The 121,896-nt window shown below is 36.8% G+C and overlaps 1 protein-coding gene across 1 annotated transcript; it reads left to right on the top strand.

Moving 5' to 3' along the window:
• The first annotated feature begins 1,053 nt into the window (after positions 1-1,053).
• Positions 1,054-72,891, top strand: KIF18A (kinesin family member 18A). The gene is made up of 16 exons (XM_052653170.1): positions 1,054-1,378; positions 2,913-3,070; positions 6,413-6,517; positions 6,941-7,051; positions 8,102-8,299; positions 10,278-10,454; positions 11,891-11,965; positions 12,163-12,269; positions 16,959-17,121; positions 25,920-26,084; positions 29,208-29,329; positions 35,167-35,402; positions 63,570-64,008; positions 64,744-64,851; positions 70,010-70,119; positions 72,809-72,891. Exons 1-16 carry the CDS (start codon positions 1,054-1,056, stop codon positions 72,889-72,891), a joined length of 2,682 nt encoding a protein of 893 aa, XP_052509130.1.
• The last annotated feature ends 49,005 nt before the right edge of the window (positions 72,892-121,896 follow it).

Below are 121,896 nucleotides of genomic sequence, written 5' to 3'. Positions count from 1 at the left end.
CTGTACCTGTATCTCAGAGACCCATAGAGTTAAAAATAGTTCCAGGTATATGTCAGTTAGCTCGTTCAGGTAGAAAGTAATAGAGATGGTATAGTCCCCTAATTTTTTGTGTATTCAGAAATTCTAATCTCTGAATATAGATCCTAGTCTCTGCTCTAAAATTATGCATATTTTGTCATCCAGTTTTTATAATGTCTGTTGAGCTTCCCAAGTGGCACAGTGGTAAAGAATCTGCCTGCCAATGCAGAAGACACAGGAGATGCAGGTTCAATCCATAGGTCCGGGAGATTCCCTGGTGTAGGAAACGGCAACCACCCTAGTATTCTTGCCTAGAAAATTCTATGGACTGAGGAGCCTGGTAGGCCACACAACCCATGGGATTGCAAAGAGTCGGACACAACTGAACATGCACATTTATAGTGTCTACCATGTACTAGGCACTGTTTTAGACTTGGAATGCATTGGTAAGCAAAACAAGATTTTTTTTAAATGCCCTTAAGGGGCTTATAGTTTAACTAGAATAGAGAAAGTAAACACCAAGCATGCTAAATAGATGGAAAATATATATTCTATTAGGAGGTGGTAAGTGCTTTGGGAAAAAATTGAGCAGTAGAAGGGCAGTTAGGAATCGGTTTGGCAATTTTAATAAGGGTGGGCAGAATGGGCACCATTTGAGCAAGGACTTAAAAGAAGTGACAGAGTTAGTCATGTAATTATTGAGGAAGGACTTTATGACAGAATGGCTAGCGGAAGGGCGTAATTGGGGCACTTGGCACGTTAATTGGAGTAGGGGCAATGGGGAAGACAATAGGACATGAGGCAGAAGACCTAGGCCTTTAAAAGAAATTCAGGTCAAAATAAGAACCATTGGAAAGTTTCAAACTAGGGATTTCCAGTAACGTTTACTATGTGAGTGAAACACAATTAACACCTTTTTTTTAGTTAGTACTACATGCTAGTCATTTTGCATATAGTAGAATTAATATTGATACTCTTTAATTTCAGAGAAATATTCAACCACTCACATAAGCAGAGGAATCAAGATAGTCAACCATGTCTGTCACTGAGGAAGATCTGTGTCATCACATGAGAGTAGTTGTCCGTGTGCGTCCTGAGAACACAAAAGAAAAGGCCTCTGGATTTCATAAAGTACTCCATGTTGTGGATAAGCATATTCTTGTTTTTGATCCCAAACAAGAAGAAATCAGCTTTTTCCATGGAAAGAAAACTATGAATCGAGACATTACAAAGAGACAAAATAAGGATCTTAAATTTGTATTTGATGCTGTTTTTGACGAAACTTCAACTCAGTTGGAAGTTTTTGAACATACTACTAAGCCAATTCTTCGTAGTTTTTTGAATGGATATAATTGCACAGGTAATTATTTCAGCTGGGATTTAATGATTCCATCTGATTTCATTTTTATATTAGGATATCTACTTGACTCTTCTAAATATAATCAATTTTAAGATGCTTGTTTGCTAAAAATTCTTCAGTTCAGTACTTGGTAAATGTAGATTCATCATGTATAATATTTTTGAAACTCTCTTTTCCTGGATCTTGCTTTGGTTCCTGTAGATGGTCATCCTTTCCATTTCTTATGTTTTAAAACCACATGCTTCAGATAGTTGATGCCAGATTTCTCACAATTTGTATTCATAAATATTCCCAATGTTTACCTATGCAGCACTCTATCCCTAGGGGAGAGTGGAACCTTTCTGAACACTTAGCAATTTCTTCATAGCACTGTTTTTTCTTTATAATACCTTGAAGTAACTATTTTTAAAGCCCATGTTGAGTATCACACATGTGCTGTTTTAGCATATCTTCAGCCCAAAGAAGCATCTTTAGTGCTCTCAATAGAGCTATAATAATTTGCCTTTCAAAATGATTCTGTTGGTTTCCTAGAAAAAGAGCTCTCCAAAATGCCAGTTAATTGAATGCTTACCAAGTACTTCACACCATTATTAATATTTTTGTAATTACCACCATTTATGGCATTATCTTTAAGATACCCCCAAACTATAATATGTTTCCCTGTCTTTCACTGATTCATTCACTTTTATTGCAGAAGGTTTACCCTCTAGGTCAAGAAAAAATGTAATGTGGTTTATTGATTAGACCTTCTTTGATTCTCATTTTTAAGCAGATATTCTTTTCTTCATTCATGAAACTCCATATTGTCTCTAGAGATTTAAAAAAATTATTTTAACTCAAAATGAAAAAATCTCTACAAAATTAATACTGACTCTTTGGTTTCTTCTTGATTTTATTTTATATTATCCACCTATCTTAAGACTTCATGTTGTACTGCCAGCTTACATAAAACAAAATAGAGTGAAACATGAATCAGTTTAATCCATCCTACTAAAAAGTATTTTTGTAGTTAACAAACTTAGCAGATTTAATTTATAAAAATAATTCTCAAAGACTTATTGCTTTAACTGAATATTATGTTGGGTATTTGCCATATGTAATTCAGAGTGGGGTTTTTTTTTGGCATTTGAAGAAATGTATTACTGTTCTGTTGTACTGGATAGAGTCTTGAAAGCAAAGTAATTTACCTAAAACAAAAATTTTAAAAGGAATTATTATAAATGGCTTTTATTTGGAATTCTGCAAATTTGTATTAATATTTAGTACCTGCTTTGTGCCAGATCACTTACTAGTAGTGTAAGTCACTTACTTGGTAGGAAGGATACATAGTCTCTGCTTTGGTGGAACTCACAGTTAGAAATACAGTATGATACTGTATATTGCCAGGATTTAAGAACGACTATAAACGAATTTGGACCTGTTGGATTTACAAGTTATTGTTTAGGATATCCAGTGGGACTATTCACTAGACAGTAGATACAGTAATGTTATGTGTCATAACAAAGAACTCTGATCCCTTTTCATATAAACTCAGTACTTGCATATGGCGCCACGGGAGCTGGAAAGACCCACACAATGCTAGGATCACCTGCTGACCCTGGAGTGATGTATCTAACAATGCTGGACCTTTACAAATCCATGGACGAGATTAAAGAAGAAAAAGTATGTAGTACCGCAGTTTCTTATCTGGAGGTAAGTTGGCAATATTATTTTTTAGTTTAATCAGTAGTATTGAGAAATCTTTTCATAAGAAATTCCATTGTCCTTTCGAATTATTCTATCAGGCAGAAATTTTTTTATGAATATATTAATATAAAATTAAAATTCCTAGTCTTCAATTATTTGTTGTAGATCTTATTTTTTTTCTGTTAAGTATTTTGCCATAACTGCTGACTTATACAGAAGTGGTAGGATTAGTATAGGTAGTATAAAGAACTTCTAGATTCCCTTCATTTGGATTCCCCATATGTTAACATTTTACTCTCTTTTCTTTCTTTCTGCATATGTGGTTTTCCTTCCCACCCCGAACTGTTTGTTACAGGCTTGTAAAAACAGGAAATTTCTTAAATAAAAGCTAAATAGTAATCAATATCAGGAAATTAACAATGATATAATGAGATTTTGATAATTATTCTAACAACTCCCTTTATTGAAAATAAAATCTAAGATCATGTACTGTATTCAGTTGCAATTCATCCCTTTAGTCCTTTAATCAGGATTTTTTTTTCTATCTATTTTATGTTGCTCTTGTAAAGCTTTTAGTTGGATTTGTCATGATTACATTCAGGTTATGGACTGGCAGGAATACCACATAAGTGATGATGAATTCTTCTTGTATAACATATCAAGAGGCTTATATAATTAGTTAGTCCTGATACTGGCTGTGTTAACTTTGATCAGTTTCATTACGCTGGGGTCTACAAAGTTTTTCCCCTATAAAGGTACTGTATTTCCCTTTATGGTACTTCCCTGGTGTCTCAGCGGTAAAGAATCTGCCTGCAGTGCAGGACACGCCAGTTTGATGCCTGGATCGTGAAGATCCCCTGCAAGAGGGCATGGCAACTCACTCCAGTATTCTTGCTGGGAAAATACCATGAACAGAAGAGCCTGGCAGGCTGCAGTCCACTGAGTTGCCAATCGACTGAGCATGCATTACCCTTTATAATTAATAAATAACTTGTGGGGAAACAGTGTAAATCCTGTGACTCCTCAGTCTTTCGTCTGTTCATTTTAGTATCCAGTGATGATTCATGCCTGAATCAATTACTATCATGATTGCAGGTGATAGTGATTTTCAAATTTCATCGTTTCTTCTGTAGTTCTTCATTGGCTTTCTACTAAGAGGAAGAGCTTTCCCTTTCCTCTACTGAATCAGTGTAGACTTATGGATTCTTAATATTATTTCATAGATTATAATCCTTTTCTCTAAGTATTTATCTGTATGCTTAAATTATGCAAATTTGGCCACGTGAGGCTCCTTCCTGCTATCTCTTATGTGTGTGTGTGTGTGTGTGTGTGTGTGTGTGTGTATGGTTTTTTTTGACATACCTCATCATTTGAGACTTTCTGCCCTCTTAATAGCTGACATTCAACAAATAATAACTAAGTATTGGCACTCTCACTTTGTGTTCAGATAGTGTTTAGAAACCAATGCAGAAACAGACATCCCTGATTTTACTGCCTTTTCATTTGTGATGTCAGAGGGTCAATTTCTAGTTTTTACTGCTCTTGCTGACATCTTATTGTTGGAGAGTTTCTTCACATTTCAAATATTGATTTAAGATTATGTTGCTAAAAATTATTGTCAGTCTATAGAACTTAGTGATAAAAGAGAAGTCAAATTCATTTTCTGTAGTTAAGTATTTTGAAAAGAATTGTTCTGAACTTAATTAGAAAGAGAGCATGGCACCATATTCATTATTTCTTCCTTAGATCCTTTTATAACTGGGAGAATTTCGAAGTTTGCTTATTTTTATAATGTTTTTAGTTGTTTTTTCTTTCTTTAAATCTGTTTTCATCTTACTAATGGTAAGGCAATGTCTAATCTAACGGCTTTCCACTCAAGTCTGTGCACCAAAATTGGCTGTGGGGCTTTTTAAAACTAGACATACCTAGACCTCACCCCCTGGACATTTTAGTTTAATAGATTTGGATTGTGGCCAAGACATCTATGTATTTTAAAAGCTTCCAGGTGATTTTGATGCATAGACCAGCTTGATAGTAATTGTATAATTATGTATTTTGTGTGATTGAAGTGGGTAAGGGAAATCATTTAAAAAGTGACTGTTGCTTATCAGAAAAATAAGAACCAAAAAATAATCTCTTCATTTTATCATTTTACTACTTCAAAGAATTTATTGCATTTAAAAATGGTTATCATTCATTATAGCAAGTTTTACCAGCAATGAATTATCACTGTAGGCTGTTTATTAGAACATGGATATAACTTACAGAAAATAATTCTTAAAGATTAAATTTTATATGTTTTTCTTAATCTTATCAAATAGGTATAATTGTCATTTTGTTATCAAGTAGAAAACTTAGTACCTTTAGTAAATTCATAAAATTATGTCAATTGTACGATTTCTAAACATTACTTATATTGTTGTTGTTTAGTCACTAAGTCATATCTGACGCGTTTGCAACGTTATGGACTCTAGCCCACCAGGCTTCTCTGTCCATGGGATTTCCCAGGCAAGAATATTGGAGTCAGTTGCCCTTTCCTTTTCCAAGGGATCTTCCCAATCCAAGGATCAAATCCATGTCTCCTGCATTGGCATGCAGCTTTTTTACCACTGGGAGCCAACAGGGAAGCCCTACATTACTTACAGAAATTACTAGGAAGAAAAAGAATTGCCAGAAATTTAAAATACAGATGTGTGTTCAGAACGATTCAATAGAGTGAGGATATTAGACTCTGCTCTTATCTTTGTGACTGTGAATTAGGGCAAATCCCTCATTCAAGTTGGGGGGAGACTGTCCCATTATGGAATTATCATTACATGTTAAACTTAATGCAATTGAAGGATAAGTGAAATAAATACCATCCATCTTTCAAGGGTTTTCTTTAACTTTTAAGCTCTGAAATTTAAAAAGTTTGGGCTACTTGGGCATCATGAAATAATATCTTCTCCAGTAAGAACCACACTACTTCCTTACAACTTACATTTCCAATCCAGTATAGAGTTTCCCAAGACTGTTTATCCCATATATTTCCAGAAAATAGGAAGAGGCAATTCCAGCTATCCTATTTCTGTTGACTTGTAGTCATCAAATGGGGAATTACGGGAGGAGGATATAAGGACTCCATCATTAAATTTTAAGTTCAAGTGCTGGTTATCAAACTCTTCTGTTTTATCAGATGTTAGAAAAGTCATGGCAGTGTGTGATAGGAGGGATGAGATGCTGCTTCTCTTTGAGACAAACTCTAATATAACCTTAAGGCAGCAATGTGTACATGTTTGTGTGACGTTGTTGCTACTGATTCAGTGTCAATGCTAAGCATCAATGCTAAGCAATCCTTTTTATTTTAAGGTTTATAATGAACAGATTCGTGACCTCTTAGTAAATTCAGGGCCACTTGCTGTCCGGGAAGATGCCCAAAAAGGGGTGGTTGTTCAGGGATTGACTTTACATCAGGTATGTTTACAAACTTCTTTTTTTGCTTGTTCAAATAGCAAGTATGGTAATTTAGCCGTGTACTTATTTTAAAAAAATGAAGTGTCAAGTTAAAATAATCAAGTTTATCATCAGTCTTCTTTTGTTTTCCTTTAAAATAATCAAATGGGCTTTTCTTTTAAAACTCTACTTGGACATTTAATATAGTATATTACTCTGCTTAATGTATATTTTATCTCTCAGAGATTAGATTTTATCTTTTATTTTTCATATAGCACAAAAGTGCTAAGCAGATGACACATGATTGATATTTAATGGGATTTAATATATGGAAAATAAATTCTATTTTACCTGTAAAAGTCTGCTTGATTGTTGATAGTTTATTAAAAACTTTAAAGACCAGTGATTAATTTGTATGTTTTTCTTCTGTTTCAACTAATTTAGCCCAAATCTTCAGAGGAAATTTTGCAGTTATTGGATAATGGTAACAGAAACAGGACACAACATCCCACTGATACAAATGCTACATCTTCTCGTTCTCATGCTGTTTTCCAGGTAATAGCTCACTAGACGATAGCTCTTAAAATTGAATTTAGATGTAGCCAAATTTATGAATAGTAATCTTCAAACATTCTAAAATATCTCTTCATCTGTGAACTTTTCTACTTCTCAGCACTTCCTTTACTTTGCAGCTTTAAGAAGATTCAGTCAAGAATATTTAGAATTGAGATGATATAAGTTAGAAACATGTAAATTTTTAACCTGTGTAAAAATACATGACAGTAAAGTGGAAGTATTAGAGGTTTTCTTTCCTTTTCTTTTCTTAAATTGGTAAAAAATACTAATCTTTCCAAAAGATAATCTTTTATTCAGAGCAGACTTTCTCTTTATAGCTCTTAATTTACAGAACCAATAAATTGGGGAGGTACTGATTAAGATTTCACCATAGTGACCATGTAAGTAGTTGCATTCTTTAAGAGAGGGTTTGATTCAGTTGATACAGTACTTTTTAGGAATACAGGTCTAGAAAAGCCTAAAGCATAGGTTAGTAGTTTATTATTTGTAGTTTCTAGTTCTATTAAAATTCAAACAATTATATGCTTTATTCTGGATTATGCTATTTGAAACTCATCTAATAGTTATAGTTGAAAGAATTCAAATCTGAGGATATCAGATCTTTCAGAAAGTCTCTAATCCACAAAGCTTCATTAATCTTTTCTCTTCTTCCTACTGACTCCTCTGCATTTATCAGTAATCTTGAGAGAAATGTTTATCAGGGATATTGAAAGTTCCCCAAAATATCTTAGACTAAGTATAGAGTATAAAAGGCAACTGTTTTAACCTTCTACCAAACAAGGAGTTAATACTATTTACCCTCTAGTACACATATAGTAAGTCTTTTCATTTTCAAATTTTTCTCAACTTTAGTAATTACTTTCGATACTCTTGGATATCAGCCAGTCCAGTCAAGCTGTACCTTGTTCAGTATGTATTTATAGTGAAAATAATTGATTTCTTGCTCTTTTAAAAATAAAGTGTACATTTCCCTTTCATTTTTCTTAAATCTAATCCTCATTTTCCCTATTAACCTGTAATTTCAAAAAGATTTATTTGAGACAACAAGATAAAACAGCAAGTATCAATCAAAATGTCCGAATTGCCAAGATGACACTCATTGACCTGGCAGGGTCTGAAAGAGCCAGTGCTACCAGCGCTAAAGGGACCCGGTTTATAGAAGGCACAAATATCAATCGATCACTTTTAGCTCTTGGGAATGTTATCAATGCCTTAGCAGATACAAAGGTAGGTACTATATGTTTATTTGTGTAAGTATTTTGAAATATGTATAATTCCCAGAAACATATTAATATAATTTTGTTTTAAAGATCTATTATAAATCAAGTTTTAAGAATATAACAATCATGTTTATATAAAGAGCAAAAACCACAGAGAGCCGTATACCAAATAAAGCTATGGGTCTGTTTTGTTTGTTTTGTTAACTTTTTGTTTTATAATCAGAATTTGTTGAATGAAGGGTATTGAATATCAGATTGAGAGTTAATATTTATGATATTTCCTTATCATTTATTTTGAATTTGATTTTTTAAAATGACGATGAGCACTACACATAAGCATGATAATTAAATTGGCATGAAGACAAAGCACACTTTAGAAAAAGTTAATTCTGGTCTGGTTAGTATTTTATATATATGTGTAAAATTGAGTTAAATATTAAAGAATGTTGAGTCCTCTTAGAAAGAGGAGCTTAGGGTATAAAATATAATTAAATTACCTAATAGGATAATGTTTGCTAGATGCCTTTGGGTCACTAAAAAATATTTTTGTCTATTCAACGCCAGAAGTGCTTACAGGAGCACAGCATATTCGATAACTTCTATATTTGTAAAAAATGACTTCCTTTCTTTTTTAAAGTTAATTGGTCCTGTTGGTTAAGAATCTGCCTGCCAATGCAGGAGACACAGGAGATGTGGGTTTGACCCCTGGGTTGGAAAGATCCCTTGGAGTAGGAAATTGCAACCCACTCCAGTATTCTTGCCTGGAAAGTTCACGGACAGAGGAGCCTGGTGGGCTACAGTCCATGAGGTCACAAAGAGTCAGACACAACTGAGCACTCATATACGTGATGATTTTAGTTCAAACCAAGCTCAGAAGCTATAGGAAGGTTACTGTTAAACTCTTCAAAATTTGCATTTTGATAAATATGAAGTACATTAAAATGATTTGGGAACTCTCTTATTTTTTAAAAAAGGCAAGTTTCTAAAATCACATGAATATTACAGAAGCAAAATATATTTTGTATTCTAAATTAAAATCTCAGAATATGAGCAGACAGCGTGGTATAGAGACTGATTTCCTAAATTTTGCCATTCATGAAATTTTTTCCATAACTGATTTAATTTTAATAATCAACTGCTGTTGAGTCATTTGTTAGTCAGTGTTTAATACATATCTTATACATGCAAAATCAATTCAAGTAGCACCAGCCTGTGCACACTCCACACCGTTTGAGAAAGACTGCTATGATGAAAAGCATAGTACTACTGGGAGCTGGGAGACCTCACGGTAGTTTCTAGCTTTGTGAATTACCAGCCATGTGACCTGAGGCAAGTCATGTGGCTTTTTGCTTAGCTTCATTTTTCTCTTCTGTAATATGAAAGAGTTACACTGGATAGCATAAGATTGCTTTTTCTAGAAAAATAAAGTTCTCTTAGACCTGTGGTTGTGCTTTCAGATAAAGTATTTATAAGTTTATAATTTATTTTGTATTCATATTAAATGGTTATTTAAAGAGAGAAGTAGCTCTCTGCCATACAGAATTCTTATTATTCCTCTGGAGTGTTTCTCCAGGGCATATATTACTTTTGTATTTTAATTTCTTTTTAAAAATGAAGTTTTTTTAATAGACATTTTGATTTTGAATAGTTTTAAATACAGAAAAGTTGATTAGATAATACAGGAAGATTTTATTCAATATACCTCACACTCAAGTTTCCTCTCTTAGTATGTCACATTAATATGGTACACTTATTACAGCTAATGAAACAGTATTGATATTTTATGGTTAACTAACATTCACACTTAATCAGATGGAGATATAATCTTTCAATGGGAAATTTGTTTTTTATGTTCACTGAGCAGTCCCATAAGATGTGTAAGGCTGGGCATAGTTGTGCAGTGCTTAAATTCTTATAGTGAAATGGTAGCAGATTTGCATTTGAATGTGGAAAATGACATAAGAATCCTGTTTTTGTTCTTTCAGAAAAAGAATCAGCATATTCCTTACAGAAATAGTAAGCTCACTCGCTTGTTAAAGGATTCTCTCGGAGGAAACTGTCAAACTATAATGATTGCTGCTGTTAGTCCTTCCTCTGTGTTCTACGATGACACATACAACACTCTTAAGTATGCTAACCGCGCAAAGGACATTAAATCTTCTGTAAGTGTGTTTACTCTGCCTTTGTGGTAAGAGTACTTGGTGCATTTTTTTTTCTTTTTTATACCTCTAGCGAAATATGAAGTAGAGATATATTTCTACTAATGAGTTAAGAAATCAAGGCTAGAAATGTCTTTACTAACCCAGTTAATTGAGCATTAACTAGGACAGTTAAAACATTAAACATCTTAATTGTATATATAAGAAATACGATTATTTAATCTTTGGAGAATTAGGATGTTTTAGTGCCTTTCTCTCTAACCTTTTTTACATCATGACACGTGATATTTTGATGGCGTTCTGGTGTAACCGGTCAAAGCCTCTGACACATTTGTTGCAGCCAAAGCTGATGCTCTGCTGTAGCCCAGCACCAGTAGTTCTCCACCTGAAAACCACGGCCATGTTTGCTAATTTCTTCAAGCCTTAGTTATTTACTTCATCTATAAAGTAGATACAATATCTGTCTCAGTTTATAAAGTAAATAGTTTTTAAAAAATAATTTATTTTCACATTCATGACATTGATGTAGGCAATCTGTATTGCTACAGCAATGTAATAATGAGTGGTTAGGTTGGTATTTTTGCAAATAATTTGCGGTAACTTTTTTTTAATGTAAGTCAAACATGATGATGGATGTGTAAAATCACAAAACTTCAGAGTTATAACAGACCTAGAGTTCAACTGGTAAATAATGGCCTCTCTTCCCACTTACCCCTCTGCTACTCCCATTTATTGAAGATAAGTGGGTTATTGTCTTCCTTAGAGAGTTATTGATATATTGTTTATATAATAAATTGGGAAAGATTATGCTTTATTGAGTATACAGAAGTTTTTCACACATATTTTTCATGCACTGCTTACACCAAACCACTGAGGAAGACATTTTTAGCTCTTCTTTACAGTTGAAGAATTACATGTTCAAAGTTGTAAGTATTAAAATCTAAGTTAAGTGAGAAGTGGGCAAGGCCTTGAAATCAAGTATTTGGATTTAATGTTCTTTCCACTATTCCATAGCTGCCAGGGGGCTCATACTTTCATAAAAAGGATAAAATATATTGAGAACTTGTTAAAAGCTACTTGAACATACAAACTGGTAAAACTTTAAATTATCTCTGTATCTTAAAAGTTAAAGGACAAAGGAAAAAATGAGCAATTTTTATTATATGAATGCCTGCTTTGTAAGTTCTTTAAAGTACCTTTTCTCCGATAGTAAAGAAGGCAGTTTCTTTTATAAATGTTATTAACATGCTCAGTATACCCTTACCCACTTGTCATAGATTTTAAGCATGAGCATAGTTGATTATATTGTCATGACTGTAATTGTCACAAATTCTGAATTAATGAAGCTGAATTAATGAGGATGTAATGCTATTTTGTTTACATATATAACTGATTATTACCTCTGTATATGCACAATCATAATTTCTTTTTCTTAACAGTTGAAGAGCAATGTTCTTAACCTTGACAATCATATAACTCAGTATGTAAAAATCTGTAATGAACAGAAGAAAGAGGTACGTCTTTTCTTTACGTTGTTGCTAATCTCTCTCAGTTCCTCATTTATGGGATTCTGCAGTCTTTATTGTCTAAAACTCTATTGTCTATTATAATTGAAATTTTGTTCAGTTATTTTTCACAGTAAAATTTTTCTGTGGCTGTGTATAATGGAAACAGATAATTTGAATTTTTAACTACTGTTTCTCTCTACTAGATTTTAATGTTAAAAGAAAAACTAAAGGCCTATGAAGAACAGAAAGCCTTTACTGATGAAAGTAGCAAATTAATGATTTCAAACCCTCAGAAAAAAGAAATTGAAAGGTAAAATTGACATTAAGATCTTGTTTTAAGATTTTGTAAACTTTAGTCAGATGATTAAGTCAGAAATTTATTGTTATCATCATTTGTTGTATGTCTTTATGTATTCTCAACTGTTCAGGAAGTCACAGATTAGTCTTATATAGTACTCTTTGGAGATCAGGTAATTTTAATTGTGATTATACAGATAGTGAGAAGCAGGTCTTAAGTGTGGGATGGAAAAAGTAAAGCTAATTATGTCACTTATGAAATTGGTTTTTAATAGTTTCCATGTTTTTCTTCTGTGGTGTTTTAGTCCCTTCTGGCTGCTACAATAAAGTACCACAGACTGGGTCGCTTATAAACAAATAAAATTATTTCTTACAGTTCTGGGAGCTGGAAGTCCTAGATTAGTGTGCCAGTGTGGTTGGGTAAGGGCTGCCTTCCATGTTGTAGACTTCTTCAATCCTCACATAAGCAAAAGAGAGGGAGGTCTCTCTGGAGGCTCTTTTATAAGGGCACTAATCCTATCAATGAGGTCTCCACCCTCATGACCTAACCACCTTCCAAAGGCTCCACTTGCAGTACCATCACCTTAGGTGTTAGGTTTCATTCAACATGTAAATTTCGGGGGACACAGATGTGTTCAAGCAATGGCATCTGGCATTATCATTATTTACATGGTGCATATAAATTGTGTCTACTCTTTCCTAACTTGATATAACTCTATTAATCCATTTAATTGAGTTTACGCAATTAATTATTTAAAGGGACATCTCTCGATATAAGTTGACACAGAAAAATGATCTGTTTCATCTAAGTTTCTTAGCAGATAAATTTAAAAAACGAAAGCTGTAATACAGTACTCACAAGCACCAAGACAATTTCCAAATTGTCCTGATGGGCAATAGTTGAAGAGCTTTGAATCTTGAGTAGTTCTAAGAAGACAGAAAGAAATTCTTGAGGCAAACAAGTTTGAAAATTGTTCCTTACTTAAGGAAATTTAAGAAGTTTCCAAAGTACATGAACATATTGAAAGCTCCAAGAGGCCCATAGGAAAAGGAACCTGTTCACCTTTGATTGAAAGTTGAGTAAACCTTCTCCAAAGCTAATTTTCTATTATCAATAATATGAGAAACTAACCACATCTTAAAGCACTGATTACTCACACTTAGAACTCTTGAGTTTGCAGATGTCTTAGTGTACATAAGGAAGACTAGTTGACAGTGATTTTCAATATAGTTTCAAGTGTGTATTGAAGTTTACATAAAATATCCTTGATTTGAAGAAAATAATTTTTTCTTCAAAATACCCTAGATATTAAGATAACTTCTAGGAAAATAGCACCTTATTTTTTTAACTGTCTTTGTAGTTTTTGATGATATTTAAGCCCACATTAATTTCATCTGATGACTACAACTCCTCTGAAATTTGAAATGGGGTATTGTTTTCTAACTCATAGATTAGAACAAGGATTATATGTCATCCTTTCAAATCTTAATCCAATGCTACCATACTGTGCTATTTTACAGATACAATAAGAAACAATTAAACAATTATTTCTCTCTATCAGTGACAATGAGTCCATTTTTCATACAGCATAAAGTTGACCTATGTATTATTAATAGCTCTGCTTATGCCAGAGATTTCCTTAATAGTGTTTAAATTATTTTCTGTTAATCCCACTAACAACCCATTGTCAAGCTAAAGTTATATTTAATAGTCTTAAAATACTTTTTGTTATATTCTACCAACTTTACACTGTCTTTTGAAAAATAACTTAAGTAAAATTGACTCCTCATTATTCATTTAATCTTAAAGCTTCTAATGCTGCTATATCATTAGTTGTGTTTTTTAGTCAAATATGGGATTGGTCCTCATGTAACCAGATAGCTCTTTGTTGTTGCAAGTTTCTTGAAAATTAAAGCAGCCACCCACTGCTCAAATTTGGAATCATTGCTTGCAAGAAATTGCTCAGCTCTACTTAACCAGATCTAATTATCAGTTGAAACTGTACAAATTGGTAGACTTTTCTGGAGTTGATATGGCTTTGAATCATTGACATTTGCTTTCTGGTTGTTGATTCAAGAAGGAGATGCCCTGAGTTACGGACACTTATTTGGGTATTTTTGACACTTCAATGTGACTTGCTATTGCTGCTAAGTAACTTCAGTCATGTCCAACTGTGTGACCCCATGGACAGCAGCCCACCAGGCTCCCCCGTCCCTGGGATTCTCCAGGCAAGAACACTGGAGTGGGTTGCCATTTCCTTCTCCAGTGCATGAAAGTGAAAAGTGAAAGTGAAGTGGCTCAGTCGTGTCCGACCCTCAGCGACCCCATGGACTGCAGCCTTCCAGGCTCCTCCGTCCATGGGATTTTCCAGGCAGGAGTATTGGAGTGTGGTGCCATTGCCTTCTCTGTCAACGTGACTTAACCAACTATAAAAACTTTGAGTTGTAATTCACTCAACAGGTGAAATAATTTGCATGTATTTATAAAGAAGGTAATAATACAGTTATATATCCCAAAGCTTTTGTCATTCTCTCACCAAAGCATCAGTCTTCTGAAATAAATATATGTAATACTTCTGAACCATATCAATCATACTTCACATAAAATTTCTTTAATGCCATGAATTTTTATTGTCTTTAAGAAATATAATTTTTATGAAGTTTAAACAGGTAAAGGGAAGACTATGTACTATTTGCTCTCTGTTAAAGCTATTAGAAAGATAATACTCAAAAAAAATCTTAAAGCATAATTGTTAAGCTCCAATCCTTTGACACCTGATGCAAAGAGCCAACTCATTGGAAAAGACCCTGATGCTGGGAAAGATTGAAAGCATAAAGAGAAGAGGGTGGCAGAGGATGAGATGGTTAGTATCACCAATTCAATAGACATGAATTGAGCAAACTTTTGGAGATAGTGAAGGACAGGGAAACCTGGCGTGCTCCCCGTACACATGGTCACAAAAAGTCAGAAACAACTGAGCAACTGAACAATGAGAAAATACTCAAAAAAATCATAAAAAAGTATAATTGTTCATGTCCAGAGTAACTATATAACTTCACTTATGACTATACCAAGAAATTGTCTAGAGTTCATCATATGTCACATGAAATTATTGGCAAAGATTTTATTTTCTAGCTACACAAATGTTTTAAATGACTAGAAAATAGTTATTAGTCAATCCCATAAGACTGTCTTTATAAAAAAATGATTTTTTTAAGAGCTTTCTTTGATACTAATTCCCTTCCTTCCTTCCTAATCACTAAACACCACCAACTAAAATGAGAATGGACCATAAAATTTCAAAACTAACAAATATTTAACTATGTCCTTGGGTAAAGTATTAACAGAAAATTATCTTCGGGTATAACCTAAAGATAACTTATCAAATCATTTACTGGCATTAGAGTTGTTGTAATGTAATACAATGAAATTGCAATGTCCGTACATACTTCTTATGAAATATTTATCAGTTTGACAAAACTTCAGTGAAGTCAATGTATTGTGGTTTATATTCATTCCCAGAAGAGTTAAGAACTCTTTACTACTGACGTAAACTGTCAGGGTTTTTACCACAAATCCTTACAAATATACCTAACATTCTTGCCAAGGAACATTTATTTTTAAATGAATATACTGTGTTACCATTTTATTTTAAAAGGTTCACAGTTAATGTTTCTTTGAGAGTTTTGCCTGTATGTGATTGTCTCTACTGTTACTGTAGCTCAGACATGATCTGTCACCAATATTCTGCTGACCCTGGAGGATGCAGGGCTGGAGGCTCCTTTTGTTGTTTAATCACTAGGTCGTGTCGGATTCTTCTGTGACCCCCAAGGACTGTAGCCCGCCAGGCTCCTCTGTCCATGGGATTTCACAGGCAAGAATCCTGGAGTGGGTTGCTATTTCCTTCTCCAAGGAATCTTTCCAACCCAGGAATCGAACCCATATCTCCTGCATGGCAGGCAGATTCTTTACTGCTGAACTACCAGGGAAGCCCATACACTCCATTTAGGGCTTTCATAGAAGTGATTCCACTTGAGGTAGTTATGCATTTGGAGGATATGTGAGTCATACTCCCCAACTTTGCATTTTGAAAGAAACACAGTGGAGTGGCTTTTCTAGATTTACCACATTGTGAACTTGGATATTTTGGATCTTGGCATTGTCAGCTGACTCTTGGCCAGGCTGCAGGGGGTACCTGACCGTATGGTGTGTTTTCACTGTTACAAGTTCTGAAGCTAAAAGTCAGCTATCTCACTTTCCCTAGGGGGCCATAGAGGCACCATATGATTATGCCACACACTGCTTACTGCTTTACAGCGAGCCAACACCAAAACAACACACAATACTGTGTTTCTGGGGCCTTGTGATTGAGATAGTACAAGTCCACATTATCATCCTTTTCTTACAAACAGAGTATTTTATTTTTGGTAAGTTACTGTTTTACGCAGACAAAAATACAGTGTATGACTGATACCATACACCTTAATATACTGATATCTTTTAATAACATGATCTTTCTTGGAGAGGAGAGAAAGAGAAAGAAACCCAATGTTACGAAAATAATGTTCATAACCCTTTACCAGCTATCTCACTTTCCCTAGGGGGCCATAGAAGCACCATATGCCCTTGTTCATGCAATTCTCTAAGTAAACAGCATTGCCTAGCACAAAATACTGAGATTCTATGTTTTATTTTTGTTAGATTTCAAGAAATTCTGAACTGCTTGTTCCAGAATCGAGAAGAAATCAGGCAAGAATATCTGAAGTTAGAAATGTTGCTTAAAGAAAATGAACTTAAATCATTCTATCAACAACAGTGTCATAAACAAATAGAAATGATGTGTTCTGAAGACAAAGTAGAAAAGGTATTTAACAACTTTATCATCAATTCCTAGAGATGGGAAAAACATGGAGACTTATAATTCTAGAAATTTGATAGTGTTGCATAATCACTCATCTATAAATACCTGGAAATGCTAGAGGAAATAGTGAGAACATTCTTTGAAATGGATAGTTAAGTGTACAAGAAAAATAAATAAATTCCTAAGTGTCAGAAACAAAAAGGAAATAGGTGTAAAATCTCAGTTAAATGTGTTGCTTCTGTGAGGGTTGACAGAATGCTTAACAGGAAGTTAACACACTGAGGGAGAGTTGGGTACCAAAGTGGAGCAGAGAGAACAATTGACCCCATATGCAGGCAGTAGTTTACAGCTTAGATCAATAGGAGATTCCACCCACCCCACCCCAGAAGAATGTTTTGTCACTAACATTGTTACAATTTCCATTGCATCAGTGCTTAAAAAAAAAAAGAAGCTTTTATTCAGTTTTATTATTTAATGTAGAAAAAGCTCACTGCTGTGCCCCTCATACACACAGACACAGAGACCACTTACACTACACTTAGATGAGGGGCCCAAGGGAGACGGGGATTTAGAAATGAATGGTTTACTTTCGCTCTTAGTATTAGAAGTATACCAGAAGAAAATGTTACCAACTAGCACTGGAAAATAAGAAACCAAGCCTAGGGTAAGAAAAGAAAGTCTGTTTTGATAACCATCATTATTGATAAACTTTTCACAGGATTTTGAGGTTTGAATTTTTACAGTCCGTGTGTTTTCTTTAGCAAATCCCTAAAGTGAGAAATTAGCATAGGAAATGGTATCAGAGCAGTAGTAATCTATAGGGAACTGAGTGGAAGCAATATAAAATCAGCCTAGTGAAACAAGCCTAGGTTTGGATTTTCAATTCAAACCACTAATAAGAGCTCACTGTCCAAAATTACAAAACATGTGAAACAGCCCTCCAAAAGCAAGTCAGCAGACTTAGTAAATATGATAGGACCCCCTCCCCTGCAAAACATTGGATACAACAAACTGATAAAACCTATAAAAACAAAGTCATCAAAGAAGGAATCAAAGATGAAAAGAATATATATATATATGAGAAGAAAACAAATGAAACTTCTAGAAATTAAAGATTTATTTACTAGAATTTAAAATTTCAACTTATAGTACTAGGCAATATTTTAAATACTTGACATCCATTAACACATTTAATTCTCCAAAAATCCTGTGGGCTATATAATATTATTATCCTTGTAATTAAAATGAGGAAACCAAGGCCCAGAGAAGTCATTCTGTCAAAGATCACCCAGCTCATAGAGTCCTAGCTACTATTTGAACTCAAGCAAGCTGACGCTGGAGCCTGGAGTCTTGTCCCTGGAGAGAAGAGCCTGGTGGGCTACAGTCCATGGGGTTGCAAAGAGTTGGACACAATTGAGTGACTAAGCACAGCACACAAAGAGAGAATTAAAGAACTGGGAGATCCAAGGAAATCACACCAAATACAAGATAAAAAGATGCCAGGTGTGAACAGGATGTTACGTAAAAAAACTAGAAAGTCATGCATTCATCTAGTAGATACATTGAAGGAGATGTGTTAATGCAAAAGGGGAAAGGATAATGTGCAAACTCTTAAGGCTTAGACTTTTCTAGAACTAATAAGTTGTCAATAAAATGTAAATTCAAGAAACGTGAGTTGTAAGCAGGAAAGGAAAATGTATGCTTGGAGGTGTGCAACTCCAGAGTACCAAAAATCAGAAAAATAAGCATTTTGAAAATAAGAGATTCTCCCCAGTTTTGGTGTTCATTGATGATAAGGTTAATTGCATTTTTAAGTACCTTTGTAATTTAATGTGTTTATTAATAACACATTAAATCAGTCATTCAAAGTAGTTTATATAATTTAATCACATAGAGATTAAATGCATGAGATGCATTCACATATTACTTATTAAAACCTTTCTGTTGTAGATAACCCCCAGTCCTGTTAGACTTCTACCTTAACTGAGTCTTCTTTTCCCACGTACCCAGAAGTAACAGTTACTTATAAAATTTTTACATGTTTTTTAATATCTGAAAGCCATCAAACTTTGATAGTGCTTTAAAAAACTAGCATTTTAGGTTTTTTCAGCCCAAGAAATGGGAAAGATGTGATAGGCTAAGAAGTTAATCATAAAGCATTAATAATGTGTCATGGATATGAGAATATCAGTTACTATTAAACTAATTATCAAAATTAGTAATTTACTAAATATGCATTTATTATGCCTTATTGAAAATATGTTTATTTTAAACCACTTTATTGAGATATATGATTGATGTTTAAAGAAACTCACAAACATAGACAACTTGACAGGTTTGGAGATAAATATACACTAGTGACACCATCACCACAATCTATGCCATAATCCTGTATCACACCTCCTAAAGTTTCCTCCCACCCACTTTATTAGTAGTAGTATTGTATTAACAGAAACACTTAACATAAGATCTATCCTCTTAATGATTCTTAAATATACAACAATACACTATGATTCCGCCTTTAAAAAAGAAGAAAATCATGCCATTTGCAACAACATAGGTGAGCCTGAAAGACATGCTAAGTGAAGTAAGCCAGACAGAGAAGGATGGATGCTACATGATACTATTTATATGAAAAGTCTAAAATCATCAAACTCAGAAGTAGAATCGAATGGTGTTGCCAGGAGTTATGGGGAAGGCAAAATCAGGAAGTACCAGTCAAAGGGTAAAAATGTAAAACAAATGCACCCTAGAGATCTAATACTGTACAGCATAGGGCCTATAGTTAGTAATGTATTGAATACTGAAAATTTCTTTTTAATTTTGTTTTCCAAGTGTATTTAAAATGTTCCTCACATCCTTTTAAGGCAGAAGACTAGAATGTTTATCTTTGTTTAAAATTTGTTGCAATGTACTTTAACTTTCTTGAACTACAAGATTGTTGCCAATATTTTTTTTTCATTTTTATTTTTTTAATTTTAAAATCTTTAATTCTTACATGTGTTCCCAAACATGAACCCCCCTCCCACCTCCCTCCCCATAACATCTCTGTGGGTCATCCCCATGCACCAGCCCCAAGCATGCCGTATCCTGCATCAGACATAGACTGGTGATTCAATTCTTACATGATAGTATACATGATAGAATGCCATTCTCCCAAATCATCCCACCCTCTCCCTTTCCCTCTGAGTCCAAAAGTCCGTTATACACATCTGTGTCTTTTTTCCTGTCTTGCATACAGGGTCGTCATTGCCATCTTTCTAAATTCCATATATATGTGTTAGTATCCGTATTGGTGTTTTTCTTTCTGGCTTACTTCACTCTGTATAATCGGCTCCAGTTTCATCCATCTCATCAGAACTGATTCAAATGAATTCTTTTTAACGGCTGAGTAATACTCCATTGTGTATATGTACCACGGCTTTCTTATCCATTCATCTGCTGATGGACATCTAGGTTGTTTCCATGTCCTGGCTATTATAAACAGTGCTGCGATGAACATTGGGATACATGTGTCTCTTTCAATTCTGGTTTCCTCGGTGTGTATGCCCAGCAGTGGGATTGCTGGGTCATAAGGGAGTTCTATTTGCAATTTTTTAAGGAATCTCCACACTGTTCTCCATAGTGGCTGTACTAGTTTGCATTCCCACCAACAGTGTAGGAGGGTTCCCTTTTCTCCACACCCTCTCCAGCATTTATTGCTTGCAGATTTTTGGATCGCAGCCATTCTGACTGGTGTGAAGTGGTACCTCATTGTGGTTTTGATTTGCATTTCTCTGATAATGAGTGATGTTGAGCATCTTTTCATGTGTTTGTTAGCCATCCGTATGTCTTCTTTGGAGAAATGTCTATTTAGTTCTTTGGCCCATTTTTTGATTGGGTCGTTTATTTTTCTGGAATTGAGCTGCATAAGTTGCTTGTATATTTTTGAGATTAGTTGTTTGTCAGTTGCTTCATTTGCTATTATTTTCTCCCATTCAGAAGGCTGTCTTTTCACCTTGCTTTTATTTTCCTTTGTTGTGCAGAAGCTTTTAATTTTAATTAGATCCTATTTGTTTATTTTTGCTTTTATTTCCAGAATTCTGGGAGGTGGATCATAGAGGATCCTGCTGTGATTTATGTCTGAGTGTTTTGCCTATGTTCTCCTCTAGGAGTTTTATAGTTTCTGGTCTTACATTTAGATCTTTAATCCATTTTGAGTTTATTTTTGTGTGCGGTGTTAGAAAGTGATCTAGTTTCATTCTTTTACAAGTGGTTGACCAGTTTTCCCAGCACCACTTGTTAAAGAGATTGTCTTTACTCCATTGTATATTCTTGCCTCCTTTGTCAAAGATAAGGTGTCCATATGTGTGTGGATTTATCTCTGGGCTTTCTATTTTGTTCCATTGATCTATATTTCTGTCTTTGTGCCAGTACCATACTGTTTTGATGACTGTGGCTTTGTAGTAGAGCCTGAAGTCAGGCAAGCTGATTCCTCCAGTTCCATTCTTCTTTCTCAAGATTGCTTTGGCAATTCGAGGTTTTTTGTATTTCCATACAAATCTTGAAATTATTTGTTCTAGTTCTGTGAAAAATATGGCTGGTAGCTTGATAGGGATTGCATTGAATTTGTAAATTGCTTTGGGTAGTATACTCATTTTCACTATATTGATTCTTCCGATCCATGAACATGGTATATTTCTCCATCTATTATTGTCCTCTTTGATTTCTTTCATCGGTGTTTTATAGTTTTCTATATATAGGTCTTTAGTTTCTTTGGGTAGATATATTCCTAAGTATTTTATTCTTTTCGTTGCAATGGTGAATGGAATTGTTTCCTTAATTTCTTTTTCTACTTTCTCATTATTAGTGTATTTTTGATAACCTTCATGACTTCCAAATAATAAAATATCTCATAGGATTAATATTGGGTTGGCCAAAAAGTTTATTTGAAGCTTTTTTGAGAAACCCAAACAAACTTTTTGGCCAACCAATATGTCAGTTTGTTATTATGAAATCCCTACATATGTTAGTTAAATGGAATTCTGAGAAACTGCTGTATTACCTATTCTAAAAGTTATATGTTATATCTCAATTATTTGCATTTGCTTTATTATAATTTACAGTAATGGTAATATTTTTCAATTTTGTGTAGGTTTCCTTTAAATAAATGCCAATTTTCTGAAAGTACAATTACCTGATTTACGTCTTGAAAAAAGGCAAGAAATTCAGTCATGGAAAGCTGATTGAGAGCAGCTTGTTTTGAACACTTTTATATATATCCTAAGCATTGTGCTAAACACAATAGAGATAAACCAAACTATAGACATTATAGTACTTCAGTTATTTATAAACTAGTTGGAGCAATAAAATGATATAAAAATGACACAGCACTGTATGATTATCATGTAAGGAATAGTACAATAATAAAAATGGCTAATATTGAGCATTAATTGTTTGCCAGACTTTTCAAAGTATTTTGCATGGGCTATTTCATTTAGGATTTATAACAAGCCTATGAGGTATATCCTCTATTATTACCACGGTTTGTGAGCAGCAAAGATACAAAGAATTCAAGTAAGCTGTCTAGAGATATATGCCTAATCAATATGACTGAACCAATGTTAAACTCTGGCTGTCTGGCCTCAGTCTGTACTTGTGAGGATCCTACTATACTATAAGTACTAAGTGTTACAGCTATTCATAGTAAAAAACAGTGACTTCTGGTTGTGGTGAAGAAAGGCTTCGTAGTAGAGAGATGAGATTTATACTGGGCATTTAATGAAAATACTGAGTGCATGCTAAGTTGCTTCAGTCGTTTCCGACTGTGCAACCCTATGGACTGTAGCCTACCAGGCTCCTCTGTCCATTGGATTCTGCAGGCAAGAATACTAGAGTAGTTTCCATGCTCTTCCAGGGGATCTTCCTGACCCAGGGATTGAACGTGCATCTCTTACATCTCCTGCATTGGCAGGCAGGTTCTTTACCACTAAGTGCCACGTGGGAAACCCTGTATAAGAACTATTAGTGGGGAAAAAAATAAAAAGGAATACAATATTCAAAACAGAACATCAGTTTGACCAGAGCACAGTGTTGTCCATAATTATACTCAATACTTCCTGCCAATTCCTACCCCTTTGCCATAGCAGATACCATTGAAGTGGTTGTAGCACTCTTCCTCTCTGAATCTGAAATAGCCAGAGTTAACCACTGTGAATAGATTGGAAATGGTACATGATACAAGACATATTTTGCCATATTGGGAATTAATCAATTCTATTTTGAAGGGAGGGCCAAATTCTGGAAGCTTTGGTTGCCAGGAATTTTATAGTCTATTTTTATAGTCAAGAGGCAATCTTTGAAGCAAATAAGTAGTGTATTAGCAGAGCTTAGACTCAGGTTGCCATTTTTTGAACATTAGAATATTAGTACATTTAATAAGTTTGATCTATTTAATATCAAGCTAATTTACATAATAGTTATTTTCTCTGTCTTTCTTACCTTGTTGAATTGTCAGTGTGTGATTGGAAACATTGAGACATAGAGTGAGGAATAGATTTGGCTAATTTCTTTTTTCTGTTTGCATCCTTATTCTGCTTTTTTCAATACATTTGCCTTTTCTCATGCCTCACTTTTGGTCATTTCAATTGCTTTTCCAATTTTTATGGCTATTCTCATGAGACTAGGTAAGGAATGGAGATAAAACCTCTTAAGTTTATTGGCTGTAAACTACTGAAAAATGTAGAAAGATATCTAGAGATTTACTTTGTTCTCACAGAATTGTCAAAGTATAGTTTTACTAAACTGCTTGCTAGAGTAAGGGATTTTATATCTGTCTTGGACCCTCTCCAAAGAGGTTTACTCTCATAATTGCTAAAAGAATCTCAATTGATTCAGCTATGAATGGTTCTAGAATATGGACTCTGAGAATAGTATTAAAGTGAAGCTCCTGGGTAATTTTATGAATGTATAGAGTTAATATAAAAGTTATATTAATGAAATAATCAGTTCACTGTGTTAGCAGTCAGTTCTTTTGCACAAAGCAGTGGTGTTATAATACCTAAAGTTTAAAATTACATGTTTATTCTCCCTCAAGACCTTTTATGGTATTTTAGAAATTATATTAATAAAATATATAAAGCTTTTTTGAAACTTTAATAGGAAACAATTTACTTTAATGTGAGGATTTAATATACATATTTTAGAATTTATTTCCAAACACTTACTTGATATTTATTTCAAAATAGTAAGGATTACCCTGATGAAAAATGTCCCCATAAAGAACCATCATAGAGGATACATTTCATGAGCATAAGTACAAACTCAAAAACATATTTCTTGAGATTGTCAGTCAAAATTTTTTAGTTAAATATTGACTGCCATCAGACCCATAGATCATTTCCTTCCCTGATTCTAAGACTATCTGCAATATTTATAAACATTAGAGAAATATAAAGGTAGTTTGATTTAATTGCCTTCCTTCAGACAGGCACAATACATTTATGTTCATTTTTCAGATAAGGTGACTGAAGAGCCGTAGAAATTTGACTTGCCTAAATGTTCACACCTGCTGCATAGCAGCAAAAGTCAAGAAGCCGTGTATCCTACCTTCTGTTGTATCAGCGGCTCTAAACTTTTCAGGTTTCAGGACCCCATTCTACTTTTAAAATAAAATTTTAGAACCTTAAAGAGCTTTTGTTTATATGGATTTCATCTACCAATATTCTGTATGAAATTTAAACTGAGATTTTCAAAAGTACATTATGTATTAGTTAAGAACAATCAATTACTCATTGCATGACAACATAAGTAACACTTTAATGAAAGTAGTTGTTTTCTAAACCAGAAAGAGGCAGTAAGAAGAGTGACATTGTTTCCTGTTTTTGCAGATTTTTTCATTGCCTGATTTTTCCTCAAAATGTCAACCTTTTATTAAAGATAATAAGGAAGTTAGAGAGTGAGGCCTTTAACCCAGTTCAAATGTAGTTCCTGCTCCTTTTTTCATTTTTTTTCCCGCCATAGGGTGTGTTCATCCCTACTTCCAAAACTGCTGCAAGTGCTTATTCTAACCTTTAGAGATGTATTGTCTCAGGTCCAGCCATCATATCTGATGATTATTGAGTTTAGTGGCATTTGGCAATTAGCCCAAAGAAGTCCTACCATTCTGCCACACTGTGCCCATGATAGTGTGCAGGGCCCTTGGAGTAAAAAACTAGAAAGCCAGTTTTGAACCTAATTCATTTGTAGATAAAACACCAAAAGTATTTGGGCTATCCATTATGTGTCCTGAACCAACCATCAGGCGAGATCAGACGTTTATTATATTCAGAAACAAGCTCTGTTTTCTGTCATTGACAACAGCCAGTCTAAAGGCCTTATAGACAAAACCTTAGAACAATAGAATACTCTGTTTCTTCACATCTTTCAAACTGAAGGCAAGATAAGAGCAGTACATGCATCTGCTTTGTTTTCAGTGAGGAAATCACAGGAGTCAGGCCCCATATGAACTTTTCAAATGCAACATTTAAAAGCATATATTTTAGCAACAGCAAAAAAGTTATAGTCTTCAATTTGGCCATTGTTTTTCTTAAAGTCATAAACTCTCAACATGTAATTTTATAAAAATGACTCACAACTCAATTTCCTATTTTCCTGCAAGCAGCAGTATTGTGAGATTTCAAAGGGGAAATAGCTTTAAGTATAAAAGTATAGCCTAATTTAATAGGCTACACTAGCACACTTAAAAGGAAATATACCACTGTACTAATATCACATACATCAAATATCACAAAAGATTGACAATTAAATGCATTATTTTTCAGGCCACTTGCAAAAGAGATCACAGACTTGCAATGTTGAAAACTCGCCGCTGCTATCTAGAGAAGAAAAGGGAGGAAGAATTGAAGCAGTTTGATGAGAATACTAATTGGCTCCATCGTGTCCAGACTGAAATGGGACTCTTAGGTCAAAATGGTAGTATTCCAAAGGTACATACATGTTTTATATTCAGATTTATTGTCTTAGAACTGAACTTCTTAAACTCACTGTTGTGTAAATATCTTTCATAAGGCAAATTTTGGTTCATCTCCCTCAGGTTTAACTGACTCATTTTACTGTTTTTAACCAAATATGCCTTCTACCTCCCTATTTACCTACTAAATTTCTTTTTCTTTACTTTCAGAAGAATAAAGTTACATTTAAATATTTTTTTAAGTGATTGCATCCTTTTATGAGGTCATTCTTAAGTCAGACTGAAGTAATTCTATTTCAGACTTTCAGACTGTACGTGAATTTTCATGTAGGTGATTTAAATTTAATCAGTTGATATTAGTTTTAAATGTGGTCACCATTATTTGTATTATAGCCAAATAAAACCAGTTTGAAAGCTGTATGCATTTATGTTTATGTACTGAATTGAAAATAGTCCATCTAGAATGTAAATTAAGTATAATTTGCATTTTACTTATAATCTAGTATATTCATGTAATTGACAGTCTAAAATATAGCCCATCACCAACTAGAAAAGTACTTAAGAACTTGTTTAGTATTAAAAAAGCAAAAAAATCCATTGATGTTTACTAGTTTGCCTTTGTTTTCCCATAATTATCTTAAGCTCCCAATTTTTAAAATGGTACAGTATTCTTTTTAGTAGTACTATTATTGCTTTTTTTTGCCTACTTATTAGCATTTATGAAGTTAATATTGTTCAGGTTATTTTCAGTAAATTTAAATTTTATTTACCATGGTCCAATCTAATTTTTCTAGCAGTCTGTCTTCTATAACTCTCATAAGCAGAACTTTTCACACCTGAATGTGAATCTAGAATTAGTGTTTCAATTCTTGTTTTTTAATGCATTTCATTATAAGTAATTTGAAAAAATTAAAAATGTTTCTGTTCCCATCAATCTGTCCCACTCTCAGTCCTTTTTTTTGTGGATATTTTCATAGCTGAAATAGGTATCTACTTTTAAGCTGTTCTTTCTTATATAAGCAAACTGAAACATAACTTTGTGAAAAGATTTATTCACAGTCATACAAGTCTAGATAGAGACCCAGTACTGTGACTTTCATATTGCTCCTCTTAACCTCTCAAATTTATCCACTTCTGCATCTCCCATTACCAGTACCCTAGTTCAGACTTCCAGCCCCCATGGTTGGACTGCTATGTGTGGCCTTCTACTTCCATTCATATCCTACTGCAATCATTCTCTACACTGCAACTAAAATGAGCTTTCTAAAAAGTAACTTTGATTGAATCACTCTTAAGTGCTTTCTCCCATATATAAACTCTCTATTATGATTTCCCAGGCCTAGCATGGCATCTAAAAACCTCTTGTTTTATATATTACCTCTCATATTCTTGCTTCATCTATTACTAACTTAACTGTAGCTCTCATGATAGGCTGTGCTCTTCCAGTCAGATTAAATCACTAGTGTATCAAGGCATGAAAAAGATTAAAATTGTAAGCTTGGTTTTTCAAAGATGACAGGCTAGCTAAAAATTATTATTGGATAAAATAGTTATAGAATCAAGGCTTGTCTCTTTAAGAGTGATACAGAAAGATAAAACAAGATTATCAGAAGAAATAAATAAGGGATTTTTTTTTTTTTTAAGAGAAAAGATGGAATATTTGGCAAATATGTTCGTACTGTTAGGGTTGTTTAATTTTCTAACTGGGAAAGATGAAAGAGATCATATAGTAAACCTCTTAACTTTCAGTCAAGTAAAGTCATCTCCATAAAGACCATATTTGGGACTTCAGGTAGCATTTGTGTCATAGTCGAGCCATCTTTAAAATCACATGACTCATGAACCAGTGCTCTAATTGTATCATCCTGACCTGACTCCCTAAAGAGAGTTTGCTCTAAAATACTTGTTGTTTCTGAAATGTAACCATGAATCATCTAAATAATAACCCCCAACTTTAATATATCTCAGACATATAGAATTATATTGTTTCCTTGTCAGAGCACCCACCACTGGTTTAGGAAGTATTACCTAAAAAGGAAAAAGAAAAAAGCCTTAAGCTTATAGAGAGTCATTGGCCAACTGCAGTTTGGTAAAGGAGTATTGAATGCCTAAAGTGGCTTATGAGAATTATCTGTAGGAAGTTTCTTGGGCACAGCTTCCGTAACGCTTTTCATCTCAGCCTCTAACAGTGTCCAAAATATTTCACTCCCTTTTATTGACTAAAATTTTCCCAATTTAAATTCTGAAAATGCTTTTGGATTATTACTATTCATAATTTAGTATAACCACTTACCTGACGTTTTCCATACTTAAGGCTTAGTAGAATTGAGGAAAGAGAAATAATTTTAGGTGGTAAATTAGAAAACATTTGGGCATGTGCACAAGAGGCTTAGGAAATGGGAGACTGCAAAAACTTTTCTACACTTTTGCACTAGGATGAAGCTTATACCAAGATTGGATGAAGGTGAGAATTTTTTTTTTTTGCTGCACCAGCCGTCATCTTAGTTCCCTGACCCATGTCGCCTGCTTTGAGAGTGTAGAGCTATAACCACTGGACTGCTGGGGAATTCCCCAAGAAAGTTTTATTATATGCAACTCCAGACACTGCAGTTGTTAGACACAGTTGGACAGTTTGACACAGTTGACAACTCTAAACACTGAACTAGTTTGAGACAACACCTCTCATGGTGGTCTAGAATGGAGAATCTATAAGCAAATAAATAAATGGAATTGTTACTAATCAATGCTATGACAGAGACTATTGGAGGTGAAGAGTGTCCATCTTTAAATGTAATGCTTAGAGAAAGCCTCCCTGAAAAAGTGACATTTAAGCAAAAATGGACCAAATTAATGTATTTTCACAGTATTATATACAAGTTGGGTAGACCAAGAAACTATTATTATAATAAAATTTGTTCTGAGACATTCAGTTTCCAAGGAAACTTGAAACTTATCTCACTTGTAAGTTATAGATTATCTGTACCAGAATATTTGTTTTTCAAATTGTTTCTATACATGCTATTTCATATTTTTAAGAATTAAAACTCTTAACACCAATATAAAATAAGTTTTATTAATATTGATTTAACTTTAATATTCTTAAAAGAATCTGAGATATAGTTTGTATTGTTTTCCTCAGGAGCTCAGTAAAGAACTTCATTGCCACCATCTGCACCTCCAGAACAAAGATTTGAAAGCACAAATTAAACATATGATGGATCTAGCTTCTCTTCAAGAACAGCAACACAGACAGACAGAAGCGTAAGTACATGTTCTAAAAATTTTAACACTGTAGACCTAAGGAACCTGAAGCATAGAAGTGTAGGTTTCCATTGCCAAAAAATTCAGTTTTATCCAATACAAAATACATTACTATTTAAATGTCTGCCAGCATTAGAAATCATGCTGAGTTAGGAAACACAGAGTGAGTATAAAGAATGTGGTTCTTCTCCTCGGATTTTTTTTATAGTGCTTTATAGTTTTGAAAACACTTTTTTAATTTATTGTTTTTATGCAATATATGTCATGTAATACAAAATTCTAAAGATCCCTCTACAGTGAAAAGGAGCCTGTCTTCTACCTGTCCTCTAGCCATCCTTTCCCCCTCTTAGAAACTACTACTATTAATACCAACTGAATTTTTAAGTAGACAGTTTTTAAGCATTCATAATTCCAGAATGAATTTTTGCTATAATTAAAATGAAATCATTTAAATATATATATATTTTAACATCATGTCCCAATTTTTAAGTGATTCTATACTATCTCATTCATGCTCTAACTCAGTAGTAGTTCCTTTTAATTACTGAAACACAATAATAAAAAAAGTATGCCTTGATCTTTATTTTTATTACATTGGACATGTCAATCAACTTCCTTAGGCGTCACTTTCATGCTCTGTCAAAATAACAAGTTTATTTCTCTAAAGGCTTTCTTCCAGTCTAAAATTCTACTGTAGTTCTTCTAGTGTTCTCAAACAACAATAATTAATTTTCCATACTTTTGATTTAAGGGAAATTATATTAGCATAAGTACTTTTAAAAAGAAGAAGAAAAAGAAAGGGAAAAACTTCAGGGAAATATTATCCTATGGATAGAAGCTCACCCTGTTCTCCCCATACTTCCGATATTTATACACAGAGCAAACATTGAACATTCATTTACTTGCACTCACACCCCCTGCAAGAGTTAAAAGTTATCAAAGAAACATTAATTTATTTCAACCATATTTATTTGGTTTATCATTAAAATAGATTAATATATTTACTATAAATTTTTGCCTCAAAACAGGCAAAAATTCTCTTATTTATTTAGAAAACTGGTGAACTAAAACAGAGACAATACAATATAGTAGAAAGAGTATGAGTTTTGAAGTTGGTCTTGAGTTCTAGTTTATGTAAGCAGTATAACCTTGCATAAATTATCCTGCCTCACTAACCTTTAGTTTTCTTATCTGTTCAATTGTAACAGTTTCCTTATAACAAGTTTGTAAGGATTAAATAACAAAAAACAACAGATGTGATGAACTGTCTTAGCCTGAGCTTATAGAGTGAAGACCAAAAAAAAAAAAAAGATTTTGTGCATATTCAAAGTGCTGAAAGAAAAAATTTTCAGCTATGAAGACTACCTAGCAAAGTTATCAATAAGAATTGAAGAAGAAATAAGAGTTTTCCAGATAACCAACAGTTAAAGGAGTTCATCACCACTAAACTGGCCTTTTAAGAAATGTTAAAGAAACTCCTTTAAGTTGAAAAGAAGGGCCACTAATTAGTAACAAAAATTTGGAAGTATAAATCTCACTTGTAAAAGTGAACATATAGTTAAAGTAGTGTTTTAATCACTTAGAATGCTAGTATGAAGGTTAAAATAAAAAAGTAGTGAAAATAACTGTAACTGTAAGTAATAATAATTACTTAAGGAATATACAAGATAAAAAGATATAAAAGATGGGGTGTTTTCACAGAACTAGAATGAATAATTCTAAAATTTGTGTGGAACCATGAAAGACTCTGAATAACCAGAGCATTCCTGAGAAGGACAAAGTTTAAGAGCTCACACTTTCAGATTTAAAACTATATTACAGAGCAGTCGTGATCAAAACAGTATGTACTGGTGTGAAAACAGACACATAGATCAATGGAACAGAACAGAGAGGCCAGAAATAAACCCATGCATATATGGTCAGTTAATTTACAACCAAGTAGCCAAGAATATCCAATTGGTGGTTTAGTCGCGAAGTCATGTCCTATTCTTGCAACCCTGTGGACTGTAGCCTGCCAGGCTCTTCTGTCTGTGGGACAGAATTCTTCTCCAGGCAAAAATACTGGAGTAGGTTGCCATTTCCTTTTCCAGGAAATCTTCCTAACCTCGGGATCACACTCAGGTCTCCCATATTGCAGGCAGATTCTTCACTATTGAGCCATCAGCGAAGCCCCAAATGAATACATAAATACATACAAATAAACATACACCATACATACATGCATAAATGGCATATGTCCTGGGTCTCTAAGACCACCTCCATGTTTGATGATTTACTAGAATGGCTCATAGAATCCATCATATGGTGGTGGTTTAGTTGCTCATTTGTGTCTGATTGTTTCCAACTCCATGGACTGTATAGCCCCCAGGCTCCTCTGTTGTGATTTATTAGAGTAAAAGCAGGCAAGACACAATCAACAAAAGGAAAAAGTGAATGGGGCAAAATTCAAAGGAAATCACTTAGTTACAGGCATTTGTGTCTTCATCCTATGGACCATACCGGATATGCTGAAGTCCTCCAGCAAAAGTTGTGATGACCCACGTGAAATGGTGCTTACTTTGGAATGTCATTAGGCCGACACTTCGTGCCCTGGGTTTTCACTGGGAGCAGATTGCATAGGTACTGTCTGCCAAGCATGATGGCTCAAAATTCTAACCTTTCTAAAAGGAAAGCAGTTGTTCAGCATAAACCACATTGTTTGTACAAAGAGTTAAACACAGTGAGCCACTCTAATAGTTCTGGGAGTTATCTGAACTTCTCAAAATCTGTGTTTCAAGATACGACCCAAGGGCCAACCTTGTTGACAAGCCTTTCAAAGGATGTCAACTTCAGACCTGCTGTGTTAACTCTTCTGTGCTTAGCATCTGATTAGTATAGGTGCTCAACAAGTAATTGTTTTTATTAACTTTCTGATTGAGAAGTTTTTCTTACAGTTGTTACCTACTGGGCTTAAATGGAGTACTCCCCACAATCACCAAAAAGAAATATATCCCAAACTATTTATTTGTACAGCTATCTAAATATTTAAGATTCCTAGATAATAAAGCAATTATTTCCCAGTGTGTTAAAATTAAAATGCCTGTTCTTTTCCCACTGTCCTATCCATACATCAAATGGTTCTGTTCTTTTGGACATCCTTAGTAATATGGAACACCAGGACTAAGTTATTTTAAGTTATTCATGTTGTTTGACATCTTGTTGGTATAAAAGTTAGGAACCATTTATAACTTTTTAGTTGCTGGCATTTCTTCAGTGAATATTCTTCATGGAGGTCTAATACATAAAAAGAAATGTTTACTACTCCTCTGATTGACAGCAATAGGATAGATTTTGAATCAGCTAAGCATCCAGCACCCTGTCTTTTTTTCATATCCACCATGTGCTGTGCTGTGCTGTGCTTAGTCACTCAATCATGTCCAACTCTACAATACATGGACTATAGCCCGCCAGGCTCCACTGTTGATGGGATTATCCAGGCAAGAATATTGGAATGGATTCCCATGCCATCCTCCAGGAGATCTTCCAATCCCAGGGATCAAACCCAGCTCTCCTGCATTGTGGCAGATTTTTTACCATCTGAGCCACCAAGAATACTGGAATGAGTAGCTATCCCTTCCCCAGGGGATCTTCCTGACCCAGGAATTGAGCATGGGTCTCCTGCATTGCAGGCGGATTCTTTACCAGCTGAGCTACCAGAGAAGCCCTATACCCACCATACTTTTCTGCAGTTTTCTCCTTTGAATGCCTTTGCAAATTATTGCTTTAGCACATTAAGAACTAACTTCAAGGAGAGGTGAGTTTTGTTCATTTGTTATTTTGTTCTAATCTTATATACCTAAGATGAGCTTCATCATTTGACAGAGTGTATTAATATTTCATTTTAATCTCATAATATTTAGTAACAATAGCAACACTTTTTTTTTGCTACACTCTCTTCATTGCTTCATGCAGGCTTTCTCTAGTTGGGAGGAGCAGGAGCTTCTCATTGTAGTGGCTTCTCTTGTTGTAGAGCCTGGGCTCCAGGCACAGGGACTCAGTAGTTGCAGCTCTTGGACTCTAGAGCGTAGGCTCAGTAGTTGTGGCACATAGGCTTCGTTGCCCCTTGGCATGTGGAATCTTCCCAGACCAGAGATCAAACCTGTGCCCACAGCATTATGAGGTAGATTCTTAACCAGGGACCACCAGGGAAGTCCACAACACAGTTTTCGATTGTTAAATCACATTATGCTTTGTAAAAGTCTTTTATATGAAATTTAGTTCTGGAAATAGTCCCCTGTTGAAGGTAGTGGCTATCCAATTGTAGCCCATATTATAGAGGAAAAACCTCAGTTAGTACTTTATCCAAGGTCAAATAGAAGCAAGTGAAGACTAGCTGACACTGCAGCCTGGTACTTGTAATTCCCATACAAGGTACTTTCCAGTCTATATTTAATGTATTAAAGATATTTGATTAGAGGTATTTGATTGAAATTTCTAAAGAAACATATGTACAGGGAACCATTTTAATCATCTGCTAATACTTTGAATCACAATCTGGAATCAAGATTGCTGGGAGAAATACCAACCTCAGATATGCAGATGGTGCCGCTTTAATGACAGAAAGTGAAGAGGAACTAAAGAGCCTCTTGATGAAGGTGAAAGAGGAGAGTGAAAAAGCCTCGCTTAAAGCTCAACATTCAGAAAACTAAGATCTTGGCATCCGGTCGTATTACTTCATGGCAAATAGATGGGGAAAATGTTGAAAAAGTGTCAGATTTCATTTTCTTGGGCTCCAAAATCAATGTTGACGGTGACTGCAGCCAAAAAATTAAAAGACACCTGCTCCTTGGAAGAACAGCTATGACAAACCTAGACATTGTATTAAAAAGCAAAAAAAAAAAAATTTAAATAAAATAAAAAGCAGAGACATCACTGTGCCAACAAAAATCTGTATAGTCAAAGCTATGATTTCTCCAGTAGTCATGTATGGATGTGGGGTTACCCTGGTAGCTCAGCTGGTAAAGAATCCACCTGCAATGCAGGAAACCCTGTTTCAATTCCTGGGTCAGGAAGATTCCACTGGAGAAGTTAGGCTACCCACTCCAGTATTCTTGGGCTTCCCTGGTGGCTCAGACAGTTAAGAATCTGCCTGCAATGTAGGAGACCTGTTTGATTCCTGGGTTGGGAAGATCCCCTGGAGGAGGGCATGGCAACCCACTCCTATATTCTTGCCTGGAAAATGTCCATGGACAGAGGAGCCTGGTGGGCTACAGTCCATGGTGTTGCAAAGAGTCAGACACAACTGAGCGACTAAGAACATATTACACATACATGTATGGATGTAAGAGATGGACCATAAAGAAGGCTGAGCACTGGAAAATTGATGCTTTTGAACTGTGGTGTTGAAGACTCTTGAAAAATCACAACAACACAGAGATCAAACCAGTCAATCCTAAAGGAAATCAACCCCGAATATTCCTTGGAAGGAGTGATGCTAAAGCTGGAGCTCCAATACTTTGGCCACCTGATGCAAAGAGCTGACTCACTGGAAAAGACCCTGCTGTTGGGAAAGACTGAGGCAAGAGGAGAAGAGGGTGACAGAGTATGAGATGGTTGGATGGTATCACTGACTCAATGGACATAAGTTTGCGCATACTCAGGGAGATAGTGAAGGACAGAGAAGCCTGGCATGCTGCAGTTCATGGCAAAGGGTGGCATCTTTGCTCATGCTGCAGCAAAGAGTTGGACATGACTTGGTGACTCAACAACAACAAATACTTTGGATGTCACATAAATCTGTAATACAGTATTTAAAATTTAGTATTTATCTCTCTCTTCTTGTCACCTTCTGTATGTAGAGTATTAAATGCATTACTTCCGGCCCTAAGAAAGCAATACTGTGCTTTAAAAGAATCTGGCCTGTTAAATGCTACTATTGAGGCTGACATCAAAGAAATTGAACATTTGGTCGAGAGGAAAAAAGTGGTGGTTTGGGCTGATCAAACTAGTGAACCTGCAAAGCAAAATAATCTACCAGAAGTTTCTATTCTTATGACCTTCCCACAACTTGGACCAGTTCATTCTTCTCCTTGTTGTAAGTACAGCTTTTATTTCATTAAATAAGTAAACATTACTTATAAAGATTAATCTTTTTAATATTAATCAATAGAGCAGTTAATGTTTTAGTATTTTGCTATTTTGTGAGAATTAATTTCAGAATCATGTCAATTAACTGGTATCTTTCAAAGGTGTAAGAGGAAGTATGCTTGATGTTCTAAACAATGCTAGCAGTGAAGTTATTTTACCTGTTTTTAATGAGATAATTTTATTTCCACCCTTCTTTAAAACTTTACCTATATTAAAGACTGAAGATTATGATTAAGAATATTATGTTCTGTAATAAATAACAATCTTTTATGTCCTTAAGATCAACTGACAGTGTTGAATTTACTGTTTTTCTGTTGGCAGATCACTTAATATCTCTCCTTTCATAACAGTGTGCATGGGGCGTTTTAATTAAAAAACTAACATATAATCTTGGCTTTAAAATATTCGGATAATATAGAGGCAGAATGCCCTCTTCAGCTTTTCCCAGATTTTCTCAATCTTCTATGCTAGGTTAGAGATAAATGCTTATTAACAGTTTGGTTGTCTTTACAGTGTGTGTATGACATTTGTATCAGATTATCTAACTTCTAAGCTTTTTGTTACATTTTCATCATTTTTAGGGTACATATATAAAGAGTCTAGCATTTTTTTAATAGCTGTGAGAATTGTTGTACAATCATTTACTTAACCATTGTTCTATTGTTGGTGAACAGTGCATGTCAGAGAACACACCCGAATACAGTAGTCCTGCCTTCTCTACTGTTTCACTTTTCACCATTTCAGTTACCTGCAGTAAACTGAAGTCCAAAAATGTTTAATGGACATTTTCAGAAATAAATACTTCATCAGTTTTAAATTGCACACCATTCTGAGTATCATCATAAAATTTCATGGGGTCCTACTCTGTCCTGCCCAAGATAAGAACCATCTCTTTATCCAACATATTCTTTCTGTTTGTCACTTAGTAGTCATCTTGGTTATCAGATCAGCTGTCACAGTATTGCAGTGCTTGTTTTTAAGTAACCTGTATTTTACTCAATAATCCCAAAGTGCAGAAGTGATGCTAGCAATTCAATGATGCTATAGAGAACCCATTAAGAGCTTCCTTTTAGGTGCAATAGTGAAAGTTTTTGGCTTAATTAGGAAAGAAAAATAAATCACATGTGAGGTGCTAAAATTTGGGGGAAGAACAGGTATTCTATCCATGAAATCATGAAGAAGGAAGAAGAAATTCATGTTAGTTTTGCTGTTGGACCTCAAATTGCAAAAATTACTGTCAGAATGCATAAGTGATTAGTTAAGATGGAAAAAGCATTGCTGCTGCTACTGCTAAGTCGCTTCAGTCATGTCTGACTCTGTGTGACCCCATAGATGGCAGCCCACCAGGCTCCCCGTCCCTGGGATTCTCCAGGCAAGAACACTGGAGTGGGTTGCCATTTCCTTCTCCAGTGCATGAAAATGAAAAGTGAAAGTGAAGTCGCTCAGTCGTGTCCAACTCTTCATGACCCCATGGACTGCAGCGTACCAGGCTCCTGTCCATGGGATTTTCCAGGCAAGAGTACTGGAGTGGGTTGCCATTGCCTTCTCTAGGAAAAGGCATTAACTTTGTACAATAAGATATTTTGACACAGAGTCCACATTTGCAAACTTTTATTACATTATGTTCTTAGAATTATTGCCTGATTTATAAATTGCACTTTACCTTAGATAGATCATGGTAAGTCGCTTCATGCATGTGTGCGTGCTAAGTCACTTCTGTCATGTCTGACTCTGTGCAACCCTATGGACTGCAGCCTGCCAGGCTTCTCTGTCCAAGGGATTCTCCAGGTAAGACAAGGCACACACACACACACAAATAGGAAATATATGATGCAGTGCTGTCTGGTTTCAGGTATCCACTAGGAGTCTAGGAATGTTTCCTCCCATGGGGTAAGGGGAGACTACTGTATTAACATTTCAGCATGTGTACTAGTTTCATAAGAATTAGTTTCCTAGATCAGAGGATAAATAACTTAAAAAAATGATCTGTCAGGCTCCAAAAATTTTCTTATATAAACATTTATGAGATTTTACATTTACAAATCTCTATATCTCATCTTCACCTTAACCCAGTGTAAGAACAGCAACACTAAACTAATGCATGCTGCTGCTGCTGCTGCTAAGTCGCTTCAGTCATGTCCGACTCTGTGCGACCCCATAGACGGCAGCCCACCAGGCTCCGCGTCCCTGGGATTCTCCGGGCAAGAACACTGGAGTGGGTTGCCATTTCCTTCTCCAATGCATGAAAGTGAAAAGTGAAAGTGAAGTCGCTCAGCCGTGCCCAACTTCCAGCGACCCCATGGACTGCAGCCCACCAGGCTCCTCTGTCCATGGGACCTTCCAGGCAAGAGCACTGGAGTGGGTTGCCTCTTTTTAAATTTGAAACTCATTTTTACTGATTTTAATTCTTTGAAGTTTGTGAAGACTTCTTTAAAGCCAGCATAGAGTTGGTATAAATGTTTCAATTATGTTTTTAAAGAATATATTAAGTCAGGTCAAATCGGCTGTGTTCTTCAAATCATGTTCTTACTGACTAATTTTTTAATTCATGTTCTGTCATATACTGAGGTGAGCTATTAACAATCTCATCTATTACAGTTGGATTTTTCCATTTATATCAGTCTTCTATTGCTGCCCTAAGAAATTAACACAAACATATCAATTTAAAATAACACTGGCTTATTATCTCAAAGTTCTTTAGATCAGAAGTCCAGCAGGCTCAGCTAGTTACTCTGCCTCAAGTTTCAGGGGCTAAAATCAAGATGTCCGCCAACTGGGTCTCCTGTTTGGAGATTCTGGGGGAGAATGTGCTTCTGTTGTTAACTGAATTCAGTTCTGTGTGGCTGTAGGGCTGAGGTCTCTGTTTTCTTGTTGATTATTAGCCAGATAGATCAAATTCAGAGCAAGTCCGAACTTGCTCAAGTACCTGGCATTGTACAGACACTCCGTTTTTTTGGAGGTCACCTCTGTTCTCTGACTTCCCTGGTAGTTCAGATGGTAAAGCATCTGCCTACAATGTGGGAGACCCAGGTTCAATCCCTGGGTTGGGAAGATCCTCTAGAGAAGGAAATGGCAACCCACTCCAGTACTCTTGCCTGGAAAATCCCATGGACAGAAGAGTGTTGTAGGCTACAGTCCATGGGGTCGCAAAGAGTCAGACACGACTGAGCAACTTCACTCTGTTCTCTAGCATGTGCCTCCCTTCATCCCTTCATCTCCTAGCCAACAAAAGGCAAGTCATTCTCATGCTTTGAATCTCTCTTAGCTTTCCTTCTGCCTATCTCCTGCTTACAGTTAGTGAAAGTTTTTGTTTTTAAAAGCTTCTATGATTACATTGAGCCCACCAGGTAATCTAAGATAATCTCCCTATCTTAAATTTCATAACCTCAATTAGATCTTAAAATGTGTTTGTCTTACTTAAGTTTCTTGAAGACTGTTTTGCTGGGTATAGAATTCCAGTGTGATACTCTTTTCTTTTAGCACTTGTTAAAGACACTTGATAAAGACATTGTTTGATTATCTTCTGGTTTTCATTTTTGCTTTTGAAGCCAACTTTAATTCTAAATGTTGCTCCCTTGAATATAATCTGACTTCTTTTCTGGCTTCCTAAAATGTTTTTTCTTTGTCTTTGGGTCTTAATAGTTTTGCTATATTGTGCCTAAATGTACTTTTATTTCTACTTCTGTTACTGGGTTCACAGAATTTGTCTATACTGTTTTTTATCAGTTTTTAAAGTTCTTAACCATTGTATCTTCAAATGTTGCTTCTGCCACTTTTGTTCTCTTTTCTGCTTCTGAGGCTCCAGTTATATTGCATGTTACCGTCTTATTCTCTTATCCATGCCTTTGCTTTCTTCTGCTTTTCATTGTTTTTTCTTTTCCTGGAAATTTCTTTTAACGTATTTTATAGTTTCTCTTTAAATTTGTGTCAAATGAGTCTTAAATCCATCAAGTTCTCCATTTCACTTATATTTCAGTTCTAGAATTTCCATTTGATTTTTTTTTATAGTTTCCATTTCTTTGCAAAAATTTTCACTGAATACAGTAGGTGAAATCTGTGTCTGAGAATTCCCAAGCTTAGAACCTTCTAGGTCTGTTTCTGTTCTCTTTCTGCTGGATTTCTTGCATGTGCTTTGCCTTGAATGCATGCTAATTTTTGTACATCACACATGTATTTTCAGAATTGTTTATAAAATTATTTAAGGCTTTTGATAATGTCTTCCTCAATGAGGATTTGCATTTGCTTATTCCAGACTCCTTGTGTGGTTAGCAGTCTAAAATTGTTTCAGTACAATTTTAGAGCCGGAGATAATTTGAAACTTCTGAACTTCCACTTCCGCAAGGGCCTGACGACTCCTAGTTTACCCTGTCCAGTTTAGCTGTGTCCCAACTCAACTCAAAGAGGGTTTACAGAGAACTCTTTATAGTAGGCCTTAAATTCTTTCTTGCCTTCCTGTTCCACAAAGCTCTCAACAGTGTTGCTAAGCTTTTCTGCCACCTCCTCCAGCATCAGCAAATCACCTCAAGGGAGAAATAGCTATAAATGCAGAGATTACTCTCCTGAGCCTTCAACTTCCTCCTGATACTTGCCTGTAATTCTTCACCATCTTGTTAGCTCTCCTGTGGCTTCTAGCATATGTTTTTTATATTTTGCCCAGATTTTTTTGCTTGCATTCCATAGTCAGGTTGCTCTGAATTACCTTCGTCTCTGTTATCAGGTTTCCTATACTACATCTTTACATTAAGATGACAGGCAAGTTGCAGATGTATGTATATTCTTTTTCTCTTAATAAAGCATTATCATCATTAGAACTGACCTAGTTGAGATCTTTAGAAAGAAAACTTAAGATTTTTTTCAGATTATCTCATGCCTTTGGGGCCTTGATTCCTAATTTATAATGCATTCAAGATGCTAGAGAGGAAATAGAGTTTTAACACCATGATTAAGAAATACCACCTGCTATATGATGATCGTTATCCCTTATTTAAAAATCTGTATTTCACTTACAATGCAGTTGCATAGACTATTCTTGTCAACAGTAAAACAAAACTTTTATTTGACTTAATTCTTTTTCATAGCATTCAAAAGGAAAGATTTGAGGTCATGTTACCTTTATAATTAGGATTTTTTTAATGTATTAGAAAGTAGGTTTTGTTTTTATTATGTTTTGTTCTTTGTTATTTTAATATTCAAGTGATTTTATAGATTAACTATTTGCTTAGTATGTTTTTTTCATTCCATGAATTATGTATGTTATATTCATTATGAAAAGAGAGTCAAAGATAAATAATAGGGAAGGGGTAAGCAAGTCCACTAATAAATGTTTATTTTTCTTATCTTAGAATATTGAAGTAGTCCATTTAAAAAAGTATAAATAGTGAAATTTATGCTTCCATTTCTAAAAACATGAAGCAATGGCCAAATAACATAAACTGTTTCTTCTTATAACTTTTTTAAAATTTATTTTTAGTTTGAGGATAATTGCTTTACAATATTGTATTGGCTTCTGCTATACAACAGCGTGAATCAATCATAAGTATACATACGTCCCCTGTTTCTTGAATCACCCCCAACCCCATACCACCCCTCTAGGTTGTCACAGAGCACCAGGTTGAACTCCCTGTGTAATACAGCAGCTTCCCACTAGCTATCTGTTTTACATGTGGTAATGTATGTGTTTAAATACTATTTTCTCATCCCACCCTCTCCTCCTGCTGTATCCCAGATCTGTTCTCTTTATCAATGTCTTTATTCCTGCCCTTCAAATATGTTTATGGGTACCGTTTTTCTAGATTCCATATATATTTGCTGATATGGAAAATTTGTTTTTGTTTTTCTGACTTATTTCACTCTGTATGATAGGCTGTAGGTTCATCCACCTCACTTGAATTGACTCAGATGTGTTCGTTTTTATGACTGAATAATATTCCATTGTATATATGTACCAAGCTTCTTTATCCGTTCATCTGTTAATGGACATCTAGGTTGCTTCCATGCCCTAGCTATTGTCAATAGTGCTGCAGTAACTTCGGGGTATACATGTCTTTTTCATTTATAATTTTCTTAAGATATTTGCCCTGTCATGGGATTGCTGGGTCGAATAGTAGTTTTATTCCTAGTTTTTTGAGGAATCTCCATACTGTTCTCCATAGTGGCTATATCAGTCTTCATTCCCACCAACAGTACAAAAGGTTTTGCTTTTCTCCACACCCTCTCCAGCATTTATTGTTTGTAAATTTTGTGATGATGGCCATTCTGACTGATGTCAGGTAATACCTCATTGTAGTTTTTGTTTACATTTCTCTTAATAATGACCAGTATTGAGCATTTTTTTATTTGCTTGTTGGCCATCTGTATGTCTTTTTTGGAGAAATGTCTGTTTAGGTCTTCTCCCAGTTTGTGATTGAGTTGTTTGTTTTTCTATATAAGGTGCTTATATATTTTGAAGATTAATTCTTTGTCAGTTGTTTCATTTGCAGTTATTTTCTCCCATTCTAAGGATTGTCTTTTCATCTTTCCTTTGCTGTGCAGAAGCTTTTAAATTTAATTAGGTCCCATTTATTAATTATTGATTTTATTTCCTTTACTTTCAGAGGTGGGTCAATCAAAGAGGATATTGCTGCCATTTATGTCAAAGAGTGTTTTGCCTATGTTTTCTTCTAAAAGTTTTATAGTTTTTGCATTAAAATTTAGGTCTTTAATTCATTTTGAGTTTTTTTTGTGTATGGTATTAGGAAGTGTTATAATTCATTCTTTTATATGTGGCTGTCCAGTTTTCCAAGCACCATTTATTGAAGAGGCTTTGTTTTCTCCATTGTATATTCTTGCCTCCTTTGTCCAAGATAAGGTGCTCATAGGTGTGTGGGTTTATTTCTGGGCTTTCTGTCTTATTCCATTGATCTGTATTTCTGTTTTTGTGCCAATACCATACTGTCTTGATGACTGTAGCTTTGAAGACCATACCATACTGTCTTAATAACTGTAGTCTGAACTCAGGTTGATTTTTCCATCTCCATTTTTCTTTCTCTAAATTGCTTCAGTTGTTCAGGGTCTTTTTTGTGTTTCCATACAAATTTTGGAATTTTTTGTTCTAGTTCTGTGAATGCCACTGGTAATTTGATAGGGGTCACAATGAATGTAGATTGCTTTGGATACCATAGTCATTTTCACAACATTTATTCTTCCAATCCAAGAACATGGTATGTCTCTCTGTCTGTTTTATGTCATCTTTAATTTCTTCCATTAGTGTCTTAGGTTTTTTCTATACAGGTCTTTTGTCTCCTAAGGTAGATTTGTTCCTAGATATTCTGTTTGTTGCAATGGTGAATGGAATTATTTCCCTAATTTCTCTAGTTTTTCATTGTTAATATATAGGAATGCCAGGGATTTCTGTATATTTGTATACTACAACTTTTTACTAAAATCATTGATTGGCTCTAGTAGTTTTCTGGAGGCATCTTTAGGGTTTTCTATGTATAGTATGATGTCATCTGCAAACAGAGTTTTACTTCTTTTTTGTTTACTTCCTTTTTGATCTGGATTCTTTCTATTTCTTTTTGCTCTCTGATTACTGTAGCTAGAACTTCCTGAAACTATATTGAATAATAGTGGTAAGAGTGGGCACTGCTGTCTTGTTCCTGATTTGAGAGGAAATGCTTTCAGTTTTTCATCATTGAGAATGTTGTTTGCTGTGGGTTTGTCATATCTGGCCCTTATTATGCTGAGGTACGTTCCTTCTATGCCCATTTTTCTATAGAGTTTGTACGGTTCTTTCTATGCCCATTTTCTGGAGAATTTTTATCATAAACGGGTATTGTATTTTGTCAAAAGCTTTTTCTACATGTGTTGAGTTTCTCATCTTTCAATTTGTTTATATGGTATATCACATTGATTTGTATATATTGAAGAATCCTTGCATCCCTAGGGAAAAACCCTCTTGATCATGGTGTATGATCCCTTTAATGTGTTGTTGGATTCTGTTCACTAATATTTTGTCCAGGATTTCTGCATTTATGTCCATCACTGATATTGGCCTGTATGTATATGTGTGTGTGTGTGTGTGTGTGTGTGTGTGTGTGTGTGTGTGTGTGTGTGATATCTTTCTGGTTTTGGTTTCAGGATGATAATGGCCCCATACAATGAGTTTGGGAGTGTTCCTCTCACTGTAATTTTTTGATATAGTTTGAGAATGATGGTTTTTAGTTCTTTTCTAAATATGTGATAGAATTGTTCTATCCTGGAAAATGTTCCATGTGCACTTGACAAAAAAGGTGTATTTTGCTGTTTTGGAGTGGAATGTTTTAAAGATATCAATTAGGTCCATCTGGTATAAAGTGTGATTTAAGCCTGTGTTTCTTTATTAATTTTCCTGTGTGAATGATCTGTCCATTGGTGTAAGTGGGGTGTTACAGTCCCTTACTATTACCATGTTACTGTCAATTTCCCCTTTTATGGTTGTTTGCATTTGCTTTATGTATTGAGATGCACCTATGTTAGGTGCATAAATATTTATAATTATTATATCTTCTTCTTGGATTGATCCTTTGATCATTATGTAGTGTCCTTCCTTATTTTTTGTACCAATTTTTATTTTAAAGTATTTTATCTGATATAAGTATTGCTATTCCCACTTTCTTTTGATTCCCGTTTGCATGGAATATATTTTTCCATCCCCTGACTTTTAGTCACATGTGCCCTTAGGTCTGAAGTGAGTCTCTTTTAGGCAGCATATGCCTAAGTCTTGTTTCTGTATCCATTCAACCAGTCTTTGTCTTTTGGTTGGGGCATTTAATCCATTTAAAGTAGTTATAAATATGTATGTTGCTATTACCATTTTCTTAATTGTTTAGGGTTTATTTTTGTGAGTCTTTTTCTTCTCCTGTGTTTCTTCCTAGAGAAGTTCCTTTATCATTTGTTATAAAGCTGACCTGGTGGTGTCAGATTCTCTTAGCTTTTGTCTGTAAAGCTTTTGATTTCACCATCAAATATGAATGAAATCCTTGCTGGACAGAGTAATCTTGGTTGTAGTTTTTTCTCTTTCATCACTTTAAATATATCCTGCCATTCCTAGCATGAGAGTTTCTGCTGAAAAATCAACTATTAGCCTTATGGGCATTCATTAGTATGTTATTTATGCTTTTCCCTTGCTGCTTTTAATACTTTTTATTTGTGTTTAATTTTTGTTATCTTGATTAATATATATCTTGGTGTATGTCTCTTTGAGTTTATCCTGTAAGAGTCTCTCTGGGCTTCCTGTACTTGGGTGGCTGTTTGGGTGTCCTTTCCCATGTTAGGGAAGTTTTTGACTATAATCTCAAATATTTTCTCATACTCTTTCTTTTTCTTTTCTTCTTCTGGGACTCCTATAATTCAAATGTTAGTGTGTTTAATATTGTCCCAGAGGTTTCTGAGACTGTCCTCAATACTTTTCCTTCTTTTTTCTTTATTCTGCTCCTCAGCATTTATTTATATCATTCTATCTTCCAGCTCACTTATCTATTCTTCTGCTTCAGTTACTCTCTTGATTCCTTCTACAGTATTATTAATTTCAGTAATTGTGCTGTTCATCACTATTTTATTTTTTGTTCCTTCTAGGTCTTTGTTAAATGTTTCTTGTATTTTCTCGATTCTATTTTCTATATTTTGAAACTTCTTTACTATCATTACTCTAAATTCTTTTTCAAATAGGTTGCCAGTTTCCTCTTTACTTATTTTGGTCTTGTAGCTTTTTACATTGCTCCTTCATCTGTAACATATTTTTGTGTTATTTCATTTTTTTTTTAGTGGATGAGACTGTGTTCCTGTCTTACTAGTTGTTTGGCCTGAGGTTTCCAGCAGGGGAGTTTATAGGCAGTTGGGTAGGACATCTTAATGTTGAGATTTGGACCTCTGGAATATCTCACTCTGGTTAATATTCCTGGGGGCTGATGGTCTCTGCTACTCCTACAGTTCGGACTCAGCGTTTCCATGGGCTCAGGCCTGATTTCTGGTCCCAGAGATCAGGCCTGAGGATCTGATCCTCAAGGATTCCCCAAGACATTGAGTGCAGGGCAAAAAAAACAGAAGAATTAAGGGGAAAACAACAACAACAAAAAAAAAAACAGAACAATAACAAAGAATGAAATAAATATAGAATAGTAGCAGATACATTAAGAAAAATATAAGAGTATGTTTGAAATGACCCCTGGAAGGTAAAACCAGACTCCCAATAGGAAAGAGAGAGAAGAAAAAAAAAATATATATATATATATATATATGTATATAAATATATATACAGATACACATACATATATATAAACATAAGAGGGAGCAGATTAATTTTTAATAGCTTTTTTATTTCAGTATTCAAAAAAAACCCATACCTTGTTATTATTAGTCATTGGTTGATGTGTCTCTAAATCCTTTTAAATCTGTGGTTCTCCCTCCCTCTTTGTCTTTGCTAATTACATATTGATTCATTGCCAGTTTAATAGTCATAAATATCATCTTTCCAATTTTCTTTTGTTTACTAGTACACTTGAGTAATTTTTTCATCTATTTAAGGATAGGTTTTCTGTGAATGACTTAGCCATCATTTGATCATTTTTGTTTTTTTTCACAGTCTGTATAGCAAAAAATGTTACTTATTTATAAGAGTTTAAGATACAGATATTCATTCATTCATTCAGTAATATTTATTGAACTTCTCCTGTGTTCTTATTTGATAGTAAGGACACATTAGAGTACAAAGGCAGGTCATATAGAGCCTTGTAGGTCGTTTTACTGACATAGGCTTTTACTCTGAAACAGGGAACCATAACATGATCTAAGCAGAAAAGTAGGATATCTTAGTCATGATTTTAAAAGATCCCTCTGGTTTCTGTGTTGAAAATAGATTGTCATATGGCAAGGGCTGAAACTCTTCAAGACACCACTGCAATAACCCACGTAAAAGATCATGGTAGCTTGACCATGTTGGTAGCAGTGGAGTTGGTCAGAAGTGGTCAGATTCTAATATATTTTGAAGGTATAGTCAGCAGGACATTGTAACAAATTGTATTTGGGATGTGAAAGAAAGAAAGGTCAAGGATGACTAAGATTTCTGAACTCAGCAACTGAAAGAATTGAGTCACCTTAAAAGAGATGGTGGAGCAGGCCTACAGGGTGGAGGTGTTAGAAGATTAGGAGTTCACTTTGGATCATTTTAAAGTTGTCTAAGATACATCCAAGTGGAGACATCATGTAAGTAGTTGGATCCAAGGATCTGGACTTTATGAAAGAAGCCTAAACTCAAAGATAAATTTGAGAATTAGTAACACTTAGGTGATTTTTAAGGCTGTAGGACTAGGTGAGATCATCAAACGTTATTAACTTTTTACTGTAAGATACATGTTGCAAAATTCTTCAAGTTTATCATTTACTGTTAACTTTTTTTGAGGCATCCATTTTAATACTGAAATTTTAACATTTTGTGTAATAAAATAGCTTCATTTGTTTTGTTTTGTTTTCTCTCCCTGCTTTTGGAATTATTCCTCATAAGGGCTTTTCACCCATAATCTTTTCAAATTTTCACTTCGTTTATTCCAAATTTGTTTTGATGTAAGATAACATGCAAGACTCTAACTTAATTATTTCCCAAGGATTTAGTCATTCTTGTGTAATATATTCACAATCTATCCTTATGGCACCTTTAATTTACATACAGTAAGTAGTCATGGATAATTCTGTTTATTGGATCTGTTTCTTATTTTTTTACCTATTTGTCTATCCTAGAGCTAGTAACTGTTATTTTAATAACAGTTTGTAATTTTTTTTTTACATATAGCAGTGCTGCTGCTGCTAAGTCGCTTCAGTCGTGTCCAACTCTATGCGACCCCATAGACAGGCAGCCCATCAGGCTCCCCCGTCCCTGGGATTCTCCAGGCAAGAACACTGGAGTGGGTTGCCATTGCCTTCTCCAATGCACGAAAGTGAAAAGTGAAAGTGAAGTTGCTCAGTCATGTCCGACTCGTAGCGATCCCATGGACTGCAGCCTACCAGGCTCCTCCATCCATGGGATTCTCCAGGCAAGAGTACTGGAGTGGGGTGCCATTGCCTTCTCCGGTAGCAGTGCTAATCCTCCTTTATTATTCTTTGTTTTTAAACTGTTCTTACTTGTCCCTGAGAAATAATATTTCTAATTCCAAGGAAGTAAAATGCTTTTAAAAATTGGTAAATCAGTTTTGTCTTCATATTTTCCTGCTGTCAAACCTTCTCTGTCTAGAACAGTCTTTCCATATTCATACCGTCTTGTATGTTCCTCTGCAAAGTTTTAGAATTTTCTTCATATATGTCTTATACATTTGTTATTAAAGATATCCATAGGTTTTATATTTTTGTTATATGGACTCTTTTTCTTATATTCATAAGCCTGTATAGTATTCCTTATTCAAGAAGAAACTAACTTTTTGAATTTTGTTAATTTTAATACTTTACCAAGGTCAGTACTTAATTTTGGGATTGATGTTTACTTGACTTAAATCTTTGACTCCAAATTACATGTCTGTTGACTTGGAATGAAGCATACACCTATTTTGGGGTCTGGAAAACAGAAAATGCACTCACTGAGTGCCACGCAGTGTGGAGATGCTGGCTGCAGAGTTTATTTATGGAACTGATAAAATTTCTGACATTAAATGAAAAGTCAAGATTTCCTCATTATCCATCTGGAAACTCACATTTAGTAATATTTCTGTCTCTAACCTTTCTTTTTCTTAAATTTTGCACCCCATGTCAGTGGTTTTATCTTAGAGTACACAAAAGATACTAGTAGAACCAGTTTCTTGTACAGATATTCTGGGGTTACATAGGGTTCTTATGTAAGTTTGTTTCCCCTATAATTAGTTGAATACAAAAAAAAATTTTATTTTTTAAAAAAGATCTCTATCTATACTAATTCCTCATATAAAAATATGAAATATCAAAACGTTTATAAGCTAAATCTTTCCTATGTCTTCACATTTGGCCACAAAATTTAATCAATACCAATAGACAATGGAAGTTATTTTTGAAGCCTAAATATATTTCATTTGGCCCTTAGTCTCCTTGTCCACAAAGTAGTGTTCAGTTACTCATCATAACTGCAAATACTGCTGCAAATTAAAAGATTCTCTGTATTGTCTTTTTCTTTTTCCCATCTTAAAAAAGTATGAATACTAGGAAAATGAGACTGAAAGGAAAACATGGTATCTGCTATTTCCCATAGAGACAAGTTTCAAAAGGTTGTGGTTGATTTATTGCTTATAGTGCTGGATTAATTTAAAGGAGTATGACAGTTCTTAAGATGTATTCTTTCTTTGTGATATTTGTAAATAACAGACATTATCTGCATAGGCATTAATACTACAATAGCCACAATAATGTCTTATGAATTCATTATAAAATGGTTATTAGTTTCGTTAATTCATTAGTACTTTAAGGTTATAGATCTTTTAAATAGTTGTAATTCATTCACTTGTACATTTGCAACTATGAATTCCATGAGTCACAAGGCTGTTAAAAAGAATCCAGATTTATGATTAGAACAGTAATTGTATCAATCACTTGTAGCCCAGAAATGTTTATCGAAATGCATATATTAATACTTGATTTCACTTTAGAACTTTGTCAACTAATTTTAATTTAGCATCGTTTCCCAAAATACTTGCTCACATACATATTAACATGAGTGCTAGCAAAAGAAAAAATCCTTGCCATCATTTTGTACCAAACCTCAATTAGATCTAATCCCATTCATCAGTGTCTCCCTGTCATGAACCCTACTTTGCAGCCTGTGACTCATGTTAGCTAAACACTGCATTCTGCTTTTTACACTAACGTACAGCTCTGTAAATCTTTTAACATTTGCAGTCTTAAGCTTTTGATAAATTAGTTCCTTTGAGTAAAATCATTCAGGACACATGATATGACACATCAAAAGATGACCCCAGAAGGTCTGCCCATTTTTTAAGAGTGGGATTTTCAACTTGTTAGTGATAAATTATCTAGTCTCTTTATTTAGAGAAACCATCTGTAGAATATTTCAAAAAGCTGAAAAATAAATATAGACCCCTCCAACCTAAGAAACCACATGAAATTGCCAGTTAGTACTTGAGTTTTAGAGATTTATATAAACAGAATAAAATGATGTTTAATTCAATTTGTTTTAAAAACATTTTGAGAAAATTTGATGTAAGAAATAATTATAGTGATATCTAGACTAGTTGCTATTTATCTGTCCCCCTTTACAGTCTACTCTTCACACTAAAATGATCATCTGCACAAAGTACAGATCCCTTACTTAGAAGAACCTTTAAAAGCTTGCCCAGTCCCATGTCAGACTAAGGACTCACTTTCCTATGGCACTTGGTGCCCAACCTTCTCTTAAGCATGCTTTCATTTTCTCGCCTCTACAGTTTGCAGGCTTTTCCCTCAATCTTGAGTGCTACGTCTTCTCCATTCCACATCCTAGTTAATTAAAATCCTTATCCTCATTGAGAGTCTATTTCAGACACTGCCTTCTTATTCAAACCTTCCTATTAATGAGTCCTGTCCCCTTTGCCTACACACACTCTTACATTCCCATTATATTTTTATTACATTATTAGTATGCACCTATTGTTTCTAAACAGTTTGCTTACTGCTGTTTCTTGATTTCATCTACATTGAGGTATTATCACTCTAAGAGATAAAGAACCACCACTTTATTTTTAATTCCCTGATCTACTAAGGCACTAGGATATTATATAAGGTATGAAGAGATGGAGCCAAAGCAAAAGCTGTGCCCAGTTGTAGATGTGGCTGGTGATGGAAGTAAAATCCAATGCTGTAAAGAGCAATATTGCATAGGAACCTAGAATGTTAGGTCCATGAATTAACGCAAATGGGAAGTGGTCAAACAGGAGATGGCAAGAGTGAACACTGACATTTTAGAAGTTAGCGAACTAAAATGGACTGGAATGGGTGAATTTAACTCAGATGACCATTATATCTACTAACTGTGGGCAAGAATCCCTTAGAAGAAATGGAGTAGCCATCATAGTCAACAAGAGTCCGAAATGCAGCACTTGGATGCAATCTTAAAAATGACAGTGTGAACTCTGTTCATTTCCAAGGCAAACCATTCAGTATCACAGTAAGCCAAGTCTGTGCCCCAACCAGTAATGCTGAAGAAGCTCAGTTGAACGGTTCTCTGAAGATCTATAAGACCTTCTAGAACTAACACCCAAAAAAGATGTCTTTTTCATTACAGGGGAATGGAATGCCAAAGTAGCAAATCAAGAGATACCTGGAATAACAGGCAAACTTGGCCTTGGAGTACAAACTGAAGCAGGGCAAAGGCTAATAGAGTTTTGCCAAGAGAATGCACGGGTCATAGCAAACACCCTCTTCCAACAACACAAGAGAAGACTCTATGCATGAACATCACCAGATGGTCAATACTGAAATCAGATTGATTATTTTCTTTGCAGCCTAAGATGGAGAATCTCTCTACAGTCAGCAAAAATAAGACCAGGAGCTGACTGTGACTCAGATCATGAATTCCTTATTGCCAAATTCAGACTTAAATTGAAGAAAGTGGGGAAAACCACTAGACCATTCAGGTATGACCTAAATCAAATCCCTTATGATTATATAGTGGAAGTGAGAAATAGATTCAAGGGATGAGATCTGATAGAGTGCCTAAAGAACTATGGACGGAGGTTTGTGACATTGTACAGGAGTCAACGATCAAGACCATCTCCAAGAAAAATAAATGCAAAAAGGCAAAATGGTTGTCTGAGGAGGCCTTACAAATAGCAGTGAAAAGAAGAGAAGCGAAAATCAAAGGAGAAAAGGAAAAATATACCCATTTGAATGCAGAGTTCCAAAGAATAGCAAGGAGAGATTAAAAAAAAAAAAGCCTTCCTCAGTGATCAATGCAAAGAAATAGAGAAAAACAAAAGAATGGGAAAGACTAGAGATCTCTTCAAGAATGTTAGGGATATCAAGGGAACATTTCATGCAAAGATGAGCACAATAAATGACAGAATGGTATGGACCTAACAGAAGCAGAAGATACTAAGAAGAGGTGGCAAGAATACAGAGAAAAACTATATAAAAAAGACCTTCATGACCCATATAACCATAATGGTGTGATCACTCACCTAGAGCCAAACATCCTGGAATGCAAACTCAAGTGGGCCTTAAGAAGCATCACTACAAACAAAGCTAGTGGAGTTGATGGAATTCCAGTTGAACTAATTCAAATCCTGAAAGATGATGCTGTGAAAGTGCTGCACTCAGTATGCCAGCAAATTTGGAAAACTCAGCAGTGGCCACAGGACCAGAAAAGGTCAGTTTTCTTTCCAATCCCAAAGAAAGGCAATGCCAAAGAATGTTCAAACTACCACACAATGGCATTCATCTCACACGCTAGCAAAGTACTGCTCAAAATTCTCCAAGCCAGGCTTCAACAGGACGTGAACCATGAAATTTCACATGTTCAAGCTGGACTTAGAAAAGGCAGCAGAACCAGAGATCAAATTGCCAACATCCATTGCATCATCAAAAAAGCAAGAGAGTTCCAGAAAAATGTCTACTTCTGCTTATTGACTATGCCAAAGCCTTTGACTATGTGGATAACAACAAACTGTGGGAAATTCTTAAAGAGATGGGAATACCAGACCACCTTACCTGTGTGCATGTTAGTTGCTCAGTCTTGTCCGACTCACCAAGCTGCTCCATCTATGGAATTTTCCAGGCAAGAACACCAGAGTGGGTTGCTATCTCCATCTCCAAAAGGAACTATAGAAAGAAAGAAAGTGAAGTCGCTCAGTCGTGTCTGACTCTTTGCAACCCCGTGGACTGTAGCCTACCAGGCTCCTCCATCCATGGAATTTCCAGGCAAGAGTACTGGGGTGGCTTGCCATTTCCTTCTCCAGACCACCTTACCTGCCTCCTGAGAAAGCTGTATGCAAGTCAAGAAGCAACAGGTAGAAATGGACATGGAACAATAGACTGGGTCCAAATTGGGAAATTAGTATGTCAAGGCTGTATATTATCACTCTACTTATTTAACTTATATGCAGAATATATCTTGTGAAATGCCAGGCTGGATGAAGCTCAAGCTGGAATCAAGACTCCCGGGAGAAATATTAGTAACCTCCAATACGCAGATGACACCACCCTTATGGCAGAAAGTGAAGAACTAAAGAGCCTGTTCATGAAAGTGAAAGAAGAGAGTGAAAAAGTTGGCTTAAAACTCAACATTCAGAAAACTAAGATCATGGCATCTGGTCCCATCACTTCATGCAAATAGATGGGGAAACAGTGCAAACAGTAGACAGACTTTATTTTGGGGGGTTCCAAAGTTACTGCAGATGGTGACTGCAGCCATGAAATGAAAAGACACGCTCCTTGGAAGAAAAGTTATGGCCAACCTAGACAGCGTATTAAAAAGCAGAGACATTACTTTGCCAGCAAAGGTCCATCTAGTCAAAGCTATGGTTTTTCCAGTAGTCATGTATGAATGTGAGAGTTGGACTATAAAGAAAGCTGAGTGCCAAAGAATTAATGCTTATAAACTGTAGTGTTGGAGAAGACTCTTGAGAGTCCCTTGAACTGCAAGGTGATCAAACCAGTCAATCCTAAAGGAAATCAGTCCTGAATATTCATCTGAAGGACTGATGCTGAAACTGAAGCGCCAATTTTTTGGCCACATGATACGAAGAACTAACTCATTGAAAAAGCATCCCCTGATGCTGGGAAAGATTGAAGGCTGTAGGATAAGGGACCACAGAACATGAGATTGTTGGATGGTATCACCGACTTGATGGACATGTGTTTGAGCAAGCTCCTTTACCTGGTGATGGACAGGGAAGCCTGGCATGCTGCAGTCCATGGGTTTGCAAAGAGCCAGACACAACTGAGTGATTGAACTGAACTGAAATGAACTGGCTTGTCAGTTAGTGGGAGCATATAAGAAATGGCATATACTAAAAAATGTAGTATTTAATCCTAAGGCCTAATAAGGAAATTTGTTTATAAGTAAAAAATAAATATACTAAAAATTCTTTTAAAAATAAAAATGTACTGATATTTCTTAAAACTGTTTTCAGAAAGACAGACATGAAACAACTGTTTTCTCTTGCTTTCTACTGGAAACATTTTAGAGCCCTAAGCCAAATCTGTGGGATAGACTTCTTGAAGAAATGAAATATTTGAAAGATTGAAGTAATGAAGCAAACTAGATTGTGCTCACAGGTAGACTTAAATAGCTTAAAGAACAATACAGCCAATTAATGCATTTTTAGATGTTTCTCTTGTGCATGTGTGCTGAGTTGCTTCAGTCATGTCCAACTCTTTGCAACCCCATGGACTGTAGCCTTCCAGGTTCCTCTGTCCATGGGATTCTCCAGGCAAGAGCACTGGATTAGGTTGCCATTTCCTTCTCCAGGGGGTCTTCCTGACCCAGGGATCAAACCCAAGTTCTTATGTCTCCTGCATTGGCAGGTCGGTTCTTCACCACTAGCACCTCTGGGAAGCCATGTTTCTCTTAAAGTAAAGCAATTTCTCAAATGTCTTTTTGTTATACTTCTTTATGAAACTCAGTTGTATTTCACTGACAAATTCGAAATATCTAAATTTACTGCTTTTATTGCACTGTCATCAGTTCATCGTATTCTTTAAAATTTAAAAAGTTTGGGGGAATGATAGCAAATGACAGATTAATATCTAAATTGGTTTTAGTTCTTCATTAACCACTTAACCAGTTATCAAATATTTATTCATAATTTCTTCTAACCACTTGGCAAATATAATTTAGTGGGAAGGCAGATTCATTCTAACTTCATGACTGTTTTCATGGTTTTTGTTTTGATAGTAAGCTGTAGATTATATTAATAGCATATTTTAATCTATAAAATGCTATACAAACAACACAAATGTTAATTTACTTGTGTTGTAGTCTAGGTAATATTGTGTTAGAATTCAGACTATTACTGATGAAAATTAGTTTTTTTCATCATCTCATCTACAACTTTTGCACTTGCAGTTGATTTTAAAAGTCATTTTAATACTTAAAAGACTTTAGAAAGGCTCCTAAAACTTGGCAATCTCAACAAAATGTTTTTTACTTCCTTTTTAAGTCTCTTTATAGACTTACAGTAAACAAACTTTTTGAAGCGGGAATATCTAGCCATAATGTAGGAACAGATAAATAGAACACTAAACCACTTTATTCTGAAATGCACATTTTCAGTTGTATATAAGATGCCTTAAAGCATTATATAAATATTTTAAGATGTTTCCTAAACTATTAATGGATAAGTATTACAAAGACTAGGATTGGATTCATTAAGCAAAACTTACCCTAGGGTGTAGAAGAAAGGCTCTTCTGTATCTTTCATTAGCTCTGATCTATCTCTGATCACTTATAAAAGCCTGGTTAAATTGTATTTCATAATCATTTTGGAAGTTATATTATTTAATCATGTAACTTTCATCACCTACCCTTTTCCCTAAACTAGGAGCTGTTGAATAAATCTCTAGCATTGTTTCTGCACTTTTGCTAAATTATCATTTTTAAGAAAAGCTTCATTACCATAAAAACAAAAATCGGGTTCATTATCTTGTTACTTTATTAATATGTGCCTTCAACTATGTTAGGTGTAATAAACTTTAGAAGACCATTTGGATTTCATGAAAACTATGTTAGACCTTTATAGATAAAGCAATACCAAAGTTATTTTTCAATGAACAGTTTCTCTCCAGGACATTCCCAAATTGTTATTAGACCTAGATGTATTCTAGTTAATCTGAAAACAGTAATAGAAAATTTTTTGATTCTTAAAGTACTGTCCTCTCTGTTTAATCATCTGAATATTTCTCAACAAACCTGTAAAAAAATTAAGTACATCTTACCTTTCTATGGAATCTAAATGTAAAGATAAAGGTATAAGAAACATAACTATAACAAGAGATCTTTTGGAGAAGGATATGACAACCCACTCCAGTACTCTAACCTGGAGAATACCGTGAACAGAGGAGCCTGGCAGGCTACAGTCCATGGGGTGACAAAGAGTCAGACACGACTGAAGCGACTTAGCACACATGCAGAGATCTTTAGGATACTTAAAATATATAAAGCAAAATGATTAAATCCATATCCTTATACAAAATATGTCTTTTATTTCTCTAAGAAATAAAACTTTATTTTTATTTCTACTATTTATAGTTTGCTATAAACTTTTATATTAGAATTACTCATGCGAACATTCAAATTTCATGAATGGATTACCTGTTCCCCGAAGAAAAGGAATTTTCCTTCATCATGGGACTCATGACTTTAAATGTGTTTTGCTCATTCTCATCATATTGAATGATTTATTTTTGCTGATTGAGTCACATTTTTATTGGCCTCCTTTACTTTTCTCCCTGACATTATTTTATTGAATTATAGTTGATTTACAGAAGGCTATGGTACCCCACTCCAGTACTCTTGCCTGGAAAATCCCATGGATGGAGGAGCCTGGTAGGCTGCAGTCCATGAGGTCGCAAAGAGGTGGACACGACTGAGACTTCACTTTCACTTTTCACTTTCATGCATTGGAGAAGGCAATGGCAAGCCGCTCCAGCGTTCTTGCCCGGAGAATCCCAGGGACGGGGGAGCCTGATGGGCTGTCTGTCTGTGGGGTCGCACAGAGTCGGGCACGACTGAAGCAACTTAGCAGCAACAGTAGCAGTTGATTTACAATGCTGTGTTAATTTCTTTTTGTTGTTGTTTTCTACCATACAGCAGAATGATTCAGTTATATATTATACATTCTTTTTCATATTCTTTATTTATTGGCCCTCTTTAAATTCTCCTAGGAAGGTAACTGTCCTGCCTTTCACTTTGTTAAATGCTAGGGAAAACATGAGTGGGAGAGTGAGATAGTCAGCCAGGGGAGAATGGGGCTAAATAAAGAAAAGATCTTCCCCACCTAAGAATTTTTATCTTGCCCTTCTCTTTGATTGCCAATTCATTTCATGTTATTTCCTTGCATGTTTCAGTTAATTAGACTTTTGAATGTAAAGTTTCATAGCTTTGTCTAGTTTGACCCTACTCTGTCCACAGATTTTGAGTAAAGCTATCCCAAAATAAGCAAGAGACAATTTTGGTCTGTTCTTTCCTTTTACAGCCCCAAAGTCTGACTTTTCCTTTTCATTAAAAGCCTCTGCATGAAGTAATACCTGTTTATAGTAATACCGATGTAAGCCAACAAGTACTATAATATTGTGGAAGTATTACTGCTCACTCCCAATTCTTTTTCATCTTTTAACTATTTCTTTTGGTTTTTCATCCTAATTTCTAAATTTCAGATTTATGCTGCTAATTCTTGCTTATAATTTCCAATTTTAAATATTTGTTTTTTATTTTAGAAGATAAAGATTTAACTCCTTTACAGTATGTATACATTTCCTCCTCCTTTCTGCCAGAACAGTTTTTCACCTTTTAAAAAATAAATTTTGAGAGTTACCAAGTAAATATCATTCCTTGTTGAGTCAAGAACTGCGTAAACTCTTTCTTATACTGCTTTGCTGTTTCTGTATGTAGTATTTGTTTCTCCCATTTTCTTTCTTGTTGTTCTCCTTTATTCTACAGAAGCACATCCTCCAATAGATTTGGAGAATGGATGTATAGGAAGTAAAATTTTTCTAGATCATGGATGTATAGCAATATTTTTATTTTCTGATTGTTTGACTCGGTATAGAATTCTAGGTTGGAAATAATTTTTCCAAGAACTGTGAAGATGTTTCTCCATTGATTTCTAGATTCCAATGTTGCTATTAACTGTCGTGGCATTTTTATTTTTCATACTTCGTGTGAGACTTTTTCTCCCAGGAAAATTCTGGGTTCCTAGGTGCTCTGAAATGTCATAATGCTATACCTTGGTGTTGTTTAAGTCATTATACTAAACAGTTTGTGGGCCTTTTTCTCTGGAAACCTTATCTTTTCACTCTGGGAAATTTTCACCTATTTTAAAGTACATACACATGCTTACATAGATAAACCTCTGTAATATTTTTTTCCCTTCTTTCTTTTCTGTCTTTGGAGCATTGTTATTAATCTGATTTTGGATCTCTGGATTAATCTTCTAATTCTGTTACCAGTTTTCTAGTATTTACCTCTTTTTGTTTGTTTGCTAGTCTTTCTAGGAGATGTCTTCAGCTTTATCTTATAACCTTTATTTTTAGTTTTTTCCTCTCGTTTTAAATTTCTAAGAATTCTATCTTATAATTCCATGTTTCTTTCCATAGCACTTTGATTTTGTTTCATGATTGTAATAATTTCTCATTTCTCTGAAGACGTTAATCATGGTTTCCTAAAATACTTCTGTTTCCTTTATTATCTATTCTCAAATATCTGGTGACTTGATGTATTCTGTATACATAGGTCTTTCAGCTAATTAACCTTGATTTATGGCAATGTCTAAAAAATTAGTTAAAAAATTAGTTGAGGGGAACCTGAAAATGTCAATACTTAGGTCTTCTTTTATTGCTATAGTTTATTATCTAGAAAGAACTATTTGATTTCCCATTTACAGTCTGTATAAGCCCAGCTACCAGTATTTTAGACACATAGGAGAAAAATCTGAGTACGTTTCTTGTTCCATAGCTGACTACAACTTTTTTTTCTTTCATTAATCAAATAAACATTGAAACATTGAAACACTGAAAGCAAAATAATTGTAGCAACTTCTTTTAACAGTCTCAACGTTATGGTTTTTGTTGTTATTTGGACATGAAGTCATATTCACATAACTGTGTATCATAACCATTTCGGGGCAATAGAAATGCAGTATACCTACACTTTTTGTTGGAGAATTAATTTCCAAGACATGGTCTACAAGTAACAAAATTTTTCAGACTGTAGGGTACCTACTATCTTCTGTGCTTGGTATATGATATAGTAGGCTGGTTCCTTAGATGGAGAGACCCTAGAGCGAAGACTTGCTATCCTCCCAAGCAACTGCCAGTCTTTTCCATCCCAGTTTTATGAGCCTACCTTATAAAAATGCATTTTTAATGTCCCAGCACCTCTTGTGTGGCACCTCCATTACTGAGGTATTTCACTACCTAACATTGCCTGTTAGAACCTGTTAGAAAATCCATAACTACATGATTTCTTTTCTTGTTTTAGGGACCCTTTTTAAAGGAATTATAATTTTCCTCCAGGTTTTTTCTTTTTCATTTCCACTATAAGCCCAAGAATTACAGAATCTTCTTAGATAGTATTTTCCCAGGCTGAATCTGTGGTAGCTACAGATGCCTAAGCCTGCTCTTCTGGAAAGTTACTGCACATCTTGTAATGGAAAAGTACAGCAGATCTCTCTTATACACCTAGCATATCCAGTAGTTGTTACAGCCCCTAGCCCAGCACTCTCTAGTTTGCTATACCCACTTCAAGTATTCCTTTACCTAACTAAAGGGGAATGACTATTTATTATATATGTGTAATATATATATTTATATATAGTTTATATTATATATAATTTATATATAATATATATAGTATATATAATGTATAAATTGTATTTATACAATTATGAGTAATGGAGTCATAATGAGTATGAGTAAAAGGAGTCATTATATGCTTATAGTTTCAGTGAATTGACTGCTGAATTTTTATTTAAGTCTTTAAATCTTACTTTGATCTGATTAACTTCTGAACATTTTTTAGTAACTAGTCAGTCTAAGTAGTCAATTCAGGACTACTTATCTATTAGATTTCTGCTCTCTTATTATTTTATCTGTACTTAATAATTGAGAGGATAAAAGAAAAGAACCTCCTGGACTTGTATTTTGTACATGCTGTGTGTCTGTAGCATCTCTTCTTTCAGGTTCAATAAAACAGTGGTATGTGAATCCATTATCAGCCACATCTTCATGTTTCTCCTTCAGGTTATTAATATATCCTAACAAGAGAGCAGAATTATGGCTAAAGATAATGTTTGATCATATCAACATTTGATACTGGATGTATGTTTAGATTATCCCAAAGAACAGGTCAATATTTCTTTGGTGTATTATGATAGTGCCCCCTTCTCATACTCTTTATAAGCAATAGAGCACATGTGGTCCACTATCATGGGAATTTGCTCACTGCCACTCCAGCGGTTATCTCTCCGTAGATCTGGGCAAGAAAAATACTTACTCTGGATAATCCTTATCCCTTGAGATTTCATGGCCCAGTGTGTTCTGAATTTTACAATGTTGTTATGAAGCCTGCATGTTCAAATAATACTTAGATGTTCTGCTTTAATAATACCTTTGGTTTCTCTTACAGTTTATCATCAGCCTTGACAAACTGGGTATTTTATAAACTGCGTATTCCATAAACTGAAAGCAAAACATTGTTTGAAATGTATTCTTTTGGTGATAATTGTGCATTGGGTATTCATGGAATGTGCTCAGTTGTGTCCAGTTCTTTGCAACCCCATGTACTGTAGCACGCCAGGCTCCTTAATCCATGGGATTTTTCTTACAAGAATACTGGAGTGGGTTGCCATTTCCTTCTCCAGGGGATCTTCTCAACACAGGAATTGAACCTGCATCCCTGCATTGACAAGCAGATTCTTTACCACTGAACCACCTGATAGAATACTGAAAAGCAAATTACAGCTTACCTGTGAATATCATAATGCTAACAGTTGAAGCCTATAATTCTAGGGCCTTTCCTTAAACCTTAAGTATTTTATAGATGTTATCTAATCCTAAAAAATCCCTGTACATAGAAAGGTAATATCCCTGTTTTTCTAGGGGGCATTAATACTGATACTGCTCAAGTGAATTGCCCAGGGTCACTCAGTGTGTTGTTGGTAAAACCAGAAATAGAATCCAAGTCTCCTGACTTCCAATTCAGTTCTCCATCCTCAATATAGTTTTCTATCCTCTATATACCCCTACTGCCTCTCATGGGAAAAGAAGTTAATCTTCCAGCTATTAATAGCCACCAAATTGGTGGTAGCAGCACAGTGGAGAAAAGTAACTGTCTTTACACTGCAGCATTAGTATAAAAATATCTGGTAATGGAAAATTTGACAAATGTCATGTTAAAGGGAGTGGAAAATTATTTTAAGATCTGGATCTCATTTATCTAGTTCTCAGAAAAGTAAAATTCCTTAGTAGAATAGGGATCATATTTTTCTTCCTGTTTTTAAATTGTATTTCCTAGAGGGTGATTGTCAACCTAGCCACAGCAGTCTATTGTCAACTAATGTAATACGAATAATGCATGTACTCTTGCTGATTGTTATAACTGTATTTTTTAACTTGGTTGAAAGTTTGAACTGTTTTGTTGAAATATTTACATGGCACATATTTTATTCAACTTTCAGTGTAATTTAAGTTATTGTTATATTGTAAAATACACATTATAGTTTCTTCCCTTAACAGCACACTTCATGCAGAATTACTTTGTGTCAGGCACCCTGACGTTTACCAGAATGAAATAGGCAAAGGAGAAAAAAAAAAATTAAACGCAGCATAAGTTCACTGAAGCTGATCAAGTTTATCATTATTTATGTAATCAAGTCATTATTTTGTACACTAAAAAAAAGTGAGAAATCTCTATTTGCTTAAATATTTAATCATGTCTAGTATTGTGGGAGTTCACACTTAAGTTCAAACAAAACCATTTGTCTCTAAGTATTAGAGCAAGGGACAAGAATTATCCTACTAAAAATCTTTGTATAGTATGTTTCTGTTTAAAAATTACTAAACATTTTTAATCAGGAAAATGGCATGATCAGAATTATGTTTTAACTAAGGCAAGATTGGTGAAGGTTGGGAAATGCAAGGAAAAGGTAAAAATCTAGTTATTTGGGACTCAGGTGATTGAGAAAGTAGTGGCAAGAGGTTACTCAGAATAAGAGTAAAAAGAATACATTTGAATCAGTTCTGATGAGATGGATGAAACTGGAGCCAATTATACAGAGTGAAGTAAGCCAGAAAGAAGAACACCAATACAGTATACTAACACATATATATGGAATTTAGAAAGATGGCAATGATGACCCTGTATGCAAGAGAGCAAAAAAGACACAGATGTGTATAGCGGACTTTTGGACTCAGAGGGAGAGGGTGGGATGATTTGGGAGAATGGCATTGAAACATGTATACTATCATGAAAGAATCGAATCACCAGTCTATGTCTGATGCAGGATACAGCATGCTTGGGGCTGGTGCACGGGGATGACCCAGAGGGATGTTGTGGGGAAGGAGGTGGGAGGTGGGTTCATGTTTGGGATCGCATTTACACCCGTGGTGGATTCATGTCAATGTATGGCAAAACCAATACAGTATTATAAAGAAAAAAATAAATAAATAAAATAAACAGAGTTGGCAATCCTCAAAAAAAAAAAAAAAAAGAATGAAGTAATGCCATTTGCAGCAACATGGATGGACCTTGCAATTATATACTAAGTGAAGTAAATCAGAGGAAGACAAATAATATATACTGTCACTTGAATGTTGAATATAAAAAATGATACGTATTTATAATCGTTACATCTTCTTGGATTGAGGCCTTGATCATTACGTAGTGTTCTTCCTTGTCTCTTGTAATGATTGTTTATTTTAAAGTCTATTTTATCTGATACAAGTATTGCTACTCCTGCTTTCTTTTGATTTCTATTTGCATGGAATATCTTGTTCCAGCCTTTCACTTTCAGTTTGTATGTGTCCCTAGGTCTGAAGTGAGTCTCTTATAGACAGCATATTTAAGGGTCTTATTTTATACACTCAGCCAGTCTATGTTTTTTGGAGCATTTAACCCATTTACACTTAAGGTAACTATTGTTAAGGATGGCTCAGTGGGTAAAGAATCAGCCTGCAATACAGGAAATGCAAGAGACGCAGGTTCAGTCCCTGGGTCAGGAAGAGCCCCTGGAGGAGGGCGTGGCAGCTCATTCCAGTATTCTTGCCTCGAGAATCCCATGGACAGAGGAGCCTGATGGGCTACAGTTCATTATTGAACTGTATTTGTTTTGGGTTTGTTTTTATAAGAATTTTCTTTCTCTTGTGTTTCCTATCTAGAGAAGTTTCTTTTGCATTTGTTGTTAATGCTGGATTGGTGATGCTGAATTCTCTTAATTTTTGCTTTATCTGTAAAGCTTTTGATTTCTTCATCAAACCTGAATGAAATCCTTGCTGGGTAGAGTAATCTTGGTTCTAAGTTTCTTCCTTTCATCACTTTATAGTATATCCTGCCATTCCCTTCTGGCCTGCAGTTTCTGCTGAAAGATCAGCTGTTAGCCTTATGGGGGTTCCCTTGTATGTTATTTTTTGCTTTGTCCTTGCTGCCTTTAATCTTTGTGTTTAATTTTTGTTAGTTTGATTATTATGTGTCTTAGCATATTTTTCTATGGGTATATCCTGCTTGGGACTCTCTGGGCTTCCTAGACTTGGATGGCTATTTCCTTTCCCATGTTAGGGAAGTTTTCTACTATAATGTCTTCAGATAGGTTCTCATACCCTTTCTTGTTCTTTTCTTCTCTGGGACCCCTGTATTTCGAATGTTGGTCCACTTAATGTTGTCCTAGAGTCTGTAAGACTGTCTTCGTTTCTTTTCATTCTTTTTTCTTTATTCTAATCTGCTTTAGTTATTTCCACCTTTCTGTCTTCCAATTCACTTATCTGTTCTTCACCCTCACTGATTCTGCTATTGGTTCCCTCTAATATATTTTTATTTCTGTTATTGTATTGTTTGTTGATTATCCAGAACAGAAACAGGTTCACAGACATAGAAAAAAACCTTATGGACTTAGAAGGTCAAGTACTGATCCTTAGAGAAATGTATACATTTACTGGAGTTTGTTGTCATAATTGCCCAGTATCTCAAGATAGCTATATTTATAAATTCATATTGATATTGCTATTTAGTGCTTTTTTCTGTTTTAGAATTGCTTTATAATGAGTTTATTGACATTACTAGCAATAGCTTTTTTCTTTCTGACTTATTTTCTTTTAAATTTTTATTAATTTAGCAGAGAATATGCTTATTATTAGGGTTTTTTTCTTCTTTTAACTGATAAGGTTATTAGAAAACTATTTAGGCAACATTATTGAGCTTCTTTTTAATTTTATTGAACAGGCACATCTCCAGGTGAATCTAATCTGCTTAAAATTCCTTCACAAAAAAGAACCCGAAGAAAATTAATGCCTTCTCCCTTGAACATAAAACATACCCAAACGTCTGTAGAGTCTGAAAATATGCAGCTTAATGATTCCCTCAGCAAAGACCTTCAGCCCATTGTGTATACTCCAGAAAATTGTAGAAAAACTTATCAAAATCCATCTACAGGGACCTTATTAAAACCATTACATACTACCAGTTTTCAGACCATCAGCTCAAATATAAACAGTGATAATTCTTTGAAAATGTTGTATGAAGTAGATATCCCTCTCAGCATGAGAAAAGAACATGGACAGGAGGATTTAAAGTCTACATTTCTTATATGTGAAGATACCAGAAGCTTGGAAAGTGAACTACCTGAACAAGAATCCCTACCAAACAATAACATTTTGCAAAGGTACAAAGGAGTATTTGCCAATTCTTCTTTATTTATATAGCCTTTAAACTATTGGCTTTCTTTTTGTTCTGTAGCTATATTTAAGATCTATTTCATAGATGAAGTATGCTATCTTGATTACAAAAGTCAGTGTTTTACCTTCATTAAATCTCATTTGTCATTCTAAATATTAATCCACTAACACAATATTGTGAAGTCTTTAATTTTAAAGCTTACGTTGATTGGCCCTCATTAGGCTAGAGAAAACCTTAAGATATATTTATTTTGTTCTTCATACTTCAGCATTAGATATTACAAACTATCAATGGTGGATTATCAAGTGTTTATTATTATTCATTAATATCTTCACTAAAAGAAATACCACAGTTTCGATTGATATTAACAAGCCTCTCAGCTTGCTCTGAAATAGTCATAAGGTATGGTTGACTACATGTCATCCAAGCAAAAACATATCCTTCTCACTTAATCTGTATATTCACAGTTAATCTAACTATGGGAAGAATGATACCTTCACTTTTCTATGCTGTGGGGCTGCAGAAATCTCTTGATGTCCATCTGTGGTATTAAAAAAAGAGAAAAGAAAACCTCAGGCAATCAAAGAAAGGTTATAGTATCGAACAGTGTTTTCCTTTATCAATTAATGCAAGGTGCTGTGCAAATTATGGGAGTATATGCCCCATTTTTTCTCCATAGTACAAGTCAAAATTACTCTATTTTTCATTATTTAATATACAGGCTTGCCCCTTCTTCAATCTCAACCAAACATCCTCTGCCTATACCAAGCATAGAACCATCCTACATGGCAATGACTGCTGCTGCCAGAAGGAAACGGAAACTAGTAAGGTACATTTAAATATAAACTGTTTTGATCTTTGTGTGTATGTAAGATCATCTTTACACATTGTTTCCTACAGCTCTTTTTATTTAAATTAGACTGTCAATTCACATGTGAGCATACATATAATAAGTTGCTCTGAATGTGGCACTACTTTTATATTATCAAAGATCTTGATAAAGCCCAAATATTTCATTTGATATTTGCGTAAGATGTTCCATGTTTCAGATTATTTAAAATAAATTTAAATATCTTCTGGCCTTCAAAAAAGTTATTTTAAGTTTTTTCAGTTGACAACTTTTACTCATTTGGTATTTTTCCCTTTAGACATTACTGAATTTCTTCAGTCCTAAAATTATAATGTTTTAATGGATTTTGATATCTGGTTAAAATGTGATAAGTGAATAAACTTTTGTTTCTGGCTGTGACATTGTAGCTTATATCAGACCTGGCTTTCCATCAGGAGCAATTATAAAAGCTAGTGAAATTCAACCAGTAGCTGATTGAAAGCCCTGGGGAACAACCAACACAACCAGGACCTGGGAGTCTAAGATCCCAGAAAAATGGAAAACAACTTGTGGAGAACTAGACTTTCTCTGCCTCTTTTTTCCATTTAGCATTTGCATCAAACTCCTCAATTCATGGCATCAAATATAGAGGTCAAGCAGAAAATGGAAGCCTAGTGCTATCAGCACCTCTCTGAGCTAGGGAAGCAAAATTATCCTGTGTAACTTTTGCCTACAGCATATTTACCAGTTTCTAAACTCCATGGAATAAAAGACCAAGAAACCAAGCTAAAAGTGGCTACCAAAAGGCTAAAGTAATAAACAAGGTTTTGATCTTCTCATGGGGCCAGGATACAAAAATTACCGTTTAGGGATCATCATGAGAAGAAGCCCCATTAAACACCCAGGGTGTTATTTGAAATCTTTGAAGGCCTATGCTCTAGGTAGGAGTAGGGCAAACTGGAAATAGACTGGTTCTTGAAAACCTGAAACAGATCTAGACCAGTTGAATTCCTTCTCTGCCCACTTGCCAGAAGAAAATTAATAATCTCTGAAGAATATATGATCTCCAGCCTCTCCAGTTTTTCATATGCAGTGTTTACCACTTAAGCAAAAGTTACCAAATATGCCAGGAGACAGGACAAAATGACTGAAAATCAAGAGAAAAAAACAGAGAAGTAGTAATGAAGATACTGAAATTATCTGATAGGGACTTAAATTTAGTTGTGATTAAGTTCAATAAAACAGATAATTTCCCAGAGAACTGGATTCTATTACAATGAATCAAATGGATATTCTAGAGCTGAAAAATAGAATTTACTGAAATTGCAACACAATAAATCAATTTAACAAATTAGATATGGCAGAAGAAAGTTTAGTGAACTTTCATTAAAAAAAGATAGGTTTCATTAAAGACGATAGGTTAATAAAAAGATGTCCAAACTAATGTACAAAAGAATAAAAAGATTAAAATACAGAGAAGAGCAAAAAAGAGATCTATGGTACACCGACCTAGCATGTATACATTTTGAGTCCCAGAAAGAAATGAGAAAAAAAAGTAACAAAAAAAAACTAGTATTTGAAATGATGCTAGCTAATAATTTTCCAAAACTGACCAAAGATAAGAGAACATAGGCTCAAGAAGCACTGCAAACTGCAGGCAGCATTAATACAAAGCAACATACCCAGGTAAATAGCAGTAAAGCAGCTAAAAATTAAAGACAGGGAAGAATATCTTAAATATACTGTTATATGACATGAAGTTCATTATATATTCTTTATATCCTAGAACACTGAATTCAAGAAAAGATACAGTGAGTGGTTAAATTGTAAAATGGATCTGATTTGCTTTAACTCTTTTTCTTTAGTATGTGATTATGGAAAGAAGAGTATACAATCTTAAGATAACTTTTTTTTTAAGTTTCCTTTTTTCCACTGTGGACCTGTTATCATCTGGGCTAATGTTAACAAATTTACAAATAGCCTATTCATTTGTGCCGCATAGAGTGTGATCTCATAGTTTCATCCAACATCTGTTCTTTCTTCTCCAGAGTACAGTAGAGTCTTGGAATGTTTATGTTTAAATTTCATGGATTGATTTTTCCTGAATGTCTCTGATTATCCATGACAGTTACAATCTTGTATTTTGCTATGTCACTAATTTGAATTGTGCAATTTGTTATATATAGGAATCAATCATTTACTGAGCCTAGCTAACCACCATCATCTGTTTTATCCATCTTCTCACTAACTTTTATTATGTCAGTCATGTTATTCTTTTCATTAATTAGTGCTGGAGACTTTACTTGTTCTTCACTGGTAACATGCCCTGCTGTTTAAACTCAAATCTAACAAAAGTTTATAGCTAAGAATAACTTAAATGCAAACATAGACATTATCAAAATGAAATGATTTTTCAAGAAATATCCAGGTATATAAATGGTGTATTTGGAGTGGGTTTAGATAAATTAAAGGGCTTCCACACAAACATCTAATATTGTGAAATAATATTAAAGGACAAATAAAGTAAGATTTCTCATAGCCTATTAATTGCTCTGGTACATTCCCTCTGGTACCAATAATTAGATCCTGCCATTAACTAAAGTTAAAAGAGATTAATGTTAGAAATGTACATAATTACTTTTTTTAAAAAATCTTCCTTTCCCCCTATTAAACCTACATGAGCTTGAGAGTAATAAACTCTGGTATTTTCCACTTAGCAATTTTATGTACATATTTAGATGTGCATATATAACATTATGGTTTTTAAAAATAAAGAATGGCTCCATGTGTATAGTTATTTATTTATCTATTTTGTCAGTTTTTCTTTCAAAAAAAAAACATAAAACATTATCATCCAGAAGCACTGGATATTCCAAAAACCTACCAGACTGAATTTTTTAGTACTACTTAAATTGAGAATATCAGATATGTAATAATTTCCATTTCTTAATCATTCTGACAGACTATTTTAACTAACTGAATCAATTTGCCAAATATACAAATACATATGTAAATTTTTACTTATAAATTATATTTATTAATTTGAGGTTTTGTTTGCTTTATGTCTGGTTGGTTGCTTGGTTTTTTATTTGTTCCACCGTCTTTCTTGGCACTCAAAATGGTCTCACATGTGCATACATTTTTGGTTTTGAAAAAAGTCTTTGATTACAATTAGAAATTATCTCAGCTGAAAGAATATGAGATGCATTACATTTATTAAGCAGAAATATTCTACCTATGTACAGAAATAAAGAGCTAATCTTTTATTAATAGTTATGGAAATATATTTGGCACACAACTAGAATATTCTCTAGGTTTCTTCTCAAGATAGTCTTTAAAATAATTTGAATTTGTACCTATAACAATTTTAGGCTTTTTTATCTTATGATCTGAAATAAATCTTACAGAAATTTATAACAAATATTTCATTAGTTGACTAAATCCTAAAAATACTTAAATGTTTTACTTTTATATAAATATATAACTTATTTTATTAGGCTTTGATTTCATTCCTAGAAATGTGAGTTTTACTCAAGTAAAACCCTGATTTTCAAGTGAAAACAAAAGGCCTAGAACTAGCCAAAGTGAAAAATCATACCATAAAATCATTAAGACAACTTTAACATAAATTGTTTGGAAAAACAAACTTTATCAAAAGTAACCAATGACACTGATCTTTATACTTGAAGAAATAAAAAATCACCAAATGACCAAAAAAGAATTTGATTTTATAAATGTATATGTTTTAATATATATATATATAAAATCAAAAATGTGTGCTTTAGTATCCAAAATGGATTTATAGTAATTTAGTTTATTTGGTACCATTTAGGAATAGAAAATTTCTACAACTGAATTTAGTTTGATAACGCAGGTACTTCTCTATAACCATTTTGGGAAGGCATTATTTGCATTATTGAACAGAGTTGGTAAATCACCATTATGAACACCATGATCATTTCTCTTACAGGCTCTAAAAAATTTAGATACACAGACTGACTTATTTTTCCCAGCATTCACTGAGTTTATACCCATCTTTCTTTACTAGCATATTAAATTGCCATTTCTGACTATTTTGAATGACCATATAACTAACCCATATTCTGCTGTTCCACAGACATAAACCCACATCACTTTCCCACATGGTTAGGATTCCCAGAACAAGTTGTTGCCCTAAGGAAAAGTCTCTAATTGTTAATCCAACAGACAATCAGATTAGTATAAACTTGTAAAATGATATAGAATATCTTGACTTGCAAGAAATGTTCCTAAAATTAGCTTATTTGAATCAGTGTAGAAAGAGATCTTCCACTTTGACCTCCAACGCTGCCTGCTGAAACTTGACCTCTGTAGGACTGGGAAGGGTTGGATCGCTGTTTTTCAGGGCCCAGATTAAACTCATCCCATCCACAGAATCTTCCCTTTTTCTTTCTTCTTCTGAAATCAGGAACCTACAGCATTGAAAACCTGCCAGACTGTTTTTTACTCTGTCTTGTATTATTTTATGTGTCATATTTTTCCCCCACCCCACCATATATCTATTATGTAAATTTTCAGGACGTGGGTTGTTTATGCCCTAATTCACTTGTGTGTTTTGTGACATGAAGCCACAGTAGGTGCTCAGTAATTTGTCAACTCAAATTAAGATAGAAATTTGATCCGTTAATAGCATGAGACTGATATTCTTTTCATTTTGCTTTGTATAATTGCAATAATCAGAGAGAGATACTCAGTTATTATCATGCTTTGATTTAAAAACAAGGTTTCCAAACAATCTCACTTGTTTATATCCCCCAGATTAGAGGTATTATAATCTGAGCTTAGTGTTTCACCTCTTGGAGTGAGCTCCTTATCTCTACACTTTGAATAACAGTGTTTGCATGCAGTTCAACATAGCACCCTGAAATGTTCTGTTAAAGAATTGTGACATATACCTCTAATCATAATCTCTGATTTGACTACACATTAAAAACACACACAGCCGAATTCTCCTATGGGCCAAAAATTTACTTAGTATTTCCAGTTACTTCTATGGGATTTTACAACATAATGTTTAGTATTTCACTTTTTCTTTAATCATAATTTACATAGAATATGTATTTGAACTTAGAGATATAAAAGAATGCTTTACTAAAATAAAAAAAAATTTCCCCTGAAGCTCTGCATCAAATACTTCATTAACTGCTGAGTTAAATTCTGGATCTGCCAAGCGTGTTCATCAAGATAATTCAAGTGATAAGCACTTACAAGAAAACAGACCAACTATGGGTATGTCTCAGCTCTTATTCTGATATTTAATAAATGGTTAACTAACATGTATAAACTTCACATATTTTTACAGTGCTTTCATAAGAATCTCCTTTTATATACTCATCACCTTTATTACATAGTGAGTGGTTACCCCTGATATAGATAAGAAAACTTAAGACACAAAATAGAAAACACACTTACCCAAGACCACAAAGAGATTCTTGATGGAGCCAGAACTCAGAACTGGGTCTCCTGATTCTACATTCTGTACCCTTTTGGTTATAGAAACTGCCTTATATTGCAGAAGGGTGGGTAATTAATTTAACTAATATTTGATATAATTAGCTATATTACTTAATAGGTTTACAGATAAACTATATCTGTAAATGTATCTGAAATTTTTCTCTTTGCCTATTATTTTTAGTAATTTGGCCTCTGATTCATTTGTGCAGTTATTGGGAGATTCAAGTCTATATCTGGTTGTAATCATATTTTAACTCCTGTTAGCAAGTTGAAAAGAATGCTGATGGCAGTGACTGTGCTTGTGTTGTGCTGAGTTGTGTCCAACTCTTTGCAACCACATCTGGTGACAACATCCCCTCAGTTGCTTACAGAGGTGACATGAGTCCATGGTAACAAAGCATCTTCATGAAACTAGAGTATATAGTGCCTGTCAGTTCCTAGGCCTTTGTGTCCTGACCCGTTTTTCTGACATTATAGTTCCTAAGACTTCAATTAGGAAGTATTTATTTACTACAATCTCACTATGTGCTAGGTTCTGTGATGAATATAGAGATCATTAAGACTCAGTTTGGTTCTTCCCTAAAGGAACTTATGATTATAGTACTTGGAATTTTTAAAGGGAGTTCATGAGATAGTGATTATACTGAGAATAACATGAAAACTTATTTTTTTCTTGTCAACACTTTTTCATTGGAGTAATATAAAATTTCTCAATAGCGTTGTCAGGCTGCATTGATAAATCATTACTTCTTGTGGTGGCCACAAGGAGTTCCTTAAGTTTAGTGGAAATGTCTTTCATGCAAATTTAAAAATCAGTGAAGTCCTGAAAAGAAAAATTTACTGTGACTATTTGATTTAGCATTCCATATTTAGTAATGTTTAATAGTGTGTATATGCAGGTGGGGTAGATATGTATAGTCCCTTTGGTCTCCTGAAAAAATTCTCCAGGAAGTCATAATTCTACAACTAAATAATAAATTTATGATAATTGTCAAATAATAGAGATCTGGGTTTCCTAATATGCTTATTTTCTAAGAATACTATAAAATGCATCAAGTGTCTTATGCGTAAAGAGAGATGAGAGAACAGTAAGAGAGAATACTAAACTACAGTACTTGCCAAAGGGGAAATAATTATGTCTTATTTAAGAATAACAGAGCCCTTAGAAAAGGGTATTAAAGTGAAGGTCCCTGGTAGTCAGATGGTAAAGAATCTGCCTGCAATACAGGAGACTCAGGTTCAATCCCTGGCTCAGGAAGATCCCCTGGAAAAGGGAATGGCAACCCACTTCAGTATTCTTGCCTGGAAAACCCTATGGGCAGAGGAGCCTGGCAGGCTATAGTCCCTGGGGTTGCAAAGAGTCAGACATGACTGAGCAACTAACACAACTTCAAGTGGTTTATGTGGGCTTCCTAGGTAACGCTAGTGGTAAAGAATCCACCTGCTAATGCAGGTAACCCAGGTTCCATCCCCTAGTCGAGAAGATTCCCTGGAATAGGAAGTGGCAACCCACTTCAGTATCCTTGCCTGGAAAATTCCATGGACAGAGGAGCCTGGTGGGCTACAGTCCATGGGGTCACAAAGAGTTGGATGTGACTGAGCACACCCACACGTACTGAATGGTTTGTGTCCATTAGGATATCCAAGTGAAAATTCCCAAATACACATTAGAAATTACTAAAGAAGTAAGAGAGAACCAGGGCTGCCTTCCTTAGAAGCTGTGCAACTGACTTCTCCAACTAACAGAGTACCAAGGAAAAAAAAAAAAAGGGACGCATCAGTGAAAATGACCTTAACTCTGTTTACTGAGCATTGAGAGAAACAAGAAGTGTCGAGAGAATATGTGCCCCTAAAACTAAAACCTAATGTGACCAAGAAAATGACTGATTAGTCAGACCCATAAAGAAGTCAGTGCCCTCCAGTTGTAACAACACTACATTGGGTAGAGAATCATTGTGAACACTGATAAAGAGCCAGAAGAGGGGCATAAAGAAATGGAACCCATTTGTGAGGTAGCAGTGGAAGGAAAAAGGACTATGGGATCAGGATCAGCACATTAAGAAGTGCTGATTCCAGTGATACTTCTAAGTTAGAAAAATACAGAACTTTCAAAGTCCAGGGAAGTAATCCAAAGAATGAAAAAAAAATTTGATGGTGCACAAAAGAAAGGGAACTGTGCTCATAGTAGTCTCTCCTAGTTCAAAAAGAACAGAAGTAAATGTGAGAGTTTTTTCACTGACTTCACTTGCTGACTTTGGGGAATGGGCGGGGCATATGTTACCTCTGCACTTCAGTCTGTAATATAGAGAAATCTATTTCTACTTTCAAGCCAAAGTATTAATGTTCCTTTGTTGGTGTTATACTTTAAATCATTAATTACCAACTGTGAAGTTTAGTGAATGGTGAAAATTCTTTTTGAATTATACTTTTACAATATTTATATATCTCTCTATTTCTTCTCTAGACTATAAAAGAAACATCCATAAAATAAAGCCGAGCATGGTTAGAAAGTTTGGAAGAAGTATTTCAAAAGGAAATCTAAGATAAGCCTCTTCGAAATCAAGGGAAAAAAAATCGAGGAGTCTGCTTTTAAAAGTTTTTTGCCAGGACCCTTTCAGGAACTTGTTTAAACTCTTTGAAAGAAGACCATCTTAAAAACTAGGTGTACTCAAATACCTTTAGCAAGCAAAAAATGAAATTCCTTTGGTTTTGTGCTTTTGTATTCTAAGCAAATATAAAATTTCAAGATAAAAGGTATGTTTTGCATTTCCAAAATATTTGCTTCCCTTTAAAATTCCTGAGTCAGTGTGGTGGCAGCTCAGTTTTACTATGCTGCAAGTTGATTAGAACATTTTAGAAAATAATAGAGTTAAATTTCCCTTACTGGTTTTTTAAAATGAGAATTTAGGAGTGATAAAATTATGACCCAGGATTTATTTGGTCTGACATTGTTTTAATCATATATCTGACCTTTCTTTCCAAACATATTTAGATGTACAAATGTACATATATGTGCCGATAAAGCTGTTGTAAATATTATTTAAATAGTGTTCATTAATAAAATACTAATATTGTCTCTTGCTACTTGATATATTAAATATGTAAACTTTATCATGCCTCCTTTTCTGTCTCATGACTGACTACCCCTTGCGTGCATGTGTGCGTGAGTGGTTTGCATGCCCTTCTCTTGGGGATCTTCCCTTACACACCTTAAACTACTACTTTTCATAAACTGTCAATTTTGTATATTTGTATTTCAAATTAGTCCAAGATAAGCAGCACTAGAACCAAGTCTGAGAATAATCTATAGGTTTCTTAATGATAATGGGAACATGTTTTAATCATTTTTTCTGTGATAGGAAGTACATGGAGCTGCAACTTAATCTTATGTCCTTGTTCACCTGCCTTGTTTGGCCTGTTTATCTTCTGATTATAAGTATTTGGTTAAGTGCACTTTTAATTTCATATGGCTTAGGAACTATCCCATCTAAGCAAACAGCCATTTAACAATCAGCTGCATATTTTAGGCCTTTTAGTTGTTGATCATGTTTTTCAAATCAAAATCTAATTGGAAGAGTGTGAGATGGAATAATGATCTTTGAAGTTTCTTCCCACTGTGACCCGTATAATTCCATATTCATCAAAGTACACACAGGATGTATTGTAGGGAGAACAAACATAGACAATTTTTGTTTTCCCTTTGTCATTAGGACTTTGATTGTGTTGCCTACATTGGCCTCTTTATTATTCCTTTCCATTTTTCTTAGGTAATTATAAGGTTTCAAAAGAAATCTTTTTACCACGTACTGATGAATGGCTAGCTAGCAGGATTAAATAACCCTACCTCGTGGTCCACCTCATACCATAAGACATGAGTGATTTTCTTATATGCCACTTTTATCGACTAGGGATTTCACCTTCCATAAAAGTTCCTAACACTACCTTTGCATTACAACCACATAAAGGAGAAATTAGAGGGAATAAATTGTAATGAATGTGGGAAAAGAAACCTGTTGAATATATGAATAAGGACTTTTGGATATATGAATAAGGAAAAACTACATGCATTTAAACTAAAATAAGATGCTATAATTAATAAGTCACTAGAAAGCAATTTTTAAATAAACTTTATGTAGAAGATAGACTGATCATAAACATATGACTCAGTGAATTTTCACAGAATAAACACACCTGTGTAACCAGCCCTGAGATCAAAGAATAGAGAATTATCAGAATCCTAGAAGCCTCTCTCATATCCCACCTCCCTCTAAGGCTGACCACTATCCCAACACCATAGATTGATTTTTAACTAAAATAATTTATTTTTGTTAAAAGGTAATATTTTTTTCCATAAACAATACAAATATGCTTCCTCCTCCTCTCAACCACCCTCTACCAATGTTCCCAGTTGTAACCACTGCTAATAGTTAAGGTATGCTGCCAAGTCATTTCTTTATATTCAAGCCTCTATACTTGTTTTATTTTTTTTAAAAAAAGTATCATCTGATTTGTTTTGCAGTTTACTTTTTTATTCTCATTTGAAAGCAGCTTGGGCATCTTTGTAAAATCTCTTAAGTGTGAATTTCATAAATACTGCTATCGCAGATAGATTGCTCTTTAGTGACAATTGGTAGCAAATAATCTTCATGAAGCAAGTCAAAGATCAGAGAGAAACCCAAATGATGCTGTTTCTTTTGACTAACACTGCACACGATTTCTGAGAATATTTAGGAGTAGTCAGTATAATCTCTGCGTCATGATGTCCAAAGTATAGTCCACAGAACATGGCTCAGCTGGATACCCTGCCAAGAAGAGGGCTCCGTGTCAAAGAAGAGTGGGAAGCAGCAGCCTTCCAGGACATTGTCTGCACCCTTTGTGTGTGGATCACAATAAACTGTGGAAAATTCTGAAAGAGATGGGAATACCAGACCACCTGACCTGCCTCTTGAGAAACCTGTATGCAGGTCAGGAAGCAACAGTTAAAACTGGACATGGAACAACAGACTGGTTCCAAATAGGAAAAGGAGTACGTCAAGGCTGTATATTGTCACCCTGCTTATTTAACTTATATGCAGAGTACATCATGAGAAACGCTGGACTGGAAGAAGCACAAGCTAGAATCAAGATTGCCAGGAGAAATAGCAAACACCTCAGATATGCAGATGACACCACCCTTATGGCAGAAAGTGAAGAGGAGCTAAAAAGCCTCTTGATGAAAGTGAAAGAAGAGAGTGAAAAAGTTGGCTTAAAGCTCAATATTCAGAAAACGAAGATCATGGCATCTGGTCCCATCACTTCATGGGAAATAGATGGGGAAACAGTGAAAACAGTGTCAGACTTTATTTTTCTGGGCTCCAAAATCACTGCAGATGGTGATTGCAGCCATGAAATTAAAAGAAGCTTACTCCTTGGAAGGAAACTTGTGACCAACCTAGATAGCATATTGAAAAGCAGAGACATTGCTTTGCCAACAAATGTTCGTCTAGTCAAGGCTATGGTTTTTCCAGTAGTCGTATGGATGTGAGAGTTGGGCTGTGAAGAAAGCTGAGTGCCGAAGAATTGATGCTTTTGAACTGTGGTGTTGGAGAAGACTCTTGAGAGTCCCGTGGACTGCAGCAAGATCCAAATGGTCCATCCTAAAGGAGACCAGTTCTGGGTATTCATTGGAAGGACTGATGTTGAAGCTGAAACTTCAATACTTCGGCTACCTGATGCGAAGAGCTGACCCATTTGAAAACATCCTGATGCTGGGAGGGATTAGGGGCAGGAGAAGAAGGGGATGACAGAGGATAAGATGGTTGGATGGCATCACCAACTCAGTGGACATGGGTTTGGGTAGACTCTGGGAGTTAGTGATGGACAGGGAGGCCTGGTGTCTGCAGTTCATGGGGTCACAAAGAGTCGGATATGACTGAGCGACTGAACTAAGTGATACCCCTAAGAACATACTTTGAGCAAAAATGTAGGGATTGATAATGACTAAAATTAACAGAACATTATAGAATAGAGTTGAAACTATATTCATTAAAATTACTTGCCAGTTTGAAACAAACACTCTCACACATTAATGCTAATTCCACCAGTCTTTCATTTTTACTAAGTTAAGACTTAAGTTTGGTTTTTGTAAAGTAGCATAATACAAATAAGTTTTTATTATACTTTCCTACTTTTGTAAATTAGTTGGAATACTTGTTCTCATGTGCCTGGATATTGTATTAACTTTGTTTACATGCCAGGAGGTAGGTATAGTACATACCATGTATGATGAATGACAGCTCTGCTATAACAGGCCATACATGTTTCTCAGAATCACTGAGCTATGCCAAATTTGTGTGATGAAGACACAGGGCTTACCAGGCAAATGGAGTTAAGGGTACCACACTCAAAAACTTTGTCATTGGCACAGTAAACGCCAAAACCTAATTAAATGTTTAAGAAATGCATAAATGCTACTATAATTAAGGTGCTTTGCCTTGGAAAAGTAGTGAAGTTTGCTCGTGGAAATGGGTGTAAGAGAGTTGCAGCGTATGGGTTAAAATGAAATGATGGCAGGCCAGTGGGTGATCTAAATCAGGTAGAAATGTGTAACATCAGATGTGGATGTCTGTGGCCCATTGTTCTTGAGTGATGTGTGTGTTTTGTGTACCCCATGGCTTGGTTCACCTGTGTGCAGTTTTCTGTGTTCACCTAATGTTGCATTTGGATGAAATCTCATAAATGTAAAATGCACATTATGCTGAAATTGTTCCCTGATGTATAAATGGTGTCAGAGCACAAGCATATTTTCAAAACAGCTACAGCAGAACCAACTATACATATTGAATGTATGCCTAATAATCAGAAGAAGGATTTGCATGCATAAGAAATTTATTTTAAATTATCCTTTGGTTCTTTCACATTTAAATAACTTGGATATCTAAGGTAACTGCTCAGTTAGCCCTTTGGTGTTAATGGAGATGCAAGCCCTAGAATCAGACCAGACATATTAACTTTGCTTTGAGAGCAACTTCCAGTCACAGACGTTATAGTGTCCCATCATTTGTGAAGGAGCCGTCGTCAGTAACTCAATAATAGTCTTACTTTTTTGGACTCTTGTCACGTGATTATCACTTTAAATGCATTTTTCATTTATTCCTCACAACAAGCCTTTACAGTAGATGTTACAGACTCACAGTCCCTCATTTACAATTCTAAAAACCATCACAAATTTTGAAAATCAGAAGTTTTCTGTTTTTGTAATTTTTGTCTGTAAAACCTTACCTCTGCTAATGTGGGACTATTTGATGGTCTTTATCCCACCTAGTGTGAACATTCAAAGTTTCCACTGCAAAAGTGTTAATGTCTGATTTTGAGATGTTGCCTCAGTCCCCATGGGTGTAGTTATATAAGTATAGCATATATATCATATTTATTTTCTAAAATGAAAATTTTGAATTCCCAAACTGCTAGCCACAACTATTTTACATGATGATTTATAGACAAAATATTTATTTTTCTACTTAGAAAAAAAGATGACACTTAGAAAAGTGAATTTGTCAAAGACCGCAGTAGCAGAGTTGGAACTTTGAACTCAGGTTGGTGTAAAAGAGTTACTGCTATCCCTAGTCCATCTACAGTGGGGTAATACTCTGCACAGATAGATAGATAGATAGATAGATAGATAGATAGATAGATAGATAGATAAAGTATACAAAAAAGATCTACTACAGAAAATAAATTCCATTCCTATGGTCATCTGTGATTTGTAGAAAGATTTGTTCAATGTTTTATACAGTTGTAAGTAAATTAGGTTTAGCTTGTATTGTTTATATCAAAAAAAGATTGAGTATTATTAAATATTAGTAGCAGTCTTTAATATTACTGTGAAAGTGAAAGTTGCTCAGTTGTGTCCGACTCTTTGCAACCCCATGGACTATAACAATCCATGGATTTCTCCTGGCTAGAATACTGTCGTGGGTAGCCTTTCCCAATCCAGGGATTGAACCCAGGTCTCCCCCATTGCAGGCAGTTTCTTGACCAGCTGAGCCACAAGGGAAGCCCTTAATATTACTAAAGGCACTCACAAATCCTATGTATTGATTTTTCAAGGACAATTTTATGTGTGTCTTGCAATCAAAATATCACATGGCATTTCTTGTTGCATATTCACAACTTGCTCAAAAGTTGTTGGCAACTACTCAACTTGAGTCATTGGTTTATATTCAAAATGTTTTTGTATATAATCAAAATTTGAAGATACAACTCAGACACTATGACAAAATATAACTTTGTTTTCAGGAGTCAGCACAGGATGGTTGTTTTTGAAATGTGTATATAGAGTGATGAGTTCTTCCTCTCCTATAACTTCCCCCAAAAGGTGGCAGTTGACAGATAGTCCATACTTCTCAGAGTGAACATCATTTAAGAAACCACTCAAGCTTTGCAAATGGCAAGATCTGCATAACAGCCACTGTAGAGATTAGTCCATCAAGTTAAGCGCTGCCAGGAAAGGTTAGTTCTGAGATATTTCTGTCACATGTGTATGTGTACATAAAGCAGATGTAAGACAAAATAAGCCAAGAGCCATAATTTAAAAAAAAATTAAGAATGAAAAAGTAGTTTATTCTCATACTTTCAAACAGATGGAAGGTGAAAGATGTCTGTTTGGTATAATTAAGAAGATTAGTGACATGAGAGGAAAACAGTTCTATGATCAGGACTTTGGACACAAATACTGTCCTCAGCCTCATTTCTTATCCCTGCAGAATATTCTTATTCTCTGCAAGCCACTTCTCAAATAGAAAATATAAGGAATCCTTTCCAATACCACCACCCTCTGCTCACATTTCTTTCCCATTCTCCCTTCATGTGCCTGTTTCAGAATCACAGTGTCTTTTTTTAATTATTATTTCCCCCCTGTTCTTCCAAATAACAATTATTAATGTAGGTTAACTCCCACCCCAATCCTCATTCAGTTCAAAATGCTGCCTGAGAATGCTGCAAGTGCATTGCTCCCTTGAAATACTCATGTCAGATAAAAAATATTAATCTATTTCAACTAAGCCTGAAAGATCATCACCTGACTGCTCTGACTGCATGTTCTCTACTCGTCCTGCTTCCTTTGTTTTCTCCAAATAAATCTACCTTCGTTCCACTTCCCTATTCAATTTCAAGACAGCTGAACCGTTGAGCCCCCAGTTAGCCCCTACAGTTTGAAGACAATCTACTTACAAAATAGATTCCCAGCAGCCATCAACTTTTTTTACTGTCTTGCCATTTCAGAGCACTACCCAAAATGTCCCCAACTCAGAAAAAAGGTTCCCAGTTACACCACTGAGCTTAATAGATAACTACAGTGGGAGTTTTTCCCCTATAAAAAGTGATAGTTTCCAAGTTTGAATGCCTAAGTAGTTTTAAATATTGGAGTCAGTATTTAAGGGCCTCTACTTTTTCTCCAAAAACTTCAATTTAACCTCTTTCAGCTATTCATCATTTTACCTGTAAAATTTGATTCTCTTACTTAGAGACCAAAGTGAATTAGCTTTTCTTTATCAGCTTCACTAGGATTGCCATGTAGTTGAAATTGATTTTGCCACAAATTTTGGGACCATATTCCTTGCAGGTGTTTAGTTAATTACTAAATTTTTTTCATTCTTACTAGCCTTTACTTTTCTTCCCCAAGATTTGTATAATTTAAACCTGTAACCTCTCTTCATTATACTATTATATATAATTACTCAAATGTTTTGCAAGTTAGATTATCAAGTGTTTATACATGTCCACAGAGTTATGATTATACAGTGGAAGTGAAAAATAGATTTAAGGGACTAGATCTGATAGAGTGCCTAATGAACTATGGACTGAGGTTCGTGACATTGTACAGGACACAAGGATCAAGACCATACCCATGGAAAAGAAATGCAAAAAAGCAAAATGGCTGTCTGGGGAGGCCTTACAAATAGCTGTGAAAAGAAGAGAAACAAAAAGCAAAGGAGAAAAGGAAAGATATAAGCATCTGAATGCAGAGTTCCAAAGAATAGCAAGAAGAGATAAGAAAGCCTTCCTCAGTGATCAATGCAAAGAAATAAAGGAAAACAACAGAGATCTCTTGAAGAAAATTAAGAGATACCAGGGGAACAGTTCATGCAAAGATGGGCTCGATAAAGGACAGAAATGGTATGGACCTAACAGAAGCAGAAGATATTAAGAAGAGGTGGCAAGAATACACAGAAGAACTGTACAAAAAAGATCTTCACAACCAAGATAATCACGATGGTGTGATTACTCACCTAGAGCCAGACATCCTGGAATGTGAAGTCAAGTGGGCCTTAGAAAGCATCACTACGAACAAAGCTAGCAGAGGTGATGGAATTCTAGTTGAGTTATTTCAAATAAAGTGCTGCATTCAATATGCCAGCAACTTTGGAAAACTCAGCAGTGGCCACAGGACTGGAAAAGGTCAGTTTTCATTCCAATCCCGAAGAAAGGCAATGCCAAAGAATGCTCTAACTACCGCACAATTGCACTTATCTCACACGCTAGTAAAGTAATGCTCAAAATTCTCCAAGCCAGGCTTCAGCAATACGTGAACCATGAACTTCCAGATGTTCAAGCTGGTTTTAGAAAAGGCAGAGGAACCAGAGATCAAATGGCCAACATCTGCTGGATCATGGAAAAAGCAAGAGAGTTCCAGAAAAACATCTATTTCTGCTTTATTGACTATGCCAAAGCCTTTGTGTAAATCACAATAAACTGTGGAAAATTCTGAAAGAGATGGGCATACCAGACCACCTGACCTGCCTCTTGAGAAATCTGTATGCAGGTCAGGAAGCAACAGTTAGAACTGGACATGGAACAACAGACTGGTTCCATATAGGAAAGGGAGTATGTCAAGGCTGTATATTGTCACCCTGCTTATTTAACTTATATGCAGAGTACATCATGAGAAACGCTGGGCTGGAATAAGCACAAGCTAGAATCAAGATTGCCAGGAGAAATAGCAAACACCTCAGATATGCAGATGACACCACCCTTATGGCAGAAAGTGAAGAGGAACTCAAAAGCCTCTTGATGAAAGTGAAAGAGGAGAGTGAAAACTCTGGTTTAAAGCTCAACATTCAGAAAACGAAGATCATGGCATCTGGTCCCATCACTTCATGGGAAATAGATGGGGAAACAGTGGAAACAGTGTCAGACTTTATTTTGGGGGGCTCCAAAATCACTGCAGATGGTGACTGCAGCCATGAAATTAAAAGAAATTAAAAGATTTGGAAGAAAAGTTATGACCAACCTAGATAGCATATTGAAATGCAGAGACATTACTTTGCCAACAAATGTCCTTCTAGTCAAGGCTATGGTTTTACCTGTGGTCATGTATGGATGTGAGAGTTGGACTGTGAAGAAAGCTGAGTGCCGAAGAATTGATGCTCTTGAACTGTGGTGTTGGAGAAGACTCTTGAGAGTCCCTTGGACTGCAAGGAGATCCAACCAGTCCATTGTAAAGAAGATCAGCCCTGGGATTTCTTTGGAGGGAATGATGCTAAAGCTGAAACTCCAGTACTTTGGCCACCTCATGCGAAGAGTTGACTCATTGGAAAAGACTCTGATGCTGGGAGGGATTGGGGGCAGGAGGAGAAGGGGACGACAGAGGATGAGATGGCTGCATGGCCTCACCGACTTGATGGACGTGAGTCTTAGTGAACTCCGGGAGATGATGATGGACAGGAGGCCTGGCATGCTGTGATTCATGGGGTCGCAAAGAGTAGGACATGACTGAGCGACTGAACTGAACTGAACTGAACAGAGTTGTTATTTTGACATTTTAGTAATACAGCAGACATTTGTTTTGCTTGGTTCAACTAACCTGAGTTTGATGAAGCCATCTCACTTTTTCTGTGGGAAACCACTCTCCCTCAGTGAGATCCTAATCAAATTGCCTCTGCACACACACAGATGCACACACACATTCCCTCAGCTCATCATGACTACTCTGTAGCCCAACTTCCTTTTAACAATGATTGGTTTCAAGTAGACATCTGATCCAAAATTCAGTGGTTTCCCAGTCTCTTTGACAAGTGGTGCTGGGAGAACTAGACAGCCATATGTTAAAGGAAAAAGAAATCCAAGTGAAAATCACAATGAGGTATTTATTACCTCACACCTGTCAGAATGACTGTCATAAAAAAATAACGCAAATAACACGTTGGCAAGAATGTGGAGAGAAGGAAACCCTCGTACACTGTTGGTGAATATGTAAATTGGTGCAGCCTCTGTGGAAAATAGTATGGAGATTTCTCAAAAAAAAAAAAATAGAGAGCTACCATATGACCCAGCAATTCATCTTCTGGGTATATATCTGAAAAAAAAATTTGCAAAAATACATGGGCAAATGAAGGAATATGTAAAGATAGAGAACCAAGGCCCCCTACATTGGGAGCTCAGATTCTTAGCCACCAGACCACCAGGGAAATCCCAATAGTTCTTTTATTTTTACTTTTTCTTATTTGGTATCCCATGATGTGAATATACCATAATTTAACTGTTCACTTCTTGAAGGACATTTTGGTTGTTTCTATTTTGAGGACATTGCAAATAAAATCACTACACACATTCACTACACACATTCACATACAGGTTTTGCGTGTTGAGCTCTTTTCATTGATTTTTCTGTCATTTACAAAAACTGAAAGCGTTTTGAATAAAACAAGCAGAAAAATAGCAGAAGCGTGTAGGAAGAAAAATTTTCTCCATCCTTACATATTCCTCATTTGCAGTCAGAGAGCACTGTATAAGCCATGTTCCTTCATGGGGTTGACTGGATAAGAATTTCAAGATCTGAACTTGGAGAAAAGTTGTAAAAATCTCTATACCCTGTGAATTCTCCAATCCAGATCTCATGTCTACTCAGCTGAGATGTGAGGGATTAGTTTTTCCTAAAACTCCCAACATGCAATACTTATTTGTACTATATGACTTCTCAAAGATATGGCCAGGTTTAAGTTCTTCACATAATTAAATTGATATTTCTTTTTTATTATATCAGAGTGCTCACTCAAACTCTATGATCTGTTCATGTTCACTCTATTCCTTCTTTCTTCCTTTCATATACATATACACCAAATATGATCCTGAGTTTCTGAATTAAATCACTCCCATGTACAGATGAACCATAGCTACTTTCAATTCCATTTATCCTCAAGTTTCCATCCCCATTTCAAATACACCTTTATTATAATGATCAGTTTTTTTTTTTTTCACAGTGGTACATGACTAAAATGTACAATTTTTACATTACTGTTCTTTACTTATCTATCTCATAAAATTCCAACTTTCCCTCATAAACATCCTTACATCTTTTCCTAATATGCTAAAAAAAATATATATTAGCATGAACAGAGCTTGCATTTCTCTGCCTGGCCATCACTGGCACAAAAGTAGCAAAGCTGGCAGGGATATATGGTATCAAAAACAGATACACATGCTGAAAGAAGGTAGAACATCCATCAGTAATTCTAGTAACATAGAACTGTGTATTTTGGTCATCTTTCACCTGGATTTTTCCAAAAGCAGTGTTTAGCTGCAAGCTAATGCATCTGCCAAACTTACCTATTTTGCTATTAATTGGGTAGAGCCCCCCAGAGACTTTCCCACGAGACCATAAATTATTCCAGCAATTGGGTGCTTACACTACTGAAGGCTCAGCATCCATTATCCTACCTCGCTTTCAGAGCTTGTAATGAGAGAGGCTTCCCTCTTGTTATGAAGCAGTGATCAAGACTGTTAGCTCTTTGTGGCCCCAGCCAGCCAATTGTATTCTCTGAAATACTTTAAATACTTGGATGATCTTAACTAGTGAAGAAATGTACTGTTGCTATTCCCCATTTCGGGAAAACTTTAAAAGATGAGCCTTAAGAATTAATTAAATTAGATAACCTATGCAGGTGAATTTTAGTGCTTCTTTTTGACCAATGCTTTTTTTTTTAATGTTTATTTTTTTTACTGTGCTGGCTCTTTGTTCTGCACGTTGGCTTTCTCTAGCTGGGGCAAGCAGGGGCTTCTCTCTAGTTGGAATGGCTTCCCTTGTTGTGGAGCGCGGGCTCAGTAATTGAGACACACAAGCTTAGTTCCCCTGCAGCGTGTGGAATCTTCCCAGGCCAGGGATTGAACATGTGTCCCCTGCATTGACAGATGGATTCTTAACCACTGAACCACCAGGGAAGTCTCAACACAATATTTTTGATTCCTGTAACAATGATGTTTCCTGGGAGACTGCTTTCTCATGACTGACTATAAGCTTAATTTCATAGGTGATATAGTGTAATGAACTTTCGGTTTTATTTAGTAGTCATAATAACTCTGTAGATCGACTCATTCTCCCTCCCCAAAAAAGAAATGATGGATAACATTCATGATATTAAGCATCTTTTGTAGGTATTGGGTAGGTTTCATCATCTTTCTTTCCCACTATTGAAAGTTAATTTTTAACTAAGGGTGGTGGGAAGTGATGGCTGTCAGAATTAGTTGGAACTCATTTCAAAATTCTCCATCTGTCAGTAGTTCAGCATCATTGCTCATAGTCCCAAGATGATACAGTTGATTGCAGGGAAATGACATCTCCAGGTGAAATCCATTTACAAAAGTAAACTAATTCCCAGCAATGACCTTAATGACCATTAGAGAGAGTCCCTCATCAACCAAAAGCAAGCTGCAAAGGGAAGATGAATGCAATCATTCACTTGGCATGCACCAGACATGAAAATTTTCTAGTTTTTTCCCAATTCATTTAATGCTCATTTAGAAATATGCACTCAGAAGGACTTGATATTTCATTCTTTTATAAACTGTAAACACATCACAGCGGTATTTGGATATCTTACAGACTTTGTCTGTAAACAGAAGTTGCTTCAAGGCATATTCCAGATACTTCCTGGTACAAAATTTTAGATGCTTAACAAGTTCTTCAAATGAATGGCAATAATTTTTAACATTTGGATAAGAAAACCACATTTGGTACAATGAAAAATGTAATTGTTTACTTTTTGGTGACCATCATAAAGGCTATAGAACACATTTGCAAGATAATTCCTGATTTATAGATAGTTTCATGATACCTTGAAACATCTATATCTGAAACATATTTGAACAAAAATTCAAGATTCTAGATCCTATCATATTGTCTAATGCCAGATGGAATGGAACATAATATTGCACAACTTAGCATGACTCAACAATGCAAGTGGTTTGGACTTAGAATGTTTTTCAATTAGAAGTGTCATTAGAAAGAAAAATGCTAGTGTTGGGGGAAGGGAGAAAACCTATTCCGGAATAACCAATTCTTCAGACTACTATATTGATGAGATCAGTTGTAGTATTAGCAGACATGTAGCAGAATGGACCTTTTGTATTCAAACGTGTCTGTTTGTGAAAGGACCAATCAGCCTGTCCACGGGTGTATGTTAAGAAGCATTCACAACTGGTTGAAAAGTCAGTGAAAATAAATCACTGATGCAAACATGAACTGTATACACTGTAGATGAAAACAAAAAGCTGAGTAGAAAAATACCCATTGTAAATATTAATGTGGCAATTAGACTTTGAAACCTTAGATTTGGTATTATAAGATTAATCTATACACATTAGGTTCAGAAGAGTCATTTATATTTATTTTACTTAACTTAAATCAGAGCCAGTAGTCAAATAGGTTTGTATAAGCAGTAAATGTTGGGCAGAACCCCTTGTGTTATTTGAAGGTCTTTCTTGGGAGTGAGCAGTTTCTATTTAGAGTGTGAAAAACAAAAAAGAAGTTACTTCACTTAAAAAAGAATAAGTCAGTATTTAATATTTCATCACACTTTAGTCATGTGATGTTCATGGCAACCAGGCTATAAGCTCTGTGAAATCCAAGATCATATCACTTTTGTTCCCCCTGTTCAAGAAATCCAGTGGGAGGCCCTACCATGGTTCATGTTTGGCATTTCCCAGAGAAAAGCAAGCTGCTTCGTTTAGAGGAACACACCTCCAATGCTGTACAAATTGCACCATGAATTTTGTTTTTCACCAGCAATTTTTTTCAAAGTGATTTATTTATTATAACTGTCTTTTAAAATATATTCTGACTTCTCCAGAGGGGCCTGGGTCATATGTTCTATGTCTCTCAGGTAGTGAGTGAGTCATGCAACTTGAGAGATGTATGCCATTTCTCCCCTCTGTGTGGGCAGTGGGATATGTGACTATATCATTCTTAGCAAGGCTCTCATTTTAGCCCTAAACATTGAATTGTTTAATAATAACTTCGGTTGAAGTTTTTAAAAAATCACATCTTAACATATTGAACTTTCCTGTAATGTTAAAATTATTAAATAATCACCTTGAGTTATAACTGTAATTGTTTATAGAGTATTTTTAACTAAAAGTAAAGAATTCTTTCTTTTGCTGAATTAAAACTCATGCTACACATCTGTTAGACAGCTTTTATTAACCCTGTGTGGGCTTCCCTGATGGCTCACATGGCAAAGAATCTGCCTACAATGCAGGAGATCTGGGTTCAATCCCTGGGTCAGGAAGATCCAAGAGAATGGCTACCCACTCCAGTATTCTTGCCTGGAGAATCCCACGGACAGAGGAGCCTGCAGGGCTACAGTCCATGCAGTTGCAAAAGGTCAGACACGGCTAAGTGACTAACACAACAACAATTAACCCTGTATAAGTTTACCTCTTGAATATGCTTAGAAGTCTAGGTTCTGTATTATAGTCTCATTTTTCTATGTCTATTGACTCATAGAAGAAAGAAAAAATCACATTTGTAGATGTAAATAAAATGATCAGAAATGAGGAAATGGGATGTTCTGGTTATTTGAATTTGGAATTTACCATTTTTTAAATTTGTGATTTTAAGCTTTTTTCATTTTGACACTCATTGTTGAAGATTGCTATTAGAACCTTGGAGTAAAAAGGAATATTAGTAGTTTCTCATCTGTCCTTCCATGCAGTTCTAGAATTCTTTCTTCCTGAAAAGTTTAATGGATCAGAAATTAATCTCTTTGCAAGATAGCACACTCCATTAATGGTACACTGTGTTCAGTTCAGTTCAGTCGCTCAGTCGTGTCCAACTCTTTGCGACCCCATGAATCGCAGCATGTCAGGCCTCCCTATCCATCACCATCTCCTGGAGTTCACTCAGACTCATGTCCGTTGAGTCAGTGATTCCATCCAGCCATCTCATCCTCTGTCGTCCCCTTCTCCTCCTGCCCCCAATCCCTCCCAGCATCAGAGTCTTTTCCAATGAGTCAACTCTTCGCATGAGGCGGCCAAAGTACTGGAGTTTCAGCTTTAGCATCATTCCTTTCAAAGAAATCCCAGGGCTGATCTCCTTCAGAATGGACTGGTTGGATCCCCTTGCAGTCCAAGGGACTCTCAAGAGTCTTCTCCATCACCACAGTTCAAAAGCATCAATTCTTCGGCACTCAGCTTTCTTCACAGTCCAACTCTCACATCCATACATGACCACTGGAAAAACCATAGCCTTGACTAGTCGGACCTTTGTTGGCAAAGTAATGTCTCTGCTTAAAGTTCTAATTTATGTAGAATCCAAATCTGACCCACTGAAACTTTGGACCATTTGTTTCAGTTCTGTTTTTGCAAGCAATGAGGCTACACCTTTTGCTCCTGTTTTACCACTTATGCTGCTGCTGCTGTTAAGTTGCTTCAGTTGTGTCAGACTCTGTGCGACCCCATAGACGGCAGCCCACTAGGCTCCCCTGTCCCTGGGATTCTCCAGGCAAGAACACTGGAGTGGGTTGCCATTTCCTTTTCCAATGCATGAAAGTGAAAAGTAAAAGAAGTCGCTCAGTCGCGTCTGACTCGTAGCGATCCCATGGACTCACTTATACTTAATGTAAAATTTTGTGCGGTATCATTAACTGTTATTACAAGTACTTACTAACATGAATGGGAAACATCAATCCATTTCCTGATTGATAGCATATGCTGTGTGAGTCAAAAATGCCTTCAGTTCCAAGGAAAAGAATACTCAACTATAATAGTTTAAGAAGTGAGAGCTGACTTTTTCACATATTAGAAATCGAGATAACTAATTGCTGGTGTTTGTTCAGTAGCTCAGCAATACTCAGTGAAGTTTTCTCTGCAGTCCTCTTGATCTTTCTTGTCACTGTCTATATTTAAGGCAAGAATAAAAAGAAAGTGGAAGGTTTTACCCAGATATATCTCTTCTTCAAAAAGACAAAAGCTTTCCCAAAAATGCTCCAACTGGGCTGTATGGCTTATTTACAGTTTTGTTCTTAGCCCTTAACAGAATGTGATGCCTGGCAAGTAATCGCTAAATGTGACATTAATACATGAATAAATGTCTTACATCAACACTGCCATGTGAATAAAACTGTGGTTTTAGAGGAATTCAGACCAGAGAGGGAATAAACGTAATATCAAAATACGAAACAATCAAAAAGCTCTCAGTCCTCTTTGAAGGAGACAAGAAAGCCACCATAAAGAAGGTACTATAATGAGATTTGTCTAAATGCTGCTTGGTTGCTTTCTAGTCATTTAAAACTTTCTAGTTATTTAAAGGGGACTGTAATGCTAACCATTTGGTAATAGTTCTTTTCAAATAAAAAAATAATAGTAAACGTAAGATAAATGATCAATAAATTTTTCAGTTCAGTTCAGTCCAGTCGTTCAGTCGTGTCCGGCTCTTTGTGACTCCATGGACTGCACCACACCAGGCCTCCCTGTCTGTCACCAACTCCCAGAGTTTACTCAAACCCATGTCCCCAGGGATCGAACCCATGTCTCCTGCTTGACAGGTGGATTCTTTACCACTGAGCCACCTAGGAAACACTTTTTCCTATATATTTGAGTGTAAATATGTCATATAGTACAGTTACAGTTCAGTTGCTCAGTCATGTCTGACTGTTTGCGACCCCATGGACTGCAGCACACCAGGCTTCCCTGTCTATCACCAACTCCCGGAGCTTGCTCAAACTCATATCCATCAAGTCAGTGAGGCCATTCAATCATCTCATCCTCTGTCGTCCCCTTCTCCTCCTGCCTTCAATCTTTCCCAGCATCAGAGTCTATGCCAGTGAGTCAGCTCTTCGCATCAGGTGGCCAAAGTATTGGAGTTTCAGCTTCAGCATCAGTTCTTCCAGTGAATATCCTTGCAGTCCAAGGAACTCTCAAGAATCTTCTCCAACCCCACAATTCAGAAGCATCAATTCTTCAGCACTCAGCTTGATTTACAGTCCAGTTCCCACATCCATACATAACTACTGGAAAAACCACAGCTTTGACTAAACAGACCTTTGTTGGCAAAGTAATGTCTCTGCTTTTTAATACGCTCTCTAGGTTGGGTGTAGCTTTCCTTCCAAGGAGTAAGCATCTTTTCATTTTATGGCTGCAGTCACCATCTGCAGTGATTTTGGAACCCAAGAAAATAAAGTCTGTCACTGTTTCCATTGTTTCCCCATATATTCACCATGAAGTGATGGGACTGGATACAATGACCTAGTTTTTTGATTGTTGAGTTTTAAGCCAACTTTTTCACTCTCCTCTTTCACCTTCATCAAGAGGCTCTTTAGTTCTTCTTCGCTTTTTGCCCAAGAGAAAAGCGAAGTTGTGTCATCTGCATATCTGAGATTATTGATATTTCTCCCAGAAACAGTCTTTATTCCAGCTTGTGCTTCCTCCAGCCCAGCATTTCTCATGATGTACTCTGCATATAAGTTAAATAAGCAGAGTGACAATATACAGCCTTGACGTACTCCTCCCAGTTTGGAACCCGTCTGTTGTTCCACGTCTGGTCCTAACTGTTGCTTCTTGACCTGCATACAGATTTCTCAGGAGGCAGGTCAGGTGGTCTGGTATTCCCATCTCTTGAAGAATTTTCCACAGTTTGTTGTGATCCACACAAAGGCTTTAGCATAGTCAATAAAGCAAAAGTAGATGTTTTTCTGGAACTCTCTTGCTTTTTCTATGATCCAGTGGATGTGGGCAATTTGATCTCTGGTTCCTTTGCCTTTTCTAAATCCAGCTTGAACATCTGGAAGTTCTCGGTTGGCGTACTGTTCAGAGTCATGGCATTCGAGTTATGCCGCTTCAGACTTCCCTGCTAACTGAGTTGGTAAAGAATCCGCCTGCAATGCAGGAGACCATGGTTTAATTCCTGGGTTGGGAAGATCCTCTAAAGAAGGGATATTCTCAGGCTTCCCTTGTGGCTCAGCTGGCAAAGAATCCTCTGAAGTGTGGGAGACCTGGGTTCAATCCCTGGGTTGGGAAGGTCCCCTGGAGAAGGGAACAGCTACTCACTCCAGTATTCTGGCCGCAAAGAGTCAGACATGACTGAGCAACTTTCACCAATATGTCATATAGGTTGAGCTATATGAAATCACCAACATTTGAATACTTTTTCCTACAAACCAAGAATTTCATGTGAATCAATCTAATATCACCTTCTCTTTGTCTTGCTTGTTCTATACTTCCTTTTTCCCTCGTGGCTGCCCTCTATTAGATTGTATTTATCACATTTTTCTCTCAGTTTGAAAGTATGGATTATTTTACTATTAGTGATGACACCAAGAATTACATCATGCATCACTGACTTACTAAAGTCTAATGACTTGGTTTTTTCACCTCTTCTTAGACAAAACAAAGATCACCACAACCTCTTTTTACCCTCACTTGACTTACATGCTTTTGTTTTATATATGAATTTGTCCTGTATTTAACTTGCAAACAAAATTATATTGTATACAATGTTTACTTGAATTTACTCACATCATTTTACATTTTGGTTGATTTCCATCCTTTGTCAGTATTCTTGACTATGGGCTTCCTGGGTGACACAGTGGTAAAGAATCCTCCTGCCAGTGCAGGAGACGGAAGAGAACAGGTTTGGTGCCCGGGTTGGGAAAATTCCCCTGGAGTAGGAAATGACAACCGACTCCAGTATTTTGGCCAGGAAAACTCCATGGACAGGGAGGTCTGGGAGACCACAGTCCATGGAGTTGCAGAGTCAGACACAACTGAACACACACACACACACATTGTTAACTATAGTTACCATACTATACATTGTGTGTGTCAGTAGCTCAGTCATTTCCGACTCTTTGCAACCCCTGTAGTCTGCCAGGCTCCTCCATCCATGGAATTCTTCAGGCAAGAATATTGGAGTGGATTGCCATTTCCTTCTCCAGATCCTAGACATAACATCGCTCCAGAACTTTTTTATCTTATAACTGGAAGTTTTTACCTTTTGATCAACTTTGCCCATTTCACTTTATTCTTGATGAATATTAACTTGTTATAGAATTCTGGGTTGCTAAGCGTTTACTGTATGTACTTTAATGACTTCATTTCATTGGTTTCAACTTTAGTTCATAAAACGTCAATGTCAATCTTAGCGCTGCTCTTTTTTTAATTTATTTTTTAATTGAAGGATAATTGCTTTACAGAATTTTGTTGTTTTCTGTCAAACTTCAACATGAATCAACCATAGGTATACATACATCCCCTCCCTTTTGAACCTCCTTTTAAAAATAATCTTTTTTTCTGAATGCTGTTAAGATTTTCTCTTTAACTTTAGCTTTCTACAAATTTCCTATATGTGAGTGTAGTTTTTTCCTTTTCCTTTTTATTTTTCAGTCGTACATGGAAGTGCTTGGACAGCTTGAATTAGTGAGGAAAATTTTCAAGAACGATTTTTAAATATTCGCTTGAACTATTATATTTCATCGTGTTCATGACACCATCAGTTATAACTTATGTAACCAAGAATAGGGAAAATAAACCCATGCTCAACTAAACTTTGACATATACCCTTGTCATTTAAAATTTTTATCTCATGCTTGTTGTAGAAGTTCTTTTTTGTAGACAAAATTGTGTTATATATCAGTGTTCATACCTGTATTAGTCAGGGTTCTCCAGAGAAACAGAAACAACAGGCTGTGAATATTTATGGACAAAGATTTATTTTAGGAATTTGCTTATGTGTTAGTGGAGGCTTCCTGGGTCCAAAATCTGCTGGGGAGCCTGGCAAGGTGCAGACTCTGGAGAGTTACAGTTAGAACCTTAAATCAGGTTGTTGGAGAATTCCTTCTTGCTTAAGGGAGGTGAGCCTTTTTGTTCTGTTCAAACCTTCAATGGGTTGCCCACCCTCACTGTGGAGGACAATCTCCTTTACTCCTAGTCCACCAATTTAAATGTAAATCTTGTTGAAAAATAGCTGACGGAAACATCCAGAATAATGTCTGACCCATATCTGAGCATTGTCGTTTAGCCAAGTTAACACATAATTAACCATCATACTACCCAACAAGGAAAATAAAAGCGAAAGAAATTACCTACATAGCTATTCTGAAAACTTCTTGCCATGAAGAATCCAAGTCTTTTGAATTACTTTTTGGCTGTCTATGTATGTTCTTGTTGTTTAGTAGCTCAGTTGTGTCCAGCTCTTTGTAACCCCATGGACTGCAGCACGTCAGGCTTCCCTGTCCTTCACTATCTGCCAGAGTTTGCTCAAACTCATGTCCATTGAATCGGTGATTCCATCCAACCATTTCATCCTCTGTTGTCCCCTTTTCCCCCTGCCTTCAATCTTTCCCAGCATTAGGGTCTTTTCCAATGAGTTGGCTCTTCACATCAGGTAGCCAAAGTATTGGAGCTTCAGCTTCGCATCAGTCCTTCCAATGAATATTCCGTATATAGCATTTCCTCAAAGATTCCATAAAGGAAATAAAAGCTGTCAGTGACTGGCTTTGAAATTATGTAGAAACATCATACTATGGACTTGTCCTTGGAAATGTTGTTAAACGTGTCTGATCCATCTCCTTCACCCCTCCTCCATAAATATTTTGTTTCCTAGTAGGTGGTAAGTGTGCTCCACTATTGTCTTCGAAATTTTCTTCCAAGCCACTGACCCCTGTTCTGAAAATCTGATGTTTTCACTTGATACTCACATGCACAGGCAGTGATAATTGATAACCACTGTCCAGCTCCAGTAAAAGTGAAACACATGCTGATTTCAGAAGATAAAATGTGAAAAAAAAATGTATCTCAGCAACAATGAAATAACTGATAGCTCCTGCCTTTTCTCTCTCTCCTCTTTTCTAGGACTCCAATTAAATGCATACTAAACATATATTTAAGCATGATTCTCCCTTATCTTCCATCCTTTCACTGATGCTAAATCATACCTTTGGGGGTCCTTAATTTTCTTATTGCATTTTTCAGTTCTAGCATTTCTAGTTGATACTCTTGCAAATAAGCGATGTCCTGATTTTTACCGTTTCCAGTTATTTGTTGAAATTTTTGTCTTTTATCTCCAAGAGTATTGCAGATACTGTTTTGCAGTTATAGTTTATGAAAGACAAAGGGATTTTTTATTAGCAAGTGAATGCACTGAATGGAATACAAACCATATTGTGTGATTCCCAACTGTATATGCTGCTGTTGCTGCTGCTGCTAAGTCGCCTCAGTCGTGTCCAACTCTGTGCAACCCCATAGACGGCAGCCCACCAGGCTCCCCCGTCCCTGGGATTCTCCAGGCAAGAACACTGGAGTGGGTTGGCATTTCCTTCTCCAGTGCATGAAAGTGAAAAGTGAAAGTGAAGTCGCTCAGTCGTGTCCGACTCTTAGCGACCCCATGGACTGCAGCCCACCAGGCTCCTCCATCCATGGGATTTTCCAGGCAAGAGTACTGGAATGGGGTGCCATTGCCTTCTCTGCCCAACTGTATAAGGCATACTATAAATAGTTACAACAGATTGTAAAGAATTGATGGTGGATTCTGCTGTCAGCTTCTTGTTCCTCTCTGCTAAGGAAGTAGCGAGGCTTAGTGGTCATGAGCAAAGTGAGTTAAACAGACATGCATTTGAGTTCTGGCTGTGGAATCTTGGGCAGTTACTTTAATGCAGGAGACTCAAGAGACGCGGGTTGTATCCCTGGGTTGGGAATATTCCCTTTAGGAGGAAATGGCAATCCACACACTCACATAGTCAGTATTGGACAAATATTCTCTTTAATTATTAGGAAATTGGTGGTGACCACCAACCCCTTATCTGAGACAGTCTTTGTTTTCCTTCAGGAATTCTGTATCCCTGGTGCTGTGATATCTGCTGTTTCTTCCAGGATCTTTCCACTGAGTCTTGATCTTTGCTGATGCATTTGCCTGAAAGTTTGTGCTTAAGGTACATCTTTGATTTCTACTTAGTCTTTATCCACTAATACACAGTCTAGTAAGTCTTGCTTCCTTTCCTTTCATCTTGCTCTGCAAAATGCTGGCCATGCATCAGGCTGCAGCTTTCTGTCTCTCTAACGGGAACTGAGGGGGCAGAGAGGAGGAAGGGAGCAGTCATGGGAAGAATTGGAAAAGAACATGTAAATTCCCTCTGGCAATACAAGTTACTTCCTGTCCACAGTCCAAATCAGAAACAGATCCTCCAGTGCATAGAAACAAGGGTGCTGAGATAACTCCTGGGCCACTGCACACACGTGGCTCCTAGAGGAGACACACAGGTGTTTCCGCTGTTTCGTGTGTTTCTGTTATTTATACGCACATTTCAAATCTCCAAAGCGGGATGGGGAGTTGTGCCCACCAGTGCATCCTGAGAGGATTATAGGGGTGCCCCAGGCCATCCTAGAAATGAAAAGTGTCAGCTGCTGTGTGGAAAACTGGGTTCAATGTGGACTAACCCCAGGAGATGCCCTAATGCTGTGAAAATGCAGAATCCTCAAGATGACATCTTATTTGCCTTCTGTCTCCTTAAAGCTGACTGCAAGCAAGTTCTAATTAGTTGAGTTTAGGGTAATAAAATGTAATTTCTATGAAGATAAAGGTCAGGCCTTATTTATTTCTATGTCCCCATGGCAACCTCTGAACCTGATACATTATTGCTGCTTCTTAATGCATCAACGACTGTATTGTTGAATTTGATCTACTCCAAATTATTTAATCCATGGCTAATTCAAGTTTAAGTAACAATACATGCTTTGTTAACTCTAACATAACTTTTGATGAAGAAAAAATAAAATACTTCTAAAAATACAACTAGATAGTGTCACAGTATCTACTACAGTTATCAGTTATATAACTTGAGACCTTTAGGAACTCATTTCTCTCCTCAGTGGAGCTGTGTCATTCTCATAGAATTGTATAGTGAAGATTAATATGGTGTGAAAAATTATACGTCTTTCTTTAAAAATTCATATTTAGTTTTATCTATAACATAAACACAGATACTGACCCCAGCCCTCTTGGAGGAAAGTTCACTATTTCTTTCTGTTCCAAATGTTTTTCCCAGGCCTTACCTCAGTAATAACCACTGGGAAATATTTAGTGCCTTGCTATGTGCATAGCCCTGAAAGAAATGTAATGACAATCATTTGGGGACAGAAATCAGATCCCTCTCATTATTAACCTGCTTCCTAGCCAAGGCTAATCCCTCCACCTGTGCTCTGGCCCCCACCTCTCCCAGCGCCTCCTGAAACCTATTCCATCAGGTATATACCTTTTCTAATCCTGGCTCCCTATCTCCCTCCTTCTTTAGGCTCCTTCTCATAACTTGGTTCTTCAGCTCATTATGCTTCCATGAAACACCTGCCATATGACCAGCACAAATCTGGACACTGGAACAGGTTTAAAGAATAATAAACTGTCATCTTGCCTTCTAGATTCTAGAAGCTCACATAGTAGAGTTTGAGAGGTTGACGAATAAATAAATATCAAAGTACATGTGTGTGGTAACAAAGGCATCTAAAAGTTGCCATGGGAGCAAATATGCTCACATCTGACCTAAAACAATTACAGTCCTCTATTCTTCCTTTTATTGTGAGCTTCTTGAAGTAATATTAAGACACATATATCTTGCTAAGCATCCGGTACTGTGCTGTGTCTTTATCTACAGTGTCTCTCTTTTCCCACAACAAATCCAGAGCTAAGTTCTATTATTATTCTCACTCTATAAATGAGGGAACAGAAGGAAGAAGATGTTCCATAACTTGCTTTAAGATCATACAGCTACTTGGTGATATCTACTTGGATCAGTTAAGGTGATTTCAGTTGCAAAGAACAACAACAAAAACCCTTACGTTGGATTAAATAATCGAGAGAATATTTTTGTTTAAACTGAAAGAAGTAGGGTGAGCTTCAGGTCAAGTTTGTCCCAGCAGCTCAGCGATGTCACCACAGGCCCACATTCTCTCTCCTTTGTCTTCCATCCTATTGGCTTTAAGTATGAAGCTGACTCTGCTTGTAGTAACGGAATGACTACTGCAGTATCTTGCACTGCATGTCCCCTACTTCTTATCCAGAAGAAAGAAATCTGTCTTTCAGCATCAAACAAAGATTCTGGGCTTCCCTCTTGGTTCTGTCACTTCTATCCTTGGACCAAACACTGCCTCAAGGAGAATGGGATGCTGAGGGATAATGCACGTTGCCTCTTGTACCATAGAGTTACCGGGAGGATTTGATGGATGTCAATACTTAGCACGGGAGAGCTGGGTTTATTTCCCAGCCCATGCAGCCACAGCATCCCCTTTTGGGAGCTTCCCTGGTGACTCAGATGGTAAAGGATCTGCCTGCAATGTGGGAGACCTGAGTTTGATCACTGGGTTGGGAACATCTCCAGAAGGGAATGACTACCCACTCTGGTCACAAACAATTGGTCATGACTGAGTGAATGACACTTTCACTTTTTCTTTCAATATTTAGCTCTGTGCTGGCATATAGAACTGCTCATAGAGGTTGGTTGTTGTTGCTGTTATTAAGTACTCTATTACACATTGTCATGAATGAACTATTAAGGATGATTCTTGTGAGGGTCAGAAGAGAATGCAATGATCTGAATGTCACCCTACAATTCATGTATTGAAATCCTAATGCTCTATGTAGTGATGTTGGTAGGTTAGGCCTTTGGGAGGTGCTTAAGCCTCATGAATGGGATTACTGCCTCATAAAAGAGGCTCTAGTGAGACCACTAGACTACTTCTACCATCTGAGGACACAGCAAGAAAAACCGGCTGTAAACCAGGAAGAGGGCCCTCGCCAGAAAGCGACTGTACTGACACCTTGATCTTGGCCTTTTCAGCCTCCAGAACTGTGAGTAATAAATTTCTGTTTTTATGAGACACCCAGTTTTTATAAGACACCCAAGCTACCTCTGGTATTTTGTTATAGATGTCCAAACAAAATAAGACAACTATCATCATTATTGTGACTATTGTTATTAACTCCTTTGTTATATATTCATGTATTTAACATTTATACATTCATTCAACCAATATTTATTGAGCAACTTTAATGCTCTATGCACTGTTCTAGGCGCTGAGGATATAAAAGTGAAGAAAACCAAATTCCTGTTCTCCTGGGGCTGACCTTCTGAAAGATCAGTGCATAAGTAAACACATAATAAAGCAAATAAAAATTGAATGTAGACTGTGAAGAATAAAGAGGGGTGTGTGGGATACAGAGTGACATGAAGAGTGCATTTTTATAAGGAATGGTCAGAGAAGACCTCACTGGTGAGTGACATTTGAGTCTAAAGAAGTAAACCTGTGAACTAAGTGGGTATCTGAGAAAGGAACTCTCCAAGTAGAAGGCACAATAAATGCTTTAATTCTTGTATTTGCTTCTAGCTTTCAGGGATCCAGGAAAATGCAGGAATCATGGGAAATTTCTGGCAGTATCACCAGTATGAAGACGGAGAGTTCATGGCAAAATATCTGGGAGCCACTATAATATTTCATATGTCTTAAAATTCACAGATCTCTGCCACTGCCCAAGAAGTAATAATAGAGCTTAGGCTTTTCTTCCTTCTTTGCACACTAGCACTCTGGTGGAAAGCTCTAGCTCTATGCTAGTTGGCTGCTAGCAAAGGTTTCTGAGGAATGTTGTTTCCAGTCTTTCAACCCCTTCACTACAAGAGAAAATGGAACTGAGTTGTCAAAGACATTGTACTATTTTTGACACTTGTTTGCAGATTCTAGAAGGTTAGATGAAGACTATGCCTCTTCTTTCATGAATACCATTTTCTCAGCTAAGTTTTTTGTTTGTTTCCATTCATATAAACTTCAATAACAGGCAAATCTTATTGTGATACAAATCAAGATTGTTTTTAGCTTTGGTAGAGTAGTGACTTAAAAATGGCAAAGAGAAGCAGCTTTCTTAGGTGCTAGCAGATTTTCATTTTCTCAGCTAAGATTTTGATGGGAATTAGGTTGCACACAATTTAAACTCTGGTGTGTGTCCAGGACCTGGAATTTGGGATGACTGAAGGCTTATCTATTTTTAGTGCTATCTGTGAGAATAATAAGGCCCAGAGTCTATGATGACAATTAAAAAGCATGGCCAGTGGTCTCAGTTGTCGGGCCGCCCCACTGATGCACACTAGGTGTGCCACAGAGTTGGAGTAACATGGATGTGCATAAATGTTAGGCATTAGTCTTTTGCTCGATTATGAGTGATTGTGACCAGGTAACACCATTGTTCTTCAGGTGTGTGAAAGTGGCAGAGCCTTAGGGATAAGCTTGTAGATGACGATCACAGACAGACCAGGGCCTATGTGTATGCACTTGACTCATGGTAAGCATTGAGAAGATGGTATCCTCCGACGTAATAAGGATATGGGCAATGTCCAGACATGTTCTCTCTACTTATTTTCACCTGATTATAGCTTCTTATTGTTCCCTGATGTGAAAGATATCATCCTCTATTTAATACCAACCAGAAGATTTTGATTATCCTTAAGGAGAAGACTGCACTGGATTTTTGAGAAGTTTTACCCAGCCAGTCTGAAAGTGTTAGTCATTTCAGTGACTGTCCAACTGTTTTCGACCCCATGGACTGTAGCCTGCCAGGCTCCTCTGCCCATGGGATTCTCCAGGCAAGAATACTGGAGTGGGTAGCCATTTTTTTCTCCAGGGCCTCTTTCCAACCCAGGGATTAAACCCAGCTCTCCTTCATTATAGGCGGATTCCTTATCATCTGTGCCACCAGGGAAATCCAGCCAGTCTATGTCCCTGGTATTAAGGGTCCTGAGGTTAAAACATGTTTGATGTTTAGCATTTCACTGTGTAAATGTTTCAGTGGTCAGCTGAAATTCCATTGCAAGTGTCTTGATCATTCCTTCCATATTTTACATCCATTGCTTCCAAAAGCAGGAAGCCAGTCTTAACTAAACACATAAACAAAAACTCTGGAGAAAGTAGCACTGGGTCACCACTTGACATTTGCCCCCAGAAAAAGCAAGTCCATCAATATGCTGTCTCTCAAATGAAAAATTCGAAAGGCCTGGTTCAGCTGTATCTTCTTGATGAACACCCTTTCTATTTGTTCAGGTCAATACTAACTCTCTGTTCATGCAACTGAGGCTGCTTGTGACCACAAAAATGATGGAAATAGTTGACATAAATTCAAATTCAGATCCCTGGTGCAGATAGTCAACTTCTATTACCTCATCTATAATGCAATTGTATTTTGATTTTTTTTTTTTTTTTTTTTTTTTGGTCACTAAATAGTAACTCTCTAAAGACGGGGTTAATGCTCTATTCACCTTTAAATGCCCTACATCAACATGGTGCCTAGCAAAAGTAAGTATTCAATAAATGCATTATACATTATATGTGAAGAAATAAATGAATGAATGAAATGTCGTCTGGCTCGGATATAAACATGAGACTTTTCCACTTGGACTGGGGACATGAGTGAGTTTAAAATTCCTAACTAGAAAAAAATGGTATCTCCTGATCTGTGCTCATTGACCCAGAAATGGCCTTTCAACTTCTCATCAATCCTCTTGTTACCTAATATCCCTTAGTAAATGGGCTCTTGAGCGGGAGAAATGGGCAAAATGTCTGCAGTAAATGAGTAAAAAGTGCAGTGGGATAATATTATGGAACTAAATCTTACAGAATTGTTAGGTATCAGTCATTTGAGAGGAGAAAAAAACTTCAGATTTTGGGACATTTCAGTGCAAAGATGATGATGTTTGGGATCCTTTCCATTGATCTCAAGGCTCTTATCTATTTTCTTATATTTACTAAGACAGAAATAATCTGCCCTGCAAAACAGACAAGAGCTATTTCACACACAAACACACAAAAAAGCTATAACAAACAACACCACTCAGCTCAAGGAAAGAAAAATCAAAAACAAAAGAAGGATGCACTGGAGTTGGAGGACTGGGATTCAATTTCTGACTGTGCCCATTTGTACTTGGTGATCCCAGGGCCTTTTACATTGCTTCATAAGCCTCGATTTTCTCATCTGTAATATGGGGCTAGATCTCTGTCTAACAAAGTTGTTATGAGAACTGAGTAAATTCATTACTAATGAGCAACTTCTTTATTACTTAAAAATACCTTTTCACTAATAAAGTTTTATATAAGTGTGAAGTTTTTCTTTTTTTCAAGAGACAGGTGATGACAGTGAAGGCAGGCAACATTTTTATAGTGAGGATATATCATTTTAAAAACATAAAAAAATGAGCTTATACCTATCTACATGTATATATCTAGTATAAATTCAATTCACAAGTTCAGGAGCACAGAAATGCAACTTTCCTTTAGTCGAACTTAATCTACATGTAGTTCATTTCAATTCTGAGGCAGAAAAACCTAGTTTTGGTCAATTCAGGGTAAATCAGCCAGGTTAGTGGTTGCATCTGTGTTTTTTGAGGGAGTTCATGGAGTGTCACAGGCTTATATGGTGGCTCAGTGCTAAAGCATCTGCCTGCCAATGCAGAAGATGTGAGTTTGATCCCTGGGTCAGAAAGATCCCCTGGAGAAGGAAATGGCAACCCACTCTAGTTTTCTTGCCTGGGAAATGCCATGGACAGAGGAGCTTGGTAGGCTATAGTCCATAGGATCTCAAAAGAGTCAGACACAGCTTAGCAACTAAACAACAGTGGGGTGTCACAATATCAGATGTGGCACCTGGTCCCCAGCCATCAGCTGTCCCTGCCAGCAACCATCCACAAAACATGTGTCACCCATCAGCATGCTTCCACCTGGCTTCCCTGGCAAGGGTGCCTCTGGACTCTCTTTACTGAAGAAGCCCCATCGACAAAAATGTGTCCTCATCACTCGGTGGTGGAGACTGCACAGGAATACATCATGGTCAAGGTGAGGCTGGTCCTGAAATGTCTGTTATCTAGAAGAAAACAAAGACAACATTGAAAACAAGCCATCAGAGAAATCTCTGCCTATCTGAAGACCTTAGAGATCTGGAGGATACTCACCCTCGTTGCACCAGAGGAGACCCAGAGATCTTTGACTTTCTCACAGTTGACCCGACTCCACTGACTCCAGACCATGGTTTCCTTTTTCAAACCATCATTCATCACATGTGCTGCCACCTGAGAGAAGACAAATGAGTACACCAGTCCTCAGAATTCAAGGAAGCAGTTAGCCCCTGAATGCAGAGTCGTTTTTCCTGGTCTTCTCTTTAAACAACTACAACTTAAGTTTCTTTGGAATAATGTTTATATTCTTGGTTTGAATAGTCTTCAGTCCTGTTTAGCATATGGTGGATATAAACACGGCAAAAACAAATGTGTACAAGAATGTGTGCTCCGAGCACAATGTTAAAGTCTTACCATTGAATGCAGCACAATGTCAGTAACTTAAATTTTACTGAGTATGCTCATGGTGACAAGTCCTGAGATAGTTTCCAGTTCTTTACAAAATAAAATACACTGATGTGGCCCCAAAATGTGCAGAGGGGAAGCATTGAGTCCATGTGTCTTTTCTGGCCGGTAATGGGGCATAGGGCAGAGTATGTGGGCATGAAAAGGAGGAGAATCAAAGCTACTATTCATCGAGCCCTGGGGAGGCACCATGCACTGGTCATTTCATCCTCACATCTCTGTATGGAAAGTTCCAGCACATGCACCCCAGGATCCCCCCGAAAGACAGCAACGCAAACCCTACACTTCAAAACATTAAATATAGCTTTTGTTGCCTCTTAGTGCAAGATGTTTCTAATACAATCTATTCCCTTCAAAGACATGGTGGAGAATGGTGGGGGGTGGTTTGAGCAATGTAGTTTTTATTTTTACATTTTAGTTCAGACTGGAAAATTGGTATTTCATTGCCAAATCAATCAGGAACACATTTATTACTTAACGTTGTTTGAAATAATATCTACAACGCTCAAAGTTTCAATTAAAAGCATAAAATTCTTTCAAGCTCAAAATCAAAACAATAACACAAATATAAACTGCATTTCATGCTCTCTTAATATTTCACTATGTGACTATAGATGAATATTTCACTCTCCCTTTCTGTCTCGCTCTCACTTTCTCTGCCTTTGTTTTTGTCACCTGGCAAAATGAGGAAATTGAAGTAGTGCCTTAAATCATCTCTAAGTTCCTTTCATGTGATTAAATATAACTATTTATATTAGGCTTGTAAATAGCAGGTGGTGATGACGGGTTTTGAGCCCCGCTGTCGTATGCTATAATGATGATGGGTAGAGTTATTAGGCTTTGTTTCTCAATGGAGGAATTTGGTTGTGACAAGAATAAGAATGCAAGTCTTCCTTGTGAAGAGGGTACCAGCACACACTCACAGCCAAGTCTTGAAAATGATAGCTGCTGCCGCAAGCTGAATGACAGTCACATGCCAGGCACCTCACAAACTTTATCTCATTTCATCATCGTAGGAACCTACTGAAACAAATGTCTGGAAAAATCAAATGTCTTCCCCAGGGTAACACAGCTAGTAATTTGCAGCCATTCACACTAACAATTCATACTCATTCAAAAGGGGTTGCCTTGATGGTTGGGCCAGGGCTAGCTGGGCACTGCTCCATTGCAACACTGGGCTAATGGGACTAATTTGGAAACTGTCTGGAGGCAGGGGCTGTTCACGCCCTCTCCCCTGTGACCTTCCTACAGCAAGCTTGGACCTTGGTGCGGTGCTACCTGCCCTGTTCCCATCACACAAGACTCACATATTTTGGGGACAGAGTCTATTGACATGGATGTACTATCCTGTGGAGGGCTTTTCGACATTGAAAGTACCATTTAAAAATTAAGAGATTCTGCCTCAAGATGCAGATTTCCAGCTTTGTTTCAAAAATCTGAAGACTTGGAAACACCGAAGCCTATATTCTAGCCTGGCAACAACAAGCTGGAGCCAGGGCTGCTCTCTGTCTATGCTGAAACCGCACAAACTAGAAAAGAGCTGTTCCTCTGGGCTGCTGGAGGCTAGCGGGCTCACAGCCTGGTGAGGAGGGAACAGGCTGGATTTCGCCCGCTTACCTCCATAGCCTGTGTCCTCGGGCACAGTTGTTCATGTGACCAAGCAGCTGACCAACAGTTCCTCCTCCAGATAGAACATCCACTCCAGTTAGTACGATCGTTAACATTCCCTTAATCCTCCCCAGCTTTGTGCCAATTAAACAACTGAAAATCTATAAACTTTCAAAATTCTGAAGCCAGCCCACTTCACTCTTTCTCTTGTCTGCTGGCCCCTGTTGGATAAAATCTATGAATTTTCAGAATTCTGAAGCCAGCCCACTTCACTCATTTCTCTCGTCTGCTGGCCCCTGTTGGATTTTTCATTTGCAACCCTCAATCTAATGAGTTATGGGAAAAGAGTAGCGTGATGGCTTTCATTTGTATTTACAAGATAGTCAAAAGATGTAGAATGGCAAACAGGCAGGCATAGGCTAGAGGAACCAAACATGAGCGCAGTTGATCCCAACCATTTCAGAATTTCTGCTGGTGAGCTTGAGTGTGTGTGTGTGTGTGTGTGTGTGTGTGTGTGTTTAGTCTCTAAGTTGTGTCTGATTCTTTTGTGACCCTATGAACCATAGGTCTTCCAGGCTCCTCTGTCCATGGGATTTTCCAGTCAAGACTACTGCTGGCTTGCCATTTCCTTCTCCAGGGGATCTTCCCTACCCAGGGATCGAATCTGAATCTCTTTGTGTTTTCCTGCATTGGCAAGTGGGTTCTTTTACCACTGAGGTACCAGGCTGGTGAGGTCAAGTTCCTCCACACCACAGGACCAATTGGACTTCCAGAGGCAGCTCCCCTGCTCATTTCATCTGCTTTGCCTCAGCCCATAGCTCAGACACGATTGATTTACTCTTATTTTCTCATAAATCCCTCTCATGTTCCCTTTATTGCCCTATCCTCATTCTTCAGATAGCACTGGCTCACACATCCATGCCATCACCACCACATTTGATCATTCCAACGGGAGGCTGCCCATTAAGGTAGCAAGCCTTTTGTTCAGTTAATCCTATTACCCCCTGTTGTAGGTTTGAATTGTGTTCTCCAAGAAGATACGTGCAAGTCCTAAATCCCAGTATTTTAGAATGTGACCTGATTTGGAAATAGGGTTGTTGCAAGCATAATTATTCACATTAGGTCAGAATGGAGTAGGATGCACCCTTAATCCCAGATGACTGGTATGCTCATAAGAAAAGAATAGACACAGAAACGCCTAGACAGAATTCCATGAGACTAGAGACATGATGTATCTGGAAGCCAAGGAATGTCAAGGATTGTTGACAACAGCCATAAGCTGGGAAAGAAGCAAGGGATAGTTTCTCCCTCAATGCCTCCAGAAGGAACCAACCTTGCTGACACCTGGATTTTGAACTTCTAGCCTCTAAAGCAATGAGAGAATACATTTATGTTATTGCAAGCTGCCAAGCTTGTGGTCACTTGTTAAAGCATCTATAAGAAGGCACGATACTCAGCTTCATCAAAATCAGTGCTGATCCGGGAGATCAGACCAGTCACGAGTGTGGCTGGGATTTGTTTAAAAGGACAAGACCCAGCGGGGACCCCTTAGCGTTGGCCTACTTTCTAGTCTTGGTGTAGTGAGCAGATTGGAGACTGTAATTTTTTCTTTCTGTACCTTAAATATAAAAAGGTCTTTGTTTTTCCCTAACTTGCAGTCTGCCTCTCCGCTTCTACCTCCCACCCTGCCCTCCCAACCCCCAGCATCTGTCTGATAGTGTGTTGAGAGCAACATCTCCCTGCGTGGATGTTCTGACTCACTCCTTTTCAATAACACCCTCTTCCTTGATAAATCAATACCCTGACCAAAGGGATGATGCATTTAGGTCATTAAGCAAAGTAGCTAGAAGAAATAAGATACAGCTTCATTTACAAGGTATTTTTTGCTTTTGCTCTTATTTACCTGCAAAATGTAGTTAAAATACAGCTTCTAAAAAACAGACTAATGAGAAAACTGATTAGACAGAGCTCAGATGGTTAAGCAAGGAAGCCCAAAAAAAGGTGGAGAAGGAGCTCTCCTGGGAAGACAAGGATTGTCTTGGGCAAATCACATCCCCTCTCTGAACTTCACTTGTCTCAGGGTAAGTGATGGAATAGAGATTCTGTTTTCTGAATCTCTGCTCTCGAGTTCCATTGCTCCATTGTCTTAAAAACAAAAATGAGCAAACAAACCATACTCCAATAAAAATTAAAATGATTTTAAAAAAGAATAAAAACAAAAAGGGGACTTCCCTGGTAGTCCAGTGGTTAAGATTCCATGCTTCCAAGGCAGGGGGCCAGGGTTCAATCCCTGGTTGGGAACTAGATCCCACATGCAGCAACTAACAGATTACATACTGTCTCTAAAGATCCCATGTGCCACAGCTGAGACCTGGTGCAGCCAAATTAATGTATGTATGTATGTATGTATATGTGTGTATATACATATATATATATGTATATAATGAATAATTTAAAAGAGAAAGAAAGGAAAACAATACGCAAAACCCTCAGTCTTCAAGTTTCCTTCTTTTCAGAGCTTGTTCATTAAGGACATGACTGTCTTTGGATGATGAGTTTTGTCATTTTTGAGGCATGCAATGGACGTTAACCTACTAGGCCTGCTCACCAGAGGTACTGAGAAGCTACAAATGGCATTGTCACCAGTAAACCAAGGCACAGACATTTTCAGGTAATGACACTTTAAGAAAAAGGAGGCAAAAATCTATTAGGTAAAGAAAATTGAATGCAGATCTCCATGTTCAGTCCTTTTAATTTGTTCTCTGTGTTTCTCTCCTCTTTCTCATATACTTTCTCTGTAAAATGTATTTATTCAATTTTCATGGAAGAATGATCAAATGAAGATAAGCAAAAAGAAAAAAAATAAGAAATATGCATAATCTCACCACTAAAGAAATACTTTTAGCAGGTTGGTATTTGCTTTTGGATGTGGTTTGGTCCGTGTGTGTGTGTGTGTGTGTGTGTGTGTGCACGTGCTCACATCTGTGTGAGAGAGAAATACAACTTCCAAATTAACTTTGCAAAGAAATACAAGAATTTTTATGAACTTTTACAAACGCTTAATTTCAGAGCACAGCTTCTTTCTATTTAGAATATATTCAGAAAGTGAATAATGTATTTTAATCAGTGCTAACAGCCCCATATTTATGGAGTCTCTGAGAAAAGCCATTTTATAATGTTGCTCTTTTATAAGGAGACCACGTGGCCATCTATGGGCAGGTCATGCATAGCTGGGATAACCAAAATTAGTGGACAAATGCCCCAGTCTCTGCTACACAAGCAAGAACCACAGGAGCTTTTGGTTCCATCACTGATGGATGTTTATTGAACATCAAAAGTATGTTTCGGGCTAGCCAAAAAGTTCATTGGGTTTTCTGTAACATCTTACCCGAGTGAAATACTTAGCTAACTTGATACAATCTCATGGTCTACATTGAGCAATGACCAAAAAAAAAAAGCCTGAAAAAACTTATGGTGAAAGTTTAAGAGAAATAAGTTTTGGAATTCACTTCTTTTTAACTAAAATCTAATGCTAAAATTAATATGTAAAATATAAAAGCAGACTGTTCTAGAGGAAGCAGAGGTAAAGTCCTGGAGATCCATATATAAGTTTTTCCCAAGTGGGCCCTAAGGAAAACCAACAGGTCCAGAAGATGTATGAAAGCATAGATGGGTTTGTGATTATGACTGAATGTGGTTGGTCATGGTGAGGAAACCACAGCAAATAGGCCATCTGTGTGCTGGGCACTCTTCCTGGAGTTTTGCCTCTATCAATTAATTTAATCCTCACAACAAGCTGGCTTGGTGGTTACAAGCATTCCTATTTGATGGCTAAAGATATGAGGTTTGGAAAGATAAAATGACTTACCCAACATCTCATAGCTATATTTGGCAGGCCTGAGACTCAGATGCGACTTCAGCCACCTCCACCATCCTCCACCTCCACCATGACAACTCTTACACCTAATAGGATGCAAGAGTTAAGTACTACACAGGGGAAGCAGTAGAATTACAGCCAGAGGTCTGGGCATAACAAATTCTGAGTCTAGCCATTGGAGTATGACACAAAAGAGATGCATCTTCCAAGTAGAACATAGTCAACTGAAACTGATACATGCTGACAAATACACTGTGTGTGCAGAACCCTGACCATGAAAGCTCTTATTGTTTAGAAAATCTTCCTAGAGGGGAGGAGGACTGGATTTAGAGTAAAGCTTGGTAGCCTCAGAGGAGCTCCCTCTCAAATACTTCTTAATTATTGTGTTGTCTTAACTTATGTCCACAGCTTTTTGATACTACTCCCGCCAGGAGGAGAGCTTAACTCCTCATCCCCCTCAGAGTTACAAGATGTGGGTAGTAAGCTGAATATCATAACAGGGTACTGAATTAAGTTGTTCTGACAATTAAAGCAAAACATGAAATATATTAGATTTCACTGTTGTCATTCCTCAACAAGAGAAAACCAAATCATTCCTTTGCAGAAGCAAAAACAATTTTTGTTTATTTGTCTGTTTCTGTTACTACCTTTAAGGTAGTAACAATCACAGAGGTCTTTTATTATTTCACTGGTGAACAAACAAGAAACTTTCTAAAAGGCAGAGAGACTGTCCAAATAGATGATCCTTGTGCAGCTCTTTATAAAAGGTCTTCATGTTTACAATCAAACTGTAACTCGATGAAGGCATTCCTGCAAGGGCGGAGATAATGTGGACAGACTTGTTTGTTTTATGACTCTTCTGCATTGATTTTGAGAAAATTGCCTTGAAGAATCGAAAAAAATGAATAGCTAAGCACCACTTTTATCACACCTCTCTCTTACTAAAAAGGTTTCAATTATTCTCTATTTCCTACAGGTTTTTAAAACTAAATATCCTATAGTAAAAGAGCTGTACCTCAGAGACTCATTAGAGAATCCCATCATAAACTATTTGTACTCCAGCATTTGCCAAAGGTGTGTGTATTACTGACTTTGGCTGTTGACAAGCATCTAGTGGATTTGTTAAGGAAGGGGTGGAAAGAGGCTCAGCTGGGCTGGACCATGACAGAATAATGAGTCGGTTTGCTACTGGGGTCTTCTCAGCACCAGGTGATATGTTATCCTGGAAAGGGAATGAATAAACTTACAGTTACTGGGGGGTCAAGGGGGGAGGGATGTATTGGAAGACTGGGATTGACATGTACACACAACTGTATATAAAATAGATAAAAAGGAGCTACTGTATAGCACAGAACTCTACTCAACACACTATAATGGCCTATATGGGGAAAGAAGCTTAAAAAGAGTGGCACAGGTATATGTATAACACACTCACTTTATTGTACACCTGAAACTAGCAGAACATTGTAAATCAGCTATCTCTCACGTAACACTCAGTCGCATCCAACTCTTTGTGACCCCAGAGGTTGTAGCCCACCAGGATTCTCTGTTTTTTTTAAAACTAAAGGCGTGAAAAGGATGATGGACATTACATAATTTCCTTTAGCTATTAAAAAGTACTTAATGGATATCTACCAGTGTTCCAGTTTCTTGGGATGCATCAATAAACAAAATACATGCATCCACACAAAGACTGTACCCTTTGATATTTATATTCCAATGGAGAGAGACAGACAGTAAGCAGTTAGATGAATAAGTAAGTTTCATAATATATTAGAAAACAGTGGGAAAAAAGGGAAAGTGTTAGTCACTCAGTTGTGTCCAACCCTTTGTGACCCCATGGACTGTAGCCCTCCAGGCTCCTCTGTCCATGGAATTCTCCAGGCAAGAATACTGGAGTTGGTAGCCATTCTCTTCTCCAGAGGATCTTTCCAATCCAGGGATCAAACCTGGGTCTCTTGCATTACAGGCAGATTCTTTACCAGCTAAGCCACCAAGGAAGCAGTAAGTATTATGAAAAAAAGAAAATATAAAAATAGAGGAGCATAGAAAGATTGGGAATATAGGAGTGGGAGTCTCCAGGCAAGAACACTGAAGTGGGTTGCTATTTCCTTTTCCAGGGGCTCTTCCCAACCCAGGGATCGAACCCAGATCTCCCACACTGCAGGCAGACTCTACCGTCTGAGCCACCAGGAGCTCCTAGCAATACAGGAGGGCAGATTACAATTTGAAATGAGTGGTCAGGGCAGCCTTGCTACAGAATTGGAAGCTGAGGAAAGCTTAAAGGAGGTAAGATGACGCAGTTAGTCATGGAGATATATGAGAGACAGCTCTCATCAATGAGAGGTGCAGTACCACCAGGAAGTGAGTGAGCTGGGGTGAAGGATGAGGAGATATGAGGTCAGGGAGGTGCTGGGGGTCTCACAGACTACTGTTGAAGCCTTGGAAGCCACAGGACTTTTCTGAGTAGAGGGATGACTTGCCTTGACTTAGGTCTTAAAAGGGATTCTCTGACTGGGGCAAGGGGAGAAGTAGGAAGCCTAGTTTATGAAAGAAGACCCGTGAAGTCATGGATTTAAAGGAGGTCAAATGCCAAGGACTGGTTTGTGAATGACCTTATGTGAGCTGGCCAAAGAAGCTATCACAGCCTAGAGGTGGTGAGAGGAAGGCTCTTCCTAGTTTCCCTGGTTGCATGCTTCTTAGCTTTATCAGTGATAAAGAATCTGCCTGCCAAGGCAGGAGACACAAGAGATGTGGGTTTGATCTCTGGGTTGGGAAAATCCCCTGGAGGAGGGCATGGCAACCCACTCCAGTATTCTTGCCTGGGAAATCCCATGGGCAGAGGAGCCTGGCAGGCTACAGTCCTTGAGGTCACAAAGCATCAGACACAACTGAGATATGGCATAGCATAGTATAGGTGGGTAAGTTAGACTAAAAAGCAATTCCTGGATGTCTTGGTAACCATGAGTCTGGCTGGCTTTCCTGCCCACTAGGCCTCAGTCCTGTGATATTTTCACTTTCTTTCAGACATGGTAGTCTTTAAAATCTTTTTGGTGACTTATTTCTCAGGGCAGAGACACCCCTAGGGGCCTCCTTCATTTGGAAATGGGGTTGGGAAAAGGGAGCAGTAAGACATTTCTCTGAACAAATCCAGTCTGTTTCCTGGATTCTTTTAAAGTGATTTCCAACACTGTCATACTGGGAAGAGGTCTGCCCTCTTATCAGTTAAAGAGGGACTAAAAAGATTCAAACTCACTCATCCCCAGACAGGCCTTTAGATCAACACTGTCCAGAAGAAATATAATGCAGCCACTTTAAATAGGTTAGTATCCATATTTTAAAATATAAACAGAAAGAGCCAAAATTCATTTCAATAATATATTTTCTTTCACTCAGTATATCTAAAATAGTATTTCAATATGCAAGCAATATGGAGATTGTTAAAGAGATATTTTAAATGCTGTTTTTATACTTAAGTCTTTAAAATCTGGTATATTTTATGTGTTTTACACTTTCAGCAGATCTCAATTCAGACAAGACCATTTCCAGTGCTCTCTGGGTGGCTATTGTGGCTGGATAACACAGTTCTAGAACTACAGAGCCCAAGATGCCTGTATTTCTCTAGGTCAGTTAGCTTTGTTTACAACTGTTTGGCAAATCTCACTGTTACAGAGTCCAAGCTCACTCTACTTCTGCATGACAAGGTGTTGAGGCAGAAAATAATGACTTCATTTGGAAAGCCAGCAGATCAAGAAGATGGCAGACTCATGTCTCAAAATAGCCTCTTATTGGGACTGGATGGCAGGTTCTTTTATAGAACAGAGACGGGAAGGAGTTGAGAAAGTAAAGTAAAAATGTCATATGTCTTGCAAATATCTCCTGGAATAGCCAGCCTTAGAGAGGGGATGTGTTAATTTCTTCCTTCCTGTAGCTATCCACAGATGAACAGGGTCAGGATGTTTCCCTGAACAAAGGCACTTTGGTTTAGCATTCAGGCTGAGGGGCAGGGTTCCCAAAGGCAGGCCATTATGTATAGACAATATCCTTTTAGTGAACAAAAGCAACGGGAAGCAAAATTAAAGTAAAAGAAACAGATCTAACGTGGAGTCAGATTTTGCTCTTACCTATAGCATAGTGATCCACAGGACCTGGACTATCAAATTGGAATTTGGTCATATATGGTAGAAGAAAGGCAGAAGAACCTTGATTATATCCCACCCTCAACTGCAATTTGTCTCCTACTCTCATATGTAAATGAGAAAAAGCTTTGTACACAGAAAAGCATTTTGCCCGAGCTTATTAATATCATAATCACTGCTGGCTCTATCTTTACAGTGTACACACTATTCCCACCAGAACATACTTGAAGAGTGAAGTGGTATTCAGTGAACAAAAATTCTTCTATGACAAGAGTGATGGGCTTCTTAACTGTGGTGTTGAAGCTGACTCTTGAGAGTCCCTTGGACTGCAAGGATATCCAACCAGGCCATCCTAAAGGAGATCAGTCCTGGGTGTTCTTTGGAAGGAATGATGCTAAAGCTGAAACTCCAATACTTTGGCCACCTCATGCGAAGAGTTGACTCATTGGGAAAGACTCTGATGCTGGGAGGGATTGGGGGCAGGAGGAGAAGGGGATGACAGAGGATGAGATGGCTGGATGGCATCACCGACTCGATGGACATGAGTTTGGGTGAACTCCGGGAGTTGGACAGGGAGGCCTGGCGTGCTGTGATTCATGGGGTCGCAAAGAGTCGGACACAACTGAGTGACTGAACTGAACTGAACTGAACAAAAATTCTTCTGTGACAAGGGTGATGGGCTTCTTGTGGGCTTTAGCCCCAGGAAGATGTGAAACTCCAACGTAAGATAAACAGATCTTTATTTGAACCAGGTTTTCTCTAATTGTTACTGTCAGGGTAATTTATGGCCAAACTTCAGTGCATTTTTTCACCAGGCCCTATCAAGTGTCTCCATAGTGCCCATAGTCGTGGCTGGGGGAAGACTCTGCAGCGAACACAGCCAACAGAGCAAGAACTCGGGCTCCAGAAGACTGCACTTGGCAAGTTGCAGTCTGAGTGGATGAAAGATAGCTGAGAGGTGTGTCTGCCTGGCTTAAAGAAGACCTTTTACTTCTTTCTAAAGTCAAAGTCAGGCTGTTGAATAAATCCAGAAACAAAGTGTTAAATGGCCAAATAGGTCAAATCAATAAGAAGGATAGGGAAGCAATAGGAGAAAGGAGATATACAGGTATTTTACTGGCCTGTGTGCATCTTGAGGACTGGGTCTCTTTTGTCCACGCACCCCTTCCCCCATTTTGTTGAGTGAATGAATGATGTAACTTATACATTTTCTTATTCTGTGACTGAGACAATTGATTCAAACTCTTGTGCCTTACACAAAGCCAGGTACAATTCTAAAGATTGTAAAGTTGGACCAGATGACCTTTAAAGTCTTTATGAGACTCTATGACTCTAATTTGACCAAAAACGAGTTAATGAGCATTAAATACCATAGGCCTAAAAAACACTAGCTTTAACTGAGTTTTAGGGAAGATACTAGAAATAATACTGTCACATTTTTCTTGGCCCATTTTAGCTCAGGAGCTGAATCCAAACTAGTATAAATATGAGGCTCTACTGACTAAGGAGTGTTTTCTGTGTAGTTATTGTTGGTAGAATATGTACTAGATGGGGAATCTCATGATGCTAGACACTAGCCCTGCGTTCTTATGTCCTGGTCAGTCACTAAGCACTCTGTGGGCTTGGTATTCACAACTGGAATAGATGATCTGCCAAAAACTATGAGCTCTGACTTTTATATGAGCTTAAGCAGAGAAGCTGCCCAGGGTCATCTCTTTACCCAAGGTCTGTGGGAAACAGTTTTAGCTCCCATAATTCCTCAGGCATTATATAAGATGCCTTGTTCTTTCCAGCTTCTTTAGGCCCAATGTAAATACACAAAATGATTCATATTTGCAGCAGTGAAGGAAATCCAGGACATTCTGGGAAACTCAGGAGAGAAAACATTGGTTTGAAAAGTGAACAGTTGACAGGCTTAGGGCACAGTCCCAAAAGTAAGTAGGGGGTGTGGAGGGGTTATTTACCTCTAAGCTGTCTCTCCCTTACTTAATCCACCTTACTGCAAGAGTAATTGCCCTGAAATCAAAGTCAAATGGAGTCATTCCCTAGTTCACAACCCTAAATGGCTCAACACCTGCAAAATGAAGAATAAACACCTTTGTGAGGGATCTTAGACTGTCGCCCCCTGACCCCAAGCCATCATTTCAACCTCGTATCATGTTGCATCCCTCCGTGCACTCTGGGTGATACCGCAAACCACAGGGCATCTCATTATTCCTTGAAATCTATGTGTTCCATCCCCCCACATCTGTATCTGAGCTACAGTGCCCTCACTTGCCTTTGTTCCAAAATTTTTCTATACTCTTCAAAGACCCACTCAAATAACTTCCCCAGTAACTATAGTCCACCAAGCATTCTTGTCCCTTATAACATCTGCTTACATCTTATTATTGATTTAATTTAATTATGTCTCTGATTAGAATTCTCTGTATACATATCTGCTCCTCCCTTCTCTGTAGATTTATTTTGAATGACATGGATCACGTCCTCTTAATTTTTGTTTTTCCACAGCTCCTATTATTTGATCTTAATCACTGTAGGTGGTAAGATAGTGTTTTGTCAGATAAAGGAATGAGGAGCTGACATAGCTCTCACTTGAGTTAGCATTCCACCTGACATGGGTGGGATAGGGTCTGTGACAAACACCGCACAGCTTGAATAACAGGGGACTATGTGGAAGAAGGCATCTAAGGCAGACAGAGATTCAAAAGACATGCTGGGATGCTGGCTGGGGAGGCAGCGTGCCCAGGAGTTAGGAGCAGAGGCTGTGGATGGTTCTACAATATCCGTTCTCCCCTTCTGTTGTGGCAGTAGAACACCCAAGTTTTAGCTGAGCTCATGGCTGTCCAGCTGAAGACTACATTGTTTCATCATTCTTGAAACCCAGTGTCAAAACATTAACCCAAGGAATGTAAGTGAAAGACATATGAGCAACATCAGATGTGTGCCTTTAAAATGAAAGGAATATTCTTTACGTCCTCTTTTCCTCCCTTCCCATGTATGTAGAATTACAGAGAGTGGCAACGTAGACTTGATCACGAGAATGAGGGCCACTTCACAGGGCTTGACAGTACTGAGTGTCACGTCTGCAGCCTCCCTAACGCACTATGTGGGCAGCCTCCTCCTTCAAGTCATTCAGGGTATGCACGCGTGCTCTGTCATGTCCCACTCTTCGCAATCCCATGGGCTGTAGCCCGCCAGGTTCCTCTGTCCATAGGATTTCCTAATGAAGCATGCTGGAGTAAGTTGCCATTTCCTTCTCCAGGGGATCTTTCCAACCCAGGGACTGAACCTGGGTCTTTTGTATCCCCTGCATTGGCAGGTGAATTCTTTGCCACTGCACCACCTGGGAAGCCCCTGTCATTACTCAGGTAAAGTTGTCTTTGATTCCTCGTTCTCTCGAAGAAAAATATACAATCCCTGCTTTGCCTTCCTGAGAGCACTTAACACGTGTGTTGAACTTCTAGTTCTTTGTCTCCCTGCACTGTCTGCCTAAACTGGGAACTGGGGGTTTTATCCATCAGTTCCCATCCTCTGTTGGCTGACGTTTGCATCCATGGGTAATAATTCGTTGCACACTTCTGAGCTGTTTGTAGGCCAAGATATATCTAGGGACAGAAAACAAAGATGCCAGGTACACTTTTGAGATGAAACGCTGTCAGTGCCGTGTGCCAGAGCCCTCGGGGAGCAGCCCAACTCCAAGGTGTGGTTGAGAGCTGTGAGGGGGCATCAGAGGCTTCTGATACACATCATGTTTCCCAGGTTCCCCCTACAGATGCAGAACCTTTATGAGAAAGGGAGTCTGTCTCTAGTACTCTATTCTTAGGACACAGAGCAGTGCCTGGCCTTAGTGGGTGCTCAGCACATGTCAGTTGAATGAACGAATTAAACTCCTTAGCCTTTTTTGGGCCTCTTTCCTCACCTGTAGAAGGGGGATGATGATCCATGCAAGGTTCTTATGAGGGCCAAATCAATCATGCAAGATGCTTAGCGTGGAAAAAGACCGCAAGGACTGTAAGCTCTTATGAGCTAGCTGCATGCAGGCTTTGTCCAGTTGTGGCGAGCAGGAGCTGCTCTCTGTTGCAGTGCTTGGGCTTCTCGTGGTAGCAGCTTCTCTTGTTGCAGAGCAGGGGCGCTAGGCACATGGGCTTCAGTAGTTGCAGCACGTGGACTCAGAAGTTACAGCATGCGGGTTCAGTAGTCATGGCGCATGGTCTTAGTTGCTCCACAGCACGTGGGAGCTTCCTGGCCCAGGGATTGAACCTGTGTCTCCTGCATTGGCAGGCAGACTCTTAACCACTGGCCCACCAGGGAAGTCTATGGGCGTTACCAATTTTGCCACTATAAATACTACTGCAGTGAATATCTTTACCCAAAAGGTGTTACTTACTTGATTGTTTCTGTATGATAAAATCCTTTGGCTCTTTTCATGATGCCTCCTTCCTTCTCAAGTACCAGCTTCCTGGGTCACTGCTCAGACTGCTCAGTGCAGAATTCCAGGATAAAGGAAAGGACAGAGCTTCAGGTCAGGTCCAAGCAAAATGTTTTTCTATTTCAACAATCCTCTAGACCAATATATGCATTTCATGGGAAATATAATTAACACATAATTTGTCAGACTGAATTAAAACATGATTTGTGATTAAAGAGTTTAGTATCTCTTAAAAGATTAATTAGAAATTTTCTTTAAGTTGCATTTCTTCCCAAAACTACCCCTCTCTAATGTAAATCCCCTCATGAGAGAGAGTTCTTTGAGTTAGGGCAGCCTTGCCATGTGATGGAAGGGCATGAATCCTGGTTTCAGGCACACACTATAAATTGTGTGGCCTCAGTCATGTTCTGTAGCTTCTCCAAGCCTCTATTATTTTCCATTTGTAAACTGACAGTTCTATTTTTTGTTACAATGTGTAGATAACACGGTGTTTATGAAAACATTTCTACTGGGCCTGGCATATGGTAGGTACACAGTAAAAATTTCCTCACCTTTTTCATTTTTTCTTTTTTTTGGATTCTCAGGACCTACTCAAGGCATGATCATTGCAGTGAACTTGAATGACAATGTTCATATTATAGGTCTCAGTAAGCATGTGTCTTCTTGAGGACACATCCAGAAATCAATAACATGGGTTGGAAATGAGTGTTTTTCCATGACACCAAAACCAAATTTTGGAAAATTCTTTCAGGTAAGGGTTCTCTTTGGAAAATTCCAATTCCCTTATTTGCAGCAGCCAAGTGCTATTTACCCCAGGACCCAACACCTTTCAATTTGTTATTTTCAATGTTAATAAATGATTTAGTTCATTTCCTGTTTTCCTCTGCTCACCAACCTGCCAGCAGCAGTCACACGCCAACCTTAAAATAACTGTACTGGCAGACAACGGATTCAAATTATTAGTAGGAAATCTGTAGCTGTGTTACCCGGTCAACCCAGCTGGAGAGACGCAGGCATGACTTCTAACATCCAGCTGTGTGCATTGGTGAATGCAAGTGAAGAATAAGTTTAGGAAGGCTTGGAAGGAAGAATGTCATAAAACTTGAAAAGATGTGTTGATGGTTGGTGAAATCAAAAGACTGTGTCTTGATTGCTCTGGTCATATTCTCCAGAGTACCCGGTAAACAACAAACACACAGTAGGAATGAGTAAGTAGACCCGAGAGCATGCCAGTAGGGGAGCCGGTGTTCCCTGTCTCCAAATTTAATCCTGTTCTAATTTTTTTCTCAACTTTCTTCCAATGATTTTAGTCATTTTCATCATTTGGGGTTTCTTTGCTCCTCTTTGCCAAATTTCTCTTTGTACTGCTCACCATACCTATACCTAGTAGAGAGGCTGGCCCTCCAAGAGAATTTAGCAAATGTCTGTGGAATGAACAAAAGGCACAGAAGATCTTTTGCAAAAGATACTGGAAGCTGGACTTTACATGTTTGTAAGAGAGAGAGATTGAGATAAAGATGAAATGCATGCCTTTGTGCATGGATACTCACATGTGATTGTAAAGTTCTCCCCACAAGTGGATACCAGATCCCACTGTGGGGTACTGAGGTGTACACTTGTTCTTCAGGGCTTTCTGATGTTTTAATCAAAACTCTAACCGGCATTCAAATCTGGTTTCCTAACAGTGATTTTGATGACTTGGGCTGTGCTTTATTTCATCCTTATTGCTTTCAGATATACATAAATCTTTCTTCCCTCTCCATTTTTTTCCATGTGTGTGAAATGTGATACTTTTCAGTATTCTTGGGGTTTTCTTGGAATCCAGATTTTTCACTTCCTCCACATCTGCTATGAAACCAAATATTGATTAATGTGACCTACAAACCTAACCAGTTAAGGGGACCAATGACCAGTTCCTATTCTTGAATTTTTAAAAGAGTATCTATCATTTATTCCAATCTCTCTCTTAAGTGTGTAAGTTTTTTTGCTTTGAGGTCTTTTTTTTTTTTCAGTTTCTGAAAAGATTAAAGGAAGATAACATCAGCACTATAGTTCTCAATCACATCTGAGGTTTAAATTCCAAGCCTTTCGACTAACCCTGAACACGTCATTATTAACTTCAATATAGAAATGTTTCTAACTTTGCCTATATACAAATTTCAGTGTGATGTGAATTACACAAACCTAAACATCTCCAGAAGGTAGTTCCTATTGCTTTGAGAGGCTCATAAATGTAACAAAGAATTTAGCAATAAAATAGAGTCATCACTCGGTGATTCTTCAGGATAAAAATCTGCCTAAAGATTTTTAAAAAGTTGTAACCTTCAAGTGTCTGAAATTTGGTGAAAAGGATGCTTATCTGATGACTGGGAGAGTGACTCTGGAGTTATAGTATTTCTTTTACCCAAAAAGAGTAGGATATGCATATAGTTCTCATGATTCAAATTCCCAACAAGTGCTATTTACATAGGATACAAGGAGATCAAACCAATCTATCCTAAAGCAAATCAACCCTGAATGTTCACTGGAAGGACCGATGCTGAAGCTAAAGCTCCAATACTTTGGCCACCTGATATGAACTCATGAAAAAGACCCTGATGCTGGGAAAGATTGAAGGCAAAATAAGAAGGGGGTGGCAGAGGATGAGATGGTTAGATAGCATCACTGACTCAATGGACACGAATATGAGCAAACTTTGGGAGAGAGTGGAGGACAGGGGAGACTGGCATGCTGCAGTCCATGGAATGGCAAAGAGTCGAACATGACTTAGTGACTGAACAACAAGACCAGGACCCTCTGTAGTTTATGCAAAAAGAAGACCTGAATATATATATATGAGTGTGTGTGTGTGTGTGTGTGTGTGTGTGTGTGTGCGCAAAAGAGCAGAGTCTTCCTAAAAGTAGCTGCCTCCTTAGAAAGTCTTAATCCAAAATAATTGCCTTGTTAAAAACTTTGAAATTACCTTAAAGGTCTGTGTTACATTCTTTGGAATGTCCTTAATAGCTGCAAATAATCCTTTGATGGGAGATTTGACATTTGGAAACATTAAAAATCTTTATGTACCAAACACATAAAAAGAGTAGAACAACCTAGGAAATGTCTTTCTCTTTTTTTTTGGTTAAAAAAAGGAAATAATTCTGAGGTATTTGGATGAATTTTTCCTTGTGCCTAAAGTGAGAAAGCTTTTCCCAAAGAGGCAAGAGAAGGTTAGGTGCAAAAGAAGCCTCAACCGAACAAACATGTGGCCACCCGGTGACGTAGTTATGAGGGAAGCAATGTTAATTTGGCTATTTTTGTATTTCTCCCAAGTCTTATTTTGTTACTATTACCTCCAAAATCTAGTTGGGCACTTATATTGGCACTCAATCTCCTCATGGAAAACACGAGAATATAAGGAGGCTGTTTCTGAGAATGTGTGCATTAAAAGACAGAGGTTGCTTAGAGATTCCAAGTAACAATTTAGACGGAGAAAGGTCTCAGAAAAAACCTCTGTCTTGAGCCAAAGACTTGATCCTCTATCCTGACCCCATTATGAATTCATCAGCACTAGGTGGTCTACATTCTGTATCACCATTTTTCAGAAAGGATGGTGAGAGAGAACAATTTATAAGCTAACAGGATTCCTAAGAAAGCTGCACTTACCTGTTGGCTATAGGTCAGTCATTCTGCACAAGATTTCCAATCATGGACAAAATAACCAAGCCACCAACATCTTCTTTTTGATCCTTCTGGTTTGGTAATGAATCCAGGGGAGAGTGAGGCTGAACTTGTTGGACTTCCCTGAAAATCAGGAAACCACCCTTGTCTTTAGAAGACAACACCACAGACAGCCTTTGCACATGGCGAGATGACTTGTGCCAACTGAGAAGTCCCCCTATTTCCTCTTTACTTCTGTTGAACGTCAAATCTATTAAGGTTACTCAGAGCCCAGGTTTGGGGCAGACGGTCCATGTGCCTGCCTTGTGTTGATCTTCTGTTGTCCTGGTGCTCCCAGGATCGTGGCGGGAAGTGTTGAGCTTTTATGTCTAGACAGATACTCATAATGAAACAGATGTCTGGCTCTTGAAGCTAACTTCTTAGTCTGGAGGTACTTTGGTTTACAAAGGCCCCAGTAAGAATGATGACATTGTCTTGGGTGAAGCCACGGAGACCAAAAGGAAAAATGAGCAGGCATGGGGAGAGGGGCCATTCACCTAAGGCAGAATACGGACGATAATAGGAATTCCGTGTGTTCAATCGTATGGACCAAAAAGTAGTCATCTAATCTGACTTTCCCAGACATCCAAATAACCTGCCTTGATCTTCCTAATGCTCCCAAATGGTTGCAGGTTTTCTTAATGGCTTGTTTTCCTTTGGCATTCTCAGGACCCTTGATTTTAGCAGAAGCTAGAGCAAGCCTCAAGGGTTCACATTACACAGCGTCCATGACCATTTTATGAATTTCATCATAAGCAAAGCCAGTTGGACAAAGAATGAGCTCTTACTTTCCCCTCCATGTCCCCCCTTCCCAATTTTCCATACTGTGGAATGAAGTTTGAAAGGATTTTTTCTTGACTTCTATCTATTAATGAAAGTTAATCATTCCTTGCTTAGCCAAATCTAATGTCTCCGCATTACCTAGAAATTATAGTGTGATAGACGAGAATAAGTTAAAATAGAGTAGGATGAAATGGAAGTACTTTCTAAAAACTCCTTTTTTTTTTTTCTTCCTTTTTAAGCTTTACCGTCATCTGCCTGCCAGGTGGAACCTATTTGGATAATATAGCACAGATGTACCTCGTTGTACCCAACAGATGAATTCCTGAAAAGCTGCATTTGATAGAATTTTTATAAATTGAATCACATTTTCCTGTAGACTCATCTTATAGTAACAGAAGCCATTATCCACATTTGACTGATCTTCAATTGGCAGAGGCCTCTCACTCTTGAGCTTCAAGTTTCTCAGCCAAATCTCTATGTCAAACAGTTAATGATCTGGAAATAATAAGCACTTATGTGAGCTCGGGGAGCACTATACTTAAAGGAAATTTTATTTCATTCCTCTGAAAGTAAAGAATCCTTATTGCATAATGTGACTTTTCACTCGTGGAATCTTAGACTATCAGGAACATTAGAGACAGTGTAGTCCGAACCTCTCTTTTTTTCCAGATGAGGAAACTGAGGCCCTGGGTGTTCATTCATCTGTGACAGTGTAAAACAGTCATATAACATAAAGGAGAGAACACTGATGTTGAGGTTGGCAGCTTTGAATTCAAATATTCTCTTTCCAGCACACAAGCTATTTGGTTTGGGATAAGCTATCAGAGCTTTCTGAGCCCAATTTCCTCATCTTTAGGACAAGGATAGTGTTACCCACTTTGCTGGATTTTTGTAAAAATTAAATAGGATATGAAAAGTGATAACACATTGCCTAGAATACAGTAAGGGTTGGGTGTTTGTCTTCTCAATTTCTCTGTTTAGGATTTTCAAATGACATACTTTATTTATTATTTTTAAATATGTATTTACTCAACAGACATGAGTTTGAGCAAACTCTGGGAGATGGTGAAGGACAGGGAAGCCTGGCATGCTGCAATCCATGGGGTCGCAAAGAGTTGGACATGACTGAGTGATTGAAAAACAACATGTATTTATTTTACTTATTTGGCTGTGGCATACAGGATCTTTGATCTTTGCATTATGTGACAGGATCTTTAGTTGCAGCATGCAAAACAGTTTTTAGGTGCACTATGCAAACTCTTAGTTGTGGCACGTGGAATTCTAGTTCCCTGACCAGGGATTGAACCCCAGCCCCCTGCATTGGAAACACAGCATCTTAGCCACTGGACCACTGGGGAAGTTCCAACATGTTTTTTAAAAGGGCAC

Source organism: Budorcas taxicolor, chromosome 15 (genome assembly GCF_023091745.1).
Source record: "Budorcas taxicolor isolate Tak-1 chromosome 15, Takin1.1, whole genome shotgun sequence".
Lineage (NCBI taxonomy): Eukaryota > Metazoa > Chordata > Mammalia > Artiodactyla > Bovidae > Budorcas > Budorcas taxicolor.
The sequence above is the reverse complement of the archived record's forward strand: the minus strand, read 5'-3'. Positions and strand labels throughout refer to the sequence as shown.

Bases quoted from the DNA above. Each gene is read 5' to 3' on its own strand.
- KIF18A (XM_052653170.1), top strand. From the start codon at position 1,054: ATGTCTGTCACTGAGGAAGATCTGTGTCATCACATGAGAGTAGTTGTC. The intron at 8,300-10,277 runs GTAGGTACTATA...TTGTTCTTTCAG, and splicing joins ATGCCTTAGCAGATACAAAG to AAAAAGAATCAGCATATTCC. The intron at 12,270-16,958 runs GTAAAATTGACA...TATTTTTGTTAG, and splicing joins CAGAAAAAAGAAATTGAAAG to ATTTCAAGAAATTCTGAACT.